Here is a 121,896-nt window from a genome sequence, read left to right as displayed (position 1 = left end):
TGATGAATAGCCGCATTCCCTTTAATTTTTTAAGTTGGAACTGGAAATGTTTGCTGATTGCTGTTCTCAGTGACCAGACCAACTGCAACACTGGCAATAACAATGTAATTTAAGCATTTAAATACTGTAGCAATCAGTTTAACCAGAAGCAAACCAGCACAAAGTCCAAATAAAGAGTTTATGAACACAACTATCTGTATTTTAGTAACATAGCAGACTTGTTGAATTTAGAGGCAAATTGTATGTTTTGAATTCAGAAAACCTCTTTTTTTTCCCCCCATCTTGGATAGTGAGACTTTTCTATGTTCGGTTAAGAGTACATCCTTCAAACAAGCAGTGGCAGTGAATAAGAATGTAACATTTTGTCAGGCTTATGAGAGACAAAAAACCACAAGTTTCTTACATTCAAATTGTAAGGCATGGAATGAAGCAATATCCTGTAACTATGAGTAAAATACACATTTTCGGCTTTTATATCAACGCGGTGGGCGTTAATTGGATGACTTAGTTTGATATTAAGCCAATAGGAACAAAGTTAACGACCTCTTCTCCCTCCTTTGTAACTGGCCAAACTTCAGCAGCACTCCCGGTGACGACGGCCTCTGCGCGTCTGATTGGTTCCCGGATTTCACCAGTGGCTCCAGCCAATCAGAAAGAAGGATGCGTTGTGTGTCTCATGGTATAACCGTAAAGAAGGCAAAGGAAACTGCTGCTCTTTCGTGTGAATTCACAGAGAACGTTTAGTAGCGAAAACCGGTTAAGCTTCTTCAACATTTAGCTAGAATTTCTTTATTTATTACCAACAATCCAGGTGGAAGACCATGGCTTCGGGAGGGGAGTAAGTATATATAATCTTTAGATTTGTTAAAAGGCATTTCTTTTGTTAAAGTGACAACTGGCTAATACCCTTTAAATGTTTTACGTTCGGGATGTTAATACATTACGAATTTGCTAGCAATAGGGCTAATGGGGTCAGTTACTTCATCCTCCGCAGTATTTCACGGAGCTTGAAAACTTCCCCGCAGTTTTAATTTGGTTTCTTTATTAGGTATTAAAATGTTGTCCCCGTACATAATTTTCTCCGGACGGTTAACGGTACTCGGCAACCCCAGTTGTGTGACTTCACAAAGCGAAGTCATTGCTACCAGAATGCTAACTTTAGCTTAGCAACGCTGCCAAGGCCAAAGCCATCCACGATCACGCTCAAAAGTGGCCTACCCACCGTCATCGATCAACGTTTTTGGAATCGGTATCAAACGGGGGGAACAAAACATATTTCAACTGTCCGACTCGTGTTTAAGGATCACTTGACAAGCTGACGATGTTACGAGGCCAAACGGCTGATAATGTTGTGACGAACGGCTATGCTAAACGGTGCACCAACGCAGGCTAATTCACTTTAGGCGATCGGGAGTGTTTTGGCCACCTATTCAGATGGAATAAAACTCTTGAACTTGGCGTATCTTTTTTTAAATATACAGAGGAGCTGCTTGAGATTTAAACAATCGCAATGTAATTTTAACGGGGGTTCCTAAATGGACGCAGTTAGCGAACAAAGTTTTTTTTTCTCTCCCTCTCTCAGATTCTTTTGCTGTGTCATCTGCGTTCTCCTGCTCGCCAGCCGGTTAGCCTCAAGCTAGCGTTAGCATGCTGTCACCGTGAAAGGGAAACTACCTAAACAGTCCGAAGTTTCTAGAAAAAGGCGACATATTTAATTTATTTTAGTGCCTGGCGTGGACTTATGACTGTATAAAAGTATTTGTAATTTTTTTGTGCGTGTCGTAGTATGGTGGTAATACGGTGGTGGTGTGTAAAGCGACCGGTTTGCACATATCAATACAGCGTGGGCCACATAGCTTCAGTAACGCTTTTATGGAAATGTAAACACAGCCAACATTGCCACTAAAGAAAAATGTATGAATTTATTGCTGAATGTTCCTTTTATATTCATTTGAGTAAAGAGGTTAAACCGAAGAAGGTAAATATTTTTACACCAATCGTCACTATACAATCAATAGACTGGGATTGCACTTTGATAAGGATCGAATTGTATTGGCTGTCATATATGGTCCAAATTCAGTTCAGATGGAGTTATTTATTAAATACCACCGGATTAGTTTCAGTTGGACCTGCTAATGGAGTGGCTTGAAATTAATTCAGATGTAATGTGATTTGGTGCTGTATAAGCAAACTGCCCTCAATAACTAAGATTAAAACGAGTATACAAAAATCTAAAGAAGTTGAAACAAAAACTACATTTAAAAGGCAATTTAGTTGGAGAGATGATGTGTACAACAAATTAACGCTCATTAAAAATGCTTCAATCACCCATACAATTTTTAATTGTATTTTTTTTTTTTATCCAGAATGATTGTTTTTGCAGAATGTTGCCTTTTAGTTTGATCCTGATTCCTTTTTCGATCAGTTGACGCACCTAAGATATGGGAAGATTAGGACTTTGTATCAAAACAAAATTCCTGAGGGTCATTTTGTGTCTGGAAAGAGTCTGGCATTAATGACCTGCACTTAAAGAAGCCTCCTTCAAAGGAAATGTTAAGTAAGCATCAATTTGCATCTGCCTTGTGGACGTTTCAAACCAGCCGATTATTTATTTAAAACAGTTACAGATAGTTTACGTTTGACAGGGAATTGATAAATATTAATATTCATTGAACTTCATTCGATGGTAGGATCTTGTTCTGATAAGCCAAGCGGAGGTCAGAGGTATTATCAGTGGAGATATAGCCTTCAGAACATAAGGCCCAGTTAATTTAAATTTCTTATAGATGTTTTTTTTTTTTTTATTATCAAGATAGTAGAATACAAGGAGTAATGACCTGATGGACAGTATTACTCTACATACCTGTGAACAAAATGCTTTATTTATGGGTACAAAAAGAATGATTTGACCTTGAGCCAACCAACTGTGGCACTTGGAGTTGTGTGACAAAATACCACATCTAAAAGTGAACAAATAAAACTGATTACAACATGGTAATTTGCCACGTGTGATTATTTTTTTTTAATTTAATCTAAAAAAGCATTTTAGTGCTTTTAAGCCTTTATTCCAAGGAATAAGATGATTTAATTTGACTCTATCCACTGTTTCTGCTCCATAGAACTAAAAATGATGACCTACAAACTGCAATTCTGAAACAAAAGAGCAGACCCAACAGACTGATTGTTGATGAATCGATCAACGAAGACAACAGCGTGGTCTCTCTTTCTCAGGTAATTATCGAGAGGCCTTTTTGTTTTGTTTTTGGCACAGCTGGTTAGACCAAGTCGGGTCCTGATCCGTTGAGATGCGGAAGAGTTGACGCGACAAACCGATCGACTCAAATGTCTCGTGTCTCTTTAAGGCCAAGATGGACGAGCTGCAGCTCTTCCGTGGCGACACAGTTCTGATGAAGGGGAAGAAGAGGCGGGAGACGGTGTGCATCGTGCTCTCAGATGACACCTGCTCCGACGAAAAGGTTCGGATGAACAGGGTGGTCCGCAACAATCTGAGGGTCCGTCTTGGCGACGTCATCAGGTGGGGAGGAGCAAACCTTTTTGTCCGTCTCTCGGCCGACATGCCCGTGTAGAAGTTAAGTCGTGCTAACCGTGACTCGTTCTTCAGCATTCAGCCGTGCCCTGATGTGAAGTACGGAAAGAGGATTCACGTCCTGCCGATAGACGACACAGTAGAGGGAATCACTGGCAACCTGTTTGAAGTCTACCTGAAGCCGTACTTCCTGGAGGCTTACAGACCGATCCGCAAAGGTGACTCCCGCTGGCCTTTGTCGTGCCGTTGCCTTTAATCTGTCGGTACAAGTCAAGATGTGGTCTTGAAGTAACTATTTTTTTCACTTTCACTTAAAAAGGGGATATTTTCCTGGTCAGGGGAGGCATGAGAGCTGTGGAGTTCAAGGTGGTTGAGACCGATCCTTCCCCCTACTGCATTGTTGCTCCCGACACAGTCATCCACTGTGAGGGCGAGCCAATCAGGAGAGAGGTACGAACACACTCAAGCCATCCCTATTTAAATCTGGTTATAAATGAGCGCTGCACTCTCAAACGCGCGACCTTTAACCTTGCAGGACGAGGAGGAGTCCTTGAACGAGGTGGGCTATGACGACATCGGAGGAGTCAGGAAGCAGCTAGCTCAGATCAAAGAGATGGTGGAGCTGCCTCTCAGACATCCTGCGCTCTTTAAGGCCATAGGAGTCAAGGTGAGGACCTCGTCTCTTCTCTAAGTCCAAATCCCCACGTTTAATACGCAAGAAAATGGAGTAAAATTTGATCTTATTACTTAAACTAGAATTTATACAGAGGTTAACCTGCGACAGGTCATTTTGCCATTGATCAGTACATTCCATTCCCGTTCTTGTATTTTCACAAAAGGGGGAAAAAAAGTCTTAATGTCTAAGATTTTTGTTTCAATGTCCTTTTTTATATATTGGGAGACTTCACTTTAGAGAAATGTATCTTGTTAAATAGTTGTCGTTAGACAAAATGTAGATTTTTGGGAAGGTCCTGATGAAATGTCCCGCCGCCCTCAGCCCCCACGTGGAATACTTCTATACGGACCACCGGGAACTGGAAAAACCTTGATTGCCAGGGCTGTGGCAAATGAAACGGGAGCTTTCTTTTTCCTCATTAACGGTGGGTGCGCTCACCGACGTTTCTGTTTTTAAAGTCTCCCCGGACATAAGAGGACCGCTTTCCCTACAACATAAACCTTGATCTTGTTATTTCAGGCCCTGAGATCATGAGCAAACTGGCTGGAGAGAGTGAGAGTAACCTGAGAAAGGCCTTCGAGGAAGCGGAGAAGAATGCTCCTGCCATCATCTTTATTGATGAACTTGATGCAATTGCTCCAAAGAGGGAGAAGGTGAGTGTAAAGTTGCACACGGCCTGTTTTCAGAGACGCAAGAATGTTTTTATGTCTTTTTTAATGGATGAAAGTTCAGTAATGAATCTGTGTAAAATGACTATAATGCACGGCCATCGTTCACCACCGACTGTAAACTCTGGATTTGCTTTCCAGACTCACGGAGAGGTGGAGAGGCGCATTGTTTCCCAGCTGCTGACTCTTATGGACGGCCTGAAGCAGAGGGCTCACGTGATCGTCATGGCTGCCACCAACAGACCCAACAGCATTGACCCGGCTCTCAGGAGATTTGGTAAATCCTTGTTTTTCAAGCAGATATCCTGGCTTTTTTTCTTATTTATTTTTTTTTTTTTGGCATTGCTAGTATTGTTTTTATACTGACAAGAACTGGTGTGGCAACTATCAGTTTCCTCTTAAATCCTGTGGCAAATGTTCCAAGTAGCCTGGGTGTGCATGTTTGTGTCTTCACTACCCGGTGAACATGATTGCGACTATAAAACACTTACTCCCCAGCAGTTTTATATGAACACGTTTAAGTTGCACTATGGACCCTTTATTATACATGTTGTTGCCCTTGGAACCAAGTTTCATTTTCCTTTTTGTTTTAAAAATAATAATGGGGGTTTCCCTGCTAAACAAAGTACAGCACAGCTCCACTGGCTTTCATTTTTCACAGCTGTGCGCTTTAGACTCTCGCTGTGGTCCACCCACCTCCGCTGTTCTGCATTTTAAAGACATGGTTTAATGTTTCTGGAGGGCAGCAAATGAATTTAGCTCAGATTCAAATGCAGGTCTCCTCCTTCATCTGAGGGAAAGTTTTTTTTTTTTTTTTTTTTCTAAGTGTCTCGACTTGCGTCTGAAATGTTCACCGTTGCGATGATGTAAAAGCACTGAGTGCTGTCCACCGTCTCCGCTTCCAGGGCGTTTTGACAGAGAGGTGGACATCGGCATCCCCGACGCCACTGGCAGGTTGGAGATTCTGCAGATTCACACCAAGAACATGAAACTGGCTGACGATGTTGATCTGGAGCAGGTTTGTGCGGGTCATTTCCTCCGTCAGGTGTTAAGGCTAACAAGGTGTAATAAATAAAAAAAACAGCAGAATTAGCATGGCACTTTTCTTTACATCCAAACTTCTTTTCTAAACGATCTCCTGTCCCATAACGTTTATCTCAGGTAGTCTGCAGCAGACGGTAAGTTTTTATACTTAAATATTTTTAGATTCAACTTTATTGTCATTAAACAGGTACAGGTACAAGGCAACGAAATGCAGTTTAGGTCTAACCAGAAGTGCAATAGCAGCAAGTGCAGGATAAACAATGGTTCCATAAGTACAGGACATGGGTTTTTACTGAATAAATATAGAGATGGATACTATTATAAACAGAATTTTACTGATCATTTTGTCCTATGAATATAATATATGGATAACTAGTATTGTGAACTAAATTTACAGCTGGATATGTACCGAATATAATATACAGGTGGATATTACTATGAGTAGAGTTTTACAAATATTTACAATAGCATAATATACATGTCCATTTTGTTCTTAAGGAAGAACAAAATGGACAAATCTAACGTATTCAAGTTTTTGATAATGTTCATAATTCTGTTTATACTTCGGTGGAAACTGTCATTTTAATAACTAATGAGATGCATCAGAAAATATTGCAGATGGTTTTTTATTTTTTTTATTTTAGTAATAATTTCAACCATTCTTCTGCTCCATAAAGACACAGAAATGTGTCAGAAAGATAAACGTGACGCATCAAATCCCATACGATCGTTGGGATGGCTCCATATTTCAAACACATTTTTGCTTTTAGCGTCGGTTGTTGCTTTAAAGGCGACCTTGACCGTGGCCACATTTTGAACCACCAGCCCTCACTGCTTCTTTTGTTCTGCAGGTCGCCAACGAGACCCACGGCCACGTCGGTGCAGATCTGGCGGCTCTGTGCTCCGAGGCGGCTCTGCAGGCCATTAGGAAGAAGATGGACCTGATCGACCTTGAGGACGAGACTATCGATGCTGAAGTCATGAACTCTCTGGCCGTTACCATGGACGACTTCAAGGTAAACCTGTAACGTGATCTTGTCAAATGGGGTTTAGATGTATCACTTGGCCAGTAATGGCCGTCTCTGTCAATACTAACTCGGTCGACTCCGTGTTGCAGTGGGCTCTGAGCCAGAGCAACCCGTCCGCTCTGAGGGAGACGGTTGTCGAGGTTCCCAACATCACTTGGGAGGATATTGGAGGTCTGGAAGATGTGAAGAGGGAGCTGCAGGAGCTGGTGCAGGTATGAGCGAGAATGTGCTGGAAAAGGATTCTTTACTGGTTGTAGAGCTGGAATATATTCCCTGATTGTAACCGTGGTACCCTGTGCTTTATTCAGTACCCTGTAGAGCATCCAGACAAGTTCCTGAAGTTTGGCATGACCCCGTCCAAGGGGGTGCTTTTCTATGGTCCCCCTGGTTGTGGTAAGACTCTGCTGGCCAAAGCCATTGCCAACGAGTGCCAGGCAAACTTCATCTCCATCAAAGGACCAGAGCTGCTCACCATGTGGTTTGGAGAGTCTGAGGCTAACGTCAGAGAGATCTTTGACAAGGTAAGTCATGTTTTTTTTGTTTTTTTTGTTTTGTTTTTTTCTATTCAACCCATTTAAATCTCAAAGGAATCATCCTGTAAAGGGGGTTACCATGAGGTTTTCTCCCAGGCGGGAATTTTAATGTCGCTCTCAAATATCGAAGCATTTCAAATAAGCAAGCAACGCTTAGTGGCTACAATACACTGGGGGAAATAAACTCAAAAAGAACTGTGTATATAAAAAAGATGTATGTCTAAGATATATGAAAATTAAGCCCTAGAAAAAAGTGGATCTCGTATCGATGTTTGGAGAGGGGGGGGGGGTTAGCACTATATTAATAAAACGATTAACAATCCATTTTTATCGATGCAAAATGACAGCATCAATCCACATCGTCATTTGTAAGGTATGCCTTCATTTTGAAGCTTGCAAGGCACGAGACTATAGTGAAGATCTGTATTGGATTTTTTGTCAAACGTATTGATCCATTTGTTTGTAGGAAATAAAGTCTGAAAACTTTATTTTGTCTTAGAGGTGGATGAAGGAACCCCGCTGATAAACATTAAATTAAAAAACAGACATTTGACAGCTTTGACAATATTTACGCCTTAGATCTGTTTGTTTTTTATTATTTTTTTATACTGGATTTAACTTGAGACAAGTTGGACAATACTATTTTAGATCAGTGATTCCCAAGGATTTACTTATTTTCTTAAAGATGCCTCACAATGAAACAAAAGAAGTCTCTGAAGACACAAAATGAATAGAAGCTATTAAACAATGAAGTTTTTATTTTTATTTTTTTTTTTTTTTTACTGGAGATACAGTGGTGGTTTTCTGACTTGTAGAACATGCAGATGCTAACCACTCAACGTTAATTTATTCAAATCTCTGACTGGAACGATGTTCAGCAGCCCTGTGGGCGAGTTGCTCTCTAAAACCGTTGCGCTCGCGTTCTCAGGCCCGTCAGGCTGCCCCGTGCGTGCTCTTCTTCGACGAGTTGGACTCCATAGCCAAGGCCCGCGGCGGCAACGTTGGCGACGGCGGTGGAGCTGCCGACCGCGTCATCAACCAGATCCTGACCGAGATGGACGGGATGTCTAGCAAGAAGAACGTGTTCATCATCGGAGCCACAAACAGACCGGACATCATCGACCCGGCCATCCTGAGACCCGGCCGTCTGGATCAGCTCATCTACATCCCCCTGCCCGACGAGAAGAGCAGGATCAGCATCCTGAAGGCCAACCTGCGCAAGAGTCCCATCAGCAAGGTGACTGTGCTACTCCGCTTTGTGCCTGGTCCGTACACCGACACGTTTGAGTTGAAATGATTTAGTAGATCCCTCATCAGTAACTAACTTTTCTAAGCGAGGGACTGTTGGGGGAAATTAAGAACAGATGCATATAGTCAAACCTGAGACGACATCATAAACGATCTCTTGGGTTTTCTCCCACAGGACGTGGACTTGGACTTCCTGGCTAAGATGACCAACGGCTTCTCCGGAGCTGATCTCACGGAGATCTGTCAGCGGGCCTGCAAGCTCGCCATCCGAGAGAGCATCGAGAACGAGATCCGCAGGGAGAGGGAGAGGCAGACCAACCCGTCGGCTATGGTCAGAGCTCTGTCTGCCATGAGCGTCCGCCCGCTGCGGCCCCCGAACCCTTCATGATGTCGTCCGTCTTTGTCCCTGCAGGAGGTGGAGGAGGACGATCCTGTGCCAGAGATCAGGAAGGACCACTTTGAAGAAGCGATGCGATTCGCCCGTCGCTCCGTCAGCGACAACGACATCCGCAAATACGAGATGTTTGCTCAGACACTGCAGCAAAGCCGAGGCTTCGGCAGCTTCAGGTACACTCTCTGATATTTTTAGTTCATTAACTGTTTATTTAAGCTTCCTGTGGGGTTCTGTCTTATTGTATTGCTGGTGATAAAAATTAGCATGTTTGGAAACCATGGCTGTCCTTACAAAGAAGCTTGTTTCAAGATCAGTTTTATTATGAGTGTCTGACTAATATTTAAAAAGGTCAGATCCTGGAAATGATTTTTTTATTTTTTTATTTCTTTATTTTTCCTTTGCTTTTCCCAGGTTTCCCTCCAGTGCTGCAGGTGGCAGCGGTCCAAGTCACGGCTCAGGTGGAACTGGTAGCGGTCCAGTGTTCAACGAAGATAATGACGATGATCTTTACGGATAGAGTCACACTGCCCCATAGTGGTCGGTCCTGGGATCACACCTGTACAAATTCTCACCAGATTCCACATTTTTAGGACTTTGTGCTTCTTTCATGTGTTCCCTTTTTTTTCTTTCTTTTTTTTTCTTTTTTTTTTCTTCTTTATTTTGTATAATTTCCCATGGAGAAAGCATGTAGCCACTTGGTTTGCCCTGACTTTGATGTGGGTAGGGGACTGGGATGATGAAAATGGAAGGTGAGTGACTTCAAACAAGGGTCAGAGAGGGCGGGGTTGGCGTTTTTTCAGTGGCTTCATTGTTGGTATATCACAAAAAAAAAATACAGGAATGGCTATAGTGCAGGGGGTTTCTGCTAGACTCTGAATGACAAACATTGCTGATGACTTTTTTTCTTTTTTTTAAATAAACAGTAGCATATAATGTATTACAAATTTGTCAAGGTTATGTTGTTGCAAATAAAATCTCACTAAATGGAGGAGTTACAAATGTCTCTTGATGATTTATTTTATTTTTTTATACTTTAACTCAGGAGATTTCATTGCAATTTATGTACACTTAAAAAAAATTAATAATTAAAATTCCATAATTATCAGCCATCTGTGGGATTTGAACCCCTGAACCTTGCAGCCTCTCCAGGACACAAGTGCTTTGCTCTATTAACTACTAGGCCACCACTCCTCCTACTTCGATAAGTCGACATGACTAGTTTTTGCGCGCGGTCTTTGGAAAGTCTTGATTTAGGTCCTAAATAATTTTAATCAGGTTTTACGTTTCCTACGTCCGTAACGCTCCTTGAAGCGCTCTCGCTGCGGTGTTACAGCCTGAAACGGTGCTCAACTAACCTTGCTTCTCAGGATGTTAGAATGTTATCAAAAATGTTCCTTTAATTCAAAATGTGATTAATTGTCAAAGATTCATTAAATGCAGCGTTCTGGGCTTCAGTCATGGGGAAGACTTGGAGGGGAAGTCACTAAATGATTATAAAGACCCTTGCCAAAACAAGGCTGTTCAGAGGGCCGGACACATGGTAGGTTTTGTGGAAGAGTCGTGCCCACAATACTAAAAGTGCCCAAAAGCTGGTTCAGTGACCACCAATGTGTGTGATTGGCCTTTAACTAAAGTTCATAGAAAATCTATGGAGCGTTGTCCAGAGGAAGATGAGACGGCAACAAGGCAGAGAAGCTGAAGGCTGCCATCGATGCATCCTGGGCTCCCTGAACGCCACAGCAGAACTACTGGCTAGTTGTCTTCATGCTACGCCAATTTGATGCAGTAATTCATGCAAAGGGAGAACCGACCAATGCTGCGCAGTACCTGGGCATGCTGTTCTGCAAAAAAAGTATGTCCATGGTTTAATCTATAATCAAAGTTTTCATTAGCTGCAAGTCACAATCAAAATTAACCAAAAATGACCTGTGAAATACATCAGTATCACGGTGTTTAAATTTGCTCTTGATGGGTTTCACTTTGCAAATTGATTGTCTGGATGAAATAACTTCTTGATTTTTAGTTATTGAGATGCACCTTGTAATGTCATGCAGGAACCCTTAAATAGCTGCTGCTGGGATTTAGAAGAGGCAGTTCAGACTTTGACCACACTGTGTCACTCTTGCCTTGACCTTTACTTTTATTCATGTTTTTCAGCAAAGTTTGCTAAAAAATAAATAAAAAAAAGCAGTATGGGAAGAAAGATGGCACCAATTCTGGTTGAAGTTAATTTTTATTTATTGTTCTACATCGAGTATTCGTCCACTATCTTTAAAGTGATTGTTGAAGGCTCAGTATGGATCGTGGAAGGGGAAATGAGGATGTCCTGCATCTCTCCACACTTTCTTGCCACCCTTCTGTAGTGAGAAAAAGAAATCTGACTTAAAATGTGTGTCTCTATCTATATACACACACTGTATGTAATAGTAATGCATCACCTCCACTGTTGGAACAATAAACCGTGTGTTGCGGTTAAAGGAGTCGATCAGCTTCATGTCGTCTTGTGCCAAGGAAAAATCGAACACCTTCAAATTCTCCTGGATCCTGGAGGCCGTCACACTTTTGGGGATACACACCACGCCCCTCTGGATGTGCCACCTGCAGGGTCAGATGACGCCGTCACGTGTTCCACAGTAACGTCAGAGGACGGGTAGCCGTGCCAAGCGATGCGTCGAGGTGTCCTGGCTTACCTGAGTATCACCTGAGCAGGGGATTTCTGGTATCTCTCGGCGATTGCTCCGAGTCTCGGATCTTCCAGCAGCCTGGGCTCATCAGGAGAAGCCCAGGGTCTGTCTCCGCTGCCCAGAGGACTGTAAGCTGTCACACAAACCGCCAAAGACCTGGAACAGAAGTGAGAGTTTGGTTTAAGTTGCAATCACAGATCTCTAAGAAGACTCTGCTTTAAAGTGCACTGAACTTACCGACAGTGTGACAGGAGGTCTACCTGAGATAGATAAGGGTGGCACTCCACCTGTATCGAAAAAAGGAGACAATCATCAAATGTAGTCTTTGATCCTTTCATGAAAAATATTTGATTTGTAGAGAGCCCGTCAAAGATTTTATAAGGCAAGGCAAATTTATTTATATAGCACAATTCAGTACAAGACAATACAAAGTGCATTTCCCAGCAAAGTATAAATGATATATCTTTTAAATTGCCCAGGTATGTTTGTGTTTTGCATGTAACACTTCCAGTTTCATGGTTTATCAACGAGCCAACAATTACATTGTCTACATCGCTGGAATGTTTTGCTTTAGCCTTATGTTAGTCAGTTCAGCAGTATACAGTGATGTGCATGAAATTAAATGTGACTGCAGAACAGACACAGACTGCAGAAAATGAGTTAAATCAGCAACACTAGACGATGACTGTTGTCAAATCAACACAATTGTCGAATTAGAAATGTTTTACTTTGTAATTTTTAAAGCAAAATTGCAATTTTCATATTAAAGGTGTTTTAAATTACTTTTACATTTACTTTTCATTAACATTTAAAGTTTAAAGTACTCTGTTGAGTAATTCCTGATCAAATCAAGTACAAAACGTAAAGTTTTGAGACTTGTATTCTGCCAGAAATATCAGGGTCTCTCTGGGCTCCCACTGACCTTTTTGCCCTAAGTAACAGATCAGCTTGCTTGGCTTGGGTCGGTTCTGGATTTGTAGTTTGCTAAATGTTGTTTGGATAGCCGTACCTGGTTCACCACAGGTTTGTGTCGGGCAATGCTGAGGACGTCGTCAATCTGCCTCGCGTTGAAGTTGGACAGGCCTATGGCCTTAACGAGACCTTTATCTACGAGGTTCTCCATGGCCTTCCACGTATCTCTGTAGTGTGTGTCGGAGTAACAAATACTGCCATCGTCTCTCCGAGGCATTAGCTCCTTCCCCCGCCTGAAACACCCACATTCTGTTTCAGCACAGGGATTTATGGGTTTCGCCTCTCAGGGTTTTTTTTACAAAGAGAACCACTCACTTAAAGGCCATGGGCCAGTGCATGAGGTAAAGATCCAGGTAGGAGAGACCAAGATGGGCCAGGCAGGTCCTGCATGCCTCCTCAACATCCTCTGGGTCATGCTTGGTGTTCCAAAGCTTGGACGTCACAAACACCTCGTCACGCCACAGAGCCTGGGGTTGTTAAAGAGGACAACTGGGAAATGCTTCAGGCAATACATATATGATTGTTTTTCTAAACTAAGCATGTGATTCTCAAACGTTCAGTGACAAATATCACCTCGGTAATTCCTAGCTTCTGAGCACAAGCATACTTATAGTTGCCAGCCATGTTGCAACAGTAATGCAACATGACTTGGACCTTATTAGGTCCAAGTCATGTTGCATTACAGCAACATGACCTTATTAGGTTTTTTTTTTTGACCGGTTGCAAAGAAATGTGTAAAACTACAGCACGAAGTTACAAAAATCAACATTAGATAATGTGAGAAGAATTATAAACAATGTGATACTATTAATATATTCTCATGCAGTGACATCTCTGGCACGACAAGTTAAGTGGGGCACAAAAACTCAACACCTATTAGCAGCAACAAATTTTTTTTGTGATGCATACTGTCATGGTGCAGTTTTGGCCTGCCTGTCAGGAACTTTCCAGCACCTTCCTCCTCCCGCCCAGCTCTGACTCCACTTTGCCAAATCACCTGCACCTGTCTGCTAATAATCATCCTGGACTGTTTCCACCTGTGAACTCACCTATATAAACCCTCCTCAGTCTGTTCTTCCCCGCCGGATTGGCGTCAAGCTTCCCACGCATGTCAAGCAGAGATTTTCTCACGTATGTCTGTCAGAGCTTCAACTATCCCTCATCTGCCAGTCAGAGATGTTCCCATGTCTGCTGGTAAGATATTTTCCTACGTTTGCCTGACAGAGGCTCCTATGTCTGCGCCTCCAAGAACTCTCTGTGCTGCGCTGCTGGATCTACTGCAGCCCCTGCGTCCTAAGGACTCTCTCTCTGCTGTGCTGCTGGTTCTCAGCGCAGCACCCATAGCTCTCCGGCGCTCTCCAGTCAACCAGCTCCTGCACCCACCATCCACCTGCTCCAGCCCGGTAACAGACTCAGGTTCTCTTCAGCCACAACCCATCTCTCTTCAATAAACGGTCATGTTTCTTTTTAAACAGTGTTTCAATGCTAACTTTCTAAAACATTTCAGAACAATCTCAGTTATGAAATCACACAAGTTCTGGTACCAGCAATTTAGATGTCAAAACTATTTTTCCTTCAAAACAATGAAAAAAAAAAAAACACCTTCAAGACTCTGGAACAGAACAACAAAGTGGTCCATAAAATCCCCGTCATTTTTATGTGCTGCTTTGTATAATCAAAGTTCAAGCTGAGCCAAGGAAACCTTTTACACTGAGATGCAAGGTCTTAAAAGTGTTTTGTAAAAGATAAAAAGGTCAACCCTCTCCCAACTAGACAGCTGATTCAGCTCTAAAGTAGCTGAATAAATTGACATTGAACAACAAGGCCAATGAAAAACTGTTCAAACTGAAACAAAAGGAAGAACGATTGAAGCTCCTCACCTTTCCTGGACCGACCCAAAGAGCCAGAGCCTCTCCGACCTCCTGTTCGTTGCCATACGCAGCTGCACAGTCAATATGTCTGTAACCACAGTCTAAAGCTGCCAGCACTGCCTGCTTCACCTGAAAGCATGGTTACACCTCACACTTACACAACAACCAAAACCATCTTTTGGCTTCATGTATTCAATCTGTGTGAGTATTCATCATGCTACCTGACCTGGAGCGCTCTTCCACGTGCCGAGTCCAACCATAGGCATCCTCTGCCCTGATGAGAGAGTCACAAAGGTGCTCATGTTTCAGCTCCGAGAACCCGATGGAGGATGGAGAGGTGATGAACGATTGTCCGAAGGGCTCTTCTAAACTCCTGCGGGAGTGGGCGCACTGATTATCCAGTCATCATGACTGTGTTAATACTGTTACTGATTATCACTCCTATTTGGATTCATTAACTCTGCCCTGCAGCAGGGCAATATGAATTTCCAGTGGATTTTACATAATGCAGAAACTCATAATAGGGCAGAATTCATTTTATATGCAGGCAAACTAAATATTTACTGACCTACTTACTGTGGAGAGCTGGCTCTATCCTCAAAGCTGAGCTTCTCAGAGGATTCATAAACCTTCTGTGAACTCAACCTTACCACCAGAGCTAGCTGACACGGCTATATACCATTAGTAACAGTGCAATGTAGCTTCAGATGACCTCCTAGCTAATTAATAATAATCTGGAACATCCTTACTTACCATGTGGTGCACACAATTTGTTCATTAACCAACTAGCTACAGTTTCACGTGATTTTTGGCTTGCACAAATAACTGGAGCAGACTCCCCCCCCCCCTGACGTGGCTGCTGGCCAGAGAGTATAATTCACTCTTCCTAAAACCGTCTCAGTAACTAAAACCTTAACTGTTTCTGCTCCTACCTGGGATCGCTCCAGGATTCTTCAAGGGTCCGATGAGGCTCGTGTGTCCGAGTGAGTTTTACCAAGTGGAGGTCAAAGTGTGTGTTTACCTGTCACTTTTGGAAAATGTCCAAACTCCACTGTCCTTAGGGTTAAACAGAGATATCAGTGTCAGTCAGAGTGGACGAAAAGCTCAATGCATCAGCATATGTGTGTGTGTGTGTGTGTGTGTGTGTGTGTGTGTGTTTGTGTTTGTGTGTGTGTGTGGAATCAGTCTTGGTTCTGTTAGAAATGCCCAGGATAGAAACCTACCTCGACCCGTTCTGATTGTTTTGCTGGTATCAAACCAAAAACATGTATAAATAAATGGGAACTAGCCAGGAGAGGTCAAAGAGTTATCAGGCTGAATGAGGCCTCTGCATGGTTGTGCCTTCATGAGCCAATAGGCACAAGCCTTCAAATTCATAGGCAGGAACAGTTTATTCATTTAAAACCTCCCGTCTGTGAGAGATGGAGGAAACATTTGAGTTACTTGGATTACATCTTAATCAAATTATGAAAAACAACAGGTGGTGGGGAGCTGCTTACAATCTTGAGACAACTAAATGAGACGGGACCATTTTTTGAGGAGCGTCCAATTTTTCACTTTCTCATGACTGCTTGTTGTCATAAGTAGACAAACCAAAAGTCAGAGTGAGTGGAAATGCCTCAGACGGATGTCTTTGTAGTTTTATCTTATGAGATGATCTCCCAAATGTTCAGATGCATCCGATCAAGGGATTCAGGCCTTTTAGGTTTGGCTTAATAATACCTCCTTTAGGGTTTTCTCATACGTTATCCCTGGACCATCCACTTGCATATAGACAGATGATTATCATTGAAACTAGTGTTTTGCAGGCAGGACATGAAAGCAGGCAGAGATACAAGGATGGCTGTCAGTGTAGAGCCACAGCCTGTAACCAAACTAAGATTTACTGCAATGAGGATTTTCCACCTCTATAAAGGAGTCATGCTCAAAAGTCCAGATGCTCAGCCTTTCTCTGATGCTTTTTTAAAAATGAATTGATGTTCTGGAGAACTACTCTGCAGAAAAAAAAACACATTTATTTCTTACATACTAATACATGTGACATTACTAGATGAATACAGATCCATATCTCTTTAAGCAGAATTAAAAACATTTGAGATGTTGAGCAAATAAAACAGATTTATTCATATTTTATTTTGAAAACGGATTTGGTCCCTTTACTGATTTCTTCAGTTATGGCTTTTTTTTGTTGTTGTCACACTTGAAAGTTTCATATCATCAACGTTTTTATTGATACCATTTTTGCCATGCATCTTTCTAATTGTTGAATCATGAACTTTGACCTTTACTCAGTGAGGTCTGCAGTGCTGTGGATGTCGTTCTTGGTTATTTTGAGGCCTCCTGGATTAATGTTCACGTGATTTTAAGATCTTCTAGCCTTCTTCATAATCTCAGGCAGGTTCTAGTCAATGATTTATTGATTCTGCAGGTCAGGGTTTAGTTAGGGTTGGTGTGGCTTGTGAAACTGACCCAGCGTTAAACAAAATGTGGTCAACAATGATTATTTCATCATTTAACATGCTGGGAAGTTCCTTAACAAACAGTATTTGTATTTAGTCAGATCATTTTTGATGATCAGAAACATGTGACAGGGTGAAAATTGAAGAAATCATTAAAGTGGGCAATGCATTTTTACAGAACTGTACTTATTGTTTATCTGTCAATTGGATAAAGTCAGGATTCTGTATTTTGTTTTTCAGAATTAAACATCTCACCCCGTTTATGAAGTCAGGACAAAACTCACTGATATTACACTTTTATGTTCCTACATCCAGTAACCCTCCAAATCAATGTGAACCTGACAATAATGAAATGACACACAAACTTAATTTCACACATTTGGTTTATTTGTTACATTATTAAAAGTTATAAATACCATATTGTCAAATGCAAACAAGCAGAGACGGCAAGTCTTTCAGCAGCGGTACATGAGCACTCTGCTTGCAGCCACACCTTAGTGTCCTCTGGGGGTTTAAGAGGCAGGACACACAGTCAGACATTCATGCCTCTTCCATCCTCTCATTGTTTCCGCTCCATTTTTACAATACAAAAGTGCATTTATGATGCATTTCAACATCCCAGGGTGAAAATGTTATATACAAAACTAACAAGAACGTCCTGCATAACCCATGCTCATACAAATATCTTCTTTTTTTTCACATCACTGATGTAAAATACAAAAGGATGAGGAACTGATGAGGTTTCAGCGCCCCCTGTGGTTGAGAAAGAGAACATGTGCTCCAAAGCCTTTTTTCCTAAACGGGCTGTTCTACAAGCTGTATACATAAAAAAACACAGAAGCCTTATCAAATCACAATCACACACCAGTGTTGTTTATTGTTGGCACCGCTCACCTTAGCACCAAGACATGGCCTTCAAAAGCCACATGAGAACAAAGACAGAATACGCAACAATGAAGCAGGGGGGCTGTCAGAATAACCATCATTTATTCCCGCTGGGAAAATCCTACCTTTACTCGTTTGGCACTTTGTATTAATCGTCTTACAAAAGTCCTGTCTCACTTCCAATTGCTCCCTAAAAACATAGTTAGCTTACTTACAGTACTGTATAAACTTTACATTGCTTACTTATGGTCTTACCACCTACAGATGGTAATGTCTTACACAGCATAGGGCATAATCTGTTGTGCACTCATGGCTTTTTTTGTTGTATATATTACAGTGTGGCCTGTGTTACTGGTTTGACACTGGGCTAAGGCACCTGTATGTCCCTTAGAAAGTGAGCCAGCTAATCGGTTAGGAGCAGCCTCGCAGCTCAGCAGGAAGGAAAGCACCCTTGTTACAAGCAGATTGTTATATCAAAGCTCACGCTGCAGTTACAGGTTGTGATTGTCACTTTCAATTCAACCAAGATAGGCAAATGGGAACTAGGCATGGGCCGGTATATAATCCTCATGGTATGATAAGTTTGAGAAAAAAAAAATTCAGGGTATATAGACAAGAATTGCTTAAAATCAAATAGCATAACATAATCTACTTGTTTTCATTTAAATCAGGGAAACAATAGTTATTCGCACTGCTTCTAAAATACTATTACATAATAATTATTAGAGGTAATGTTATTTCTAACATTTATTTATTGGTACAATGGTTTTCTAACATTAAATTAAGATTAAATGTATAATAAACATCTGATAAATGTGATTTTTGAAGTAACCTTACATATGGTGGAGAATCTGATCCCTTTTTGTTGTTCTGCTCCTTAAGAGAGGTCTCCATGTCAGAAGTTCATCTCTCTGAGCTGAGCTTCACATTTTTTCACAGCCTGGTTCAACAGCCATGGGACACAAGCAGGCTACAGGTAAACGAAAAGATGTTTATTTACCTGACAATGACAGTAACGGGACAAACACCCATTGTTGTCCTCGTGCAAATTTTCATCTAGTCATATTGAAAAACCCATTGCATGGATCTAAAGATGAAGAAATCTGTTACAGCAGGACCTATGAAGTTTTTTAAGGTGTGTGACGCGCTCCCGTTATGAACAGTGTATGCGTATTGGGATCAAGGGTGTGGAATTCACAGTGTCCTGCAGCGTCAGGATAGAGTATGCTACTTTTGCCATAACGCCACCATTTTTTAAAATATATATAACTAAGGATGAACTGACTATTTTGGACTCAGATGGACATTCAGAGAATGTTCTGCAGAACTACTCAGAAAGTAGGTCCTGTTGTCAGTTTAAATATCAGTTTCAAGCATCTAGCATGGTGATTTGAATGAAGCAACATGCTTAATGGAACATAAAGTGATGTTGTTATTGCTGCACTATCTGGGTCACAGTTCTGTAGATTCGGTAGCAGAATTGTCAGAACTGTGACTCACGGGAGGGAGAAATGCCGAACGGATGGATTGACTTTTTACCCCAACATGTAAAAAAAAATCCACAGCACCCTGGCTTATCTGGTGATCAAATTCTGCAAACTACAGTGTTAAATGGGAGAGTCTTCGGGAACTACTGTACTAAAACCTTTAAATGGATCCCTCCTCCAACCTGAAACAGATGAGTGGCTCACACATTATCAGGCCTCTGCTGAGGTTGATGGCATGCAGAGTAGGTCAGTCAGGCATTTGATTAAGGTGTGTTGGAGCAGGGATGCACCTAAAAGATACAGTACAGGGGCTCTCAGGCACTGGAGTTGGGGACCCCCTGTCCTTTTGCATCGTCTCCTCTTATGCCACTGAAACAAAAGGCAAATGCACATGTTGTCATGGGGTATTAAGAAAAACCATGGGATGTTAGATTCATTCATTCATCATCTATACCATCTTAACCTTGCAGGGTTGCAAGGTGACTGGTGGCTATCTCCGGCTATCATTGGGCAAGCGGTGTAATACACCCTGGGCACGTTGCCAGTCCATTACAGGACACGTAATGGACTGGAATGCATGAAAACAAGCCTTGCAGACATAGCCTCAGGGAAGGATTCAAACCTAATATCTTCAAATGGGAGAGAAGAGCTCTTCTGAAATAAAGGAGATGTGGCCCGGGGCTCTTAAAGGCTGATAAATCAGACCCACATGTCCCAATCAGTCCAGTCCTGCTTCCTGATGTTGCAGCATAGATCTGGAACAAACAGATGCTAATACACAGGATCAGACCATCACAGATCAGTCACACCAGGGTACACCCTGCTGATATTATGTGGTTGTTTAGTTGGGCTACCTGCATGGGTGGCATGCTTAAAGGACATGTCGCTTGAAGCTTGTCAGATGTATTTTAAAACAGAAAACTTAATAAGAGTAATGGATGCAGGTCTTTTAGTTACACATTATGACAATCTGTGTTTTCTTATACAATTTTTTTTTCCAAACAGCAAATATTTCTTTTTTGTAGAAAAAGAGTAGCAACCAACTCTCAGGCAGCTGATTTGTAGTGCACAGCAACAAATAAAGGAGCAGTAGCTCTGTTTTACTGTTTATGTGTTGTTCAAACCAGAACCTTCTCATGGATCTCCAGAGGGGGACTTTAAATTGATCGACTGGTAAGAAGGAAAGCTTTGGGGTTTTCGAAACACTAACCTTTTTAAACCGGCCCATGCCACGCCTGAACTGCAATGCAATGTGGAACTTCAAGTGAAATTTGGCCAAACAGATGTCAACTAATTTTGGGGATTAAGGTCGACCAGACTAATGAGCGTACACACTAAACACCTACTGCCATGTTTCTTTAGCATGGAGATAAAAGTCCAAGTGTAGTTATGTTAAAATCAAGCTTTCTTGCTGAAAACACTCAAACTGCTGGTACACTCGATGTAAAATGAACCAGAAAATAATAAAAATCCTCTTTAAACGTTTTTTCTTTTAAAACAAAGGCGTTTCTTTTAAAAAAATACCTCAAACTTCATCCTTTCACAAAAAGACAAGGATCGGAGAGGAGGAAAGCTTATAAAACACTGATAAATCTGTAAAAAACAGTTAAGAAAAGAAGGTCAGGTAGAAGCCACGGTTGTGCACAGCCCATTCTCAGCACCGCTTTACTATCTGGGCACTCGCCTGTGTGCTTGGACCAAAAGACAACACGTACAAAGCTAAATTAAATCCTGATCCTGCCAGTCCTGACTGCAGTCTTTGTCTCTCAGCTGTAAGGTCTCTATAAGACGTTCTGTGCATCAACACAGGACATTAAAACGGTGACTACCATAAATGGGAGGAGTGAATGAGGCTGAATGATGGGTAGTTTTGTTTGTTGGTGGAGGGTTCACCGCAAAAAGGGAACTAAAAGTAAGTAAAAAGTTCTTGAAATCAGTGTATTTGTCCTTGATTTGAGCAGGCAAATAAGATTATCTGGGAATGGAACGAGTATTTTTACCCCTAAAATAAGATAATTAGATCTTCCGCACTTGTAATAAGATGATGGAGATGAGTCGTTCCTATTTTAAGAGCAAAAATCTTATTCCATATGTAGATCATTAAAATTTGCCTGCTGTAATCAAGGATAAATACACTCACAGTTTTTACTTACTTTTAGTTCCCTTTTTTGGAGCTTCCTAGGACTGGGGGAGGTGCTGTCTGATAATCTCTCGGGACTGAGGGGGGATCCTGTCAGGAAAACGGACAGAAAACTCCACAATGAGGTCACCTCGCTGCGATGGATTCTTGGGGAAAGGCAGGCCTTCCCCTCTGACCCGCTTCAGCGTTCCTGGCTTGATGATGTCGTGGCAAGGGAGCGAGATTACACGGTTTTCCAGCGTGGGAATGCTAACTGTGCAGCCACACAGCGCCTGGAAAAAAAAGAGGAAACGCAGAGGGTTAATGTCTTTAGAAATAAATAAATTCCAGAGCCATGAATTTCCCAATGACCTAATGTTTCCATGAGGTAAAACCGGAGTTTATCTTCCCCTCAACATGTCATCACAGAGTGAATGCTGTTGTTTTTTCTCTGCTGCGTGTTTGTGCGAGAGAAACAGGCAAACAGGAGCATCCTTCTTTAAAGATCATTCAGCATGGACTACAGCGCTGTGGGGTCTGGAGATAAGACTCCGGGAGAGAACATTAGGAAGCTGGCAGCGGAAAAGTTTTCAGGTCGTTGTGTGTTGTGCGAGAGCACAAGTGTGTCAGCGTTGCGCTGGGGTCTAATTTTAGCAGCAGCCTCATATCTCGGGCTAATGAAGTGAGGCAGGAATCGGCTGAGCTCGTAAATAGTTGGAGGGCTTGTAAGATCCACAGTCATGCCAACGTGGGCGCGTGCACACACACACACACACACACACACACACACACACACACACACACACACAGTGATATATATATATATATATATATATATATATATATTATATAGATGTGTGTGTGTGTGTGTGTGTGTGTGTGTGTGTGTGTGTGTGTGTGTGTGTGTGTGTATGTGTGTGTGTGTGTGTGTATCATTGTGCACACACATAGGCGTCACCTCCTTATCGTAAATGTGGGTTTTAACGACTTTGCGGGCTTTGTGGTGGGCATCTGCGGCACATTCAGGCTGAACAGATACAACCATTTTAACTCTGTGACTGAATAGCTCAATGAAGAACAGACTTTATATAACGCTTAGGAGCAACTGTGGCAAAGAAAAGCAGTAAAATAATAAAGTCAGGTGTGAAGAGACACAGATGGAGAGCTGTTGGAGATGCAAATTGGAAAGGTTTGGGTCAGGAGAGTAAGAGAAAGTAAACAAAATAGTAACTTGGAGAGAAAAAAAATAATTAAAGATATATGTGCAAGTTGTTTAAAAGGATGATAGTCTCTTTTAAAAACAAATTTGCATTGTATGACAAATTGGCTTATTTTGTACTGCATTATAATTAGGATGGAAATGTAATTGCAGGATATAGCTTCTGAATGTATGCTCAGATTATACAACAATGTACACCGGATTGAACTGAATTCAATTCAGATTATATTTTAGATTATGTATACTGATTATAAACTAGACCTGTTTGTAACCTGTTTGAATCGTCTTGTCACTGATAAGTGGTATATAAGTAAACTACAGTTGTCTTGCCTCAAGATTATGTTTGCTGCTAGTTGCCGCAATACCAACAGATTTCAACATTTGATCTCTAAAATTTTCATTTATATCAGTAAGTCAATCTAAAAAGTGTTTTTCTGCTAATCTTGAAGAGTTAACGAAAACTGAAAGCTCATCCTATCAGAAAATTATAATATTATATGAAACCGATAGCACATTTCTTTTTTAGAAATGTTATATTTTCATCTACATGATCATGAGGAAGAATTAAGAGTTGCTTAACAGAAAATTATAAACCATAAAATGTAATTGCTAAGGCAGCTGGCTGTTCACACTGTGCTGTATGCAACCATTTACAGTCGTATGATTGCAATAATCAAGACAGTCTTGTTCCTGAGAATGCATGAGTCCAGCAAAGTCCTGAAGCAAATTCATAAAGCCGTAAATAACTAAAGACAAACCTAAAAGAAAATGGAGGATTCATGAAAGCGCTATTAACCTGTAATCCATCAGGTTTTCATGGTGTAATTGTGGATTTGCACACATCTATGCCTGTACTATCGGGGTTGTCTTGCATCGTCTCATGGGATGTAAACATGGACCGTTAACTTTTGGGTCAAGCGGAGCAGCTGTCTAAGAGGACAGCCAGAGTTTTTTTCCAGCCAGCGTCTTGTCACCCACTACATACGCTACGCGTTGACTTGGACTGCTGTCGGTCTTAGAGGCTCATCCTTCGGTTCTGAACACTTTCATTCACTAACGTCGATCTTACGCACAGAGGCTGGTTGCCATAACACTGAACACACACTGCCATCTGATCAGTGATTGCACGGGACTCTGCTCAGACAACAATGCCACAGAGACCGGCACAAACACACAAACACTGACACTTTTTGCTGTTTTAGAGAGATAGCTCTAAAGATTTGCAGCAATTCCTCAGAACCAAACATCCACTGGCATGGCTGTCTTCTCATCCTCAGTCCTGATAATTCAGTTTTGTCTTTGCTTTAGGAAGCAACCTATAGGCGTCCTCGTGATCCAAAGTATCCTCACAAAGATCTGGACTGAAATTTACACAAATGCTATTTTTATACACCTTTACACCAGCCTCATGTTTACACCGGGTATTGATTTACACAGACGGTAGTGACTATTTACACAGCAAATAGACGTAGAAGATGGAGCGTCACCTCTTTAAAACATGGACCAAGAACAGAACATGCAAAGCGTTTCCCATAATAGCTAAAGAATAGTAAATTAAGGTGACATAAAGCTCACTCAAAGCGATACTTTAGTTTTTAACATTGCTTTACTTTTATATCATTAATTAATTATTCTATATTGCATGTTTTGTTCTCTGTATATGTTGAGGACAATTAAAAGTAAAAGTAAGTGTAATGCCACTAATTGACAAGTTGAAGTAACAATTAATGTCATCGCATAAGTGAAGTAGCTCACAGAAGTAAGAATGGGTAAAACAATATTGATAAAAATTGTGATTTTTATCAAAATTGATAAAAATCAATATTGATAATCAAATTGGCAATCAATTTAGTTCTAATTTATGTCTACAAATGTCCAAAACTGACACTACGGTTGGGATTTATACTTGATTGAATTGCTTTTTCCATCGCAGGTTTTGTTAGATTAATAAATATATGAGTATATTTGAAATATGTTTGAGAGTGCATTTGTTGTTTGGTGATGCACTACTGCTTTACTGAAGGAGCTTCTTTGGTAGAGATTCTAGTTTTACAGCAATATTAGCGTTTGTGGGGCTCAGGCTGTGAGCATTGACAGATGTATTTTCAAAAAGACTGTGATGAAAATTACTAACAATAGTTTTTACTATCTCTTTTTTTTTTCATTGCTGCAACATTTTAAGTCCATGGCTGCTAAAAACGTATAACCACTAAATCAAGCAGATCTTCCCACAGCATGACCAGAGTTTGACCTTAGTTCAAACTCTGTGAGCTGTGGTGGAGACGGTTGGAAGCAGAAAGATGGCATAGACACATCATGCTAAAATAGATCGGATTATAAACATTTGACACGATGTTGGTCCAGTTCTGTTACAGGAGCAAAAAAGTGGCTTTAATGGCCGACTACTCCAAAAAGACTCAGAAAGAGGAAAATGTCTACCAAACTAAAAGGATAAAAGAAGCCTGTGTCAGACTTAACACTGTTAATGTAGGGGAACTTCATGGGGGATTGAATAAAACCTTTTACTTTATTAATTGTCGCATGCTATTTCTTTTATTTCATTTATTTTTTTAAGTTCTTTACCTTTTGTTTTTGCTCTGATTTGACCTTTTCTTTCTGTGAGAGCACAGAAATGAGTTATCCCAGAAGAGTTTCTTACATGAAGATCAGTGGTGACACTCCATCTCCACCATTTGGATTAACTGCTTGGACTATTTTGATACCGCAGTTACTTCAAGATGGTTTACTTTGGTCTTGGTCCCTGTGGAACCGGCTGCTGGCTTCAGCCTCCAGTTCCGACTAATCTGAATTCATACTAAAGTGAAATGTTGTGAGAATAATCTGTTGCAGGCAAGAGTTTAACAAAATGTCACTTCAAAAATGCTGAACTCCATTTAGGCACGAAACCCTAAAATAAGCATGTGCTGTCACAGTTTAAGAGATTCACCAACTGCATCTTCAGATATTAAGTCGCCCACTTTGACCGCAGCACACTGAGCCGTTATTATTACCACGTCGTGGCTTCCTATAGGTGTGAAGGGGATTTGGTTCTAGAAAAAAATCGATGTGTCAGATTGGAGCTGCATCTCCTATTGCTAGTGACTGCTGTCTCCGTGAAGACACTGCAGGGCTGAAAGTCTCCCCAGACTGTCACAGCATGCTAAAGCAGGCTTGGCAGCACTAAACTAAGGCTGTCTACTGAGGCATGCGTCTGGCTGAGAATAAAACTCAGCAACTTCACAGCTAGGGAAGAATCCGGCAGTCAAAACCTTACATAACGTTTAATACTCCTAGCCCAAAAATCAACACATCCTAACGGTTCTGTTTTGGTCTTTAGAACCAACAAGCTGGCTTGTTTTTTTATTTATGGCAGCAATTATCCCCGTGACAGCAGTTGTTTTATGTGCGGCATGACATATTTCCCCCCGTTGGTTCGTGCTGGAGTGTGCAGCGAGCATTCGATGCTGGGTTTTCACTGCAGCATTGTTCCTGAGCATTTTTCGAAGAAAGAAGCAGAGCAGAGGCAGGAGTGATATATGAGCTCCTTTTTGCTTTAGAAACTAAATCATCTGACCCACTTCCTAGGATGCAGCACCCCCCCGCTCTGCCTCATCTCATGTTTAACTCCATCAGACTTAAATCTCCTTTCTGGCTTTGGAAAGATGAGAAGGGTTTTAGATGTGGGAGTTGTGAAGTGCAAACTTAATCGCTTGCAGGTTTGATTAAACAACACACTTCAGCTCCAGATATGACTCAGTAAACTCAGATGTGCTCTAGCCTGTGCAGAGTCGCTGTGTGAGGCCGCTGCCTCATTACCTCAGGGGTTGTTCGCAAAAGTCGCTGGAGCTTTCACAAGAGAACCGTTAGAATTGGCTTAAGCTGAGTACAAAGAGCTGCACTGACATCCGTGGTGCTCTGGGAGCACCGGCCATTAGGTTGACTGTGTGTGTGTGAACTGCAGACCAGGACACGGCAACCTTAACGGAAACACCAAAGCCACGGTGCACCCGCTGCCCTCCAAACTGTAGCAACGGCCAATTAAATATCCTGCCAGGTCCGATAATAGCCGCTGGGATCGTCACCACTGTAACACTACAATCCATCTTTAACTGAATGTGTTTACAGGCGACAGATACTTGTGTACCGTCTTAGGTGTTTATGTATATGATTTCATGCTGATGCACATAACGAATGAGGATGATGGTTCTATGGCCGTCACACCGGGACGCCACATTCCCGCTGCCTCCCTCGCACCTCGGTGGCAGAGACTCTGCTCCGACTGATCCTGACCTCCAGCAATGTGTCTACACATCTATAGAAACCCCATCAGGACTTTAGTGCCACGAAGAGAAGGAGCAGAATGAAACGCAGCACACATGTATTCCTACGCCTTGAACGCTTTTGTTTTTTCTCGCCTTACAACCACAGATGTAAAGTGTTTTATCAAGATGCTTTGTGGTAGAACAACACAATTGAATGCATAATTTTGGAATAGAGGAAAATCCTACAAGGTTTTCAAATTGTTAACAAATGCAAATCTGAAAAGTGCGGCTTGCACTTGTATTCGGCATACTTAAGTCTGCAGTTTTTAGAGCCATCTTTCACTGCAAATACAACCGCAAGTCTTTTGGGCTTCTGTTCTTCTGCACTTTGACGAGCCATTCTAAACTATTAGTCGTAGCTAAGTGATATTTTAACACCTAAGCTGTGGCTCTCTGCAGCTCCTCCAGAGTTACCATAGATTTACGGGCTGCTTCTCTGATTAATGTTGTCCCTTCCCGTCGGGTCAGTTTAGGTGGACGCCTATGTGTTGGTAGGTTTGCAGCTGTGCAATATGACTTCTATTTTCATTGAGATGTTCAAAGCTTGAGGATATTGGTTTATAACATAGATGTGCGACTCCAGTCCTCGAGGACCAGTGTCCTGCACGTTTTAGATATTTCCCTGCTAAACATACTTGACTTAAATAAATAAAAATATATCGAAAACTATTCTTTCCCGTTATATCCTATTTGTGGACTCCTATCTTTTGGTCTATCACATAAAGTCCCAACAAAATATGCTGAGGTGTGTAGGTGTAATATAACGAAATGTGAAACAAGCCAAAAGATTATGAATACTGTCACTGAATGAGCCAGTTTTATATACTGCTCCAAATCTCCCCAGCTGCATGAATGCAGTAAATTTCTGCCTGGCTGGGTCCACCGGGAATCAAACTCCCACTCTCTAAAGCATTAGCAACTAATGTGTGGGTAGAAATGCAACAGAGGAAGATAAAGAGGGATGAAAGAAGTCGGACTTACCTCTTTTAGGGTTATCTTGCAGTTATAAATGATATTGGAACCGTCTCTTTTGAAGTGGGCATGCCCTTTGTCTTTGAGCACAAACACTATGTCAGCGGGAATGTTCTCAGGGGTCTCGTCCCCCTCCTTTGGGAAAGTAATCTTGGTCCCTTCCTTCCAGCCCTTCTTGATGACAATGTTGAGGATCTTGTCCTCTGTCCTCATACTCCGCCCGTCTGGATTCAGCCTGCGGCGAGTGATCTTCATGCGCTTGGTGCAGCCGTGAAAGATCTCCTCCAGCGAGACCTTCAGCTCGTGGACCACCGGAGCATCCTGGTGCTTCCGGTTGGTCCCGAGGCGCTCTGACGGAGCTGCGCCCCTCCTCCTGCGGCCCTCCCCTGGAAAGCCGTTGTTCATTCCGCCCGGGAAGCCAAACGGTCTCCCAAAATGAGCAAAGTGTTCGTCCTCATCCATCTCCGCGTCCTGCTCTGCCCCGTTGCTGTGGTCATTGTGGAAGGGGAAACCGTTGGAGCGGCTGTGGCTGCGGCTGGAGCCGAAGAACATGTCGAAGGGGTTGGAGCCTCCGAAGAAAGAGGCGAAGGTGGCGTGGGGGTCTCCGTGGAAAGTGTAGTGGTGCGTCGAGTTGCCAGGAGCACCTGAAGAGCTGCTGCCTCCTGTCTTCAAACCTGCAACAGAACAGAGGGCTGAGAAAAGCTTGAATGCACAAAAACGTTGTCAAACACCCTGCATGTGTGAACGTCTGCTGCCACACACAAGGTTTTTCTCCCCAATGCTGAACAACCTGAAAAAGTTTGGTATTTCTGGTACCATTTTCTAGGTCTGGATAAATAAAAAATAAAATAAAATTGCATATACAAAATAAATACATTTTCTGACTTATTTCTTGACTTGAGTTTTCTAAAGACCACATATCTAATAATGAATACATTCATTTATATATTGTTTTGCCCTATCTCACCTTGATTTTAACATTTATCCCATTGATATTTTGGTTTTTAATATGAAGACTGAATACAAACACATTCAAAATAAAAATAAAAAATATTTGATAACCTTTTGGACTTAAGATCCCTTTAAATTCAGGGTTACCTTTGGTCCTCAAACCTCATTCGATTAGAAATATATAATATATGCAACCTGGACTTATTTTGGTTTTATGACTGCAAGATGTTCATAACATGTGCTAACATAACAGTGCTTCTACTTCTTTTTCCAAGATCACAAGAAGTGCCAGTATTACGGTGTTACTGGCCATGCAATAAATGTTTAAAGGGCAACGAAAAAAATCCCATCTGTGATGGTGAGATAAGAGGGATCTGGGTTGGGTTTAAATAAATAAATAAAAAATCACTTTTTTTGAACTCACAAAATAAAACAAAGGTACGAAGGTTCACAAATCGTGTGTTAAATGATTTACATTGTTCTTAGGACACTTGAATAATTTGTAGAAGAGCTGGTCTAAGTTAGTACAGATGGCAAAAAAATGCATAAAATGCCGTTATACCAGATTAAAAAACATAGGAAGTCAGTTTAGACATTGTGTTGATTTCAGATGTCTTGGAACAAGACTGCTATTTAGGTAGTTTAAGATAAATATTTTCTCTATAATATTCAGAATTTAAAAAAAAAAACTGCAGATAAAAAGAGTTGAAAATGTCCATTGGAAATGAATGTAATTTTGAAACAAAAAAAGTCTGCACAAAGTTGGAAACCAGACAAGAGGACCCAGCTCAAAAAGCACGCACAGAGTAGCTAACAGCTGAGAGAATGAGCCAACGTGGGCGAGAAAAATCCCACAGCATCACCGATCCTCCAGCAGGGCTGCTGGTGGAGGAGCATGGACCGAAATACGGGGTCGCTGCAAACTACAAACTCACGTAAATACACACATGCATACAGAAACCACCCACAACTGTAAACTAAAGCACTTGCTGCTATTCATATCTCAACAGCCTCCTGATCTTGAGCCATCTGTCTGTCAGGAACAATTCATACACACACATTATAGTCCACCACACCAGCAGCTGAGGTGGACTGTAAGTCGGTGGACCTGGAGACGGTTGTCGACACGATAATAACCAACAATCACACACGAAACACAGAACATGGAGGAGACAGGATTATTACTTTAGTGACTGAAGCACATTTGGGTGATATTAGATCTGTGCCTGAGTTTTCTCAGGCTGAACGTCTGCTGGCTTCTCAGATCGTGCCCTGGAAGGCTCCGTGCTCTCTGGAAGTTTTCACTCAGCGATCAAACATGGAGAACAAGAACCACACCCATTTTCTCCTCACCTTCCTCTCCCAGCTGGTCATAGACAACCCTCTTCTTGGGGTCGCTGAGAACCTCATAGGCCTCAGCGATTTCCTTGAACTTCTCCTCCGCGTTCGGATCCGTGTTCTTGTCTGGATGGAAGCGCAGCGCCATGCGCCGGTAGGCCTTCTTGATCTCGTCCTCGTTTGATCCCTTGGGGATCCCGAGGGTCTTGTAGTAGTCCTTCCCCATGCCTGCACCTCTCAGGACCCAGAAGCCCCTGTCTTCAGCTCAGACTGTGCTCTATCACTGTTGAGACACAAGGACAGAATTAGAAAATGCTTGCAGGACACCGGGCCTTGACATCCCTGATTTAGAATATCACTGAAAAGTTAATTTATTTCAATCATTCAATTCTAGCAGTTAAACTCATCACCATTTCTTACGCACAGAGGGATATATTTTAAACGTTTACTATGTTTCACAGCTAATTCAGTTTCTTGGACAATTAGCATATAGTGCAGGACTAATAAAAGTTGAATGGAGGGACTCAGTAGTCCAAAGTTCTCTTTTACAATGAAAGTAAGTTTACATTTCCTTTTAAAATCAAGATCCCATTTTCTAAAGGAGGAGAGAGGAGAGGCACATAATCTGTGTCCAGCGTGAAGTTCAGTCAGAGATGACTTTGGGTTCATCTGCTGGTGTTGTGTTTTTCTCAAGTTCACAGCCAACCCAGCCATCTAGGAGGAAATTCTAGAGCACTTCATGCTTCCCTCTGCTGACAAGCTGTATGGAGATGCTGGATTAATTTCCCAGCAGGACTTTGGACTCGCCAAAACGAACAAAGGTACCAAAACTGGCTTTAATCACCACGTTAACAATGTGACTGATTGGCAAGAAAACAATCCTGACCTAAACTCCATAAAAAATCTATGGGATATTGTCATGGGGAAGATGTGAGACAGCCAACCCAAGCGTAGGGAAAATGAACATACTTTTTTACTGGACATATGAAATTTTACAATTTTCTGAGAAGCCAAATTTTGGTGTTTCGTTAGCTGTGATCCACAATCATCAAAACTTACAGAAATAAACACTTGAAATACTTTCACTTTGTGTGTAATGACTCTATTAAATGTTTGAGTATAACTTTTTGAACTAAATTGTTAAAAGCAATATGTTTTTTAACAGTTGTATTCAAAACTATTGAGATGCACCCAATGACCTGGCCATACTGGCCTAGGTATAAGCAAACTTTGCAACTGGTTATAGCTGGGTGACCTAAGAGAACTTGCATTTATGCAAAACAGGGGTATGAAGGGATCTGTTGGAAACATAATAAACACTCAAGTTGCTGTAGGTCTTTAGCAACACTCAAGTTTTAATCACAATTTAATCATTTCTAACTCCTCTGTCTGAGCCGGGGTCACATTTCGAACACATTGTAAAGGTAGCACTGTTCATGTCATAGTAACCACACAGCCACCTTCACCCAATCACGCTCAAAAACACCATCAACACACATCAACAAGCAATTTAGGGTTAAGTGCCTTGCCCAGGGGCTTCAAGAGGAAGCTGGAATTGGACTCCTCACTTTCCAATTGCAAGACAATTACTTTTCCTATTGAGCCACAGCGACCGACAAGGTCCAGCATTATTGAAGGGTTGCCTATCAGCATTACAAAAAGTCACGCGTGGTTCTTAGAAATAAAAGCACCTCATGTTTGTTTCAGCAAAGAACTCAACATTAATAGGTTCTCACTATTTTATATAATGGTTTTTACCCTAAAATGCTATTGTATTGTTTGTAATACAACCAATAAAACTTAAAAAATAATCCACGATAGTTCATTATATTTTAAAGTGTTAAATAAAGTTTTCTGAAATGACATTTGCGACATGTTGCTGTGTTAATCTTGGCGTGACGATAAAACTTTATGATGTGAATTCATAACGCATGCAGCGCTATCTGCAACCTGCATGCAGCTGGTGTAAGAGCTTTAATTAAACCCATAAGGCTTGACTTGGAAAAATGAATGCTGAATAAACATTGCACTCCACCTTTTCTCCCCTAATATCTCTAGTCTGTGCTAATTGTAACGGGCTTAGCTTTAAATGGGGGGCCCCCCGAATGAAATCCTGCTCAGGACCCCAGACAACCTGAGGCCGGCCCTGGATCTGGCATCTCTCCTTTGGAGGCTTGGTGTGATGAGATCTATTAAGTGATGTGCTGGGAACAGCGCGTGCTGGTTTCACCAACTGTTGCCATGGTGATATGGTGCTGATGTAGTCTGAGATGGAGAGCCGAGGAATCCCCTTCATCTTACTGTAACCAAAAGGGCTTCTCCTCATCAACTCTGCCCGCTAGCTCTAGAATCGCTTATCTTCAACCACCTTGTCTTGGATTGCAGGAGATTTTCCTGCTGTAAAAAATAGAGGGATTGAGCCAAAAATCATCCCCATTGTGTTGAACCAGCCTTACGGGCAGGAGAGACCCCCCTCACTGCAGTGCCTCTGAACAGGGCACGGCAGACTCCGGAGAGCAAAATGAGGATTTTTTTTTTTTTTTTTTTTTTTTTGCTGGTGCCTCTACTTAAAGTAACAGTTCCAATTTGCGAAGTAAAATTAAAGCTCGGTATTTTCTCCTATTTTCGACAAAAACGTGCGTATATGTAGGCAAACAGACTTTGTTAAAGAACCGAAGACAAAGCCCTACCAGAATGGGGAGTCAGATCAGCATGGTCCGGCTCGCTCCGGCGTGTTTCTCCGCTCCTTTCGCCCCTTCAGCCCTGCTGTCTGCCCCGCCGCTCCGGTTCCGCCGCCTCCTTATAATAACCTGACGTCAGGACGCAGCACCGACCGGCGGGGATCACAGGCTCCGAAATAACCACTGACCAAACGCTGAGGTCCGCCCGCCCGCCCGCCCGCCTGCCTGCCCGCCTGCCTGCCCGCCTGCCTGGCTGACGTCTCGGTGGAAAACCTCAGAGCCAAATCTGTACCAGAGCTGTGATGATGATGATGATGATGATGATGATGATGATGATGATGATGATGATGATGATGATGGGGAGCTGAAGCAGACTGGTTCCAGGAAACAAGGAAAAAAAAAGTGTTTTAAAGGATCTCCCTTTGTTATGGGGTTTAAACCGGAATTAAATTAACTCCCCGATGATGGTCTGAATAAATAAATGAATAAATTAACTTTAGCGTCCCTTAAAACTGTAAACCGGTTTTTAAAAATGTCCGTGCCAACCCCGCTGCTGCTGCTGTCTGCGTCCGTTCCTGGATTTGCGCCTGAAATATGGAGCCTGGACCGGTGACCAGACCAGACCCCCCCCCCTCCCCCCTCAACCGCCTTGCATGAGTTCCTTTAAAAAAAAACAAAAAAACTAAACAAAAACAAAAACAAACAAACAAAAAACTAATTCTGGACCTCTTGGATCTGAGCGCAAAGCTAAAATTCAAGTTCCCTAAAGAACCTAAATCAATATATTTATTCTTTTTTCTGTTGTCTTTAGATGGGCCAGATGATACTGAGCAGAGACAGAGTCCTGTTTGGATCCTGACTTTAAGAATGTGGGTGTGCGTGTCCGTGCGCGCGGTGGTACAGTCGTGCCTCGTGCCTGATCTGAGTCATGATGACTCCACTCACACCCGCATCTTCCCCTTCTATCTCTGTAAATGCAACATGCATCAAATCACAGCGTGGAGACACCACCCAGTATCTCTCTAACTTTCCTTTCATGCATTTAATCCAAACTGACTTTTTATTCTCAGCACTAACTTCAAAGTCAGGAGGCACAAGCGGATTTTTCAACTGCTCACAGCCCCATTCTCCAAAAAACTCCTGATAACTTGACAAATCCTCCAGCTCTTGTCAGGATAGTCCCTGTTTAGAGCTTAGATTCTCACCTGGAGCTGATCGCCCCTCACACTGGAGAGTTGTTAGGCTCCTTGTTTGCACAGCTCCCAGGAGGAATGTTCTGGTCACCTGGAGGAGTTCTTTCTGCATGGAGCTTTCTGCATGGAGCTTGCATGTTTTCCCTGGGCATGCATGGGTTATGTCCAGATACTCCAGCTTCCTCCCACAATCCAGCAGCATAGCTGTTAGATTAGCTGGTTACTCTACATCAGGGGTGTCCAAAGTGTGGCCCGGGGGCCATTTGTGGCCTCTGGACAGATTTTGTGCGGCCCCCCGACTTCAGGATCATTTGGCCCACAACCAGTACAGGTGGTTGATGCAGATTAAGACTTTTCATTTTTAATTAGGGCTAAATTATTAAAGACAAGTTGAAATCTATACTTAAAAATGTCAGGTACAACACTAAGCATTTGTTTTCTAATGTCTGCAATTTGTACATTCCCTTTAGTTTCATAGCAATTAGGACCACATTTATCCAATAACTTTTACTCAAATGCAAATGTTGGCGCACTAAAACCTGCTTTAAATTCATTTTTAAAAATTGGGTAAAATAAAACAACCATTTTCAAGGAAACCTTCTTCTTCTTCTTGCTAAGAATTGCCAAGAATGTTGTTACATTTTTTTTAATAGAGTCCAAAAGAATTAAACTGGATGACTGTCTTTTAAAAAGTCAAATTTGCAGAACCCTGGATCTACAGTACAAGTTTTGGGTACAATGTTTTCTGTTTCAAAAATTCTTTTTTGGCCCTTTAGTACTTCTGCCTTGATGATTTTGGCCCACGCGATGAAAATTTGGACACCACTGCTCTAAATGGTTCTTAGCGCGGTTGTTTGGTGTATCTGTGTTGCCTTCTGTCCAGTGACCGCTACAGTTCACCAGACCACCAGACACCAATTTCAGCGACGTTAGCCTCCTGTAGTGCACAACAGTGTTTTTTTCTTACAGTCCTTAAACCTTTTACAATGCAAAGAGTTGAATTGCCTTAATGGAATGATGACCTGAGTATTGAGCCATGCCATCCATATAAAAAAACCACTACTGTCATCAGCTGTTACAATTTTTAAGAAAAACGTGTTAAAGTTGTGTAAACATGGTCATAATCGGAAGTCATTTTAATGATTGCTTCCTCTGTCTGAGATTGGAAATACCTATTGCATTCTTTGTTATTAAGTACCATCAAGAACGTTATTCCAACTTTCATTTTATCTAATAAATAACTAGAAATGACTGATTTTATCATGAAGGAACACGTAATCTGTGGCATACTTTATTTACACAGCGTTATTGTCTCCTGCAGAACAAACTCCCCTCCTGACAGCTGCCTTGTCGTCCCCCTATTGATCTCCACACCGTATTGATAACTTGTCGACCCACCCAGAACGAACACAATGAAAATTAAATACATATAACAATGAATAAATACATCATAGTTTAATGCTTTTAATTATAAGCATCTGAATCAGGTGTGTTTAACTTTGATACATTTTCTATCTGTGCCTCAGGTTAAGAGCTCTTAATCTCTAGCAGTTTTTTTCCTGTAGTACATTGACCCACCCTGATATCTATTAAAAAAGATAAAATAGAAATTGGACACATAGTTTTACAAAAGATCAGATATTTAAAAAATAAAATAAAAATAAAAATAAAAAAAATAAACAACTGACAGTTTACAAAAATGTTGAACAGAAACGAGCCATCCTTTCCATTTAGTAATGTGAAGTTTATTCCTCCTTAATAGCTCTGCTTGTTTTTTCTTCCTTCATAACTTCATATCCCCAGCTATTGAGAGAGAAAAAATCCACAAATGAAATAGATAGACAATCACAAGCACTATAAAAAAAACAAAATACAACTTTTAAAAAAAAATAAAATCAGAAACTGCTGTGATCATCCTATTAAACCTGTTAGAGAAGAGTTGTGATTTTAAATGTGAATGTAGTTTTCAATTTTAAGTGAGCAAACAACATCAACCTCATTAGGAGAAGACTTGACTGAGAACACATTGCAAAGACCAGACATTTAAGCAGACTTGTAACCTAATGTAAAAAGTTAGGTGAAGTTAAAAGTTTAAAACGGCAATTAATAATATAAATAGATACATCTACTGGAGGGAAAAGAAGCTTGCCTAATTATTTGATGTTGCCTAAAACTGAAACATTACCCAGCCAGACAGGCTGTGTAAATAAATGGTGTTGGAAGGATGATATAAAGGTTTTAGGGCAATAAACAACTGCAACATATCTACGGCTATTTCAATGAGGTTCAGTGCTTTCATTTGCTTTTCTCTGGTATTGGGGAAAAAAAGATTCTGGTTAAAATCATACAATCAGCTAATTAGCACAGATATAAATCATATCATGCCACAACTCTTCCTTTTCATTCTGCTTGGGATTTGCGCAGCACCCTTCAGGTAACATGTTTATTAGAAGATGACCAGTCAAGGTCATCCTGAGGAGATACATATAGACCCAGAAGCAATCTGATATAATACCTGCACGTTATGAAACAAGCTCACATTTGTTTCACATTAGAAGCTTATGGTTCATATACAAACAACAAGTCTTGTGTTGTGCCCTTGGGGCTCGGGTCTCTGGGCCCAACGCTGGATCTGCTCTGGCGTAGATGGCTGTCGGCAGAGCGGGCAGGGCTCATCCCTGCAGCCACCGGCAGTCTTCGGCACTGTGGGGGTTTCCTGGGCTCTCCTCTGCTCTTCTCTGGGATGGGGGAGGCAGCTATTCCTGCGTTGGTCCTTCTTACATATACAAGCATGCTCTCACAAACACCTACAGGTGCTTGGATCCAGGTGCTTACAGATACACCTCTATACAGGTAAACCCTATAATTAGGTTTGGCATCCACTAAATTCATCTTGTATTAAATAATCCAGCGCTTTTTTTCAGGGATGTTATTAATGGTGTTGGTTGTTTGTACCTGTGATACTTTTTCTGTTGGTTTTGTTGTTCTTTTTATCTCTCTTTCTGCAGTTGTAGAAGCAGACTCCGAGGATGTTATCTCACACTCTATTTTTCGTCTGCTCTATTTTTGTCACCTTTTATCCCTTTTACCGTTTTGCCTCACCTTTCGCTCTTCCTTTTTTCCTCTTTTACCTTTACATTTCTGTGTCCGTTTAATTTGAAATGATCCCAAAATAATATCTAATGAGGTTTTTTGCATATATGTCAAGTGGCGCACTACAGTGAAAGGAGAAAAGCTCCTCTTGTAAATATAAATCCGGGGCACATGTTTTCTCACTTGCCCTAAACTCTTTCATGGTTGCCCTCACCCCTCTAGATCACAGGCTGCAGCCAACATTTAGTCAACCAGTCAACCAAACACCTCAGTTATAGTTCTGGATGTAGTGGAAGTTCAGTGAGGGCAAATATCCCCCCCCCCCTATTATGGGGGGGGATGGGGGGGGGGGAAATATTTGCTATATTTGCTATTCTTATGCTATTCTTCAGTAATTCAAGACTCACCACAGATCTAATACTTGAAGTTAAAGGCCAGTCAAGCAGCATCTCAGCACTCGTTAGTATAAATTGGATTCTGTTAAACAACCTCAACCTTCAGTCAGTTTCCTAAGCCTGCTCCAGTGTCCAACTCCTGGAAAAAAATAGCTTGGAAGGGAAACATCTTAAAATGAAACCCTGTTAGGACTGTAAACGTTTCTGCAGTAAAAGCCCATTGTAAAGTTTTAAAGGTTCTGTTTTAACGAGCCCTTTGATGGACCACAATATCTTGATTCATAATACAACCATCACTTCTTAATCCTCGTTTTTTCTAGTTTACTTGTGTGATGACTGTGGCTCTGTGATGTCCTCACAGTCTAATTTCTAAATGATAGACGATGACAAGCGGTCAGCTGATTGGCCAAATCTACATCTGGGCTCATCTTTAGCTCATGTAATGACACAATAAAAGCTGCAGTATGGAAACATTTTTGAGACACTCCATGTTGCTTTGGTGACAGCTTTTTAGTTTCTGTTACACCCAAAAGTTTATTTTTCATGTTTTAAATATTTTAATTGTTTCATATTATATTAGGGAGACTATAACTGTAGGCCATATATCCATAAAATGTGTTTTATTTGTAACTTTATGTTGATACTTCAGAGTCTCACTTCAGCCAACACTCAGTTGTCAGACAAAACCTTATACAGTTTACACAGGATCAAACCTGCTGAACAATTCATTTCCTCAGCGTTTTCATCCACAGATCAGCTGCTCAACATTCATCACATCTTAGTTACAATACAGAGCCTTCATATCAAATTTAACTTATGCAACTCATTACACGAATGAGCTTGGATGTGCAATTCTCCACAGAAATAGACTCTGGTCAGAGTTTAAATAAAAACTGGGTGAATGGCATTATCAGATACTATTTTTGGTTACATCTCTACAGTCCAGCCTAACAAAGAACTCAGGACCTTCACCACAAAATGAGGACATTTTATTTCACTTATCGGGGTTTCGTGGACTAACCATTTCCTGCAGCTCCTCCACGAATGCGTCAGGTCCTGCTGTAATGGCTCCTGCTGTAATGGCTTCTGCTTCTGAGTCTGACCTGGATAGTTTGGACGTCAGTGACCACTCAGTCTGCCACCTACAAATGGGCTGTCCTTGTCCATGTTAGGACCGCCTACATGGACAACAGCAACTGTATCTGTCCTGCTTTACCAGGGACAAAAGGTACCAACCCTTTAAAAACTACATAGGCAGAGAGATTTAATTTGAAACAAAAAATAAATAAACTTTAAAGAAGATCACGCCAAACTGGATTTCCCCACTGAGACACAATAATACATGTTTCTAATAGAGCACAGAATCCGTGTTACTACTAATAAAGGCCTCCTAGCCTGGGATACGTAGACTGAGAACACCAACTTGTTACAATATAGTTGTCATAATATAGTTGGATCCTGTTGATTATGTTTGTGGTTAAAAACAATACATAGAAACTATTATTTTATATTAATATTAGTAAAAGGCAAGGGATTACAGGAGAGAAGGACAGGTCAGGATTTCATATGAGTGGATGAGAGAGAGGAGGAGACATGAGGCGACACAGACCGGGGCTGAAACCCGGGACGGCTTTTTTTATTAGTTTCCACGAAGGTTTCTGTAAAACTACATCCTTTGGCAACAAAACCTAAAACTTGAACATGTCCCAAACTAAACTATGCTGACATACAGAAAGTGACCTGCTGGCCCAGCGGAGGTCTAAAGTGTTTGAATGCCAACAGTCCCGCCTTAGTCTGGGACTAATTTTAGCTAAATATGACACCTTTTATACCGAGCCTCTGACTCATCAGTCCCTTTATCTAGAAATGAGTCAACACAATCTTTCTGAGCAAAATGTTCCCTCATCAGAGGATTTTCTTGCTTGTTTACAACTAAATGATTTGCTGCTTGGAACAAAACGAAACGATAAACATCCCCAGGGCGACAGATATTAAAATATTTCCCATCGCCTTCATCGGTCTGCTCAAGGCCTGATATAAATAACAACCAGCCTGTCCCCGTCTCAGAAAAAGAAAAGAAAAAAACATTAGAACAGCACCGGTAAAGGTCTGAGTCATTATTGATGACTTTTATCGTTAAGTGCCCATGAAGGTACGCTCAGCAGGGTGAAGCGCTTCATGCTCTGATTGGCCGATGCTAGAGGAAGAACTGGAGAGAGAGATAAAGACTCATTTAAGTTTGAGTCACAGGCGAGGCGAGGAGGTGTGAGAAAGGTGGGCGTCCGAACGGAGGAGTCCGTCTGACACACGCAGATATGCTGCGAGCAAACCACACACACACACACACACACACACACACACACACACACACACACACACACACACACACACACACACACACACACACACACACACACACACTCAAAACAATGTGAGCATCCCCAGGGCTCTGCAGCGCAGAGGGACATTCAGGGACATTCCTGTGGGTCCAGCTGAAGAGTCCCTGGGTTTTGGCAGCAGGAGGGGGACTTGTGGTCGTCGCAGCTGTCACAGAGAAGCAGCTGTTGAGCAGCTGAGTTTGGTTCATGCAGCCTCAGCTCGATCTGTGACGCTGAAACGCAGCGAGGGAAACATCATGACCGCATAAAGTGTCAGGAACCGGCTCATAGGCGATGAAGAGAACCCGCAAAGACACTGGTTTTGAATTCCTGACACTTACTTACATTATGAGTGATGTAAGCAAATGGGTAGTTGATTTAGAAAAACAAACAAACAAAGAAATGCAACCCAGATATAATCCAAGCAATGTTAAGATGAAGAGCACTTTATTAATTAACCTTGAAGTGTCAGAGTGTTTGCTCCTTCAGTGTGTTGCACTAGCGACCTCAAACATTTGTTATGCTGAGAGCCAACGTCATGGTAAGATCCAGAGGCCTGCAGAAATAAGATTCTAGCTACAAACAGAGGACCTACGAAAAACAACCGCCAACCTGCCCAGGTCTGGTCCTCCAGGCATGTTCTCCCTGTGCACACATGGGTTCTCTCCCGGTACTCCGGCCTTCTCCCGCAGTTCAAAAACACCACTGTTAGGTTAATTTGTCTCTCTGAATTCCCTAGGTGTGTATGCGTGTCTGTTCTGTGTGAATTCCTGTTGCCCTGTGATGGACCGGCGGCCTATCCAGGGTGTATGGATGCATGTTGATGAGGAAAGCATGTCAATGTCTCACTGGAGCCAAAAGCAGCAGAAGCAAGAAACAAAACAGGCCTTTAGCTAACGGAGGCAGGCTGTCACAGCAGTCATAAGATCAACGTCTCTGACTCATCAATGGCAGAGGTTCTTGCATAAATGACCATCTTTCAGAAAATGAAATCATGCTTCTGTGTCATGACGACTGGTGCCGACACATGCGAGTTCATTCACACGCTGCTCTGATGCTGAGTCTGCACAGAAACAGCCACTCCTGACCTGACGGCGGGTTTGCACGCTGACAGAGGAACCCGCCAGACAGTCGCACGTGTGTCTGCCAGGGATCTCAGCGAGAGAACGCGCATATGCACACGGCGTGCGCGACACATGCTGTGAGGCCGACACTCGAAAGCAAAGCTTATTTTTACTTGGATCCGAAACTACTTCAGTGAACTTCAGCGGCAAGAGCTGCGAGACGCCGGAACAGACGGTGGAACGAACGGTGAAAGACAGCGGACCCCGGGGTTAACGAAACACACTCAGGCTATTTTCGAGATGCAAGACGAGGCGGCGATGAGTGTCTGTAAGCATCTCCCACCTCCTCCTCCTCCTCTCTCCTCTCTCACTTCAGCCGTCCTGTAACCATAGAGACCACCGGTGCCTGAGCAGAGGTTTCTCTCCGGCAGACGTGTCGGTGTCAAACGAGGATGCTGGATGGAAGTATGCACACAAAAGCGCATAGCTCCATTTAGAGACAGCGCCCCCTGATTTGTCCTGTGTGAAAGCTCCCTTTTTCAAATTAAGGACACACGCTGTACCTCGGCAACAATAGCAGCATGTGAAAGCCAGTCACATTAATGCCTGTCAGAGGAGGAAGCTGTGATGGCTTCATTAGCGCAGGGATTAGTCACTGAAAAGTGAATTTTAGGACTCATTGAAACACTGGATGCCAAACTGTGAAACAATAAAAGAGCACTGAGGGTTGGGGAGAAAGTAATGGGAAAATATTAACATACAAACCAGCACCTTCCACATTTATTGGCCGTTCTGGTAAAGTTATGAAAAACAACACGTGCACAACTTGGGTCAACCACTCTCCTCCAAATGTTTGCTGGGTGGTAACAAATAAAAACCTCCAATTAACCTGGAACAAAGGAGCCATTGATGCAGGATGTCCAACTGGCTTCACACTAATCCAGAAATCAGATAAAAGTGTCAACACCGACCCCAGAGAGACGAGGGACTCTTCCTCAGGTTACCCCTCAGTAAACGCCCACATTTCCTGCCTCCAAGGACCTGGCTGAGATGATCCAGACCTCCATATTGAGATTAAGAGAAAAATGTGTCTGGAACTGTGCTGTTGTTAAACTGAAGTACTTAATATGTCTAGTCGGGGATCTGGTTTTTAACTTTTCAAAACCACAAAGGTTCATCTGATAGATCATCAGGACAATTATTGTGTTATAGCATTAATACAACGATCCATTTTTGCAGGGATTCTATCTTACAGGTGAACAAAGGTGTCTTAATCAAACTTTTACGATTACAATAAAGCCAGGGGCCCTTGTAGTGGGTAATGTGGCCCTGTGAGACTAACGCCATCCAGTCAGGTTCCTGTTATAACAGGATCTGAAACAGTATTACAACCTTTTCTATGTTTTTAAGAAGCTTTTAAGTCACATGTTTAGACTTTTCAGTTCTAGTGGTTCGTGAGTTTTATTAATTACCTGTTTTTCTGAATCTTTGTAGCACTAGGTTCACAAGTTATCATTGATAAAATAAAACCCATTCTGCTTTTGAGACACTTTAAAGTTACAACTACTTTATGTCAATGTTTTACTCTGATTGTGATTGTTGAAAGCTGTCTTATGATAACTTTTCTTTAAGTGGATTGCTGATTATTGTACAACTGTTTTAAAAGTGCTTTATAAATAAAGTTGACATTGATCAAGGGAGGTAAATAAAAGGTTTATTTAATTGTCTTTAATGGTAAAATTAAAACTTTGACAAGCAGGACAAGAGGAGGTCCTGGATTGGTTGAAATCTATCCCAGTCCTCCTGTATTACTGCCGGTGGTAGAAGACCAAGAGGAGTCATGAGCTGAGCGTCTGAACGCAGGCCAGAAAATAAATGTTTTCAACAATAAGGAGAGATGCAGCAGAGCACAAAGAGAGCAAAAACGGGGTGCAGGAGATGGGCATGAAAGAAAATGGATCTGCCAAGATGTAAGTGATAGAAAAAGAAATGTAGATTAGTTCCTTCGTTTTCCTTCATTTTTAATCAGCACCGTAAAGTGAGGCCATTGTAGTTCTCCAGGCCTTTTTTAGAAGTGCATCCAAACCTGTGAAGATTAGTGAAAAACTCTAATAAATTCAATCTTCACTGAAGTTCTTTCCCAACTAAAAGAGAAATACGTACAAAATTAAAAGGCCTTAAAGTTGATATGACATCTATCCCCTGGGTTAGAGTATGTAAACCTTTCACTGGCTCCAAATTTTCTCGTTATGTCCTTGTATGACCAGTTTACTGGTAACGCTTTAGCAGTAAAACCTGATAAAGAAGCAAATCCCTGTTATTTTATAGGTCTTAAGCTTAGTTGCCTCTTTAGATGTTTTTCCATGTAAGCTGTCCTGAGACTTTTGCTCACTTTCATGCTATAATACGACAGGTATGGCGTTAAAGCAGCGTGTTAAGACATCTGAACACAGCAGAGATACATTCAATCAACTTTATTTACTAGTCTTGGCTCCATTGTGCAGCTTGGCCCTGTAGCTCCCCGTAGCTCTGTGCAACCTTCCAGCAGAACATTTCTCAATCAGTGACTCAGTAATAGAAAAAAAAAAGAAAGGATTTCAACATTAACAGTCCCCATATAACACAGACATCGGCGATAAAGCGCGCTCCAGGCTGCTGGAGGGACGAGCTGAGGAGGGTAATCAAACGCTGAAACAGTCCCGAACGTTCGCTTCAATCTGAAATGTCAAATTATATGAAAGCTCAGACAACTCCTCCCACCTTTTTTTTTTTTTTTTTTTTCCTTCTCTGGGAAATATTTGGAGCATTAGCTTTCTGAATAACACTGCGCACACACTACTTTATAAGGAAGCCAAGTGGTTGGGCACATTGTGCTTTTTCCTGCTGCAGTTTCGGGACAGAAACAGATGAAATGGGGGGCCCAGGCGAAATCAGCCTAGGAAAAACAAAAACTTCTCTTTGGCATATGCAGGTAGAGCACTTTTGGCATGGCATGGACAATACTGAAAAAGGGATGTGGACAGTGAATGGCCTGTACCTGTTTAGAGCTGAGAGGTGTCAGACTGGGCTTGGGCAAAAGAGTAACATGGGGGAAATAAAAACAGGCTACCCACCACATTTTAAGTACACATTTCTAAAACTAGCGGCCCATTAGAGCTATCCTTCCATTAATCCCTGGACCCTTCCTTTTTTTTTCTTCCCTCTGCTGAGATTCGACACGCTGGTGTGAAACCCACAGGCCGGCGCTCAATTCTGACTCATGAATTCTGCTTTAATAAATATACGCCACATCCTCTCTAACTCACCAAGAATACGCGGGGCTGAAAGCAAACCAACGAGGCATGAGCGGAACAGACAAAAAAAAAAAAAGTAAAGTGCTAAAATGTCGGCGATTGGCACAAAATAACAACGATGTTTGGATTTCTGTCTAGCGTCATGATTCGTCACAGTTTCTGTCATGCACAGGCCTCGCTGACAGAACCACAGAGGTCCTCAGGATCAGCGTCTCCACTGGAAAACGGCGGCGTTATATTTTTGTCCCCACTGAGGTTCACTCTCCCTGCTTCAGCAGCGGGAGCCGAAAGGTCCTTCATATGTCGAGCGCTTGCGGGGCAAAAAGTCAAGGTAAACGGATGATGTGCAGATATCTGAGGTCGGCGTACAGAAGGTTGACCAGCAGGGCCAGGAGGCGGGGTCCATCTTTGACGCAGTGCCCCGGGTAACGGATGAACTGGATTGCCTTGTTTAAAGCCTCCTGTAGCTCAGCGTACTGCTTATTGCTTGACATGGTCTCCAACATCCCCAACAGCTGCAAACACAGAGGGAAGGAGCAACGGATCCACGTTGGCTATTGGAAACGATTCCAGAGCAGCATTAACTAAAAGCAGCTGGAGTGCATACCTGTTGTGCTTTATCAGAAAGCTGTAAATCTGTGGTGGGCTGGAGTCGAAGCTCAGCCTCCGACGGCACCTGGATGGACAGGAACGCCGCCAGGCTGCGGACCACCACCCTGAATCTAAACAGAAATTAATCATTTAAATCAGGGTTTCTCCACCTTTTGAATTTCAAGATCATTATGATTTAAACTCTGGACCAGGCATGTCAAACTCATTTCTATATTGGGCCACTTTGGCATCAGGAAGTCATTAAAAGGGCCGGTTGCACCTGTATATATGATACATTTGATTTCATTATTTCATTCCAGTTCACGTAAAAATTTAAAATATTCCACAGTAACATGAAAGTAGTGCCTTAGGCCCAGTTTATATAGTTTATCTGAAAAAAAAATAGTTGATATTGGAGTGAGTTACACTTTAAACTCATCATTCTGCATCACTTTTCCTCTTTTTGGACATTTCTGGGTTGATTTAATGTGTTGTGAAAAAAACAGTGGCAGGATGCTGTTACTACACAGTTAAAATAAAATTCAACATTTGCAAAAGAAGGCACTGTTTTAGCCACTTTATACACTTTAAAAAGATATATGCCTCTACTTTATAACATGATGCGCCTTTTTTGGCTCTTGAGGGCCGGATAAATTGCCTTGACAGGCCAGATTCGGCCCGCGAGCCTTCAGTTTGACACGTGTGCTCTAGACCAACACAAAGCTTGAAACTTAGTTACTGAATGGTTTATGTCAGACTCACTCGACTACCGAAGTTAATTATGACTACGTCGAGATAAACTGGTGTTTTCCACACATGGATCAAGTAAACTTCAGACACCAAATGCTTCAGCGCTTCATGTATTTAGCTTTAGTAAACTACTGACGTCACGGTTTTCAAGCCAGAGATAGTTTTTACATGCCACAAATGTATTATTTATGTATTCATATACTTAATTTGTTTTAATCTATATTTATCAAAAACGTACAAATTTAAGGTTTACTTAAAGTGTTGGAAAACTGGGCAGAATTAAGACTTTTAAGAGCTAAGATGATTAAATTAAATACATCTTACAACCTTTTAAGACTTTGCAGAAACCCTGAAAATCGATAAAGACCCTTAAGGTTTTATTTTATTTGTTAATATGACAGATGGAAGCTCACTTGTTAGAAACAGGAGACTTCTTCCCGAGGCCTATGGCTCCAAGCAGCCCAGCGTTCAGCCTTTCTTCTCCCAGCTGAAGCAGCCTGCTCTGCAGCCGCTCCAGTCCCATGACGACCCCCGACACTTCGGTGTTTCCCGCCTGTGGCTGCAGCTGCTCCGCCGACAGATTCAGAGCTTTGTGCCACCAGAGGAACAGCTTGGCTTCATCGCCTGGACCGCTGGAGACAGACGAGAACCTCCGTTTTATCGTCTCCAATAGGGCTGCAGGATACGCGGCGCTTCAAATGAATTAAGGTCAAACCTGGGGAAGACCTGCGTGGTCCACGTGTTAATGAGAGCCAGGATCCTCCTCTCGTTGGCTGCAGTGTATTCGCTGTTGAGGCGTTGCAAGATGAAGGCATAGAGCGTCAGGAAGCTGCCTCCCGATTGGCTCTCAGAGAGGAAGTCATCCATTGTGAGCTCAGGCACCTGCAGGGACGCCAACACAGGGCCCCAACCGGCAGACTTCTCCTCAACTTCAACAAAAACGACAAGGAAGAAGTTCAGGATTAACTATATATATATAACTATAATATTGAGGGAAAACCGGCTTATTTTGACATGTATTAATTACAAGTAGGGAAGAAAGAAAACCATACAATGCCTCATAGAAGATATTTTATGTTATGGACCAACATTAATATAGCACATAATTTGGAACAGGAAGGTGGAAGATTTTGTTTTCCACTATTTCTTTCCAAATAAAAATCTGAAAAGTGTGGCAGGCCTTGGTACGCAGAAACCTCAGAAATGTTTTACCCATTCTTCGATACGAAGTGCTTTAAGTTTAGGGTTGCTCTCCTCCTGGAGGGTGAACCTCTGCCCCAGTCTCAAATGCTGCAGCCTCTAACATGTTTTCTTCCAGCATTACCTTTTATTTAGGTCCTTGCATATCACCATCAGCTCTGATCGGCTTTCATACAAAAATCTAAAATAACTTATTGGATTACCCTACTATGTCTTGGTTGGTGTTGGTCTGTCACATAAAATAACAAACATTTTGAAATTTGTGTTAACAACGTGAGGAAATGTGCAAGTCTTAAAGGAGACTAAAGACTTTTGCAAGCGACTGTATCCTCTTTATGCACAGACCTAAATAAGTGAATAAGGGGCAAAGCGAACTTGTCGTGTACCATGGTTGAAGTACGCCGTGATGCACGCCTCCATGATGCGCGTCATGTGTCGCACTGACGCCAGACAGCGGGAGCAGGCTGTGAGCAAAGGCAGAATCGGACAGCCCCTGCCCTTCCTGTCCAGCCAGGTGATGACGTGAGCAGCCAGCGCCTCGCCTGTGGAGACCCCCACTCCGTTGAGCAAAGTCAAGGCTTCGCTGAAAAGACCGCAGAACGCCATGTGCCTCTGCTCTAAACCCGCCTCTGCAGAGGCAAAAGAGAGGGAAAGGTCGACCAAAGGCAACGAGAATGGTTGCTGCTGCCGCTATGGAAGAGAGACTGACGGGGACAGCTCACCTGGTGGGTTGAACGTAACAACGCTTTCCAGAAGGGTCTCGAGCTGCGCCTCCAGGCTGCTAAGGCTGATGCCGCCTCCTTGTTCCAGGGTCACCAGTGACTTCACAGACCAAGAGACGTAGCCGCCGGCCTTCAGGGTCTCCTCCTGTCAGAGAAAGACAACCGAGGTTCTTGTTTACTCAGGTTTCAGCTTCAATGACGCTGAATGATCACAGGGATTTTCACAGGAACAGATTAAAGGTGCCTTTTGAAAATAACCACCATTAAGCAAGTGATGGACATACCTTTCATTAAGCCCATATTTTCAGTTTTTCTTTTATTTGTCTGATTATTCTAATCTTGAATGTCACTTAGCTGTAAGTGGAAAATTATAATTTATGCACATTGCATTATATACAAATTATCCCCGAGTGTCATGACGGCGAGACTAAATTTTGAAATTGTTTAAAAAAGAACAGCTAACTTTTGCACAATAATGTTTTGTTATCTCAAAACGTTAATTTCTTGAAATAATGGGATATCAATGACATTTTAGGAAATTTACACCAAATAGAGCCATCTTGAACTGGACAGTGATCAGTCAGATTATTCCTCTACTGGTTTAAGAAACGTCATTCTAAGAAGACTTTTATGAGTCTGATCCTCCAATAATTTTGAATAATTGCTTTTATCTTTTCCATATTTATCCCAACCTAAAAAAATAAATAAAATTAAATAAAAATAAAAAAACACCCAGTGCTTTAAAATGATAGATTTAGTTAATTAGGAAATAAAAAGCATTATTTAGTGAGACCTGGTGTGGAGCTTCACTGGGATGCGGATGGAGCCCCGCAGCGCTGCGAAGCAATTTCAGGAGCAGCTGGGGGGCAGAATCGGCACTGAGCAGCAGAGATGGCGGGTAGTGAGTGCCTACATATCCCAGAATGCCCTGGTACGAGGACAGATCCATTTGGTACCAGGGCAGAGAGGTTGACTGAACCAGCAGACTGAGCAGAGGGGAGTCCTGGAGGGTTTAGGAGGAGAACATGAACTGGGTAAACACTGAAACCGCTGCCACTGATCTGATGTCCGAGACGTCTGGACTCACCTGTTTGCTGAGGAGCTGCTCTTCTTTAGCCAGAAACACCAGCATGTATAACAGATAGACCAGCATGGTGTGGGAGTCCTTCTGCGTAACCACGCCTGACAGAGCCGGATACGCCGCAGAGCTGGCAGGGGTTTCTAAGAGGTCGCTTAAAACACTCACCCAGTTAACTTCACACATCAGTTCACCCATAAAAAGGAAGCAGCTCTTGGGACTTCCTCTCTCCACCTGACGACGTAAAGGTTAAAATCGATTAAAATCTGCTCCATCAAAACAAACCAACAAGCATCTACGTAAGCAGTCGAGCTTTAGCGGACTCTATTCAAACACAAGTACAAACACAAAGGTTACCATAACTAGCAAGACATCTGAGAAAAGTCTGAAAATAAATTCATCTTTTATATCAGAAGGGGTTCTAGGGACTTCATGCTAGTGATGTATAACTTTCTGCTCACGCACAACGAGAAGGACGGTGTAGAGAATTAAAAAAAATCAAGTTAACGGCAGCAAAGAGTGGCATCTTGGGATCAAGTCTCCAAACTTTTCATCAGATGCTTTCCTACCATCACAAACTAACATATAGCTGAACTCTGCTGGGATGAATATGTGGAAAATCCCTTTTTTCCCACTGTTAGGTATGTTGGAGGACCTGTGATGCTGTGGGCCGTCTCCAAATTAGGCTCGTTAGAGTACATGCTAACGAGGGCTGAAGCGATTAATCGGTTTGTGATTAATTGATTATTAAAATATTCGACAACTAATTTGCTAATTGCTGCCTTGAGTAATGGTACACAGACTCTAGAACACCCCTTTTGCTGATGGCTAGTTTCTGTATTAAAGGAACTAACCAACTTACAGCAGTAATTAAGACAAAACTGTCAATGTTTTTTTTTGCCATTTACAATTCATTTAAAATGTGCAATAAAGTTTTTTAAACTCCAAGTATTTGTTTATTGAGAAATGTTTATTTAGTAAGAGTATCTCTAATTAGATTAATCGAAAAAATAATCAACAGATTAATCGATTATTAAAATAACCGATATCCTAACGCCTAACGCCTAATGCTAACATGAAGTCTTTGAAAGGCCTGATCATTTTAAATAAAAAAAATAGTTGATTGCGACACTAATCTATGAACGGGTCATTGGTCAAACATGCGGGGTGACTATAGGGAGGGGAGGCAAGACTAAATGAGCTAGAGATTGTGCAAAGAGGAGTGGAGAAAGACCTGTTTGCTCCAACTGTCTGAAACAACGCAGAGAAAACAATAGATAGATTAGGTGCTAAATATTAAGGCAGCTTTTAAGAGCCCTCGTCTCAATGTGCCTGTTAGTCTTGGTGTGTTTTCAAAAGGAATCGAGAAACTTTAAGGACTGTGGTATGACTTTGAGACAGAGGAGAGGGATGTGAAAGTAAGTTAGCTAATGAATACTCATCATGCTACCCTGAATAACACTCAATGTGATATATATGACATTTTATTCTGTTTGAAAAACCTCATGTAATAAAGATTATAAACCATCTATTCAAGTTTCAGTGAAAAATGACAAAATAATGGACAGGTTAAATGTAAATTATAGTCAACATCCCGTATAATGAATGAAAATGGCAGATAATCTGGTTCATGTTGGCCTACACCCCTACAGATGTGTTTGGATTGCAGAAAGGAGGGCCTTTTCCTGGATTATTGCCTTTCTCTGGTTAAATAGACAAACAGAGTTGGTAGATTTTAGGAGCTCCGGCCAATTTTAGAAGCCGGCGGGGGGGTCAGACTGTGCCTCACATTGAATAGGTGCTCCATGAGCTGAGTGTCAGGATGCAGGTGTTTCCAGGGCAGGCTGCGGAGGTGCGTGTGGTACAAGTACAGCAGGTACTCGGGCGTGCGCGGGGAGGTGCAGCTCTCACAGTACTGATGTAAGCACAGCCACAGAGCGCCTCTCTGACCAGGCAGCAGGCGATCTGGAAAAAATAAAGTAAAAATAAAAAAAAGGGTCTAAAAAGTAAGAAGTTGAAACGAGAACGTGTTTGGATTCATTTTTGCAGTTTGACAGAGATAAAAAAAATTTACCCCTGAATTTGTGGTGAAGCGTGTCGGTGAGCTGAACGTACAGGCCGACCAGACATCCCGCTGCAGCGGCATCCGTCTCCAGCCAGGGGTAACACTTGGCATTACTGGCACACAAACATATTCAATTTTAGCTTTATTTCTACTTTTTACTGTTAAAAGGAAGTCAATACGTCCACTTTTCAGTTAGAAAAAGCTCTGAAAAGGATTTGAAATGAATGAGATCAGTCCAAGCTTAACAATATATAACAGTATGGAGATGCTGTTCATTTTACAGGATTGGAGAAACTGAAACACTACAGATTCATCATCAGATAATAAAAATATCAGAACAAGTACTGGACTGTTAATTGTTCGTGTTTTGCCGTTTCTGGAGTCTGTTCACACACAGCTCAGCTCAAAAGTATTCACACCCCTCAAACTTTTCCACATTTTGTCACATAGCAACCATGAGAGTGAAAATATTTTATTGGACTCTTATGTGAAAGACCAATCAATTCACATAAAATATACAATATACAATTTAGGGGTGTGAATACTTTTGCAAGTTACTGTAAGAGCGGATGTTGCAACTCACTCACCCTCCATCTGCTGTGTCCAGAGGAAAGATCCACGGCAGGAACAACTTCACAAGCTTACAGTGCAAATCCTGCAGAGCTGTGGGAGGAATGACACATCTTCCTTTCATAATGACACAAAACAGCATCGGCACAAAAAAAAAAAAAAAAGGTTTTTGTGCAGCTCTCTAGTCACTGAGATACAGTATTTATTTATTTTTACCTTTCATTACTTTGCTGCTGCCCACTGGCTCTCTGGCGCAGCTGCTGACCTGCGTGTTAATAAGGCAACAAATCAGATGTTCCCAGAAGGTGACGACGTCGGCGATGTAGGGAACCCAGGCAGAGTAGAGGCCAAAGCTCCGGAGGTCGGCCTTACTGAGGCGACTTCGCAGGAAGTAGTCGCTCAGCCAGCAGACCGTCTCCTCCACCTAATGCCAACCAGGAAAATGGTACAAAATTTCTAAACTTGACAATCTAGAACATATTTTCCAATGATAAAGAGGAAACATGTAAATAAAGTCATGGGTTTACCTGCTGAGGAGAGAGGCTTATGGGGGATCTGTGAGGGGAAGCTTGGGCTGCGGCTGCAGAGCTGAGCGGCTGTTCAGGTTTGCTCTTAGTGCTGCGGGGGGGAGGCAAGCAGCCCAGCACCCGCAGTGTCACTTTCCAGCACTCTGGACTCAGCAGCTGGTCCGCAGAACCTGATGAGATCGTAATCTCCTCTTAATACAGAGACTAGCCATCAAACCCTGATCTATTCAAGATTTTAACTTCAACTTTAGAGTCTGACTCCTTAGACCAGGGGTGTCAAACATACGGCCCGCGGGCCGGATCCGGCCCGCCGAACAATTTAGTCCGGCCCTGTGGCTAAATGCATTATCATTATAAATTCAAAATAAATCATTTTCCCCCCCCCCCCAGTGTCCTGTCTGGCAATGTGGCAATAAGATGCCACAAAGAGCTCATCAGATTTGACTTTCACAAGTGGACAAGATAAAAGGAAGAATGATAAAACAATTATTGAAAAAAACATGTACTTTGTTTAATTGAAAATATGCAGTTCCTATATTGTCCACGAAGGGCGCTGTGTTTTAATTAGCAGATTAAGCTTCAGGTGTGGAAAAATTCAAATCATTTCTTAATTTTTATCTGTTTGATGTATTTTGTCATGCAGGACAGTGTTTTTAAGTGAAAAATGTGAATAAATGTTTTTCAACATTGTATAATCACTGTGATCAGTTCTCATGCATAATGCACAAGTAAATGTTTAACTGAGTAAAAATATTGTTGAAATTGCACATACTTTTCTTAAAAACGCTGAGGTTATTCATAATATATTGTGTAAAAGTGAAATTAACTTAATATAAAAATGAACAAGTCCACATTTATTAGTTCTATTTAATCTTGCAATGAGTTTACTTGTGTGGCCCTCTTGAGATCAGATTAAGCTGTATGCGGCCCCTAAACCAAAACGAGTTTGACACCCCTGCCTTAGACTGCGTCAACCTTTGTCTCATTTATTTATCAGTTTAATCTTTTGTTGGTAAAAATCTGGGTGGAAGGTATAATTTCAGGGGAATAAATGTTTTCTGCGTGGGATGAACGAGGAATATTGGCTTGATAATGTCAGACATCACAAAGTAGACATGGATACAGGCCGTCTGGGAGCATAAAGTGACATTTACAGGCATTCTCAGGTTGGCTTTTAGTCTAAGCTACATGCAGAGCCTTGCACTTTTAAGAAAAACCTTTAAAAACCAATGTCTTTTTTTCCTCCTTCTTCTTATTACCAATTATGCAAAATGTTGTGTTGGTTTAAAAAAAACAAATCCCAATAAAATCTAATAAAGTTTGTGGCCGTGATGGTAAAAACCTTTCGGAAACTTAAACTCCTGCATCATATCCTGCATCTGAAACTACAACTACAATGATCTATGGTGTACTTATTGGCTATTATATGTCTGTAATAACAATGAAAAAATATCAAAAAATAAAGTTAAGCACATTTACCTAAAGTAAGAGTTGTAGTATGAACTAGATGAGGTTATCTATGTGTATTGTGAGTTTGGTGGCACTACAATGATGTATGGCGTACTTATTGGCTATTATATGCTTGTAATAACAACGCAAAAATCTCAAAAAATAGAGTTTGGCCTATCTTCCCAAAGTAAGAGTTGTAGTATGAACTAGATGAGGTTATCTATGTATACTACAAGTTTTGTGGCACTACAATGATCTATAGTGTAGTCATTGCTCATTTTATACTTATTCTAATAATAAAATAGAGGTGCCATTTGTCATTTAGGCTGGGAAACTCCTCCAAAAAGTATTATTTTCGAATCCAATAAATGTGGTATGATATACATGAGATCAGATACATATGAAATGGATTTGATAATAATCCACCTCTCCTTGGTGACGCTTTTTAATATTTCTCTCTGGTTATTTTTCTGGTGTAGCAACTTGCAGACGGTCCCTAAGCATCTGCGGAGCAGCGAGCTCTGCATTGGGTCCAATGTGATTCTCCCAGCGCGATAGGAGTAACGTTTTGAGGAAACTACAGTTGTAGCTCATTGTCTGCCTTGCTGTGGTTGCAGAGAGGTGTCTGTTTTGTAGAATAAATCATCCGCAGATGAGTTATTGATCGGGAAAAGCTGAATCTGTGAATATCTTTCTAACTTTACTGAAGTCTCTGTTTTAGGGGGAGCGAAAATGTATTCTACAGAGGCAGAAGCATGAAAGTGTAACTGAACAGGACTAAACTCACTGGTCATTAGCAGACGCAGGCAGTCGCTGTAAAGGTCGGGGAAATGGTGGCGTAAAAGCAAGGTCCAGTGTTTGGCAAAGAGGTGGAACGGCGTGAGGAGTTCTGGCTCGGGGTCTCGGCCGCAGACGCACAGAGCTCCGTGGACCAGCTCCAGCAGACGAGCTCGCTCCGAAAACACCGGGTGCGCCTCGGTCAACCAGTGGGACAAATCGAACTGGAGGAGGAGACGGACAGGCCGAGGGGGGTTAAGCGTATGTGTGTGGTGCGTCTGCAGCGTTTCTGTTTTCAGTGCAGGTGCGCGCGCGCGCCGACCTTGGTGAGCAGCATGAAAATGACGTCAGCCGTGTCGGGGTGAAGGGACGTCACCACGTCTTGGTAGAGGAAGACAAACTGATCCGGAGCTGCGTTTGGAGTGAAGAAAGGGGAAATGAGGGGACAAAGGAGCCTCTGCTCTAGGATGGCTTTCAGGACACGGCCGCACTCCTTTGCATTGCCCTGGATAAAAACCTGCACACCAAAAAAAACCACAGTTATGAATTTAAGCTCAAGAGAAAACCTCGCTGGGGAGGAAAGAAGGTGAACAGAGTTACTCCGGTTCTTCCCAGCTCTGTCCTGTCTTGGAGTGACAGAGGAAGCATGTTGTTCTCCCCAGGCTCCAGGAAGCAGACTTTCCAGAGCCTCCATTTGCCCAACAGCATGCCAACGAGAGACACGCCGCTGGTTTTAGTGTGTGTGTCTGCCGCGGGAGTCTGGGTGAGTAGACACACCTGTCCCAGTATCTCCACGCAGGATGACAGGTACTGCCGTGTTGGCGGGTGTCGCAGGGTGTCCTCGCACACAAAGGAGACCACCTGGTAAAAGGCGGACACACCGACCTGCTGCACTGCTGGAGATTTCTGTGCTTTATAGATATTCACCAGAGCCCTGAAAAATAAATACGCAGTTAGACGTCTCTTTTAAACGACATCCATCAATTGCCCCTAACGCATTTATTGTTGACGTGTGGAGTAAAGGGGGGGGGCGTGTTTTTTTACTGACGTGATGAAGTTCTCGGTGTGAACCGCAGCTTGCGCCAGGCTCTGAGGGGGCGGAGCCATGGCGTCGGTCTGCAGCTTCTTGATGTCCCGACGCAGCGACGTCATCTGGCTGTGCACCGCCTCCTGCCTCTGGACCCGCTCACACTGCACAGATGCAGTGAGGACATTTAGTAACTGGGACCTCTAACGTGTGATTTTCCTCACACTGCGGAGGGCCGTACCGTGACGGTGATGTTGGCCGCTCCCTGACACGGCTGCCCTCCCTTCCCTTTGCACTCCAGGGCCATGCTGACTTGCTCTGGCCGGTTCTTGAAGAGCAAAGGAAGACCCTCCAACAGCTCTTGCTCCATCGCCACCTGCTGTGCTTCGCGTGCGACCGCGACCCTGACAACAATGGGGGAAGTCTTTTAGAAACGAGGGGTGCATCGAGGCGCAAAGCGAGCGCACCTTTAATGTTGTTCCTAGGCACGTACCTGGCCTGGTCCTGTAAAACGCCGAGGTCCCGCTGTAAGAGTTTAGCAGAAGCTCTAGAGTCAGTGAGGCAGGTGGGGGGAACCTCAGCCACGGGAGCCTGAAGCTCCTGGAGCTCAGGAGCCGGAAGGGGAACCGGGTGCTTCTCCAGGTTGGACATGATGCGCTCTCGTGCTGGATCCACAGACACACAGAGGATAGGTGTCAAACAGGTGTTTCAGTGCACATTTATTCACATATTCAGGTATTAACAGCATGGCTAGATGAATGAACGACTCGATGGATTATCTGGAGTGATTTATGGATGGACGGACGGCTGGCTGGATGGAGAGACAAGACGAATGCGTGGGTACATCAAAGCGTGGGTGGAAACGCTTTGAAATAAAACTGTAAAAATATCTGTGAACCCTGCATGCCTACTGACACGCATAGCTCATACTTTTGATGGACTCAGCAGAGTCATACCATTGCTCAGGCTGGTGTAGTCAGTGAAGCCCAGGTTCTGGGTCTGCAGGAACGTTGGCTCGCTCTGCACCTTCTCCCACAGAGACAACACCTCCCGCTCATCGTACTGCAGACGCTCCTGATCCACGTACTCCAGCCACAGCTCCTACAACAAAGCGTCCGGTTAAAACCGAAAAATAACGACAGCTTCTGCAGAGTCACTGTTTTTTTTTACTCCTCCAACCCGAACACGAAAGCTCGCCGACCTGCTGCCGCTGCATGACCTTTGCCAGTCTGTGAGGCTCGTACTCTGGTGGAAGAGAGGGAAGGTACACCTCCTGCTTCTGCAGAGTCTCGTTGTCCAACCACAAAGCGAACACACCAAACAGCCTGCAGGCAAACGATCGGTAGATTAACTAGTGCAACAGCGTTAAAACGACACGGGTTACACTCATCGTCAGGAGCTGACCTAACGAGTTCTGAGTGGAGCTGGGGCGAGGCGAGGAAAGGTGGCTGAGGATTGTTGGGGCTTTGGTCCTCCTGGCTCTCAGGAGGAGGTTTCTGTGGTGGGGGCACCCTGAGAGCCTGGCTGGCTGTATGGTGGAAGTCAGACACCTCCTGTATCCTCTGCCTCAGATCTTTCAGCAGAGCAGCGTGAGAAGACGTCTGGAAGAACCTTCTGCCGATGCATCCTCCGGCGGCGAGCCTGGTGGGCAACCAGTAAACAGAAATCTTTGGTCTTTACGCTCTTCGCAGGTTTTTTTTTTTTTCCTCAAATGAAAATTGATCTTACCCATACTCTGGTCCGGGCTGTCTGAGATACAGCTGCAGGAACTTCTGCCAGATGAGGGGAAGGAGGATGTGGTCTGGTGGCGTGGCCAAGGCCTGGCTAGCCCAGCGATAAACCTGAAGCCGGTGCAGAGACGGCGCTACGGGCAACTTCAGCCTCTGCTGCGCCTTCTAGCTCCGACACAGAAACACTCTTTTCACGTACCTCAGGTTTTCACACACACCATCATGACGCCAAATGGCTCAGTAAAAACAGTAGAGTATACATCTCCAATACGTTGATATTTTCCTTCTGGTCCCCATCAAGAGATGTTCAAGCTCTTTTGGCTTCAGTCTGCTTCACTGTAGTCCGGTTCTACAGGTCTGGATCCCCTCAAAAGACCACAAGCAAGCTATCTGCAAAGTTCTGCATCTCTGGCTGTTATCTCTGTCTCCAAAGGGACGGAGCTGGTCAAACGTTTCCTTTTGTTCATTAGAGCCATGAGCGTCATTCACTTTGATTCATTTTGAGCTTCCAGAGAGAAATGACGATACAAAATGCAACTTCTACTAAATTTTCTAAACATGAATTAGGTGCAGAAGTTCAAAAATTGTGGATCCAGGCTCAAATATATGCATACACCCCTACTAATACTTGTTTGAACCTGAGTTGGCAAGCTTTCTGTTGCCATCGTTGGCATAATTCAGGCTGGATATTGGAGCGCTATACTTACCAGAGTTGGCAGAGTTAATTTAATTTGCGTGGCTCTTCTGGTCTACGTCAACATTTTGAATGCAGTTGATACGTTTTGTACATAGCCAAGGTCTGGGTCTGGTAAATGAATGTTTATCCGCTCTTCCCATTCCTAAAGACAGTTTTAAACGTGTCCAGGTAGAAACTATTTGAGCCAAATGGTCGGCCTCAGATGAAGGTGAATTGGTTTGGATGGTCAGAGCTAACCTAAGAAAGCAATGGAGGAGCTCTTCATAAACCTGGAGTGTGCTAGAACACCAGCATCGTCGTCCAAACAACATGGAGAGAGTCAAAACCAAGAAATGATGGCTGCTTCTAAACTGACACCTTCAAGCTTGAAGAAAATGTTCTGCTTCAACCTAACCTCAATTCAGCAACAACATAATTAAAACATGGACATACTAGGGTGTTTTAATAACACAAAAACATACATTAAAACTGGCTTTGAAACAGTTTAACTGTTAAAATTCATGGCCTACGATTGAAAGTCAGGTCGGTGCCCAGAAAACAACTGAGGAGCATGAGCACTACCATTTCTGATAAGAGGAGTGATCATGTTTCTAGCCAGAATTATGCCATGATGGGGTTTACAGTTAAAAGGTTCAATAGTTAAAATACATTAAATAAAATAGTAGTGAAGATGCATGTGTATATTTGACAGTCTGTTTATGCCCCTTTGTGTATGAGAGAAAGTCCAGAATAAATCCTAATTAATGATAAATGTATGTAAACGTTGGAGCGTCAGTTCTCAGCGGTGCTGCAGTGTAAACTACAACTAAAGTAAACTACAGATTAACGTAAACTACAGAGTGAAATAAACTACAAACCCCAGCTGTACAATAAACACTTCAAAAACTAGAACCTTCCAGCGCGTTTCTACCTTCAAGGCCTGATCCGGGGAGACGCCGGGCTCTGACAGCAGCTCATTCTCAACACAGCGCCTCAGCTGAGACTCCTCCTCAAACAGGCCCTCCGTGTTCAGGACGAGCCACGCAAACCAAACCTGCAGCAGACAGCAGCGCGGTCACGACCGGGACCGACAGCACGTAAAGCACCTGCATGGCTTGCTGCTGCGGGAATCCTTACTTCTCCACTCAGGGACTGGCCCTCGACGAAGGACGGCGTGGCGTTGCCAGCGATCCAGCCGACCAGAGAGGAGAGCAGACCCCGGTCTCCATGGTAACCCAGCGCATTCTGCGTAAAGCACATTAACAGATGACGCTCAAAGATAAATGTTGCAGGTTTTAAGCCAGATAGAGACAGTTAACGGCTTTTAGACCCACGAGAATCCCTGAAATCACCTGAATTACCTTATGCTGCTGGTACAGGAGCTTCTGCACGCATTCTTCCTGGTGGTGAACAAAGGCAGCACAGCAGATCTGGTCCATGAGGAACAGCACCGTTTTGTCACGATACCACAGATTCTGCTGAGTCAGGATTCCCACCCAGAACTCCAACACGGCGGCGGCACCGACTCGGCCGGGCCGGGAGCTCTCCACCACATGACTCTGAGGGAAGAGCAGGAAACATCCTCAACGTTTTAGGGATAAAGGATCCTTCATTTTCCCCCTGAAATATCCAACACCCTCGTTATGATTTTTTTTTTTTTTTTTATCCGGGGAAAGATCAGAGAAAGATTTAGACCATAAAACCTAAATGTTATGCTTCCCTTTCTTTGATTTTACGCTGGCACAAGACGTCCATCCAGAAACAGCGCAAATAATTCATCCTCTATGCAAAGCTGTTTTCATAGAGTGCGTAAATTTCATTTTTTTTTTTCAAGCTTATGATTATTTAAGAGGTAAACAAGCGTTTTCAGTTGCTGCCCCTAAGCTGGAACAGGCTGCCGCTGCAAATCAGACGGTCTGACTCACTTGCTGTTTTTAAGTCTTCTCTTAAAACACATTATTTCTCCTTGGCTTTTAACTCAGTTTGAGAATTTTATTTGATTTGATTTAGTTTGATTTTTATCACATATTTTTATTTTAGGATTTCTATCTATTTTATTAATTTTATTACTCAGATTTGTTATTAATTGGTCATAGCTTCACTGTAATTTTGCTTGCTAGAGCTGGCAAGGGTATTTGTGCATTTTATTTGTTTTAATTGGTGTACAGCACTTTGGTCAACGATGTTGTTTTTAAAGCGCTTTATAAATAAAGTTGTTTTCTCAGGGTCAAATGGTTATACAACAAATAATTGGGTACACAAGAGGGAATTTAGGGTAAAAATGCTACATATGCTCAAAAAATGACATTTTAATATTAATTGCTTGTTTCCTGGCGCGTTATGTGAGCCATAAAGATGTACCTGGATCATGCTGTTCAGCAGACGGACGTTGTCCCCGTAGTTGGTTCCTGTGAGCAGCGGCGCCACCCGGTGCGTGACCTGCTGTGTCACACCTTGGGGACACACGCTGTCGTACTGCAAGAAGAGCTGGATGCAGCTTACAAAGCTGGCAGAAAACAACAGAGGCAGCAAAAGATGTTAGTTTGGGAGAAGATGCAGCCTCCGCATGGTGGAGGACCGACTTTCCTAACTTACTGAGAGTTGTTCAGCAGGTAAAAGCTCAGAGGGTAGGTGGGGGGCAGGATGTTATCCAGCAGATGCACAGCAGCTCTCAGGTAACGAGACTGAATCAGGCTTTTTAGCAGCTCAACTCCATCCGTGCAGAAGTTTTCCAGACTGGAACGATAAATTATACAAAATTACAACTAATTCAACTCCTAAAAAAGTCAATATCACAACGTCTATTGAGAACAAACCTGTGTCCCACTGTTGTCATGGCAAGAGACAGGTAGCAGCCAATAGGGAGCCCAGCTTTTACAGCCCTGAGAACAGAGTGCATGCTGGGAGCATGTGTGAGTTCTGGAGGTGGGTTGGAGGCCAAGGCCGGGACCGTCCAGCCACCTTTAGGGTTCTGGGCATTTCCGTGGAGCTTCAGCCTCAGCAGCAGCTGCCACGCCCACTGACTGAAGGATGCTTCTGGAGACACGCCCAGGCGGAGAACGCTGGCTAGATACGACACCTAGAGGCAGAGAACAAAGGAGAAAACTTTGGAAACAGGAAACCAATTTAGTTCAAGCTGTGCGTGAGAAAAGAGGGCCAGCTCAACCTGTTTGATTCCCTCGGATATGAGGCCGCTGTACGGTTTGTCCGTGAGGTATTTCTGATAGGCTTCGGCCACCAGCAGAGCCACCTCGCTGTGGAGGACAGACGGCAGCGCCAAAGAGCCGTCCTGCACAATAAAACGAACAAAAACATTGTAGACGTTTCTAAACTCCCGACAGGTTGTCAGAAATACCAAACGCAGCACAGGTGGTAACAGACCTGAGCGTAACCCCAGTTCAGACCCTCCAGGATAACACAAGCCAGTCGGTTCTCCACTGCAGGCAGCGGGTTCTGGAGCAGCCAGGCTCCGATCTGGGATATTTCCTCCCTCTGCGGCTTCCACAGACTCAGAGGAAGCTCCTTGCACAAGTACAGCGCCACCTAAAGCGCACAGGACAAAAAACTAGTCAGTGGAACTTAATTGGACACATATCAAATGTTTTTATTCACTTAATATAATTCTGTCAAATATATTTGAAGCAACTAAATTATTAATCTTCCACTTGCAGTCGGAGAACAGAGGAACTAACCATTCCTACAGTCTGGATGGTGTCTCTCAGTCTCTCCAGGAGAACGGAGATAATATAGGGATGGGCTGCTGCTATGGCAGCCAGCAGCTCCCTCCCCACCTTAGAGTAAGTTTCTCTGGTGGACAAACTAACATAGGACACCTGAGGAAAACCAAGAAAAGGCAAGTTAAAGGAGGAGATTCTGAGAGAAAACATTTTATAATTAATCAGTTGTGCAGTTCAGGCTTAAGAATTTGATCAATTGTACCCGACGCGAGTAGAAAACAGATTAGATGCTCACTGTTGGTAAATATAGATTAGAATGGTTATTTTACAGCTAGAATTATCTCAGGCATTCTTGGAAAAGAGGATATGTTAATATTTAACAAGCACATAAAGGTCTGTTTTCCCCCTCACGACCAGTCTTTGAACCAGACCCTGTTAATGTGCCTTTTTTCACAAGCCATTGAGATTTTTCACATCTTTATCATGTTAGAATCACAAACTTTAATGGATTTCATTTATATTTCCTGTGATAAACCAACAAAAAGCAGTGCGGGTTTGTAAAGAGGAAGGAAAACGACACGTGGTTTCCAGATTGTGACAAGCTTTTCTATTCGACCGTGAGGAACACCATGTTCCAGCACAGGACGGTCCATAAGCGCACTTAATCAATTTTGTAATCGTATCATCAGACCTGTGGCGGTATGTTTTGGATATCCCAAGCTTGGAACAATTAACAGAGCGCTGTTAAATCCGTTATCTGACAGTGGAGAGAGTAAACTGCTGCCAACCTACAAAGATGTGGCCGTGCAGCTACACGTAAAAGTAAAATCAAGATTCCTAGCAGAGGTCTGACAAAACAGAGCTAAAGAACCAAGAATCAGATCTGGATTTGTAGTGTGAAGACTCTGACCAAATAATATAACTTGAGTTTTACTTTGATTAAGGTGAAGAAAGTTTTGTTCCATCCAAGATTTGACTTCAGCTAAACAATCTATCAATAGCTGAAGAGATTAATTTCACCGTGAACACACCACATGATGGTGGCAGATTCATGATGTGGGGATGGTTTTGTTGCAGCTGGTCCGGGTCGTTGGGAGGATGAAAGTTGCTAAATTCAGGATCATTCTCGAAGGAATCATGTTCTCCAACTAAAGCAGACTGAGCAGTTCTTCAAAGATTAGGCAGGAAATTTGGTCTCATGATGTACAAAGGGTTAAATATATACACCCTGAGCGACGTGCAGTTTGTTGTGGTAATTTTGACTAAATACGGACAAGTTTAAGGGCCTCGTATACTTTCCCATGGCACGTTATGTATTCACATCTGTACGCAAAATACCAACTTGTTTACCTTCTAAACGGACCCTTAATTGCGTTTAACTGGCTTAACTTTCCATTTTATTACGAATCTCCTTCACACCTGGTAAATGAGCAGAGTTATGGTGGTGATGAAGGCGGGGTCAAAGTGCTGAGTGGGCGTGGCCATGTGGGCCAGCGCGGTGAGCAGGGCGATGCCGTCAGAGCTGTTCACTTCACCCAGCCACCCCTCAAATTTCTCCTGGTGCTTCGGGTCTGCCACGAGATACAAAAAACATCACGATGATTATTCAGGTCGACACGGATGACATCGCTTTTCAAATACCTCGGCAGCAGAAGTGCAAAATGCATTCAGAGTAGAGTGTGAAAAAGAAAACGGCGTGGCTGTTCTGAAGTGTTAACATAAAGCGTGTGGTCTTTAAAGACAACAGGGTTTGGAGAGGTCACAGCCTGAGCTGCGGCTGTAATAATACCTCTGAGAGCCTGAATGCAGGACTGCGTGTCGCCAGCGGTGTTGAGCGTTTCTAGTCCTGCTGTTTCTGCACACTGCATGACATAAAGGACCTTCCAAAGCATAGAGCTGGACAGAGTCCCATAGGGCATCTCAGACATAAACAACCAAATGCCCAACCTGCGAGAGGAGAAACACAAGAAATAGAAGCTAAATAACAAGTTTCCAAGCTGGGAGGAGAAACAGAAGGACGGCTTCTCTCACCTTTTGTTTCTGAGGACGTGTAAGACGGCTCTGAGGAAGAGGTGATCGTATTCCAGCTGCAGTTTTTCCAGCGTTAACGAGTGCACGTGGGAGCCGGACCCTCCGGCGTCGGTCACGCTCACAAACTGGGCCCAGTGGTCACTGACGTAACACACCGTCATTCTGACGGACACAGGGGACACAAAACACTTCAGCTATCGTGATTCCCGACGCCATCGCTCACCAGAAGGATAATGAACTCCTCTGACACTTGCACCGACCGGATGATGTGTCCTATGCGTTTGACGAGCTGCCTGTAACGCGCTCTGTTGTAGGTTTGGAGGCCCAGGGCGAGAATTTCGATGAGCGAGGACGCAAAGGCAAAGACCCGCATCATCTTCTGACTGGAGCAGGCCTGAGGCTCGTAGACACCTGGAGGCAGAGCGGCGTGTCAGCTCATGTAATCAGTGGCAACAGCGCTGCTCAGAAACCTTGAATGAACTCGTCGTCTGCAGAGTCACTGCAGGGTTTTATTGACGCATTTGATCTTGTCTTTTCCCAGGGCGAGATGAATATTCAACAAATAACTTCAACGGTTGTTTTAATTAGCTGCACAAGTTTGAATTTACCGTGGCTCCTGTCCAATCCACAGAGAATATCATACAAACATGCTTAAATATATACGTCCACATATTTGAACAGAGGTCTCAGCAAGTTGCACCCAAACAAGCTATTTTCCTGCCCTTCTTGTCAGAATTGATTGAGCTACTTTAATTTGGTTGGTTTCCTGATCCGCATCCAGCTTCTAAGCCCAGTTCACAGCTTTTCAACCGGGTCGAGGCTCTGCTAAATCCATCCCAGAGGCTTATTTTATTCAAATAACAACGTTCAGATGAGTGTTTCATTCTTCTGTTGGAACGTAGTCTTGATTAAGCTGAAAAATTACAAAACATTCCCCTTTCTTCATTACTTTAACTGTAATGATGTGCTTGTGCCAGGGATTTACAGCATGATGCTGCCACCGCCGTGCTTGACAGCTGGTACAGTGTTCAAAGGTTTGAAAGTCTCACCGTGACTCCTGGAAAAGCTGAATCTTTAGTTTTCTTACTGTTACAGCTTCTTAGTTATACGACGTCTTTGCAGAACATCCTACTCAATCCGTTCATATGATGGCCGTGGGTTGGGACAGATGGTCGAAACTTCAACACACTTGGCTCTTCCAACAGGATAATACTCCCAAGACAACCAGAAAGTGGTTTGGAAATGATCATAGCAAGCTTGTGACATGGCCCTGAACTCAGCTTTATTGAAGATTAATGGACCAACCAAAACCATCTCACTGAACTCTACCACGTCTGATAAGAAATGGGTTAGAGAGAATCCACAATATGCTCAAACATGTGCAGCTACGTCTTGTCTTTAAAACCACTGAAGCTGACTGCTGTGATATTGCTTCATACTGGAAAAAGAACAGTTTAAAAGCCCCAAATTAACATGGCGATCATACTAATGATACGTGTATGTGATGATGTGGTGATGTATCCAAACACGAGCTGCACAGGAGCGATGAGCTTCATACCCTGTTTGCTCATCCCCAGCATGTTTGAGTAGAGCTGCTGGAAGGGGAACTGGCTCAGCAGGGAGATGAGATCTTCCTCACAGAGCAGCAGCCAGCTGCTCTCTGGATCCTCGTCCTGAACACCGTCAAAATAAAAGATCAGAGACTCGATATTTCATTTATGTGTGAAAGCTCTGAAGAAGCTTCGTCTGACACTGTTTATCTTTTCACAGAAAGAAGAAAAGCACAGGGTCCTCGCTTGTCTTTAACATGCTAATAGCGGTGTACATGTAAAAAAAACATTATAGAAATAAATACATGATAAATACATATCTTACTGCAAAAATGGATCTAAAAATAAGTAAAATTTTCTTAAAGTTAGTGTATTTATCCTTGATTTGAGTAGGTAAAATGGATTATCTGCCAATGGAATGAGTATTTTGACCCCTAAAATAAGATAATTAGAAATCCTGCACTTGAAATAAGAAGATGGAGATGAATTGTTCCTATTTTAAAAATCTTATTCCATTGGCAAATAGTCTTATTTACCTGCTCAAAACAAGGACAAATACACTCATTTTAAGAATATTTTACTTATTTCTAGTTCTGTTTTTGCAGTGGCTTGCTGTCAAGCAGTGATTAGCGCTGGCAGCTCTTGGTTTAAACGACTGGCATTTAAGGGGTCGCAGGGGTTGATTTTCTCTGCGGTTTTAAATGTGACTCAGATCTTCAGAACAAACATTAAAATATTCTGTTTAGAAAAATCCCAGTTTGCAAATTCTAAACCCCTCTTTGACAACCCTTCTACAAACACAAGCAGCCTGTAGATGTAACTGCATCATAATACGCTAAAAAGCGTATTACATTTATCTATTTAAATTTATTCAGTGCAAAGCCTACAATGTCCATAAAAATATATTGAGAAACTACTGTTACATTTTACGACAGCCACTCTTGTTTAGATATTTTTCCTGCACAAACTGGTTTTCTGCTAAAAAGTGTTAGATAAACAGTCACCTCCTCTCCACCTTCATCAACGAGGGTCCAGTTTCCAGACTCGGGTCCTGAAGCTGCTGAGCTCTGGCTCTCACAGGGCTTCATATGACCCAGAAACTCTGCGCGGTGTCTGTAAAAACAAACAGCCAACTGGTCAGGGGTCAGAGGAGTAAAACTAACACACATTCATAGTAGGAATGTAAATCACCAAGCTTTATGACGATATGATGTCATATCCATTTGTTTGGGTAACGATATGATATTTGGCGATATTACAAAGTCTGTTACAATTTCCGATCGATGCGATCAATGTTATGAAATATCATCTGCCCGTCTAACACTATTATTTACATTGATATCATCTCACAAACAAACCCAAATATGATATCACCATCTGGTTTCTAACCTGTTATGGGTATCAGGCATTTAAATAAAAAAAAAGAAACATGCTTGTAATTTTAAAATAACAACAACAACAATAATAATAATAATAATAATAATAATAATAATAATAATAATAATAATAATAATAATAATAATAATAATAATAATAATAATAAATCACCTGTTCACTAAAGTCTCATACCTGCATTTCAAAGTAAAGATATATATAAATATTATGATATGGATCGATATTTTAAATTCGCATCAATGGATCATTAATCATTTAATCGATATATCGATGTGGATCGATGTATTGTTATACCCCTAATGCATACATCACTGTCCACACTATCCCCCCAGTCAAAGATGGATAAAAACCCTAAAATAAATGTATCTTTTACAGGAGTAACATCATTCTGTAAAGATTTTTTTTAACCTCTGATTTAAATATATTAATTTAGGATAAAAATCCCCCTTTAAGAAATAACTGTTTTTACCAAAATCGTTGCCACACTTATCGGCCTAGCTAATAACTCACTTTTTATGTCAATCAAACCTTGAAGGAACTTAGTAATCCGTGACTTTCTGTTTCCTTGTGGTATGAATAAGACGTGACACAGAGGTTCATTTGTTTTAGCCATTTGCCAGCAGGCTGGGCAGGGGGCCTGATTTACTTTGGACCCAAGGAGGAGGATGGTGAGAGCAAAAACAAATCTCTAGAGCTCTTTGTTAGAGGACTGAAGCAAAGACAGGCATATCGGGGTCACCATAACCATGATTGGTGGTAAAGATGACAGCTTGTTGACTGGGAGTGATGCCAGTATAAAAAACCTACCATCACAATCATAAACCCGATGATTCTAATAAAACTACAGAGATGCTCTGGTCAGATGGGACTAAAATTCTGCATTTCTGCCACATTTACACAAGACTGATCTGTTGTGAAACAAATATTGACTGAAACATGTGAAAAACAGAGCTTTTTATCACAAATATTTTAATATAAATTTCCTGTGTCTTAAATTTTCACTATCCAACAGTGTTTTCCTCATTCACTGTAATTTTGTTCATTGCATAAAGTTTTTTATAACTGTCCTTAGACGGATAACTTTTAGAGTCTTTTTATGTCAGTTTCTAATCTCTGTACAGCGCTTTGTATTGCAGCTATTTGTATTAAAAGTGCTCTGTTTGATTAATTGAAAGCCTGGGATCTTTCTTAGAGTGCATTATGAAATAGATGAATACTTTTAAATAAAAATCAGGTGAAAACGTTTCATGTTATATTATCCTAAGACGATAAAGGGTTTCTGCACATATTTATCAGTGATGTCAATGGCCCTGTATACATAGGTGAATAAGATCTGCCATAGAAGCTCTTCTATTTACCTGGCAGGTGACATTAAGATGGCTAATGCTTGCATAAAACGTTGCACTCCAGAGCTGTTCCCCAAAACTTGAATCTGGTGCAAATAAACAGAAAGAAAAGTTGAGTCAACAGTTCCTGAAAAAATAAGATAAAAAAAAGAAATGTGTGTCCTTAACTTACCTGAAGGAACGGTGCCGCCCACTTTCCCACCCCAGCAGGACAGCAGAGAAGATGGCACAACAGGTAAAGGTGTTCCCCAGACCCCCCAATACGCAGCAGGACAACAACCTGGCAAACGGTTGATCAGAACAGAGCATGAAGAATGTCAAGAACAAATTAATTTAGCTGGTGAAAGTGGTGCAGAAATGTGTTTACCAGCCTCTCCAGCCACTGATGGATGTCTGTCTGGAACTGTGTGTCATCAAGGACTCTACGCGTGAAGCTAAACAGGACACTGATGGCCTCTTTCAGAGGCTGAAGAGAGCAAGGCTGAGTCTGGCTTCCAGAGCAATCTGAAATAAAAATGAAAACAACCTTGTCTCCAGTTCACATTGGTGATGTGGGCAAAGTTATGTTTGGAACCATAATGCCACAGTTACTCTGAGGCGAGGGAGCTTTTTAAAAGTCTCACCTTTGAGGAGGCGATACAAATAGGATTCAACCTGCAGGCGAGACAGCAGAGCAGTATAGGCATGCAGCACCACCTTCTGGTGGAGGAGCTCGCTGCATGCCTCCAACATTCCCCGCAGCTCTGCCAGGACACCCTGACTAAACTCTGCCTGCTGGAAACGATGGTATCCACAAACCTTAGTCTGGTCTGCACACACACCCTGGAGGAACAGTGGCGAGAGACGTTTAAACTGAGGCTCACTGGAGCTTTTCCTTCATTGGTCCCAATGTACGACAATACTAGAACACCTGAAGTGTGAGTTGCTCATCTCTGAAGCTCCAGAGGCGATTCTGTGTGCTCTTGCAGTCAGAGGACTGGGTGTGGAGCTGTGTGTGCGACTGGTTCAGCTGCCTGCGGCAGCGCAGGTAGTTCTGGAGCAGTTCTGTCAGCTCATGGTTCTCCTGGTGGGCCAGAGCACAGAACTGGGCAGCAGAGACCTCAACACCTTCAAGCCACGTTTGCAGCCCTTCGCCTGGCTCCCATATACTCAGCTGCTCCAGAGAAAACGCCTGCCGAGGAAAATTTAAAATGTTATTTATCATCATCCAAACTCTGTGTGGTGGGAAAAACTAATTTTACTGTAAATATTGGACATGTTTAGGTGAGTAGCAAATTCTTTCAGCCCTTCCTTGATTTTGTATATCAGCACACATGTGCTTCCCTTGGATGATATGTTCTCTTGTCTTTCCCAGTTTATGTCTAACAGAATTAGGCCCCTGACCCACATGTTGGATTACCTGTGAATTTGTGAGACAGTTAGAGGTGCCAATAATCACTTCATCCATCATTTTGTTTAAAATAACATTCCTTAAAGTATCCAGAGGTTGGATATCTCTAAATTTCTCATTGGGAGGTTATCCTGCTGCAATAACATACTTATTAATTTTCCCAGGGATGCCAATAAGAGTAGATGATGCTGTAGCTACTAGCTTCCTATGATAAATAAATAAATAAATAAATCATATAGATCAGGGGTGCCCAAGTCCAGTTTTTTTTATTTGATTCAGTTTTCTTGGAGAAAGGATTCATCCAAAAGGTGCAGGATGGTAACTCTCGAGTACTGAAGTTAGGTGCCCCTGATACAGTATAGATGCAGCCATTAGGATTTCTCTCATTGATATAAAGTGAATATTACAGAAAAAAAAACATTTTAATTTAATGTTATGTTAAGAGCAGTCATCTTATGGTCTGTGAGATTACCTGCATCTCTGGAGCTGTTTTGGGCAATTCTGGGTACAGTTTGCTCCTAGAAAGCTCAACTACAGACTTGAGAGGCTGTAGCGTTAGGGGAGAGGATTCCTGTTCCGGTAATGCCAACACTGCAGGTTCCCTCGCACAGCTTTTCCCAGCTTTCTCATAGATCTGCACCATAGAATCCTCCTCTAGTGCTGGAAGAGATGGGTACAGGGCAGGAGCACTCGGGCTGCCAAACTGAGCCGTCACAAACGGTTGTTTCCACAACGGCACGTCGTCTTCTTCTGACCTATTGATTTGTGATGCAGCTTTGAGCTCAGAACCCTGAGCTTCCACCCCATCATCTTCTTTTTTTCCCCTGTTGGACTTTGTCTGCGGCACTGTCACTTGTGGCGTCTCTGCAGACAGATTAAGAGCTGACTGTAGAGTCTCGGTCAGCTCTGATATATTTTGAGTCTGTGCTGAGGAGGTCTCCTGTGTCTCTGTGGGTAGTTCTGATGGCTGCGCTGCTGTGTCTGTGGTCTGGACAGGATTCTGCTGGTCCTCTTTGGCCTCCTGAGGCGGACATGGGGGCAGACTGAGAGGGATCTCCGTGAAGTCAGAGGTGGATGCCTCATCGCAGACAGCGGATGGGGCTGGGGACTTTTTGTCCTCATCTGCTTGCTTCTGCTTCTTGCCCAACTGAGAACATAAAGAATATTGTTTTACCCTGTTAGAAACTGGGTTGACCAACAGCTGTGTGCATATCTGGCACCTTACACCAACATACAAATTTAACAGACAAGTCCAAACCTTCGCACCGAGTTATTGTTGAGTTGCACCAGATTAAAGATTACACAATCGTCTCCCTCCACAGTGATGCCAGTTTAATATCATTACTGAGCAAGAGAGAAGCCCCTGCTCTAAAAATGGATAGCATTAAGCTCAATTACTACCAAGACAGAGTAAAGGCTTTCTGGAGACTTTTGTATGGATAGAGGTGATAAAAATGTAGCTATTTGACATTAAATGTGTTGGAGAGAACCAAGGCGAGGCTTTTAAACTAAAGAACACATTAACAGCTGTGGACCATGGTGGTGGCAGCATCATGCTGGGGGTCTTTTTCTCTGAATGTTGTACTGGTGCATTGCAAAAAAATAGATGGCATAACAAAAAACAGAAATAAAAAACAAAATAAACACCACTACCTCCAAATTCTTTAAATTCACTTAAATCAACAGCTAGATGGACTTGGACACATTTGGATGCCCCAACAGGACAATGGACCCAATCACACGTCCAAACTGGTTTTGGAACGGATCAACTTTGAGTTTCCAGAAAGTTGTGAAATGTGCTTCAAAATCAAACTACTTTAAATGAACTCTACTGCAAAAAGATCAGTGAAGAAATGATCAACAACTGCAAAAATGTTGTGATCTAGGGCCAACTTGCTGAGGAACATGTACCAAAATGTGTAAGTGTATGTCCTCTTATCAGTTTTCTTCCCTTATTCCTTATGTTAGCTTTTTTTTTTAAATTATAGAATATTTGTGTGCAGTAGGAACTGTGTAGGTACACAGCATTTCCGCGAGAGTGGATAAACAAGTTATGATTTTACGAAACTGGCAGCCTAAAGTAAGCTGTTTCTCTAGTAATAACTGTTTCGTTGATTTTGAGCATTTTTTTGGTAAAATTATCAAGATCAACCCGTTTAGTCTGCGATAATAACTGCGATCATAACTTAAAACACAGGACGCATGAAGATAATTTTACTGCGTTCACCTGAGGAGATATTGTAACTCCTAGGCTTGCAGGCGCTTGTCCCTAATGGCCTGAAGAAAACGCTTTAGAGCTGACACTGCTCTGTTTGGGGGTATTTACCTGAGATTTTCCGCTGGTTTTTGTTTTGGTCTTCTTCGGTCTCACAGCCTCCATCTTTAGCGGCCTGATCCCATCAGCTCAGACCACAAACGAGCAGCGTACCGGCAGAGACAATGATCGCCGGAAAACAACAGATCATCATCAAAATAAACAACAAGCAGCAGCTGGAACAGCGACTCCCGTCTGTGCTAAAATTTCCTTTACAGATATCTATATATGTAAATATAAAAAGACGTATATATGTCGCCTGTTAGAAAGCCCCTTCGCTGGCAGCCCTCTGAATGCCGTACAGGGTAAACATGGTACCCACACAGTTTATAGGAAAGCGAAACCAGTGTCTGTTTATCAAACCCCTCTTGGCTAAGCTAGGCTAATCCCCTGATCTTCGTTCGTAATGTGGATTTATGTCTCCCCCCACACGCCCCTGTGTCTTCCCGCTAGCTTTTCATGTTATTAAAATACCATTTCAACTCGGGAAATAAAGTGTCACAGGACGGTAACTCCAGGCTATTGGTCAGCTGCCATTTGTTTTGTTTTGTTAGTTCCAGGAACTACAAGATCGCAATCAGGAAACACGTGACTACTCCACCTCTCTACGGCAAACGAGAGGAGACAAAGGTTACCAAACGCAAACCCTGTTATTTTTTTTAAACGTCATGTTTAAAACAGTGCTTTAAATAAAATAGATAATACTTTACATAAAAAAGAAATAAATATTATTTCAATGAAAAAGCCAAAAAAAAAAAAAAATTCAAGAAGCAAGTCCAATCAGAAACAGTAACAAAAACAATTGCATTATAAAGTTAGTAAAACGTTACGTCACTTAAAAAAAACAAAACAACAACTCTGTTTCAAGGTGATATTGTAAAACAGCCAATGTTTTAAGTTTAATCCAAACACAAAAACCGGTCAATGGACAAATGCTCAATGTATTATATGAGGATTTTATGTGACAAAACAAGTTAGTCCATAACTTGTTTTGTCACACACACATATATATATATATATATATATATATATATATATATATATATATATATATATATATATATATATATATATATATATAAAGTTAAAAGGAAAATGACCCCTTGTTTCATAAATATTTCACAAATAGAATTATTCCAAAAGTGTAGCATGCATTTGTTTTCAGCCCATGATGCTTTGTCAATAGTTTGTTGAATCATCTTTTGGTGCGATTACAATTAAATCTTTCGGAGTATGACTCTACACTCTTTTTTTGCGCATTATTCTTCACAACATAGCTCAAGCCCAGTCAGATTGAAGTAAGGGAATTCAAGTCATTTAAAGTCTTACTGCAGATTTTTGGTACAATCTAGATCTGGACATGAACTGAGCTTGTACTGGATTTGTCTTAAAAAATACTTTGATCTGGACTATTTAATTGTAGTTTTTGCTATATATCTAGTGTTGTTTTGTCCTAGAAGGTGAACCTCCACCCCAGTCTCAATTCTTTCGGAGCATTTATTTGGCTTTCTTCCAGTACTTCCCCTTATTTACATCCATTAATCTCCTTAGCAATTCACACCAACTTTCATGTATCTGAAGAAGGAAAAATATCACCAGAGCATGATGCTACCACCACCATGTTTCAGTCTGGGGAGGGTGTGTTTAGGGTGATGTAATGCACAGGGTTGTTTTTCACCAAACTGTTTTGCATGTAGGCCAAAAAGTTTAAATTTGGTCTCATCTGACTAGAACACCTTCTTTCACACATTTGCTAGGTTCCTTAAAGGAACTCTAAATTGGATTTTTTGTTGATTTCTTTCAGCAGTGGTTTTCTTCTTACCCTTTTTAATAAAGGCCCGAGATTTTGAGTAGCTGTCCAGCTGACAGATTGCTGACTCCTCCAGACTGATCATTGGTCTCTAGGCTGCTTCACTAATCAACCTTTCTTGCCCAATCTGTCTGTTTAGGTGGACTGTCATGGCTTAGTCAGTTTGCAGTAGTCATATACTAATTTATTTTCTAATGATGGGTTGATCAGATCTTTTTCACAGTTTGGAATATTGTTTCATACCTTAATCCTTCTTTTCCACAACTTCCTCCCTGACCCATCAGATGTGCTCCTTGGTGTTCATGAAGGTGTTCACCAATGCTTTCTAACAAACCTCCAAGCCCATCACAGAACAGCTGCATTTATATTGAGATTAAATCATATACAGATGAACTCTATTAAAGAATTAGCCAACTTCTAAAGTCGATTGGTTGCATGGCATTTTATTTTGAGGTATCAGAGCAAATGAGGCTGAATAGAAATGTACGGCAGACTTTGACCAGGGTCAAGAATCTTTTCCATTGTGATTTTGAGAGTCTGAAGCTGAAAGGTTTGGGAAACACTGATCTAATAAATGCTAACCCGCTATTCTAAACAAACCGAAGCACAATACAGACTTCCCTTTTTACCCACCAACTTTTTGAGATTATGAAATGGCGTGTGAGACACGTTTACAATGGACTTTTTACACATCTAATAATAACCTCATCAGACTTAAGATATAGAAATAGGTAGATCAGGGCACCACTGAATTATTCAGTGTGGAAAAACGATATAGCAAAATAAAACTAAATAATGACATTTTAAAAAAACTTGTGTAAATTACAGGCGATAGGCGATACTGTGTTACAAAGCACAAATGAAAACATGGCAACATAGGCAAAGCTAAATAGAAATACAAAACATCAAATGAGCACGACTCACATTTTCTATTCTTCATTCTAAGAACAAAAGCTGCTTTATGGTTTAAGCTGCACATACATTGAGTCTTCTAGGTTTTGTCATATCATATATTTGATGTTCAACAATGAGTGGTTTAAAGTGTTAATAGCACATATTTAAAAAAAAAAAAATCTGTTTCCTGATAGTAAAGGAACTCAGAAAACACAACTACGACTAACATGGTTCATAAGCTCTGATGCCCCTAACACCTTATTTAACCGCAAAGTTATGTAAGGCACGTTCTGTACATTCTTACTCATTGTATTCAGGGTTATTTAAAGGCATAAACATGCACTGTGGAAATTGTGAGGGGGTGTTAGAGGGCGTGTCTGTGGCAGAAGTGTGCATGGTGTTAATATACAGAGTCTTCGGGTACATCTGGATATCTGTATCTTGGCTGTATAATACATGTAAAGGCAGCTGTTCCTGGTGGCCTGTGTGACTTTGAGATGGGCTGAAGACTTCAGGTGTGCGGTGAATATATGCTTGGCTGAGGGCCAAGCTGAGGATCTCCGTTTTTTCCTTGTAGAAGCGCAACTCTATGCCTCGACGTCGCGCCAACACTAGCTCCCTCTGCACCATCTGCAGCTCCATTGCCAGGAGCCCAGGTGACCTCTGCTCCTGTTCCAGCCAATCCAGAGCCATGCTGCTCCGCATGCACTCATCTAGCCCTCGCTGGGAGTAGTAGGTGATCACACTCTGGGACAAAGGGAGAAAAACATGCAGTTATACCTGTGGAACAGCAGGTAAATTAGGGGGGAATCAAGCATACTAACAACAAACAGAAATTTTAAAAAATGTTTTAAAATTTACTACTTAAAATGTAAAAGCTACAGTTCGTAGTCCTGTTCAGAAATACTTTTTGTTATAGTGGGTAAAATTATCCTTCCATCCTGACAGTAGTTAATACATTATGTATTCAGAAAAAGCAGGTAAAAAATCGATTCCTTGGTTATCATCTTATCTATTGGTTGTCCTACATGCCAATCATTCTGATGTGCTCACGTAACACCAGTGTGCGTGCTCGTTCCTTGTTAGTTTCCGCTTGCTGGCTGTGCATGTGCACTTCTAGTGTTTTTGTATCCGGTTAGCTTTGGTGGTAGACGCTCATTGTAGCTCCGCTGCTCTAACTATACACTTTGAACATGGCTAAGAGTCGCAAGGAGCAAACCACGTAAGTTTATGAGAAGAGGAGGAAAGCCTCAGTAGAAAGAAATAAGACCAGAGTGGATTTGGGGGATTTTAATTCCCCCAATCCCTTTGAGGAGCGGAAGAGCATGCAAGACGGTCTTGCACATGTGCAGTTATTCAAAAAGGGACTTGGGGAAACTTCCGGAAAAATCACTGACTCTACCTTTAACATTTTGAAATATTATTTCTATCATTTAACAAAATGTATTTTGTATTCTGTAATCAGAGCTAGGCACAGTCTAATTATATTGTCCAAATCACAACTGTTTTTATAAAAATACCTTTGTCCTTAAAGCTTATCCTTTAACTTATTTTACAATCGCGCTCATGTCAGTGACATCCAAACAGCCCCTCGTCATTCCTTGGCTCCACCACAGCTGTTTGGCAGCATGTTTACCTGTCGAGAACATCGCTTTTCCCTCAGAGCCTTCAGTGTCCCGTTCCAGTGCAGCAGCTGGAAAACTGTCATCATCTCCTGAAGACAGAGGAGCACGAGGGTGTGAAATCAGGTTTTCCAAACTTCCAAATCAATGCTTGTAACAGTGTATTACAAAATTATTCCTAACCCTTGAACTTTTTCACATTCTGGAACTTTCAAACTTTTATTGCTTTTTAGTGAAAAACCAGCACAAAGTACTTTGAAGCACAAGGAAAATGAGATATGGTTTTCAGTAGATAAGATGCTTTATTTGTCATTATACATACAGTACAACAAAATTTCATAGATCAGATGGAGAGTTAGCGTGAGCTGCTGCGACTGAGTGAGCTGCCACTAATGGCTGACCTGACCAGCATGTCTTTAGTGGAAGTTGGAGCGCCCAGAGGAAACCTTCCTACACGGGGAAAACATGGATATACCACACAGAAATGCCCCTGCTGGGCCCAGGACTCGAACCCTGGACCCTCTTGCTGTGAGGCAAGAGTGCTAACCACTGTGCTAACACTGCCACCCATTCTCGCAAATAAAAATCTAAAAAGGAATTTTATTCAGCTACTTTTATTCTGATACTTCTTACTAAAATGCTGTGCCTTCAGAAGTCACCTAATTAGTAAACAGAAACCATCTGTGGATAACTCAGCATAAATTCAGCTGTTCTATGAAGGCCTCAGTGCTTTGTTAGAGAAAACGGCACCATGAAGTGAGGCAACAGACAGGTCAAGGATAAAGTTGTGGAGAGGTTTAAAAACAGGGTTAAGTTATAAAACCATATTCCAAGCTTTGAACATCTCACTGAGAGCTGTTCAATCCAGAGTTTAGTACAACTGCAAACCCACTGAGACACAGCCGACTACATGAACTGACAGGCTCAGCAAGGAGAGCATTAATTAAAGAAGAAACCAAGAGAACCATGGTGATGCTGTAGAGAACAGCAGCTCAGGAAATCTGGCCTTTATGAAATTCTGGCAAGAAGGAAGCCATTATTGATTAAAAGACTTGAGACTGGGGTGAAGGTTTGCCTGGCCTGCAGCCAGAGCTTCAATAGATCAAAACATATTCACACAGTAGAATGGGCCAAAGTCCAAACCAAATGTAATCATTATTGTTTGACAAGATGTTAAAAATACGTTTTCCATTCAGAAAATCTGTTCTCCATTCACTCCAACTGAGCTAGAGATTTTTTTTACAAAAGAAAATGCGCCAATATGTTTGTTTCAAGATATGCACAGTTGGTAGGGGCATATGTAGCCGTATGTACAGAAAAAGGTGGTTCCACAGAATCAGGACTGTGGGGGCGATACACACATATTTATGTCGCATTTATGATTTTCTTTTGTAAAAAAAAAAAAACAACCTTTAAGTTCTTATTTATAAGTGAGTAATTTAAATTTATATTTATTAAAACATACACTGTGTTGTGTTGGTCTCTCACATGAAATTCCAACAAAAAAACTTTGATGTTTGTGTTTGTAAAATAAGAAATAATTGGAAAGATCATGATATATGGATACTTTAGTGGGGCACTGTAGTCTACCAAGAATAAAATGCTGACATTTCAGCTTAAATCATACCTAGTGGTGTGGATGACTGGTCTGACAAGACATTACAAAACTCAGGTATGTCCCTGATTGATGAAACAACACCTGGCTGAACAGCTGCCATACATTTAGAGGTAGAGAGATACTCCGTACATTGACTTGAACTGATTAAATGACACACAGTGGGAACACACTAGACTCAATTTGTCTGAGGCTAAAGTGTAAAGTGTAGTGAATGTTTATGACGCTATGTATAATATATGTGACTCAACTTCCACTGACTGGATGTACAACATTTATGAAGGTGTGTGGCTGTTTGCTGACACTGTCGGTGTCACCAGATATCAGCGCGGGGTCATGAGGATATAACAATGATGATAATATTAATAAACCTTTTTCCTTTGCCTTTTATGCCCATGTCTGCAGATGTGCTTGTTTATTCAGATATAGGACTCCGAGGTGTTTCATGCCTCAGTTCCCCTGCCAGGGTCAGAGTGTGGACAGATACTTCAGGGAATAACAGACTGGGGATGTAATGGTGCACTCATGAGGCGCAAATACAACAACAGTTAAGCTAAAACATTTTAGTTGACCCTGACCAAATACAGCGCCCTTTGAAAAGTATTCAGAGATTTTAGATTTTTCACAGTCGCTCACATTACCCAAACTTTAACATGTTTTAACTGGTAGATAAGTTCAGAAGTGGAATGATTATGATGCAAAGTTTTCTACAGTTTGTAGAAATCTGTAAGGTGCAAATGTATCCATTCGTTGTTAGTCGGTGTTAGGGGAATGTCTAATCAGCTTTGAATAAACTCCTCCTTCCAGTAGTACCTAGTCTGCTCAGCTCAGCTTGGTTATTAGGCTTTTCCAAAAGTACTGGTACTTGGTTCCAGCTTCTCTTTTAGTATCTACGTTACCAGAGTTCCAAGCAAGCCAAGTCGAGCTGAAATCACTGATTAGCTAGGTGTGGCGTCACTGGTTGGGTCATTAGAGCGGCTCTGTTATAAGTATAAAATCCGCCATTGGTAAAAATGGCAACAGTGACAAATTCCAAGCAAACCAAAACAATGACTTAATGACAGTGCAGACATTTATGGGGCCTAATGAGAACGTACAGAGTGATAGACACTTACAGGCCACTGTATTACTGGATGGATGGTGGTGAGCGTTTAGTGACATAGAGGCTTAAATAATTTGCTCATTCTTCCGTGCAAAGTACCTCAAGTACCTATCAAACATCAATGTTTCATTGAAAATGTTCAATTAGATTTCGGCTGAGATCTTTGTAACACATGATTATGCTTTAATCTGCTGTTTGTTTTATGATGGTTGTCCTGCTGGATGGTGAAGCTCCCCTCCAGTCTAAAGTTTAAATGTCTGAAACTGGTTTTCTCCCAGGATTGCCGTGTAGTTAGCACCATCCATCTTCCCATCAGCTCTGACCTGCTTTCCTCTCTTCTTCGTGCTGAATAACAGCATCCTCACAGCATGATACTGCCACTACTGTGATTCACAGAGGGCGGCAGTGTGCTCATCAACGTTCTCTAACCTGCGAGCCTTTCACAAACCAGCTGTGCTTATACTAAGATTGAATTACCCGGGTGGACTCTATTTACTGATTTGGGGGACTCGTGAAGGCTTTTGGTTGAACCAGATTTTATAAAGGTTTTTCAGAGTAAAAGGTCACAGGGGAACACAAATGCAGGCGGTTTGCAGGTTTCTATGTCAGGATTCCTGGGGGGTGGGTTAGTTGTAGCTGCCTGGAGATCCTTTAGTCTGTTTATATTTTGCTTTGTCTTGTATTGTTCCTCCTGAGATAATTGTTAAGCATTCTTGTAACTGCTAGGATCAGTTCCTGTTTTATTTATCTTCTGTTCTTTATTTTCGTTAGATTTATCCTATCTTAGTTTAGCAAGGGTTTTTTCCCTCGTGTCTGGCCATTCACATGTTCCTGGTTAGATTCTGCTTTATTTCTTTTTCTTTTTTAAAATCACACCTCAACTCCACATGCGGCTTCCCTTCTGTTGTCTGCGCTTTGGTCCAAACAACAATACACCAAACCTGATATTCTCATTGCGAAAACATATGTATCCCTTTCCTCCCACGCCAGCATGAAGAACCACTTTGATTTAGTCTATCACGTAAAATCGCAAACACACAGGATGTGGAAGAATGTAAAACAGCTAAAGGGATACGAATACTATTTACGGCAACGTGTAGAGATACAGTACACTGGTACAAATGGGCACACTAACATTTTCCAAAAAAGAAAAGTGTGCACCGAGTTTTATTCCCCTTCACATCTACTACATGACACTTTATGATTTGTAAGCACAGCTAAAAAAAAATATTTTATATTTTTTAGTTTTACCTGGAACTCCAGCATGGTCCGTCCCATGTAGGACTGAAGCAGCGAGCCGTAGGTTCCTATGCTGGTGCTGGAGTCACACGCATCCTCCATCAGGACCTTCACACAGAGACATCAGGTCAGGTTAATATTCATTGCGAGTTAAACTAAACCAAAGGGGACTGGTAGCTGCAAACACCCACTGCACTTTCTGTAGTGGCTTGATTCAGGCTGTGAGCGATGAACTCAGCGGTGATGCGTCGACACGGCAGCTCGTTCACCAGCGAGTTCATTAGAGCCACGCGAGCAGCGTCCCGGCGAGCCTCTGCTTGAGTGTCACACACCTGAGGAGGCAATAAAAGAGCTGAGGTGTTTAAAAAGTAGCAACTGACGATGGGAAGGAGATAAGACGAAAGTGTCTGCAAGTTGAAAATTCCAGGGCGATCTTTCACATCACATTAAGATCAGATCTAAGATTACAGGCATTCAAACATAACCAGTAGCTGGAGGCTGCTGGCTAGCTCACAACGAGGCCTCTGAGAAGCAAAACAGGATGTGGTCATCTGTAAAAATCAATTAGTAAATGACCCACATGTACAATAGTGTTTGCTAGTATTATCAGTATCACTTAATTTCTTCATTCTTCAAAGAACCACCTAGTAAAATGTTTGTTCTGCCTGTTTTGAACCTTTCTAAAGGATTTTGTTTTACTTTGGACTCCAGTCAACTTTTTTCGTCCGTTTTTTGTATTTCTATGTGATTATGATAATGAGCACTGTGGACAGTGTGTGCTTAAGTGGAGAAGTGGATGGTAAAATTAAAAGTGTCAGACAGATCAACCATATCTGCTTGTCACCTTTAGGAAGTAAGAAAAAAAATCCTACTTGGACCTGAAAGAGGACCACAGAGATTCACCATTTTTCATTTGATCCATAAGACAAGTTGTCAGCTAATTGGTCTTTGGTTAACACCTTCATTAGAGTTAACATTGTATTTTCTGTCTGCTGAACTGGCTGGTTCCTGGTGTTTGTAGACAATAAAGCTCCAAAAAGCATAAAAATCAATCGTGTTTTAAAGCCTTTAAAACACGATTGCTAAATCATGATGAAATTAGTGCAATGAAATATCGCAAGATAACATTAAAATGGTTTGAAAATGCTACCTATCGACCACAAGAGAAATTACAGATGGACTAAAAGGTAATTTAATGTCTCTTTGTCCTCCATCTTGGCATGCTAAAGCTCCTGCCAGATGAAAGCAGCTGAAACTCTGTGTAGACTTGCCAGGCCCCTTAGTGTTGATTCTCTGCACACTGATTTATCAGACATTTTAACCACGCTCTGCAGTCCTTTTCCACACCAGAGAGAGAGAAACCCAACATTTAATAATGCGATTAATGTTCCTATGCTCCGCTTATCTGGAACAAACTTCCAGAAAACTGTAAAAGTGCGGAAAGCCTGAGTTCTTTTAAATCAAGATTAAAAACACATTTGTTTAGGATTGCCTTTGACTGTTTGTTTAGGATTGCCTTTAACATCATTAGTTAAATTTTTTTTTAGTCCAACTGTTCTATTGAATGTTCTATTTTGTTTCTACATTTTATTCCTACTTGCTTTTATTCTGTTTTATTTTCCTATATTTTAATCATGTAAAACACTTTGCATTGTCTCTGTACTGAACTGTGCTATATAAATAAATATGCCTTGCCTTGCCTAATGAGAAGGTCATGACTGATTTGATAAAACATGAACACTTTCAACTTTGATAACAGGTGATATTAAATTTTTTTCCCCAGAGTTCAATCAGAAAAATTGCTATATGATCATCCCTTAAAACACAACACATACCCTGATGTAGAATTTGCTCAGTATGAGTCTCTTGATGCCAAAGCACACAAAGTTCATGATATCACCTTATAGTTGCCAAAGCAGCTTCCTCCCGGCAGTGTGACGTAGCAGACCCAGGGGGGACCAGGGGACGGTGCTGACTCGTACAGCAGCAGGCTGTCGGTGTGGCTGCCAGATTTCCCACCAACCCCCTCCGACTCAGAGGACGAATCATTAGGCTGAGCCGCCTGCTTCTGCTCCCAGAAGTTATGCAGAATGCCCACCACGTTAACTGCATACAGACGGGTGTCAAAGTGTTAAAATCATCCCTGAAGTAATTCAGTATATGATCGTGAATTTCGCAAAATTACATTTCATTTTTATCCTTTAGCGCTGCACAGGGTACTTAATCTAAATATACAAAGCAGGACTCTGTATGTAATATAGCAGCATTCCTGCAAATGATTATTTAAGTAGAATGAGAAGCTGGAGGGAAACCTGCACCCTCATGTTTTACTCAGAATCTTCTGACCCTGTAAAGGTCTTTAATGGACCAGCATCCTTCCTTTATTGCATAGCAGGTCCCTGCAGCTCGGTTTGTAGCAGCAGTTCTGACTTCTAATCCACAGCATTCGATTATAGTTTTAGTTAATAAGTTTGAGAGTTAACTTCTCTTTTAAAGCTACTATCCAGACTGGTGATGTGAGCTGATAACGACAACACAGCTTTTCAATGAGAGGTAGACTTTCACTCCTGGATTTGATCATATAGACAAAGATTTAAAAAGCACACAGAGAAACCAGAAATGGTTAATAGTGCTTGGTGTGTATTTGGGTCGATGACATCACAGGAAGCACAAGGGTTGAGCTGATGAGGTACAGAAAATGGATTCTGAGGTGCATTTGAGTTTTTTTGAGCTAGGGTCCAACTCTGACCCCCAAGCGATGCCTGATTATTACAAAACATGATGAATCATGATTGGTGGTCTCTCTGAAACTGGATGAATGCTGCATTGTGCTTGTGTCACATTAAATAGTGACAGAGACCCACTACATGCAGTCTAAACACACAATTACTGATTTACCCAAACCTCTCTTTCTGACTGCAGTGACGGACATGTTTGTTATTTTCTTCCTTCTGGTGTTGACAAGAATAAGGACGATGCACTGCAGGTGAAGCGAACTTGAAGTCACACTTTTTCATGGAAGTTCAGGTGATGCTGCTGATGGTGGATTTCTGATATGGGAAATGTCTCAATGCCAGGAATGAGTGATGGGAGCAGCCCAAGCACTACTTCTTTGCCCCCTGTACTTTTTTGTTTGAAGTTGTAGCTTTTGATTCTGCCTTCAGTAAAAGGCTCATTCAGTTTTTTAAAGGCACAAGAATTGAGCCGATCAAAATAGACAAGATTTAGATTAGTCCAGTTTATTTTACACAGCTAAACAGACTATTTAATGCTCATCTTGAGTTTCTTGCAACTTTTAATCAATGTGTGAAAACACACACATTTTCAATGTTTCATAGCAATAGGACTTTCTTAGGTTGTTGAGCCACAGAAGAAAGGACTCAACCAGGGTGCCATTTTGCTCAGAACTGGCACTGGCCGGAGCAGTTTAGCAAGAAACATTAGAACTTGTAAATGATCTTAATTTATTCATAAAGCCCTTTTTGTAAACTGAGATCTTTTCCCATGAAAATCTGGCCAATCTGCCCATGACCATCACATAAACTACTTCCATGGGTTTTATTGTTGCACAACTATCTTGAAACCCATGCAGTGTTCTCAAATATATGGCTCCAATGATCTGCTGGTGTACAGAATATAGGCAAACTCATTTGATTGAGAAATTTTATTAAAAATAATCTTATCTGGATTAAGTTGCACTCTGCAACAAAATTAGTTTCATTAGTGAAAAGCTACCATCTAAATTTGGAGGGATTTTATAAAATGGGCGTGGAAAGCAGCTTTAAAAACAAAAGTTTTCCCTTAGAAAGTTACTCACAGTCTTTGGGGCTTCCAGGCGTTTCGCTCTGTGACAGGTATGACAGGATATCCTCCTCCAGCTGCACGTAGCTCATCTTCATCCAAGCTGTAGTTCTGCTGCTGCTTCAAAAACTTTCAGCCCTCGGTTTCTTGTTTAAATCCTCCATCAAAAATGTGAAAACTAGCATCTACTTTCAATATCCCGACGCAGAACAGTGGCTTTACCAGAAGTCTGAATATAAAGGCGCATCCTCCACTCTCAAACCTCATCCTCCCCGGCAGCGTGAACCTCTCACCAGGGTTTCTCTTTTGAAGCAGACCATCTTTGTCACTCTCTGCACCAATTAGCTCAGAGGGCCCCTCAGTCCCTCGGTACATGGACACAGAGGTGCAGGGCAGGAATGCCGGGGCCCCTCCCCTCTGGGCTGTGCAGCTGGCTAATCCCTGAACATAGAGCCAAACACTTTAAGACCTGCGCAGATTTCCCAAGGAATCAGACTGCAGTTTTCTCAGGGATCTTAGCTGGACGAAAAACATTACAGATCCAGTAGATATTCTTGTTTTGTGAAGAAGAAAAAATAAATAAAACTGGCATCAAAGGAACAATTCTTCCCCTTGATTAGCATCAAGGATGTGTGGGGGGTGGGACATTTTTGACTTCGCACTCAAATTTGAACCCACCGAGTTCAGAGTCTGAGCTCCATTCATCCCTTCCATATGAAAGGCTTTTGTTCAAGTGTGAATTCAGCCCCTTTCTAAAAGCTTCTTACACATAAATTAGCCAAATTTGGACAGAAAGCGGTTTCTTAGCTACCAAGGTTTACTTTATCCTGCAGAGTAACTGAGGTTTTACTTATAGCAGGTGCACTAACTGCATCTTTAAGAAAATGAGTGTCTATTATAACAGAAAATCCCAAACTAATCAGTAATCTCAACAAATTAGTTTAAAATTAGGTTTTTCGTTGCCACTTTAAAAAGTTTGCCATCATTCTTGCTTAGCGATGCAGCAAAAGTTTCACTTAAATTTTGTTAGTTTAATCCAACTGAACATTTTGGCATAAAAAAGCTTTCAGAAGCCACACCTCATCACTCTTGTATGATTTAATATCCTGCAATACACAAATGTAAAATTAAGGAGAGCTGAATCTATGTAAAGTATGAAGGCAGTTTGAACCAAAAAAAAGAACCTGTTCAGAGAATGATATATTTTTATTACTATTGATGGTATAAAAGAGTTGCCGTTGCTACGCAGAGACTCTCCTGGTGTCCTTTTCTCCATCCATGTTTAATTTACAGTTCTTTAGCTCAGGCAGAAGCACTGAACATTTGGACAAAACAAAAAGCATGTGGACAAACTGTCTCCTGGTTGATGGAGTCCGTCTGCAGTTACGCGTTATCCCCAGAAGGAGGCGCCCTCCAGGCTGGACTTGATGTTATTTTGGTTCTCCCTTCTGGATTTGGTGACCAGGTTAGCCTCGCCCTTCTGCAGACGTCTCCTCTGCGCCGCCTTCTGCTGTTTGGTGAGCTGCCGCCGCACTTTCTGACGCACAACGTCCTGCAGCGTGAACAACGTCAGCGGGTTTTTGCATTAATGTAGTCACAGTTTAAATCCACAGAGAGAGCACAGCTAAATATTTTAAAAACTGCAACATCAAGTGGGGACTCTGTAGTTAAATCTGCAGGATATGAGAAGTTTCCCCCAGAACTTTTTACTACTGATGCTACGATTAATCCAGGCTGAACGGCGTCTTTAGTACTACAACCAGAACTAGTATTTGTAGCCATTGTTATACGTTATACTTACTGGAGGAATTGTGGAGCAGCCCCCGATGCTGCCTGTGGTGGCTTCACTGTCGGTTCTCCTTCTTCTGTGCTCTGCAGTCTGTTGAAGACTGTCAGAGTCCCTGCAAACAAAAAAAAAGTTGTTATATTCTGATTGTTTGCTTTGCACTGTGGATTTCCTCATTTGATCCAAGGAATCATATTAGGGTCAATTAACGCTTTATTTCAAACTCATTAGTCGGCGTAATCTTAACCGCGTTAACGCAGGTCACATGCTTTATTTTAATCGTGCTGCGTATAGGGTTTGCAACCTATCTGGCCGCAATGCTTCCCAAACTTTTGTGCAGCCTAGCCTCAGATCTGAAAGAGTGCTGTTTAACTGATTATGCTTTTTCATCCCCACGATCTAAGCTTATATCAACAATACAATGATGTTCACCATGAAGGAAAAACTGTTGGCTGCAGCAACTTCTTCTCTTTGTGTCATGTGACCTGCTCCAGTCGTAAAACGTCTTTATCTTTAAACCATATTATCAACAAGTAATATCAAAACAAAGAGTAAACATGCTAACATTTGCTAGCACAGTAGCAAGCATTTCTTTTTAAACCCTCGCTAGATGTGGCATCCTGTCCTGCAGAGACTCCTGTTGGGATCAAATATGTCACTGTTAGGAAAAATGGATGGAGATAGGTGAATATCCAGAACGTCATGGGTGAGTTAAATGGGACAATGACACCGACTTACTGTAGCTCTCTAAAGTGAAAAAAACAGGACTGGTTCTAGGATCGGACCTTTACGGGTGCTCAGCAACATCATCATTGAAAAATGCTTAGTTTGTTTAGATCTAAGATCTTTTAAAATACATTTGATTTTCAAACCCTGGCTCACCAAACAAGGATTCATCTCCATCTATGGTTTACCCCCCCCCCAATGCACTGACATGCTGCCCTTTTGAGTCCGACTGCAACATGCAGTATCTGCAACATGTAAGCTGCGAGGGGTGGTGGTAAAGTCAGCCCAGGTTTTGATATATTTAACGTGATCAATGGAAGTGAAAAGTTCCTGCTAAGTTGTTTATGGATGTGATAAACCTTAACTATTAAAATTGTCCCAATACTTCATGTTTTTTTAGAGCATTTTAAAATATACAAGGTGTGGCTCCAAACTTTATTTTGACACCAGGTCTCGTCTTAGTGGCATCTTCTTTTCAAAGGTGGGATTTTTATTGTATTTTTCAGCATACGACTGATCTCACCTGAACGGTTTGAACTCCTTATTGGAGGAAGAAAGCTCTGCCAGCTCTGGACACTCATCCTCTGCTTCCTTCAACTCCTCCTCAAACTCTCTACCCCCTTCCTCGTGGCCTGCAGCTGTGGACACCGCCTCTGGAGCATCTTCTTTAGATCCATCAATCCTTTCCTCCCAATCTTGTGTCCCTGCAGATGTCTCGCTGACTTTCAGTCCCTCCAGTTCCAGCATTGCGTGTTTATATTCATCAATGTCAAAACCCTCTTCCCCTTTTTCTTCCTCCTCATCTGAAGTTTCTTCTTCACTGTCGTCCTCCAGTTCTTCTTCGTCTGGTCCAGCCGGATGTAAAAACTCAGCATTACTCTCCAAGTCTTTGGTAAAGCCGCTGGCTGACACTTCAACGTCGAGAGAGTGGGACCGCCTGAGGAAATAAAGTATCGGTAAGAACTACGTTATTTTTAGATACAGAACAAACAAACACCAAATTCAAACTCAACCTTTTATTCAACCAACTTTTTACCAAAACTGCCAGTTTTTAAAAAAGAAAGTGTGCTCTTTGAACTCTTTAAAGGGAACAGAGCTTGGTGATGGAGCATTCCTGGGTCTGCATTTGTGATTGGTTGGGAGAATTTAATGACTGTAATATTAACCTACATGGCTAATATGTAAAAGGAAGGAAAACAGTTCTTCTATTGAACTTTTTATTGACCCTTTTTTTCTATCATCAATACACGACTATTGATTGATATATATTGTCATTGAATTATCATCCAGCCCTATATTTACAATCCAACAAAGGTCTTATTTTTTATTTCTAAGCATTTCAGATGGTTAAAGTTAGGTGGTGTTATCCATTTCAGAACCAATTTTGACGTGTGTGCCCTGTCAGCATGCAATCTGCGCAAGTAATGCTGGCCCACACATTTAAGTTGACAGTGGAAATCTTTTTTTTTTTTTTTTTTTTTTTTTTAAAATCGATCTTTGGTTATATGAATCGGATCTTTAGCAATTAATATGAGAACTGATTCATAACTGGAAAATCTTTTTCTTTTTTAAACACAGCCCTAGGCGAGAGCGTGCCAACCAAGCCAGGAACACATTCTCCACACATCTTTAAGCTTACATGGACAAGAAAATGACTTCTGGAGAAAAGTTTACATTCAGAGATGACAAGACCCTCTGTAGATCATTCGTTCATGCCGTATCTAGTTTGGAATGGAGCTTTGAAATTGACCCAGCTATAATACACCCCAATCCACCACAGAAGGCAGCCATAAACCGGTAACCACTGGGAACTGTAAGAGAAGAGTGTGACGTGGTAAAAAGCAAAGACAAGAGCAGAACCTGTTCAGTCTGCTGGTGCAGCACAGGAGAAAAACATCTAATGACGCTCCAATGTCTGTCTGACCTGAGAAATACGTTGATCAGCAGAACCTGGTGGATATGACAGGCTTGAGGACAGTGTGCATGTAGCTAAACAACTGAATTTAGTGGTTGAGGGACAAACGTAGAGCCCAGGCTTTCGAACCCAAAAACGTTGAACCAACTGTTAAGCAAGGTGTTGACGGTGTCATGCTGAGGGTTTGTTTTGCTGCCACTTGTACTGGTGCATTGCACAAAGTGAAACAAAATACGAAGGAGGGGAACAGCTCCCAAAGTCTTTAACCACCCCACAAATCAACAGCTAGATGGTTGAAACCTGGGACATAGTTGGGTGTCCAAGAGGACAGCTGTCCCAAACACACATCCAAACAGGATTTGAAATGGACTAAGGTAGACCCTTTGGATATAATAAACAAATACTGCACTCCAGTTCTTTTTGATACTGAACACAATAATCTTGTGCTTATTTGTTTGCTATATACTGTGCAGTCCTGCTTAGTTTGACCTAGACAGTATAGAATCTCTGCAAAAAAAGAAAAACATTTCACATGAAAGTAGTTCATTTTGTAAGTATTGAAATGTCAGAAGTTACCTGATATCTTTGAAAGTCGGAAAGAGTTCGCTTTCATAATTATATCTCTTTGCAAAGAAATCTCTGATGCACTTGACGTCACGGTCAAAGTACCTGCAGACAAAGGTTGGAGATGTGAGCAAACCTCATCTTTTGGCAATTCATTTTAACCGGCGGGACAGAGACGCACCATTCAGCGTTGGGGTGGGATGTAGACACCATCTGAGGGAAGTCGATCATAGTTATGTGGTCCTGGTCGTCCAGCATGAGATTGAACTCATTGAAGTCTCCGTGAATCAGGCCATGATTGGCCAGTTTGACAATGAGCTCCATGAACTCGCTGTACAGGGCGGACGGGTCCTGCAGCTCATGCACCTGACATCTGCAGCGGAGGGAAAATGCACTCAGTTTATGAGAGGAGAACACAGAAGTAACGTTATTACTACGACTGTCGTTCGTAGACGAAGGTGGAGGCTGGCCAGTTTACGCACAGAGGAAATCCATTGATGAGCTCCATCACTACAGCATGTCTGTTATAATCCACCGGCTTGGGAACGGGAAAGCCCCGGTCGTACAGAACCTGGAAAGGGAGAGCAAAAATAGTTGAAACGTTTTATTTTCTCTGCTCCACACGACCTCATCCTAACCCTTCCACTGATTCATTACCTTCATGTAGGCAAACTCCTTCATGGCAGAAAGGCGCGAGAGATAAAGCCAGGACATATTCTTTCTGTGTTTGTGGTAATCCCTCTTGTTTTTTAGGTTCCTGAAGGAGGTGCGACCGAGCCTGTGCAGCTTCAGAGCGTACTGCTCCCCGTCTGGACTTGCAACTATATAAATATCTACACACAGTAAACAAAACCAAGAGGAGGGACAATTCTTACTTGGACCATAGGAAAGATACAATATAATGATTTTTTCTATTTGCTTTGACTAAAAAAGTTTTGATTTTTTTTTTTTTTTTTTTTTTACCATTTGTTTAAATTTGTACAAATAAAAAATTATCACAAAAACTATGATTCTGTAAGTTTTTTAAAAATGATTTCCAGCAGTGAGAAATATAGAAGTGTTAATACTGGATTCTGAAACTTCAAACATGGCAACAGCTTAAAAGTTAATTTAAAAGAATAAAATGTTTTAACTGTGTAACTAAGTTTCACCAAAACACTACAGCCAAACCTAATTCAATGTAATACAATAACAAACTTAACATAAAAGATTTTTTCCCCCCCCTTACCTGATTCTTTGCCCACGCCCATCTGGTTACCAACTGACAGAATCACTTCTCTGGAGCAAAAAGTCTTTAGAGCCAAGTAGTCGTATCCTCCGTAATTCAACCTGTAGCCCTGCACGGCTAAAACGAACACACAAAATGGATTTTGGAATAAATGACCCACATGCTGACATCTCCACCGCAATAAGGAAGACAAACACCGAAGCTCTTACTTTTGGAGCGTTCGTAAACCACAAGTTTGTGTTTCACGAGTTCTCGGAGGATCTTGTTGCAGCCACCGTGCTTGAGGCTGGCAATGGATGAAAGAAGACTCACTGGAACGATTTCATGGTTCTTCATCCCCATCTCAACCTGTGAGAGCAGAATTCAGAAAAAAAAAACAACAAAAAAAAAAAAACACGAAGTTAGCCTCTAAATGGGAAAACACGGCAGCATAGAAGCTGTCTTCGGCCACTTTAACAACTTTCTACAATTTATTCATACATATCCAGTAGGGGTGGGCCTTTATCCTATTGTTTTATCATAGATAATTTATTCTCATAATACTTATATATAATAATCTTGAGAACGATAGTTTTCAATTAGTGGTGTCTGAAAACCTCCAAAATTGTCAGTATTGTTACGATTGTTATTTTTGCTATTTTTTCCCCACTGTTGGTTTCCTGAGAGCCGCAAAACATCAACAAAAAACAAAAAAATCACACTTCTTTATGAGACTAGTGTCCTGATGAATGCTAAATGTGTTTTTTTAAGGACAGTATCTGTGTTTATGGGGCTATAATTAAACTGTATCATGCAGTCCCAGCCACACAGTTACCCAACAAGACTGCATAAAGCTGTAAATAGTCTTATCACTTTTACCATTATCCCGATAGTACCACAATATATATTGTGAAAAAACTTTTACATCAATACTGCCCACCCCTAATATCCAGGCTACCTACTATGACACTTTCTTTCTTATTAACACTTTCTTTTGTTTAGTAGAAAAAGATGGTGATAAGAAAGTATTGACTATATCTAGAGTAGTGAAAACAGTAAAAAGATTATTTGTGTCTTTCAGTTTGAGCAATAAATCTTAAAAAATGTGGAGCCTTTATACAAAATAAGAAATTTTACACAACAGCAACTGAAACGTAACAAAAATCTAATCCACTAATATTCAAGAGTACATATTATTGTCTCTGATAGTAATTTCTCTTTTCAGCTCGTCTGGATGGCATAAGCTATAAGTATAATCACATTCAGACCTAAATTAATTGGACTTCGGTAACTGTGTTGATATTACAACATTAGCCCACGGTGAGTTAGATTGTCAATGACAAACAGAGCTAAGCTAGCTGCTGCTGCAGTTTTAAACCCGAACGAAGCGGTTCATTTGTTACTTACAGCCGTGAGGACCCGGAAATCATCGCGAGATAAATATCTCAGTATAATAACGTTGAGCTTTCCCATATTACTGCAAATGACCAGAACAAACTAATACTGTAAAGAAGTTTTCCGACTCCCAGAACATTTAACACAGCTGTAGCAAACACATGTGCCAAGAGGATCTTCTTCTTCTTCGTCTGTAGCGTCGGCGGATGCAGTCTGCTTCCATTGCGCCACCTAGAGGACTGGAGACTTCTAGAGACATAAGTTACCAAAGTTGTATGTCAGTGATATATTTTTTCTTTGAAAACCAGAACGAGAATACAGAGTATAGTGGAAAAGGTCGTTCTATTTAGCCTTTCCAGAGTAATATCAAGCTTTTAGTCCTCATCTGAATAAGTACATCTTATTTTTTTCTGGCTGACTGTGGTGTGAGCACAGACAAGTGGATGTGTTAATATTTAATGATGTGTTATCCATAGCTACATGTATCCTCAGCTGGTTTATGACTGTTTCCTGCTTATGATTCCTGTTCCTAAATGGCTTTTAAAGGTGTTTTTGTAACGGCTCTCCGGTATCTCTATTGTCCTTTTGCTCCCGACAAACCTTTGCACATTTTCTGATTTGATTCCTGCTTTACTGAATTTACTCGTATATTTTATTGTATTTCCTTTTAGCTTTACAGAAAGAAGAGTATGGGTTTAACTCCCTGCTGAGGCCTTTCTGTGCTAAGCTTGAAAGTTGCCAAATCCACAACATCGTTAGGTTATTTTGAAAAACACACACTTTAACTTACTTGGCCAATCTAAATTGCCCTTTGGTGGGAGTAGGTATGTACATAGTTGTTTTTTAAGATTGGCTAACATTTAACATCCTCTTCACATAAACATTCTGACAACCCCAGCTCTGTGACTAAACTAGCATCTTCCAAAAGCTGCAGAGCCTCCGATCCTCCTCCTGTACGTATCAAGGAACATGCTCAGGACTTTCAGATGACCTCTCTGTGATTCACACCGGGCCCTAGCAGCAACCTTATCAGACATGATAGTTTCTAGCATCAGGTTGGGCCTTTTGTCAGAGATTATGGAATATCTGTGATGACACGTGGCAGAAATAAGAAAATCAAAAAGATAACAAATTGTCAGATGCAACCACCCACGGAGACAATATTAACCACTAAGTCATATCAACCACTAAGTCATATAAACTGGCTTTATTAAACATTATATATATGTGTTATATTATGTATATATAGTGTTATATTATGTGATGGATCTGCACAAAATAGTCTAGATTGGTGATATGAAATATATATATATATATATATATATATATATATATATATATATATATATATATATATATATATATATATATATATACATATAGTGTATTATTTTTCCAGAATCCTGCAATATTAATAGAGCATCACAATAGAAGCTTTCTAAAAAAACAGTACTATGCCAGATAATAAAACATATATATCTCAAATGACATCATAGGAGCCGCTGCATGATTTAGATGATATTAGAGGCTCCTATTTGTTTGTAGTATTTATGGGTGCAACCTTCTGTTGCCACAGCAGCTCGATTCTGTACATTTCAGAGGCAGGTGGTCCAAACAGTGTGTGTGTGTGTGTGTGTGTGTGTATGTGTGTGTGTATATGTGTGTGTATGTGTGTGTGTGTTCTTGTACTTGCAGCTAAGCAAAAACATTTTTTGCTCAGTTTACTAGTAAAGGACTTTGATGTAAAGAGAGGACCGATTAAAAGGTCCTCACTTATTTTCTGGGCAAGGTGTTGGGTTTAGGACTAAGGTGCCAATTAGGTTTAGGTTAGGTATAACCCGATTAGGGTTAGGGATAGGCTATAATCAGGTTTAGACCATAGAAAGGTTTGAAGATGAATGGAAGACTATGGGAGTCATGGCACGGTCCTCTCTATGTACATTAATCAAGAAAATGTGTGTTTTTGTGTCAGTACAGTAAATGCTTGTCTCTGAAAGCCTAGTGTTGAGTACGGATACATTTTTATGTCATGTTTAGATTTGGCTCACTTATTAGTAAATTTACTCCCAAACATGGAAAGTTTTTTTACCCACAGCAATCCGATACGCGCTTGGTAAGCAAGAATGAGAAAATTACAATTTAAATTGCTCCAAGGTGTTGGGGGTGTTTCTATTTGTAGCCAATCACATTTCTTCTCCTAATGATCACTTAGTGGTTCTATCTGTTTTGCTAAGTTGTCACTATATTACACACACATAAACTCACAGAGGGAGGATTTTCAACTATTTATTTTTGTTTTATTTTGATGATTATGGCTTACAGGAGATGAAACTCTAAAATAAATTATCTTAGAGACTTATAGCACTATTTATGGCCAAAAAATATATGTAATACAGAAATGTCAGCTTACAAAAAATTATGTCCAGGTAATGTAATGCATTTGCACTCTTTACTATCGGAGCTCCTTTTGTATAAATAACTGCATCAGTGCAGTGTGGCATTGAAGCGATTGGTCTGTGGTTCTGCTGAAGTGTTAAGGGGGCCCAGCTTGCTTTGATAACGACCTTCAGCTCCTGCATTGTTGGGTCTGGAGTCTCTCATCTTCTTCCTGACAATAAAACACCTGTGAGATTCTCTGAAGCTAGATGGCGCTGTAACACAATGAGAATGACGAGAATGGTTGTTTTTGTCTGAAACATTATTGCTTTATTAGTCATATTTTTAGAGATCGGTACCCATGTTTTAGACACTGTATAATTTTTTAAACGCATTTCTGTCCTTAATTAAACTATGCCAGAGGTTTGGTGCAGATCTAAAATATTGTGATTGTAAAAGAGAGCAATGGAGTGCAGGATCTGTAATTGTGGTCCCCTAATTTCTGAACTACTACTACTGTTAATGGGTTCAAACACAATTTAGGTGATGGAGGTTTGGTGGCTGGGGGATCTTGGTCATGTTTCCTGTAATCAAACAGATTTGAAAAACACAATTTTGCAATAATTATGGACCCAAATGGATGAAAACATGATGGTTCATGTCCTCTTGTTTAATTGTCTCATTTCACACGACTCAGCCAGAGCTTTTTTGTTTGTCAGAAGCAAAAAAGAGAGAACTGGACCTGTAAGTTCACATCAGATGAATATTGTGCAAAAATTGTTAAGGCTATTTCGCTCCTTTCACCTTTAAAATACAAGCAAACTGGTTAATAAGCCCGCCTTTGTATTGACCTCTCTTTCTACTGTAGCATCATCTATTTACACACACGCTTTCCTGTTCATCTTATATCTAAAGTCCAATACTTGTCTCTATTATATCATAGTGAGAGGAAGCTGGATCACATGATAGTTCTCTAACTTGGTTGGCTGCAAGTAATTAGAGGCTTCGTCTTATTCAGATTGAATCATCATACCATCCCCTAACTCAATTTCTCATCAGTCCTCTCTTACAGTTCTGTTAAGAAAAAAAAAAAATCCTGCATTCAAGGCATAAACTTGATTCATTCATTCATATGACCGTCTGACAACTCCGACTCTCAGCAGATGCTGAAATAAAGTTTAGAGGTGAAAAGATGTTGTCATGCAGCCTCTGAAACACAGGTACACACGCACCGAGGCACGGTCGCCTGTTTCCAGGAGCCTGGACAAAGCAGCCAGCCGTGTGCTGCTGGAGTTTAACCAGGATCATACAGGAAGATCATGGCCTCGCCTGCGAGTGGAGTAATCTGGGGTAACGTGGCGTAACAGCCATTCCTGCATGCGTGTGCGCGCAGACCTGTGCACACGGAAACAGCCAGTGTCTTCTTTCCAGATGTGCTTTTTTTTTTTTTTTTTTTTTTTTTTTTGCCACGCTTCACCTCTGAGCAGCTTTGTTTCCAGTCTTCATCTCCAGGTTGCACAGATTGAATTGTGGCCAGAGGGAGTGATGGAATGGATTCAGCTCCACTTTGTGTGTTTTTTGCTCCTTTTTTGTTTGAAACATGATGACCCCATCCCCTTTTTTTTTTTTTTGCACAAATGGTTGAATATTGTCCACAGACCTGCAACGAATCAGTCTCCTTTGATAAGAAATTAATGAGCCCATCGTTGGTGTGAGATGAAAGTGAGAGCAGGGCAGGTCAAAGTGATGAAAGGATCTCTGCAGCACTGACTGCGGGGATCGCTACATCTGATGCACACATAGTATATCAAAGCAGTCAACCCTCCCCCTATTACTACATTGATTTTAAAGCCCTGTAATGTTTTAATAATGTAAAAAAAGCTTTAAAGTATTAAAAAAAATCTACTGTCTCATCTCATTTTTACCGTACAAATGTATTTATGCTCAATAAACTTCAACAGGTTTCAGCTAGATTTTATGTGACCTACCAACGCAAAGTAATACATAATGGTAAAGTGGATTGAAAATGATCTCAGGCTAGATACTAATCTCTTGGCTGAAGGCTTCAGAGGTGAGAACATCAGTGACCAAACAAAAGACCAATAAACAGTGCAGACAGGTGAGACAAAAAGAGGTGGAGAACTTTAAAGGAGGGTTAGGCCACCAAAAAAAAAAAATAAATCCCTATCTTTCAATATCTCTTATGTCCATCACTTAAAAATGGAGAGAGCGTTGCAAAACTGCTATGCTACTGAAACACGGTTATCCATCTAAACCGAGGAGGAGAGCGACAATCAGTAAAGCAGCCAAGATACCCATGGTAACTCTGGAGGAGCTGCAGAGAGCCGCAGCCCATGTGGGGGAATCTGTTGACAGGACAACCACTTGTCATTTTACAGATCTAGTCTTTACAGAGGAGCAAAAGGAAAAGGCCATTCTTGATAGAAAGCCTGAGAAAGGCCCATTTAAAGTTGTGCTACAAGTCATTTAGTGAACAAAGCAAATGTGCGGGAAATGCTGCTCTGGTTGGATGAGATCAGAATCAAACTTTTTGGCCTACATACAAAACACTACATGCAGAGTAAAACTAACACTACACATCAACCTGAAGACGACGTCCCCCCAGCAGAACAAGCACTCTATACTTACAACAAAAGCTACAAAGGAACGGTTTAGATCAAAGATTATTCATGTTTGAGAATGGCCCAAAGTACCATCCTCAATCTGATAATATGTGGCAGGATCCACACTTTCAGGTTATAATTTGTGAAAAAAATAAATCTTTTTCCTTCCACTTCACCACTGTGGACTACTTTGTGTTGGTATATCCAATAAGAAAACCCATAAAATACATTGAAGTTTGTGGTTGTAACTGGACAAAAACAGGAAGAATGTTCAAGGGTTATGAATACTTTTGGTAAACACTGTATTAAAAATGACTTACTGTAAAAGTATGAAGTATGAAGATGTGACAGCTATTTGTAAAAGGATAAAGTATTTATGGAGAGGCTGCGGGGTTGTTTGTGCATCTCAACTTTTATTTCTGTCTTTTCGATATAAAGTGGCAACATAGAGGAAATGCCCCCGTAACCTGACAGTCTCCTTCACAAAAAATATATCACCCACTCACACACACACACACACACACACACACACACACACACACACACACACACACACACACACACACACACACACACACACACACACACACACACACACACACACACATGCAATGTCACCCGGTTAAATTGCTTTCATGTTGTTTTCCAGCTCTAAGCCTCGGGGAGAGAATGCTAAATTGAGGTAGGAATTGGAGAAGCTTAGGTAAGTCTGCAGCAACAAGCGTGGGCTTTGTTCCTGGGTTATCATCGCAGTGCCTTCAGCCAGCCGCTGTGTGTTTGGAAACATCAAATTTGATTAGATTAGAAGAGAGGAGAAGGGATCCACTTTCTCTGCCTGCTCTGCTGCCAGTCTCCTTAACAATAATCTGCTCTCAGGTGCCGCTGCGAGAGGCTTGTAAACGAGGGGCCCGAGGATAATATGAGCAGGGGGAAGCATAACCTCCTGCAAGACACTCATACACAAAGACACATATAGGCACCTGTGCGAGATGGGCTTTGTTATCTCTATATCTCTCTCTAAAGATTGCGCTCTAGAAGCATTTAAAAGCTTGCATGTATGGAAAGCCTTGACCGTCCCCATAATAAACCAGGCAGCTCTTACAAATCACTACTGTTACCTGTGAACTTTGGAGGTTTTTGCCAGTATAAACTACATTGTTCAATTTTGTCATCAGAATTAGCAGAAATATGCAGGTGAATTATTACATGTACAAGAATGTGTTATATCCACAAACCACTAATGTAACATAATGTGAGCAGAGGCGGTATCGGTGTGTTTGCAGTTGGATAAGTTTACAGTCATGAGCTGAACTGACTTGCTAAGCAATGCTCAATTTCCTTGCAGGCAAGTTTACAGGCAGTTCAACTCTTCACAAACATGCGCTTCACCAAGAAATAGTTCTTTACTGTAGATTGCTGTTCCACAAACAACCTTTAAGGATGATTTCCATATTTCGTTCCATGCTGAGTAACTACTTAAAGTTAGAAAAAGGCATTTCCTTTTATTATTCAATCTGAGTTAGATGTAAAGTTGAGCAGAGTTACATTTGAAAATATAAAAATGATACAGATCCAGAAAAAAGCTCCATCCAACAAAGCAAAAAAAATGGAAGTGTTGATAAAAATGTCTGGCTTTACGGACATCTACTCTGCAAGTTTGCAAGTAGTTTTAAAAAAAATTGGAATATTGTGAAAAACTTCAATATTTGTTGTCACTTACTTTAGAAAGTGAAACCCACTTCTAGTTTGTGCATTCATTACATGTAGAATGAAATATTTCAAGATATTTTTCTTTTAATTTAGTTGATTACGGCTTACAGATACTGAAAATCCAAATGTAGTCTCTCAGAACATTTGAATATTACGTAAACTCAATAAAAATAATACTGTAAACAGAAATGTCAGGCTTCTGAGAGGTATGTTTAGTTCTATGCACTCAATGTTAGGCCTCTTTCAGGATGAATTACTGCATCAATTCCCATAGCATAGAGGCGATTAGCCTGTGGTTCTGCGTAGGTACAATGGAAGCCAAGGTTGCTTTGATGGCTGCCTTCTGGTCATCTGCCTTGTTGGGTCTGGTGTCTCTCGTCTTCCTCTTGACAACAGCCCATAGATTTTCTAAGGGGTTCAGGTCAGGGGTGTTTGCTGACCAATCAAGAACAAGAACGCCATGGTCATTGAACCAGCTTTTGGCACCTTTGGAAGTGATGGCAGGTGCCAAGTTCAGCGGGACAATAAAATCAGCATCTCCACACAGCTTGATCTGCAGAGGGAAGCATAAAGCACAATTTCCTGACACCAACAGATCACATAGCATCCATCACTGACTGTGGAAACTTCACACTGGACTTCAAGCAATGTGGATTATGTCCCATGGTCTTCCTCCAGACTTTAGGAGCTTAATTTTGTAATGAAATGCAAACATTACTTTCATCTGAAAAATAACTTTGTTCTTCTGGGCAACAGTCTAGTTCTTTTTCTCTTTAACCCTGATAAGATGCTTCAGATTTTCTCTCTGGTTTAGGAATGGCTCGACATGTGTAACGCAACATTTGTCGCCCATTTAGGGTTTGTCCTTGCTTAGTGGCTCTTCATGTGCTGACTCCAGCTTCAGTCCACTCCTTGTGAAGCTTTTCACAATACTTTAATTTTCTGAATTGAAATTCACTGAATTTTAAATTTTATTTATCTGTAATCATCACAATTAAAGGGAATAAAGGTTTAAAATATTTAACTCTATGTGTAATTAATCTATATTTATATATATGAATTTCACTTTCTGAAATGAGAGCAACTCCCCATTCAGATTTGTGGAGCGATACTTGTATGCCCTGTTTCAGCACATCTGATTGAAATAAACAGGTCTGTAACAAGATTCTTTAGGCAGTAATTGTCATGATTTGGGTTTTTGTTTGTTTTGTCTTCGGACTTTTTTGGAGTTTTCTTGAGCTTAGCTAGTCAGCTAGATGGTTATTAGGTGATGTTAGGCTGATTAAACCTGAACTTGCTCATTCTGGACTTAACAGAGAATCTTTAAAATACAAGTTGAGAATCATAGAATCTTTATGAGACAACGAAAAAGTCAACATTCAATGTTTTTCATTTTGGCGCTTAATAACCATACACAATCTTGTGTCATTGTATTATTATACTTCTACAATTATCATTTGATTTATACCCTTCTGTAAAATTGTTTATTTATCTTTTTTTTAATCAATTTCAGGAGCTTTTAACATGGGGGTTTCATTTAAACTGAGCATGTTTAGATCAGTGTCATGCAGGTCTCTTTCTGCAGCCTTTTCAGACCTGGAGGTTGATGATGAAGAATGGAAAACACAGAAAAAAAACAATACAGATCTGTGTTTCTGTGAGCATGTATGCTGTTTATTTCAGTGCTCCCCCCCACCCCCTTCTGTGTTTATGTGTAAGTATGAGTGATGTAACTTAGACCCCAGCCAGATAATAACATGCCACAGTGATCGAGGGTCCTGCTAAATAACTGCAGTCCTGAGATGATCTTCTCCATCAAACACACACACCCACACGCCTTGCTTCTCATGCTCTTGTAATGGGATCACAGGGGATTGGGTTTAAGCATCTGTCACACCAAAGGTGTAAATGTGTACTTACACATATAGGCACAGAGGCAGAACATGACTGCGTGCCCCACTACATCAGGGAAGCTTCCCTTTATTACAGAAGTTGTCCAGGCCTTCAGATACCTCATCTTGTTGTTATGTATTTGCACGTATATCAGTAGGGGTGTGCATTTTAGTAAATCTGCGTGTCTGGTTTAATAGCATTAACTACTGCAAGCGTGAAATGAGGCAGCCTTCCACTATCTGTCTTTTAGGGCCAAGAGAGCAGCAGCTGAAATTAAATAATGGATCATGCAGAGGCAGAAGTGGGTAGTAATTTACTCAGTTACGTTTGCTTAAGTAACTTTTTGAAATAGACTGTCCATAGGTTTATGGTATGATATGTTTACTTCTATGTGAGTAATGTTTTGAAATGCTACTCTTACTTGAGTACAAACCTTGAGTTGCTTCACTGAATGAGACATTTTGATCATAAACAAGCTTCATTATTCTAATGTTATTTTCTATCCACTGTGCCAGTTGTGCCATTTTGGGGGTCAAGTGAATATACAGTAAAAAGCATATATTGTCACTAGGAGTACTTTGCACTGTTCTAATGTGTAGGCCTATTCATTACCTGCTGTAATTATCTACTGTGAAGTGTTGGATTCAAAGGTTTTCTGTTGTGGAAATATGAAATTCGGAAAAGTGCGTTTCCTCCATCTGAATTGTTATTTTGTAATGATGTTACTTATTTGCACACATTTTTTATTTTATTATTCTGAGACCTAAAACCTGCAGATAGTTTACCTTTTGTCTGTATGATTGCATCATTTTGACAAATAAAACTCATTAAACAGTACTTCTCAACTACTCAGTGCATAAAGAGGAAATATAATGCCAAATCCACTTTTTTTTAGCTCTTAAATACATTTTGTTGTGTACTTGGAGTCTCTGGGAGTGTAATGCTCGTACACAGAGAACCCGACATTCAAGCCAAGAAAAAGGTGTATTTTCTTAAAAGTTGAGTGTCAGGAGTAAAGGTGGTGGCTGACAGGACAGGTGACGGTTGTAACGGCTGATGAATGTAGATGGCAGGAGTTGACCAGGCCAAGATGGCAGAGACTGACTGAGCAGGTGATGGTGGTGGAGACAGGCAGATGACCAGATGAATAATGACTTGAACCAGGCTGACCAGGTCAAGATGGCAGAAACCAGATGAGTGAGCTGGAGAGAGCAGGGGTTTGGCAGAATCTGTAGTCAGAGGCAGTTCAGGTTGTGACCAGAGCAAACAACTAATGAGTTCCCCGTAAAGGGCAGAGCGGGCACTTATCCTCACCGAGTCCCAGGTGGAATGGTTTGAAGATAACATGCAGCAGGCAGGGGCGCCATATAAGGGGGGAAAAGTTAGGACAATTCCCAGGGCCCCTGACTGACTGAAGCCCCAAAAAGAAAATGTTATATACATGTATGAGCTTTCAGGATGATTTCGATTTTATGACACCATCTTTCTTTCTCGGAGCGATTTTGTGGTCCAAACTGAAGGAAGCCGAAGCTTCAAGTCGAAAAGTCAAATCTACATTGATCACATTGTCCCCCAGCATCCTCCAAAAATGGCTGAATGGGGTGGAGTGGAACACACCTGGAGAAGAGCCTCCTTTAGATTTAAAGAGACAGCACCAAAACGAGTTGGTCTCAGAGGCTCCTCAGAACAGGGGTGAAAAGGGGCAACATGGCCGTTACAGTAATTAACAAGGAATTCAGACCAAAGCACTGCAGTTCCATTTTATAATATTAATAGTAAAATCATCTTTATTGTCATTGAAACATACATTACAATGAAATTTGTTCTCTGCTTTTAACCCATCACCCTTGGGGAGCAGTGGGCTGCCATGTGCGGCGCCCGGGGAGCAATCTGGGGTCAAGGGTCTTGCTCAGGGACCCAGAGTGCCGGAACTGGGGATTGAACCAGGTACTTGCAACCTTCTCTGACTGCAAGCGCGCTGCTCTAACCACTAGGCCACGACCCCCCAGAATTTTATACAGACAACAACTAAATGATTTCAGTGTGAAAAGGAAGAGCTGAAAAGCATGATTTGTCCCATTTAAGTAGCCCTTTTTGCATACATTTTTACTTTTCCTTGACTTCTTTGTACTTCTGCTTGTGTAGAAATTGCGTAAACATATTGAAGCAGTGCTACGCTTCTCTGAGTACAATTCATATGTATCTATGAAAATTACAGAGAAACATGTTATAGCATAATAAAAATGTCTGGGTGTTCCAAAAACAATTCAGACTCACAATCAATGATGATAAACCCAGAAGATGTTGTTTAAGCCTGTCCTGCCCAACAGTGGGCACAATAACTGCAAGGTAATCTCAAAATTACTCTAAGAGGAACGCCTGAAATAGAGACATTTTCTACTGTAGTTTTAAATCTCCCTTGTCTAAACTCCTCTAGTTTGGCATGAACTGCAGCTCAGAGAAACGTATAAGAACACACTCACACACACTACACACAAGCAGTGACTCTACATCGCAGTAATCTCATCGCAGAGGATGCTGGGTAATTTGGTTAAAGATGTCAGGAGCGTAAATCACCTACAATCAGACCAGTTCTCTCATTGGTCAATCTGCCCTCCTTCAGTACATCTCAATTGGTCACTTGTGTATCCCAGTAAACCTCCCTGCTCAGCTGCTACGCAACAGGATACAAATGAGACTCCTTTCTCCCAAGACTCTGGAAAAACATCAATATAAGAAATAACTTACAGTTGAGCAAGAGGTCTTGACACATCAAAATAAACGGTTCCAACACTTTGGAAATGGCTAGTTTACTTTATGTGTATAAAGTATACCAAAGCACACGCCCATATCCGATGTAAACTTGAACAGAACCTTCTTTTTGCCAAATTATTTCTAATGGCCCTCTAGGATCGTAGTGAAAGGAAACTCTCAGTATCTCAAAGTACTATGACCTTGCTAGGGTTGTTGTCTGGTTTGTTGAGACTCTAGAGTGGCATCGGACAGGTGTGAGGGTTCTCCTTGATAAGATTGAGCAAAGTGTTTATTTAAGGTTGACAATTTGGTTTTTATTTGGAAATCTATAATACTTTGATGTAATTCACAGTTAAGAATACATTTAAATATAAAGATGCGGTGTCTTATTCAGCAAGTATGATTACTTAAACTGTAGATAATATGGCAAAAGTTATATATTTTTCTTCTTTTCATAATTCAATCTACTCTAGTCTTTTTAATTTACTGAAACTCCTTCACATCCATTGCAATTGTTCCAAGTGGGTATCCAAGTTGCCTATTTACATGATGAGAGTGCTTATTTATCACAGCCCACCCTTCTGTCCCTTCTGCATTTGGGTCTACTTGACAAACACACAGTTGACATAAATAATGTTGAAAATATAATATGGAAGAAATAAATGCAAGTTGTAAAAGTATAATAACAGCACAACTATTCTCAGAGAAAGAACAACATGGCAGACATTTACACATGCATTATGCCAGGTTTGTGTTGTGCAGATGTATTGCAACAGGAGAGGATATGGTGTACATGAAGTGAAGATGGACCAGGGGAGTTTTTTTTGCACCCTACTAGAGCTGCCGCCTCAGCTCACGTGCACGTGCACCTTATCTCGAGGCACCGGGGGAAGCAATCTTCGAATCAGTGCCTCATCTCAAGCCTGCAGGAAGGAAGGTCTAAAGTTCCTGTTTCCTTTTTCTTCAAAGAGGTTGAGGACGACCTGTTCCCACAAAGGAGTGTATCAAGGCTCCTGAAAGAGTCCCGGGCGGGCATGTTTCCTCAAGACACCTCCCTTCTCTGGCCAGGCTGCCCTCCTGAGTAGCTTTGTCGTTGCCTTCAGTAGCCCTTGGGTCGGCCTCCTGAGCTCTGCTGCTGGTTTCCAGAGGATTAATCCAGCCAGAAAAAGATGTCTGTGACTTGATGTCAGTGAACTCAACTCATGTTGTATCTGAAAACCTACTCAATGGAAATAGGTAATTCAGTTCAAAAACACTTTATTAATACCAAAAGGAAATTAAATGCTGCAGTAACTCATGTTATGGGGTTTCTTCATGGAGTTGTTGTAGATACCGATGTCTGCAGGCCGGAAGGATCTCCTGTAGCGGTCTGTCTTACAGCAGATCTGGAGAAGCCTCTGATTAAGAGGATTCGTTGTCCATAATGTTCTTCATTCTATGAAGAGTCCTTTTTTGTCATATCTAGAGGTTCTGCAAGGGTCCCCAGAACAGAGCCGGCCTTCTTTATAAGCTTGCTGAGCTTCTTTATAGCTCCTTTTTGAATAACTGCACATGCACAAGACCGTCTTACCTTGCTTTTCTTCCGAAATCCTGACTAAACGACAGTGGAGGTGATCATCCATCTTACCCAAATTTGGCTTTGTCAAATGTCCTGTTTGTCATATTTTGTTTATTTTGTGTATGTTTTGTGAAGCTGCTTCAAGAAACATTTCCCTCCACACAGCGGAGGTTTGCTCAGTTTTACATGGTAAGCTTATTTAGGTTGTGCTCCTCTTCATATCAGTAAGTTGGTTCCATCATGATGCAAAGTGAGGATAATCTGTATATCTAATATTCTGCGTCAGAATAATCTGCGTTTGATCCTCAGAAGTTGCGGGGCTTCCCTACTGAGTGACCCCAGGTCCATCCTACAGCTGTTTGTCTTGAGACTCAACCCTCATCCACAGAAATAAAAAAAGGTCTGTCTTGTGCTTACAAAGTTCACTCATCAGAAAAATTTACTCCATCTCCTTTCCCAATGTTTCCCTCTTAGGTCAAAGTTGGATAATGTAAATCAGAATTAGGGCATAAAACCCTTACCTTTTAACCTCTGAGAAAAAAATCCTTGCATTTCTGAGATTTATGTCCAAGTCGTTTTTGTACTGCACCAGCATTTCAATTTACATGAACACCGGGTGTTGGAAAAGTTTTACATTTTCAGCTATAAGCCATTTTCATGTCTCTACTCTGCATCTACTCTGCAGTGGTGGGAGAAGTCACCAGCACGAGCGCACACACGCACGCACGTACGCTTTAGATGTTCATTGCTCTGATTTTCCAAATTCTGCTCCACAAAACAGCCAACTGGAAATCTTCAAACAACACCTGGATAACTGCATGGCACCATCACTGAGTGCAAATGATTCTTAGTTAAGAATTTTTACATGCATAGTAAAAATTACACACACAAAGGCAGGAGCTTGGACTTAGTAATTCCTCAAACGGTGCTCATCTCTGAGCTTCCCCCGTTTGGTCTTTCTGCCCTCAGGCAAGGACCTTCATCACACACCACCCTAGACTGGGACGACACATAGCATTAATAAGTGAAATGCGGTGAGCGCACTCACACAGGTAGAAAGATGTCTGACATTCCTGTGTCAGTTGAAAATTATGACGAGAACATCAAGCTGTGACAGTGTGTGTTTACTTTTCTGAACCGGGGACTGGAGAGTTGACCCACAGTGAAAGGGGCATACAAATGAGCAGCCACCCACAGGGTAAAATTCTTCCCACCTTGGATGTTTACTGCACAGGGACCGCGCTGTGTGAGACTGCGGCTCTCGGTAAATATTCCAAGTATGTGTGCATGCGGTAGTGTATGCTCCCGGGAGGCACTGCATGAAATGCAGCAGAAGAAAAAACAAAAAGGTGTGTGTGTGTGTGACCTGTCCAGGTGGATGTGTTCTGGGTCAGGCGGTTTGTCAGAGCTCAGACCAGATCGATGGGGCTCTAATCTAAAGCTGTGTGATGTGATTGATCACCTCATATTCTGAGAACCTGCACAAAGACCTCTACCAGGCGAGATGGACGCCAACACACAGGTACACCCACACACACACTATGGTCAGTTCATCCAAGCATGGATTGATTGGGATGAAATAAAATAAGAGCAGATTGCTTTTGCAGGCGATGAGGTTGGACAGTCTATCCAAACGGGTCAGAAGAGATGATGGGAGCAGAGAGGGTTCAGTGATACCATCTTTCATGTGCGATATGTCGTCTTGTGTGTGTTTTCTCTGTAATTGGTTTTCTTTAGCAGCACCAGCCAAGCTGTTCGTTTTTCTTTTTGTCTATACTAGCCCCCCCAACGTTCGTTGTGTACGGTGATGTAAATGGGGAAAGTGCACGATGGCGACAAGATGTTTGTTTTTGAGGAACACCGACGGATGAGAAACCAGTTCCGTCTGAGTGGCCGGGTGGGCGGGTTAAATGAGCGGAGCTGCTGGCCATCACAGCATGCTGAGTGTGTGCATAATTTTCCACGTTTGAAAAGTTAATGACACCTGCAGGCTATGCCGTGGTGAAACTGCTCATGAGTGAAAAAAGGAAATGGAGAGGGGTGCATGGATTTGTTGGTGTCAGAGTTAGTAGACTTTCTGGGTGACAATCCCCGTGTTGTTTTTCCTCTGGTTGGTTGTGCTCAGAGAGTGGATGCTTGTGTGCGTTTTCTCCCGCTTGGGCTTCACCTTCGCTCATTGACATGCATAGTGCCAAGACCCTCATTTGTACCACTGGTAACGGGCTCAGCTCTGTTTGCTTACCTGCTCGGCCATACTGCTCTGTCTCATCTGAGAACGGATGCATTGTTTACTCCTCTCCTCATTTTTTCTTGTGAAGTGAACTAATCATGTTTTATAGGGTAGTTACAATTAAAATACACCCATGGTTATTTAACTTATGACATCCTGTGTTATTTGTTTTAACTTTAAAACTAGATCATAAATAAAATCTATCTATCTATCTATCTATCTATCTATCTATCTATCTATCTATCTATCTATCTATCTATCTATCTATCTATCTATCTATCTATCTATCTATCTATCTATCTATCTATCTATCTATCTATCTATGTATCTATCTATGTATCTATCTATGTATCTATCTATCTATCTATCTATCTATCTATCTATCTATCTATCTATCTATCTATCTATCTATCTATCTATCTATCTATCTATCTATCTATCTATCTATCTATCTATCTATCTAATTGGGAATCTGAAATCAATGCACTCAAGCTTTTGAGGATATTTGGCAAAAGCCAACTGATTAGCATACTCCATTTTTATTTGTGCAAAGCTTTTCCAGTTTAATGAGGGCTTTCTGACAATTCAACTGCAATATTGAAAAAAAAAATTCTCTTAACGTTAGAAGTTTCTAACCTGACAACAGCCAGCTGCATGTATCGCTCCGCCTAGCTAGGCGGAGCGATACAGCAGCTGGCTGTTGTCAGGTTAAGAAGTTTCAACCCATTTGGCTCAATCACGCTCTGTGTCCTTGTGATTTCTTGGACTCCCCTTGTGCTTTTTCTGTGTTCCCTTAAAAACAGAGACACGTTTCCAGAGTTCTTGGGAAACTCTTTTTAACAAGAAGCATTTTTACACCAAAACTTACATGACTGCACCAATCTGTCCCCCCTCCAAGACAAAGCTTCGGAGCAGCTTGTGTCTCAGATCAATGATCCTCTCCAGAGGTAACCCACCTGCCCCACATGGACCACTAACTCTACTGAAGCCCTCCTCTTCCAGAGCCCTCGTCTTTTCTAAGCACAGTTTATCCAGATACAACTACAGACTATTGCTCTCAAGATTCTGTACTTCCAGTTTTCCTCCATGCTTGGTAAGTAAATACCATTGTAACTTCGGCACCATACTTAACTTTCTTTTGCGCTACTTTCTAAAGACTGAATAGTATATCCAAATATATTCAAATTTGATGGACTTCAGCCTTACCATCCAAGGGAACCAAATGTACACCAAGTTTAGAACCAGCCTCAGCCACCCTGGGGGACTTTAGAGTCTTTTAGTCCTGTAGTTAGACAAATCTGCTCTGTCAGCCTCACTGAAAAACTCTTACCTCTGGCAAACACACATCTCAGCACAGACATATCAGTCTGGGGATTCGTTATTGCTGGTTTCTCTCCCCAAATGTGTGGCCACACCCTGTCTGTCCTTTGTCACTCTCCATCTCTCACTCTCCGCTTTTCCCCTGTCAGACCTGCCTCCATGCCTCCTCATTGTTCTCTTATCCGACTCTCATCCCCATCCCATCAGTCACTCTCGCCCAAATGGGAGGAGGAGGGTGTCCCTTCTTGTTGTGCCCATTTTTCCCTCCCTGAGGTGGCTGTGTGTGTGTGTGTGTGTGTGTGTTTGAGCCGCTGGCCATGAAAGAGACAGAGTGTGCAACAAAACATCATTACTGAGCAGGTGTCCTTCCATCTGCTCTGATCACAGTTAACTTCTTCTTCCCTCTCTTTGAGAAAGAAACATCGTGTTCCCACATGTTAACACAAAGACTCCTGGATGCGGGCAGCGTGACATTTTTTCACAGAAAATGGGGAAAATAGTGGAATGGAAAGGAAAAAGAAGTAGAAGGATTAGACGAGGGCTAATGTTGAGTTAAATGAAACACAATGACATAATAGGTGCACGGAAAGATAAGGAACAAAAGAGAGCACCTGACCAAAAATGAGAGAAAAATAACCAGAATTTATGGGCAGTGCAAGAAAAAAAAGATATGAGGAAAAAAAAAAGAAAAAGTTTCTGAATAACGATATGGGTGATAAGGGACAACAGGAGAATATAAATGAGATAGATGCATTGGTTCGGTGACTAGTGCTGATATATATGCAATTCAGTACTTGTGTGTGTGTGTGTGTGTGTGTGTGTGTTTGTGTGTGTGTGTGTGTGTGTGTGTGTGTGTGCCTCTCAGGAGAAACAGAGAAGCCAAAAGTTCAGGCTCACCATTAAAACATGTCTGAAGGCTACAGGAGGCAGCCGAGACGTTCCCAGAAGAGAGAAGCTCACCGCGTGGAAGAACGGGCCGATTCTGGGAATGTTTAAGATGCACCTGTATGGGAATTAAAACTACTTTAAAATCCTTCGCGTTACATCTTAAAATTAAGAAAGTACGAAGAAATCCTGTTTTTGTCATTCACAAGCATTACTGCGGAATCGATAGCTTGACTTTAATGAATCCATATCTAAGAGTGGAGGTGGTGATCAGAGGCTTTTTCTAGATTGTTGGTTGCCTTGACTATATATTAGCAAGACATCAATATGTTTGTAACAATGCTGATACCTGGAGGTCCTTTATAGGTCTGCTGGTTTCAGATCTGCTGACAGAAGTGGTAAATAAGATAGTTGAATTAAGCCACTTATCCTCTACTACGAAAAGCACATATTCACTCTAGCATGATGAAGTGAGCCATAAAAAAAGAACAATTAACAGCAATTTTGATACTTAATCCTTTTTTTTTGTATTTGTTATGTAATAGGTCATGATACTCAGGACTGATATGGTGGCTTTGTCATTTTTGATATTGCATATTTAGTTCCTCAATCCTTAATTTTGAGCTTGGTGGTGTTTAGTTATGTTCTGTATTCCATGTAAGATATTCTGTTTTGTGCTGTACTCTTTTCAATAGACCACCTGTCATATTTTGGCAAACAGTCTCTTTTTCCTTAAGATCTGTGTTTCTTATTTCTGTTTCCAAATTTCTTTGTCATCTTTAGTTTAGTTTCATTCTCTTGTCTGGCTGTGTTCTGTTTCTGATTTTTACATTTCCCTGGTGCACCATTTTTAGATTCCCTACTCAAAAACAGGACAGGGTGCTCCCATGCATTAGGCCAGACTAATATGGTTACCATTTTCAAAGAATAAAAGACAAATATTATATTGTTGTTGCTGAGAATAAATTCAAACTGTTTCACACCTGGAAAGATACAACAATCGGCGCACAAAATTTTGGAGTTTGTATCACTTTTGTTAAACAAAGACAAAGAATGCTTTACAGATCCCCTTTCCTACTAAAATCAGATGAAGTATTTGATCAGTGCTAAGTAAGTAACACTAAAAAAATTGCAATAAGATTAGCTTTACTTGTCATGATTTGTGTTTTTTAGTTTTGTGTTTTTTTAGACTGATCATTCTCCGTTTCAGTCATCTCCCAGCCACCATTCATTACCATAATCAGCTCCACCTGCTGCTGCCACTAATTATTATCAAGTCATTTCACCTCTCACTCTGCCTACATATACCTGCCTCACTCACCACTTGTTGTGTCCGGCTGCCTGCATGTGTTTTTTTCCCCCCAGTTTTTTGTCGCTCAGCCTTTTGAACCTGTGGACCTGTTCTCGCTCTGCCCTGACTAGTTGACTTAACTAGTGCTTGTGTGCACCGCTTGGTTCAGTTTGTTCCTGTGTTTCGCTCTGCCCACGCTGGGGACACATCAGCATCGTCTGGTCTAGTCTTTCTCTGTCTGGATCATCTGGTCATCTGCACTTTAGATTGAAATGTACCTTTTATATTGATCCTGCCAACATTGTCTGGTCATCTGCCCATTCCTGCCATCTTTACTTGTTCTGTAGTCTCTGTCATCTCCTGTCATCAGCCGTTACAACCGTTACCTGTCCTGTCAGCCACCATCTTCACTACTGTTATGCCATCTCGCCATGACAAAATCCAGATTGAATTTTGAACAACTTGTGACATGAGGAAGGAGCAAGGAAGTTCACACCCACGCCGAGACAGCCCCTCACAGCAGGGATTCCCTGCTATGAGCCCAGACCACTCCCCAGATTTGCAAGCCCACTTCTTCCTGGAGCCCTCGAGGAGAGAGGGCAGGGACCAGACCAGCCACCATGCGAGCCTCACAGGGCTTAAATGCTCACCAGCTGCTCAGAACAGGCCTTCTGTGAAAGTCATCTCCCCCTCGCTTCAATGGAGTGACAAAAGGGGCGGACATTCTCATCCTCTGAGGAGCAGAGGACCTGACTGGCATTGGAGAAACTGCCGACTTTGCAGTCTAACGTCTGCGCAACCAGTCCCTGAAGTAAGAAATGCCAAAACCAACCTTGTTTATTCTTCTCGGCAGTTACAGGAAAAGCTGACTTGAGACGGCCTTCCCTCGACCATGTGTCGGCTAGCCGCAGAGCCGCTAGCCCGCTGCTTAAACAACCAACATTTCCTGGACCGCTGCTCTTCCTTGGATGGCCAAAGTGAACTGAACTCACACGAGGCATCAGCAGGTTTGGCAGAGGACAAACGGGGAAAGCTAACTGGTTTATTTGGAAAGTTTTGTGATGCGGTTTACAATGTGTTTTTAAACACGCGGAGCTACCGAGTAGCTCCCATTAGTCCCACTGTCATATTTGGCATCAGTTTGCAGTTTGTACATACCACCTCAACAGCAATAAAATAAATCTTCAATGGTTGGGCGTCCAGCGACGATTTATTGGTATAAAACCTCCCTTGGTGAAGTAAATATGTTTGGAATAATTACAGCCGCCAGAGCACCATTCTGCTTGTCATGAAGCTGGACATGACAAGGGGGAAGAAAGTCTAGTTTCTACCTTTTATCACAGAAAGCCATTATGTTGCAATATACGGCTGCCCAGCCCCTCACTACACTGCTTCCAAGGAGACAGTTGGGAACTACTTTAAGGTTGTGGGAAATAAAGATAACTGAATCCCCAGTTACTTATTAAATATAACAAAACAGTGGTTCCAGCATTTATTGAGAACCAGAGCAGAGACAAAGTAATCACACCTCTGGCTAAGCCTCAGCCTGCCTTCTTGTCTGCTCTCAGGCCTGGTCTCCTCCGAATCTCTGCCTACCTATATCGACTGACCAGAGCAGACGTAACACAAACATCTCAAACCCAAACATTTACAGTCTCACACAGAAAACACGCAAACGTTGATCTTGTTTTAACCAGGGTAAAGTGTAGCCGCCTTCTCCCTGAGTACAGCTGCTTACACGCTTCCAAGAAGATAGGGTCAGGATGATTTTGCTTTGATAATTCCATGAACACTTTCATAGTTGGAAAGTGGCATGGATGACCACTACTTCATCGCACTTCCTCAACTTCATCAACCACCTACATCAACTTCATCAGCAAAGCAGAGTGGGTTAAAATGATTTCTATGCACACACACACAAAAAAAACTTGTCTAAATAAATCAGTTTTAGACTCATCTTTACAGGTAACATTATTCCAAAATTCCAGCTATTTGTCTCTGACCTCTGTGTATTTCTTAGAGAGAGAAACAAACCTCCCATAAAAGTCTAAAAACAAAACAAAAAAAACTTTTGGAGACTTCTGTTAGCATCTTGCAGTCTGCTTGGGTGGCCAGGCCTCGGCATGTTGGCATTTGTTTTGAATGTCCTTTCAAACTTGTCCGCTGGTTTCAGATTATTTTGAGACCTCTTCAAATCCCCTATCAGGGTCATAAGGGGCTACAGTCTTCTGCCTGAAGGCCCGGTAGAGCTCTGCCAATCTCACCACATTGTTCACCTCTGGCTGAGGTGAACAAGGTTCTGGATGGACTTGAATGCAGACAGAAGGATTTTGAATTCTGTTCTGAATCTAACGGGGCGCCAGTGGAGCTGTTGTAGGACTGGAGTGATTTGATGATATAAGGGGGTTTCGTTAATAATGCGAACATCTAAATTCTGAACCACTTGACACTTATAGAGGGGATTTTTGAGGGCAGGGGGTATACATATATATGTCTAAATATGTTAGTAAGCATTAGTAAACCAAACAAGCTTTTATACTTCTTCACATGCCTGTAGATGAGCTTTTGGTTGACTGTTATAAGAAACTGAGAAGATGAAGGGAAGCAAATGGATCCTTTAGGATGGGAACAAAGCACAACTGATTCTCCTAACTGTGCTGCAAAAGTTCCACATTTATATCACTGAAGGAATCAAAATGACACACTTTCACCAAACAGCCACATACAGGTTCTTGACCCATTTTCTGGCACGTAAGCGACACCGTCAACATGAGTCCAATTGGCGTTCTGCTAACCTCAGAGAATCAGGCTCCATGTGTAGCTCTCCATGGAGTTATCTTGAGACTCACATCAGCTTCAGGTCACCCAGAGGCCAGCCAATCACAGGGCTTTGAGTCTAGTCCTCACCAGAACCCCCTGGCAGCAGCATGCAGCATAACAGTGTATCATCTTAATCAGACAGACATCTGCACTGTGAATCTGCAGCTCCTGCATTTATCCAGCCGACCTCTGGGGTTTTATGACTACAGCTCATATCTGTTACAGAGAAATTGGCAAATAAGACACATTTTTTATCTGAAATATCATACAATCAAGGAAGCCTCCCTCAAAGATGATTGTAAGAAACGAGTAGCGCTGTGCCCTAGAGTCAGACGTCTGGATGTGTCTTCTCAGCCGTGTCTGTGCGTATGACTGAATGTCTAATTCTGCGCGAAGCAGTGCAAGCAAGCACCTGCTGGGGCACTTTTTACGGGTCTGACCTCACTGACACACTCTCGCTGTGCCCCAGGTTTAATGCTTTCATTCGGTGGTAGTGAAATGGAAAAATGGACCATGCTGCCTTAAGCGGAGCATTCTGGGTTATTTGTGCAAACAGGTTCCCTCATTCACTCCTACTGACTCTGAGAGCTCTGGTGCTTTTATGCATTTTCAAAACATTAAGACTCACACATGACAATAAAATGAGAAGATCTGTTAGTTTTGGATCAATGTTGTTGCTCGAAGTCTCCGTTTGCTAGTTTGTGCTCTGGGTTTATTTCTCTGCAATTTAAAATGGTGTAGTGATAAAATAAATACATATTTGCTAAGGTGACACAGTATAACAATACACAATGCAACACTTTAATGTATTTAAAATGCTTTGGTTGAAAATATTGCTGCAGCCTCCAGAGAATAAGGAAGGTTAAAGTGATTTGATTTGAGATTAAGCGGAGTTGTTATGAGAACTCGCTGTCTTATGTGTTATAAGATAAGATAAGAAGATAAGGAATACCTTTATTGTCAATAGGAACTTTGTCAACTTCCTACTGAGGAAGTTGACAAAAGAGGAGGTTTATGAGGGTTAAACAAAAAGGTTTCTGGAAGAGAGAGAAAAAGTGGGAGTGTAATGTTTTAAAGGAAGCAGATTTTTTTTAAGCTGCCGTAAATCCTACTGGTAAGTTGTCATTGCAAAACATTATTAATTTGCACAAACACACACACACACACACACACACACACACACACACACACACACACACACACACACACACACACACACACACACAACACAACAGTGCTTTGTGTTTCATTGTGAATATATCCAATAGGGGCTTCTTGGAATTATAGAGCTGATGAATTTGTTGCAATCCCTCTATATCCAGGGTGGTCACATTCTGCAAGAAAATTACAGTCTAGAGCTTAGTGTCTATAAAAAAAGCCAGTTTAAAAAGTTGGGTTAAACCCAGTGGATGGAGACAGGAAAAGCTAATAAATTATGTTGTTTGCTATTATTACAGGTGAAGAAAAACAAAATAAATAAATAAATGTATTAGACACACTCTTACACCAGAGCTAGACAACAGAATGCCAGTCTGTGCTTTAATAGGTGATTTATGCAGTCACAAGTTCCTATTGACACAAAGTTAAACCAAAAATGTCAGTTTGATTGGAGGACAAAAGAATCGTCCTGTCTTGGTTATGGTGTGCTTTGAAAAGAAGAAAGAGAAAGATGGGGAGATTAACATAATCATTTTAAAACTAAATTATTCAATACCTTTCTTTTTTTTTTTTTTTTTTTTTTTTTTTTTTTTTTTTTTTTTTTTTTTTTTTTTTTTTTTCCCCCAGTGTCCTGTCTAGCACTATGGCAATAGGAATTGATATCTCAATGCCAGATGGAGCTCGACAGATTTTGCTTTTACAAGTGGAGCAAACAGCTTTCGCCATAGTGCTCCACTTGATTTATGCTTGTAAATAGCTTTATTATGATTCCTGCAAGGAGAATTTCAAATTATATGGACATGACAATGGGAGAGTAAAGGAAGAACAAAAAGTGAAAGAAAAGAAAAAAAAAAGAGTAGAGGTGAAAGAAAGAGGAGATAAAAGGAAGAGAATGATAAAATGTCCTCTGTCTGCTCCATCACCTGGAAAGAGACACAAAAAGAACAGCACAACCAACAGACATTAAGCAACAGATACACTCTTATTACACCTAGATGCCATTGCTTAATCATATATATTAATATGTAAGCTGACATGTGTAATGTGATATTTGAAAAAATAAAGTGACACAACATAAATAAATAAATAAATAAATTATAAGATTACTGTATATAAGTGAACACTTAATACCTGGGACCCAGCACCTGTGGGAGATGTGAAAGTGCACTAGTTTAGGTGAAGATTATCCAGAAATAGCTTGATAGTGATTGTGGAGAACCAAAGACCCACCTTCCCCGAGCACAGAGGCAGGCGTCAGGGGACCCGTAACCCCAGACTCCCAAAGGGGTCCCTAAAGCAGGTCGCCCAGGAGGGGCCGACACAGGATATCTGCAACCCCCCCCCCCCAAGGAAGGAGCAGAGACGACCCCGAGGAAATCCCCCAGCCACCGCAATGTCGACGCCCTCAAGAGCCGCGGAGACGAGCCCGTGGGCTCCGCCGGCAGCCAGCCCCGCTGAAGTGGTCCCGGCCATGGGCCCTGAGGGCCAGAGGCCCCAGGGGCGCCCCGCCCCCGCGACGAGGGCCCCGGCCGCCCCCCGGGGGGCCAGGCCCCGCGACGAGGCCGCCAGGAGCGGGCCGGCGCACGCCCGGGAACCCGCCCCAAACCCGAAGCCAACTAACGCGCCAGGGGGCCAAGGCGCCCGCCAACGAAGTGGAGGAGGGCAGGACGTGGGGGGATGGGCTCCGCACCTATCGGAGACTTGAGATGTTCTTGGGAGAGGGAGCGGACCACACCCATACCTGAAAAAAAAAAAAAAAAAAAAACTCATTCACCCCATCCCTCCCTTGTGCCCCACTCGCCACACACAGAAAAAAAAAAAAAAAAGACGCTGTACACACATTCCCACATAACACTCACATCCAACACTGACCAAAGGGGGGGGGGAACACCCCAAATCGACTATACGACTGCTTGTGCCCGACCCCCGGCCCCGGCCCCCGACCAGACGTCCCCCGGACCGGGCCCCCCCAAGAGGGCGGGCCAACACGACCCGCACGAGCCACCCGGCCAGAGCCCCCCCCTCCCCCTAAATACCTAATAAACCCACTCCCTCCCCCCACCTTACCCTTGCCATCCCTGCCCCCCGCCCCCTGGGGGGAGCGGAGGCATCAGCCCCAGACCTGGTAGGCCGCTGACTGCACACCGCAGCCCCCCGCCAAGACCCCGGACACAGTGGCCCGCACCTCCTCCAGGCCCCAGACTCCTTGCCTCCATCGGAGAACGGGGGTGTGCAGAAGACCCCGACCCTCCCTACGCCTGCTCAAATGTTGTGTTGTTGCATGTTGTTCTCAAGTGCGTTTAAAAAACTGGGAGCGCCGAAGGGGATGCACGGCACAGCCCACCCCCCTTTCGGAAGGTAGCTGTTGCCAGCGCACCCCTTCCGTGTGACTGCCCAGAACCCTCAATGTCTAAGTGGGAGAGGAGGTGAAGGGAGCCGTCCGAGGTGAGGCCCACACAACATAAGCCCCCTCCCAGACGTCTTCCCCCCACCCCCCCCCTACCATGGCCTATATAAGTGTGTGATGTGAAAAATGTTTGAAGTGAAAGTGTCTAAGATGCAAAATAAAATTGGGGAGAGGGGCGTCACCAGAAAGTGGCAACCTCCAGTAACGCCCCCTCCCTCATGACCTGCATGTGTGGCGGCGTGATGGAGCAGGCAGAGGGAGGAGTCCGGGGATGGGGAGCAAATGACTGGGAAGCCAACCCAGGGAGCCAGCTCCCCTACTGACTCCAATAGGCACCCCCGCTCCCCGAAAGCCCCACCTAGAGAAGGGGGCCTCGCCAGCGGCACCACCGTAGCCCGGGGGCCAGGGAGAGGCCGCAGGGCCCGCCAGCCAACCACCCACCAGGACCAACACCTAAGCCCCCCCCAGCCCACCCACCAAGCCTACTTAAACTAAATAAATAAATAAATAAATAAATAAATAAATAATAATAATAATAATAATAATAATAATAATAATAATAGGGGGGGACCCTGGCCAGCCGGCCCGCACGAGCCACCCCAACCCCACCCCCCAGGTGAAACCCGCACCGGAAGACGACACAGACCAGGACCGGGACAGGGGGCCGGACACAAGCCCACCAGAACGTCAACCCCCCCCAATCCCCCCCCCCCACCCGTGGATTTAATCCCTCCCCAACACTAACGTTCAAACAACTCACCATACATTCGACAGTAGACATCCAGGCTGGGCAGATCCCTACTCCCCCTCCTTTCCCCCTCCCCCCACTGGCAGAGTGCCTTTCCAATAAAGGAGAAGAGCATCTGCCCAGAGGTGTTAATGACCATGCCCCCCTACCAGCTCAACGGGCCCCGAGATCCCCCAGCGCACCAGAGGCCCCGTGCAGGGGCGGACACCCGGGCGCGCGCCGGCCCACACCAAAAGCGGCACACCCCCCGGAACCGGAACCCCCGAGGCCCCGCCGGGGCCCGCGCCCGAGGGCGGCGCGCCCCAGGGACCCCAGACCCCCAGACCCACCCCGGCCCCACCCAGCGGCAGCACAGCTACCAGGTCAGTAACCCACGTCCGTCAACACGCAGCTCCCAAAGAGCGCCGCAAGCGGCTGCTGTAGGCCACCCGTAGGCCTCCCAAACTCCTCCCAGATGGGGGCAACAGACCCCGGAGCCGGATCCACCAGGCGCCCTACTCCAAGTGCCCCCAGGGCCCCAGGAACCCCTTCATCCAGCCACTGCGCCCTGCAGGAAGCAACCCACCGCCCCCTATTCCACTAAGTGATGGTGTTGATCAGAGGAGCCCAAAAAGACCAATCAGATGTGGAAGCAGATGCTGTCTCTAGATTAATATGATCCAACAAAAGATCTCTATACTGATTGATACTGAGATTTTGTTTACTTTTCCAATTCATGAGGATAGTTTTCTTTGCGATGCATAAAGCAGTAAAAACCATGTAAACTATTTCTTTTTTCAGAGGACTTTCCTCAAAATTACCGAGCAGGCAAACTGATGGGGATGGTGTAATCTTACAGCTCAAGCACCTTGATAAGTCCTTACATATCTGTGTCCAGAACCTCTGGACTGGTGTGCATAACCATAACGCATGAAAATTATTATCAGGATGATTGCCTATGCAGTGTGGGCAGATATTAGATTGTGCCAGACCCATCTTGAATAATCTTTGTCCTGTATAATGTACTCTGTGAAGGATTTTGTATTGTATTAGTTGTAAGTTGGTGTTTCTAGTCAATTTGAAAGTTCTTAGACATGTCTGAGCCCAGAAATTTTGTTCAAAGGTGCCTGATAAATCTTTTTCCCACTTCATTATAGGAAGAGATATCGAATCATCTATTTTAGTCAGTGTCCTGTATGATTTAGACAGTAGTTTGGGGGGGGTTAAATCTAAGAACTCTATTATATTAGTTGGGACTTGTAAACCACCATTAATATGCTTATATTTATTTTTAATTATAGATTTAAGTTGTTCATATTCCAAGAATTTATTTTTACTAATGCCATATTGCATATTTAGTTTAGCAAAATTGATGAACTCGGTTCCGTCAAGTAGATGTTCCAGATATTTAATACCTTTATTCTTCCAGTATGTAAAGTTTATCATTTTATTATTTTGTAGGATATCAGGGTTATTCCAGATAGGTGTACGACTGCATGGGATAAGGGATGACTTTGTCATTTTGAGGAACTCCCACCATGCTGTCAGAGTAGAACTAATGTTGATATATTTGAAGCATGTATGCCGTTTTATATTTGAGCTTATAAACGGCAGATCTGAAATCATGATATTATTGCACATTTCCTGTTCTATATCTAACCAAGGCTCATCTAAAAGACTATTTTTATCCATTTAGAGATGTATTGTAGCCTATTTGCTAAGTAATAGTTATGGAAGTTAGGCAGATCTAATCCTCCCCTGTCTTTAGTCTTCTGTATTGTCTTTAAGCTAATACGTGGGGGTTTATCTTTCCAAAGAAATCTAGAAATGGCAGAGTCTAGAGATTTAAACCAGTCAGATGATGGTTTATTGGGGACCATTGAAAATAAATAATTAATTCTAGGTAGGACCATCATTTTTATTGAAGCTACCCTACCCATAAGTGTGATTGGAAGCGATTTCCATCTTTCAAGGTCCTCTTCTATCCTGTTTAAAAGTGGGGCATGGTTAAGTTTAAGTAAATCTGTTAATTTATTCGACACAGTAATACCTAAATATTTAATATTTCCTGATTGCATTTGTAAATTTAGGGAGTTTTCGAGAGAGCAATTAATTGACAGTACCGTAGATTTAGACCAGTTTAACGAGTAATCTGATACTTTGGAGAAAGATTCTAGTATTCTAATTACTTGTAAAAGAGAATTATTTGAATGCTGGAGATAAAGTAATACATCATCCGCGTACAGACTAATCTTGTGCTCTATTTTCATGCATTTTATACCTTTTACAGCTTTTGTTTGTCTGATAGTTGCTGCTAGAGGTTCTATAAAGATGGCAAAAAGTGATGGAGAAAGAGGGCATCCTTGCCTGGTGCCCCTCTGTAGACAAAAACTGGAAGATATTTGATTATTTGTCCTGACACAGGCTGTTGGAGAATTGTATAGAATTTTTAACCAGTTTATGAATAAATCGCCAAAACCGAATTTATGAAGAGTAGCGAATAAAAATTTCCAATTTACTCTATCAAATGCTTTTTCTGCGTCTAAAGACAATATATTGGTTTTAATGTTTTTACTGTAGGAATAATCAATTAAATTAAGTAATCGGCGTGTATTTGTGGATGACTGCCTTCCTCTGATGAAACCAGTTTGATCTGGATGTATTATGAGGGGAGTTACTTTGTCTAATCTTTTTGCTAAAGCTTTACAGATTATCTTAATATCCACATTAATTAAGGATATGGGACGATAACTAGTGGGCAACACAGGATCTTTGTCTGGCTTGAGCAGAAGGCTGATGGTGGCAGAGTTCATATTAGCTGGAAATCTACCTTTTTCCTGTATTTCCTGCAACATTCTGTGGAACGTTGGGGCTAGAATATTCCAGAACTCTTTATAAAACTCAGTGGGGAATCCATCTGGACCTGGAGCCTTTTTATTAGGCATGCTTTTAAGAGCTTCCTGGGTTTCAGCTGTTGTCAGCGGGGAATCCAGTGTCATTCTTTGGTTATCTGATAATTTAGGAAGTGTAATTTTATCCAGAAATTGCTTAATATCCTTCTCTGATGGATTTATCTGTGGTGTGTATAAAGATTTGTAGAAATCGCGGAAGGTATTATTTATACACTCTGGTTCACTTACTGTATTACCAGTTGAATCTGTAACTGCAAATATAGTAGTTTTCTCCTTATTTATTTTAAGCTGATTAGCTAGAAAGCTTCCTGACTTATTGCCATGTTCAAAATTTTCTATTCGGAGCCTTTGTATTAGAAATCTATTTTGCTTTTCAATATAGTGGTTTAATTCTAATTTTACTTCACGGATTTTACCTAACTTCCCTTCTTCTTGAGATAAATCTAGTAACTTAAGTTTTTCTTCTAATTCCTGAATCTTTTTGTTTTCTTTTTTCTTTTTATGAGATGAGAAAGAAATTATTTTACCTCTCATCACTGCTTTTCCAGCTTCCCACAATATCGATGCAGATGTACCTGGTTGATCATTGTATTCTAAGTATGAAGCCCACTGTTCTTTAATGAATTTTATAAATTCTTCATCTTTAAGCAGTGATGTATTAAATCTCCAGCTTTTGTTTTGTGTGGTTATTTTTTTATTAATTAAGGTGAGAGTAACAGGAGCGTGATCACTGATAGTAATAGGATGAATTACCGTCTCTGAAACGACCGACAGCAGTGAGCTACTTATAAGAAAGTAGTCCAGACGAGAGTACGAATGGTGAACATTTGAGAAAAAAGTGTATTCTTTACTAATAGGATGAAGAGAACGCCATGCATCGCAAAGACCAAAATCACTCATGTATTGTTTGACTACATTTACTGACTGCCAACTACGCTGAATCCCTGTTTTATTCAACCTGTCTATATCGTTATTTAAACCAAAGTTGAAGTCACCTCCTATAATTAGTGAACAATCCCCGTGTTTTGAAAGTGCAAGGAAGAATTGGTGGAAAAAAGAGGGGTCATCAACATTTGGACCATATATACTGACAATACATAGCTTCTGGTTATGGATAGCTATTTTAATTATTATGTATCTACCTTCAGGATCTATAGTTTTATCTAATATTTTAAAACTAACGCTTTTGTGGATTAAGATTGCTACACCTCTCTGTCTAGAGTTATAGCAGGCCGCAAACACATTAGGGAACTCAGGTGAATTAAGCTCACTTGCATTTGTAGCTGATTTGTGGGTTTCTTGCAATAATACAACATCTGCCTTTAATCTAGTAAGCTGGTTAATGATCTTCATTTTTTTCTCTCTGGTGCCAGCCCCATGCACATTCCATGTCACAAACTTTACATTCGCCATAGATGTGAGTGAGAAGTTAGAAGGTGCATGCCCTTGAGAAAATAGTCATACATAGACCCAGGTATTCAATACCTTTCTAAATATGAGGCATTTAAAGTCTATTTTCACCTATCCGAAGCTCCTTCGTAACACTATCGTTTTGTTTCAGTGTGTGAATTCACACTATAATCCCAAAAGTATTTGCTCACTCATCTTAATCATTTAATTCACGTTTCAATCACCGCAGTGCTCCCGGGTGTTTAAAACCCAGCACAGAGGCATAGATTTGGAAAAGAATGGGCTGCTCTCACAAGCTCATGCGTCCCAGAGCTGCACCGTGATACGATGCCTCCTGTGCAATTGGGAGAGTGTTAGTGGTATTATAACAACGTGGAAGCAGAGAGATGAATCGTGCCTGTCTATCTGGTACACCTGTGAACAAGTCTGGGTATGGCAGCTGCCAGAAGAACAGCTCTTGTCCGGCTGCATTCAACAGCTGTAAAGTTTGGAGGAGGCAGGACTGAGATGTTGGCCTGTTTTTAGCGGGTTGGACTTAACATCTTAGCTCCAGATAAAGGATCTCTTAATGCTGCAGAAAAGATTGACTTTTTAGGCAAAATCATGGTAGCAACATTGTGGGAAGACTTTGGGGATGTTATTTTTTTTAATTCAACACAACCTTTTTCAATGAAGAGTGAAATTTTACTTGTGGAGGTAGGCTATGAATTCTTTTGGTAATCTAGTGCACATCTAAAAGCTGTGGGCAGTATCTTTTTTACATTAA

At 41.8% G+C, this 121,896-nt stretch overlaps 6 protein-coding genes across 9 annotated transcripts; 1 reads left to right on the top strand and 5 right to left on the bottom strand.

The window, feature by feature from the left end:
• The first annotated feature begins 683 nt into the window (after nucleotides 1–683).
• LOC105926958 (valosin containing protein) lies at nucleotides 684–10,133 on the top strand. The gene is made up of 17 exons (XM_012863513.3): nucleotides 684–838; nucleotides 3,120–3,231; nucleotides 3,363–3,535; nucleotides 3,623–3,765; nucleotides 3,867–3,997; nucleotides 4,083–4,214; nucleotides 4,545–4,647; nucleotides 4,743–4,876; nucleotides 5,033–5,168; nucleotides 5,797–5,909; nucleotides 6,787–6,951; nucleotides 7,053–7,175; nucleotides 7,272–7,484; nucleotides 8,425–8,733; nucleotides 8,920–9,075; nucleotides 9,157–9,311; nucleotides 9,550–10,133. Exons 1-17 carry the CDS (start codon nucleotides 822–824, stop codon nucleotides 9,653–9,655), a joined length of 2,421 nt encoding a protein of 806 aa, XP_012718967.2. The 5' UTR covers nucleotides 684–821; the 3' UTR covers nucleotides 9,656–10,133.
• Nucleotides 10,134–11,352: 1,219 nt separating this feature from the next.
• Nucleotides 11,353–15,686, bottom strand: akr1a1a (aldo-keto reductase family 1, member A1a (aldehyde reductase)). Of its 2 annotated transcripts, none has more exons than XM_012863592.3 (9): nucleotides 15,598–15,686; nucleotides 14,887–15,038; nucleotides 14,675–14,794; nucleotides 13,110–13,261; nucleotides 12,832–13,027; nucleotides 12,060–12,109; nucleotides 11,829–11,978; nucleotides 11,577–11,736; nucleotides 11,353–11,495 (listed from the first exon to the last, which is right to left on the bottom strand). In XM_012863592.3, exons 2-9 carry the CDS (start codon nucleotides 14,965–14,967, stop codon nucleotides 11,430–11,432), a joined length of 975 nt encoding a protein of 324 aa, XP_012719046.2. In that variant the 5' UTR covers nucleotides 14,968–15,038; nucleotides 15,598–15,686; the 3' UTR covers nucleotides 11,353–11,429. The 2 variants fall into 2 exon arrangements, with proteins under 2 accessions (XP_012719046.2, XP_012719047.2); XM_012863593.3 differs by lacking the exon at nucleotides 15,598–15,686 and adding an exon at nucleotides 15,234–15,560.
• dnajb5 (DnaJ heat shock protein family (Hsp40) member B5) lies at nucleotides 15,615–33,310 on the bottom strand. 2 transcript variants are annotated; one of them, XM_021316970.2, is made up of 5 exons: nucleotides 33,108–33,310; nucleotides 30,433–30,700; nucleotides 28,138–28,802; nucleotides 21,767–21,908; nucleotides 15,615–15,721 (listed from the first exon to the last, which is right to left on the bottom strand). In XM_021316970.2, the coding sequence occupies exons 2-5, from the start codon at nucleotides 30,641–30,643 to the stop codon at nucleotides 15,690–15,692; spliced, it is 1,050 nt and encodes a 349-aa protein (XP_021172645.2). In that variant the 5' UTR covers nucleotides 30,644–30,700; nucleotides 33,108–33,310; the 3' UTR covers nucleotides 15,615–15,689. The 2 variants fall into 2 exon arrangements, with proteins under 2 accessions (XP_021172645.2, XP_012718842.2); XM_012863388.3 differs by lacking the exon at nucleotides 15,615–15,721 and having other exon boundaries at nucleotides 21,661–21,908.
• A 9,608-nt stretch (nucleotides 33,311–42,918) lies between these two features.
• epg5 (ectopic P-granules autophagy protein 5 homolog (C. elegans)) lies at nucleotides 42,919–71,984 on the bottom strand. The gene is made up of 45 exons (XM_012863473.3): nucleotides 71,392–71,984; nucleotides 69,538–70,212; nucleotides 68,586–68,846; nucleotides 68,299–68,497; nucleotides 68,043–68,179; nucleotides 67,848–67,955; nucleotides 67,688–67,761; nucleotides 65,939–66,047; nucleotides 64,943–65,057; nucleotides 63,645–63,795; nucleotides 63,385–63,546; nucleotides 63,143–63,300; nucleotides 62,773–62,924; nucleotides 61,369–61,509; nucleotides 61,058–61,219; nucleotides 60,843–60,965; nucleotides 60,493–60,755; nucleotides 60,272–60,412; nucleotides 60,038–60,182; nucleotides 59,038–59,235; nucleotides 58,814–58,921; nucleotides 58,608–58,730; nucleotides 56,999–57,165; nucleotides 56,675–56,911; nucleotides 56,472–56,595; nucleotides 56,227–56,371; nucleotides 55,764–55,935; nucleotides 55,512–55,674; nucleotides 55,292–55,434; nucleotides 55,021–55,177; nucleotides 54,566–54,760; nucleotides 54,254–54,467; nucleotides 52,018–52,187; nucleotides 51,707–51,914; nucleotides 51,508–51,583; nucleotides 50,930–51,033; nucleotides 50,645–50,820; nucleotides 48,865–49,089; nucleotides 48,571–48,780; nucleotides 47,778–47,922; nucleotides 47,442–47,684; nucleotides 46,571–46,784; nucleotides 46,269–46,487; nucleotides 45,122–45,236; nucleotides 42,919–45,029 (listed from the first exon to the last, which is right to left on the bottom strand). Exons 1-45 carry the CDS (start codon nucleotides 71,443–71,445, stop codon nucleotides 44,841–44,843), a joined length of 7,770 nt encoding a protein of 2,589 aa, XP_012718927.2. The 5' UTR covers nucleotides 71,446–71,984; the 3' UTR covers nucleotides 42,919–44,840.
• Nucleotides 71,985–73,614: 1,630 nt separating this feature from the next.
• LOC105926884 (protein limb expression 1) lies at nucleotides 73,615–83,830 on the bottom strand. Of its 2 annotated transcripts, XM_036143641.1 has the most exons (7): nucleotides 83,685–83,830; nucleotides 83,479–83,579; nucleotides 81,562–81,767; nucleotides 79,853–79,993; nucleotides 79,674–79,769; nucleotides 75,720–75,797; nucleotides 73,615–74,830 (listed from the first exon to the last, which is right to left on the bottom strand). In XM_036143641.1, exons 2-7 carry the CDS (start codon nucleotides 83,558–83,560, stop codon nucleotides 74,384–74,386), a joined length of 1,050 nt encoding a protein of 349 aa, XP_035999534.1. In that variant the 5' UTR covers nucleotides 83,561–83,579; nucleotides 83,685–83,830; the 3' UTR covers nucleotides 73,615–74,383. The 2 variants fall into 2 exon arrangements, with proteins under 2 accessions (XP_035999534.1, XP_012718831.2); XM_012863377.3 differs by having other exon boundaries at nucleotides 83,479–83,829.
• An 819-nt stretch (nucleotides 83,831–84,649) lies between these two features.
• On the bottom strand, nucleotides 84,650–91,262 carry riok2 (RIO kinase 2 (yeast)). Its single transcript, XM_012863583.3, has 10 exons — nucleotides 91,068–91,262; nucleotides 89,891–90,029; nucleotides 89,682–89,798; nucleotides 89,111–89,286; nucleotides 88,936–89,024; nucleotides 88,635–88,826; nucleotides 88,466–88,558; nucleotides 86,498–86,911; nucleotides 85,264–85,363; nucleotides 84,650–85,014 (listed from the first exon to the last, which is right to left on the bottom strand). Exons 1-10 carry the CDS (start codon nucleotides 91,131–91,133, stop codon nucleotides 84,853–84,855), a joined length of 1,548 nt encoding a protein of 515 aa, XP_012719037.2. The 5' UTR covers nucleotides 91,134–91,262; the 3' UTR covers nucleotides 84,650–84,852.
• Nucleotides 91,263–121,896: the final 30,634 nt, after the last annotated feature.

Source organism: Fundulus heteroclitus, chromosome 12 (assembly GCF_011125445.2).
Source record: "Fundulus heteroclitus isolate FHET01 chromosome 12, MU-UCD_Fhet_4.1, whole genome shotgun sequence".
NCBI classification, from domain to species: Eukaryota; Metazoa; Chordata; class Actinopteri; order Cyprinodontiformes; family Fundulidae; genus Fundulus; species Fundulus heteroclitus.
This window is presented reverse-complemented; position numbering and strand designations above follow the sequence as displayed.

Bases quoted from the DNA above. Each gene is read 5' to 3' on its own strand.
- LOC105926958 (XM_012863513.3), top strand. The intron at 4,648-4,742 runs GTGGGTGCGCTC...TTGTTATTTCAG, and splicing joins TTTCTTTTTCCTCATTAACG to GCCCTGAGATCATGAGCAAA. The intron at 5,910-6,786 runs GTTTGTGCGGGT...TTTGTTCTGCAG, and splicing joins ACGATGTTGATCTGGAGCAG to GTCGCCAACGAGACCCACGG.
- akr1a1a (XM_012863592.3), bottom strand. From the start codon at position 14,967: ATGAGCACCTTTGTGACTCTCTCATCAGGGCAGAGGATGCCTATGGTT. The intron at 13,028-13,109 runs GTGAGTGGTTCT...TGGGTGTTTCAG, and splicing joins CACTGGCCCATGGCCTTTAA to GCGGGGGAAGGAGCTAATGC. The intron at 11,979-12,059 runs GTAAGTTCAGTG...CTTCTGTTCCAG, and splicing joins GACCTCCTGTCACACTGTCG to GTCTTTGGCGGTTTGTGTGA.
- dnajb5 (XM_012863388.3), bottom strand. From the start codon at position 30,643: ATGGGGAAGGACTACTACAAGACCCTCGGGATCCCCAAGGGATCAAAC. The intron at 28,803-30,432 runs GTGAGGAGAAAA...GTTCTGTTGCAG, and splicing joins TGACCAGCTGGGAGAGGAAG to GTTTGAAGACAGGAGGCAGC. The intron at 21,909-28,137 runs GTAAGTCCGACT...TTTTTTTTCCAG, and splicing joins GCAAGATAACCCTAAAAGAG to GCGCTGTGTGGCTGCACAGT.
- epg5 (XM_012863473.3), bottom strand. From the start codon at position 71,445: ATGGAGGCTGTGAGACCGAAGAAGACCAAAACAAAAACCAGCGGAAAA. The intron at 63,796-64,942 runs GTATGAAGCTCA...CTCTGCCTCCAG, and splicing joins GCTGGGGATGAGCAAACAGG to GTGTCTACGAGCCTCAGGCC. The intron at 55,178-55,291 runs GTCAGTAAAAAA...TTTATTTTTCAG, and splicing joins CACACCGAGAACTTCATCAC to GGCTCTGGTGAATATCTATA.
- LOC105926884 (XM_036143641.1), bottom strand. From the start codon at position 83,560: ATGAAGATGAGCTACGTGCAGCTGGAGGAGGATATCCTGTCATACCTG. The intron at 79,770-79,852 runs GTGGGTGTTTGC...CTCTGTGTGAAG, and splicing joins AAGCCACTACAGAAAGTGCA to GTCCTGATGGAGGATGCGTG. The intron at 74,831-75,719 runs GTAAACATGCTG...CCTTTGTCCCAG, and splicing joins AAAAGCGATGTTCTCGACAG to AGTGTGATCACCTACTACTC.
- riok2 (XM_012863583.3), bottom strand. From the start codon at position 91,133: ATGGGAAAGCTCAACGTTATTATACTGAGATATTTATCTCGCGATGAT. The intron at 89,287-89,681 runs GTAAGGGGGGGG...TACTGTGTGTAG, and splicing joins GGGCGTGGGCAAAGAATCAG to ATATTTATATAGTTGCAAGT. The intron at 86,912-88,465 runs GTAACTTCTGAC...TTATTTCCTCAG, and splicing joins CCGACTTTCAAAGATATCAG to GCGGTCCCACTCTCTCGACG.